Here is a 135,872-nt window from a genome sequence, read left to right as displayed (position 1 = left end):
CTACTCAGTTCGTGGTAACAAACTGTAAGTAAGGAACGACCCGGCTCAATAGTAACCGAAACTCTAAAACACAGAATTTGGATACCCATAGATACATCAATAGAATCAGATTTTTATGCTGATCCCAATATATATGTTTCATTAAGTTTAGTTTTACCCATCAAAAGTTACGTGCCTGAGAAAATTTGCCTTATTTTCGAAAAAAGTGGCAAGCACCCCCAAAAAGTCATAGAATTTTAATGAAAATCACACCATCGGATTCAGCGTATCAGAAAACCATACTGCGGAAGTTTCAAGCTCCTATCTGCAAAAATGTGGAATTTTGTATTTTTTGTTAGAAGAAAGATCACGGATGCGTGTTTTTTTTTTTTTTCTTTTTTTTTTTTTTTTTTTATTATTATCATTATTATTATTATTATTATTATTTCCCCAGGGGTGATCGTACCAATCCGGTAGTCCTAGAATACCGTAAGAGGGCTCAATTGACCGAAAATTAAAAGTTCTAGTGCCCTTTTTAAGTGACCAAAAAATTGGGGGGCAACTTGGCCTCCTCACACGCTAATTTTTTCCCAAAGTCACCCAATCAAAATTTTGAGATATCCATTTTGTTCAGCATAGTCGAAGATCAATTAAATATGTCTTTGAGGATGACTTAATCCCCCACAGTTCACGGGGGAAGGGCTGGAAGTTATGAACTTTGCCCATTGTTTACATATAGTATTGGTTAATGGAAAGTATAAAAGACGTTTCAGGAGGGATTTTTTTCTGATGGGTGGGAGGTGGGAGGAGGGGGTTGCGGGGGAGGATCGGTCCATGGAGGATGTTTCATTTGGGGAAGGGACATTTCTATGAAGGGAGCCCCCGATTTCCCAGCATTATTTAAAAAACGATCAGAAATTAAATAAAAAAACTAGTTTTTTTTCAACTGAAAGTAAGGAGCAACATTAAAACTTAAAACAAACAGAAATTATTACGTATATGAGGGGGTTCGCCCCCTAGTCAATACCTCGCCCATTTCGCTGAAGTTGTTCCTAGTAGTTTCAAAAGAGCTATCTATTCTAATTGACCGACCTTTGTGATTCAGGGGCTTGTGATTCGAACAAAATTCGAACTTTAGCGTAAAGAACAAGGTATCGACTAGGGGGCAAACTCCGTAATATACGTAATAAAACATACGAATATAGAAGTTCGTTGCGTAAGTTACTTCGTAAGTTACGTCAGAACAAAATGTCGAGAAAGCCATTTAGCCAAAAAAAAAAAAGTAAAATTAGTATACACATTTTGTTTTAATTATTCATGTACGGTGATCCAAAATAAAGCTACATTGATTCAAAAACGTTCAGAAATTAAATATTAAAAAAAAACAAGTTTTGTAACTGAAAGTAAGGAGCGCCATTAAAACTTAAAACGAACAGAAATTATTCCGTATATGAAAGGGGCTGTCCCCTCCTCAGTACCTTGCTCTTTACGCTAAAGTTTGAATCTGTCACACAGCTTTATTTTTTAAAACAATAAAAAACTTTAGCGTAAAGAGCGAGGTATTGAGGAGGGGACAGCCCCTTTCATATACGGAATAATTTCTGTTCGTTTTAAGTTTTAATGTCGCTCCTTACTTTAAGTTAAAAAAACGTGTTTTTTTTTTTTATTTAATAGTAGGTAGATGCCCCAGAAGTTTCATCTTGATACGTTAAGCTGTTCCCAAAAAAAAATTGCTGATACACCTGTATCAGCAATCTGCATGTTATTGCAAGTTACCAATTGTTAAAATTTAAGGTTTTTATAGAAGGGATGATCGTAAGAACTTTGAAGGAGGCTCTTTCGATTGGAAATTGAAAGTTCAAGTTTAATTTTGAAGAATCAAAGGTAATCACAGGACAATCAGCCTTTCCATCTTAACCGACACCCCCCCCCAAATACATCCGATCAAAATAAAAATAAACATTTTGTTCAAAATAGTCTAAAGATCAAATAACCATGCCTTTGGGGTTAACAACCCCACCAGCAGCATCTGGGGCAAGGGCTGTAAGTTAAGCTAGTTGCTCATTGCTAACACATACGGTTTTTGTAGAAAAAAATTGTACGAGCTTTGGGGGGGGGGCTCATTAGATTGGAAATCAAAATTTCCAGTGCACTTTTTCAGAGTTAAAAGAGATCGGAGGGCTTTTACCCCACCCTATTTTTCCCCCAAATACATCCGATCTAAATTTTGGGACGGCCATTTTGTTTAAAACAGTTTAAAGGTTAAATAACTTTACCATAGTTAAATAACTATGGTTCATCACCCTATTGTGTTTTACCCAATGTAAGTACGGTGGTTGTGTTGCACGAGGGTTCAGTAGCACGAGGGTTTTAGTTGCACGGGGTTTTCAGTTGCACGGGGGTTCAGTTGCACGGGGTATCAGTTGCACGGGGGTTCAGTTACACGGGGGTTCAGTTGCACGAGGGTTCAGTTAAAGGGGGTTCATTTGCATGAGAGTTCAGTAGCACGAGGGTTCAGCTGCATGGGGGTTCAGTTGCACGGGGGGTCAGTTGCACGGGGGTTCGGGTGCACGGGGGTTCAGTTGCACGGGGGTTCAGTTACACGGTGGTTCAGTTACAGGGGTTCAGTTGCTTGGGGTTCAGTTATATGCACACCAACTTAAAGATAGGCTATAAAGAGAATTTTGTTCTTTACAGAAAAATGTATTTTGAAAATCCGAGAGTCTAGTACTTTTATTTTTATAGAATAATAAAGGCCTTAGCTTATATTTGGCTATAATTTTTATTTAATTCTGGGCAATCATGTAAGGATAAAATACCCATATTAAAGTAAATGTTTGCTTTGAAATCAATGTAGGAGTCAGCTCTTTCCATGGTCGGATTTTTAATCTACTATTACAATTCTGTTACTTTATGTTCCTTCTATTTTAGTTTCTACTATACAGGATTTCTTATTCAACAAGGATAAGCCAAGGCAGGGTGATGAAAAAAAACACCAATACGTATTAACTTAGTCATTATGCGTTCCCACCAAATCTTGTTTATTTTAGGACCTATTTAGCTTTAATTACATTTTTGGGCTAGTTGAATTGACGCTGTTTGGCTCAATTGCTCTAGACCTTGAAGCCTAGGGTTGCCTATATGTTTGTTACTTATTGGCCTGTTGTAAGAAAGCGTTATTTTAGTATTTAATTTTTATCTTTTGGGCCTAAAAAAAAAAATTCAAAAAAAATTCAATAAGTTTTTTTTATTGTGAGCTCAGGAGGCTATTGTTCAAAAATGAGATGATAAAGAAGCAGATTTTTTTCGTTCCACTGTTTTATACCCGTTTTCTATATATATATATATATATATATATATATATATATATATATATATATATATATATATATATATATATATATATATATATATATATATATTCAGGAGAGAGAATCTATATCTTAAGACAGCATGAAGAACACAGGAAGATTAAAAAAAAACCTTGGAAATTGATAAAAAGTCTTTGCATTTTCAACGTAGAAACATGTTTTTTAAAGGAGTAGATCCTTGCCCTTTGAAACATCTTATACCGCATCCCGTCCAAGAGATTTTATTTTGATAATAGATAAGAAAAAGAAAAGTTTGAAAAAAACTTTTAATTTATACAAAGCAGAATAATTGTACGGTTTGAAACACAAACTAGATTTTATTTTGACTGTTTTATCTATAACGTGATAATTGAAAACCTTTTTTTGGGAGCTTGGGTTCCAAAAAAAGTGCGTTTTTGCAGCATATAGGGATCATGGGCAGTTGCCCCCACCCCTATTCTACTTGGCATTTCCGTTAAAAAGATCCTGCCTCCTACATTTTTGTGAATTGGCCTTTCTGATAGGGGGTGGCGTAAAGCGGCGTTTGATGGTTCTCTCAAGTTGTAGCTTTTCTGTTAAAAAAAGTGTGTTTATGCACCCAAGTATCTAAAGTTTTGCGCAATGAGCTGGTAGGGGTGATAGAGCTGATGGGAAGTGGCGTTAGATGGTTCTCCCAAGTTGTAGCTTTTCTGTTAAAAAAAGAAGTGCGTTTGTGCACCCAAATATCCAAGTTTTGCACAATGAGCTGATAGGAGGTGGCGTTAGATGGTTCTCGCCAGTTGTAGCTTTTCTATTAAAAAAGAAGTGTGTTTGTGCACCCAAATATCCATGTTTTGCACAATGAGCTGATAGGGGGTGGCGTTAGATGGTTCTCGCCAGTTGTAGCTTTTCTATTAAAAAAGAAGTCTGTTTGTGCACCCAAATATCCATGTTTTGCACAATGAGCTGATAGGGGGTGGCGTTAGATGGTAAGACTAAGTAAAGAACGATGTTGGGACAATTTTTGTTTTCTTTTTTTCTTTTTCTTTTTTTCTCCACCCCAGGTTACTTCGTATCGAAAGAGTGGTCGTAGAAACTTCGAAAAGGGCTCATTCGATTGGAAATTGGAGTGGCTTGTGCCCTTTAAAATAGTCGAAAATGATTGGAAGGCAACTAACACCCCTTCCAAACCCATCATTTCCTCAAACATATCCAATCAAAATTTTGAGATAGCCATTTTGTTCAGCGTAGTTGATTTCCATATAGAAAATATGTTTTTGAGGAGTACACTGTCCCACAACCCTCAGGGAAGGGGTTTCAATTTATGCCCTGAGGGCATATAAGAACGATGTTGGCACAATGTATTATTTATTATTTTTTCCTTTAGACCAGGGCACTTCATATCGAAGAAGTTGTCGTAGAAACTACGAAAAGGGCTCATTAGATTGGAAAATGGAGTGGCTTGTGCCCTTTTTAATATTCGAAAGTGATTGCAAGGCAACTAACACCCCTTCCACGCCCACCGTTTCCCGAAACACATCCAATCAAAATTTTTAGGTAGTAATTTTGTTCAACGTAGCTGATTTCCAAATAGAAATTATGTTTCTGAGGAGGAAACTCCCCCACAGCCCTCAGGGTAAGGGTTGTGAGTTACGCCCTGGGGGCATCTAAGGTTTTTATAGAAAGCATTGTCCTAGAAACTTCAAAAAAGGCTCATTCGATTAGAAATTCAAAGGGCTAGTGTCCTTTTTAATAGTCGAAAGTGATTGGAGGGCAACTAATACCCCTCTCACGCCCACCTTTTCCCCAAACACATCCAATCAATATTTTAAGATAGCCATTTTGTTCAACGTAGTTGAAAGTTCTGGAAATTAGGTCTTTGAGGATGACAACCATCCCCCCTCCCCACACACACACAGCCCTCAGGACAAGGGTTGTAAGTTATGCCCTGGGGGCATATAAGGTTTTTATAGAACTTGCTGTCGTAGAAACTTCAAAAAGGGCTCTATCGATTTGAAATTGAAATGGCTAGTGCCCATTTTAATAGTCGAAAGTGATTGGAATGCAACTAACACCCCTTCCACGCCCACCATTTCCCCACACACATCCAATCAAAATTTTGAGATAGCCATTTTGTTCCACGCAGTTCAAAGTTCTGGAAATTATACCTTTGAGCAGAACACTCCTCCCACAGTCTTCAGGGCAAGGGTTATAAGTTATGCTCGTGGGGCATATAAGGTTTTTATTGAAATCTTTGTCGTAGAAACTTGAAAAAGGGCTCATTCGATTGGAAATTCAGAGGACTAGTGCCCTTTTTAATAGTCGAAAGTGATTTAAGGGCAACTAACACCCCTCTCACGCCCACTTTTTCCCCAAACACAAAAACAAAATTTTGAGATAGCTATTTTGTTCAACGTAGTTGAAAATTCTGGAAATTAGGTCTTTGAGGATAACAACCCCCCACAGCCCTCAGGGCAAGGGTTGTAATTTTTGCCCTGGGGGCAAATAAGGTTTTTATAGAAATCGAGGTTGTAGAAACTTCAAAAAGGGCTCATTCAATTGAAAGTTGAAAGGGCTAGTGCCCTTTTTAATAGTCGAAAGTGATTGAAGGGCAACTAACCCCCTCTCACGCCCACCTTTTCTCCAAACATCCAATCAAAATTTTGAGATAACCATTTTGTTCAACGTCGTTGAAAGTTCTGAAAATTAGGTCTTTGAGAATGCCAACCCCCCCCCCCCACACAGCCCTTAGGGCAAGGGTTGTAAGTCATGCCCTGGGGGCATATAAGGTTTTCATAGAAAGTGTTGTCGTAGAAACTTCAAAAAGGGCTCATTCGATTGGAAACTGAAATGGCTAGTGCCCTTTTTGAAAGTCGAAAGTGATTAACCCCTCTCTCACGCCCACCATTTGTCCAAACACATCCAATCAGAATTTTTAGATAGCCATTTTTTTCAACGTAGTTGAAAGTTCTGGAAACTAGGTCTTTTAGGATGACAACCCAACCGCAGCCTCAGGGCATGGGTTATAAGTTATGCCCTGGGGGCAAATAAAGTTTTCATAGAAAGCGTTGTCGTAGAAACTTCAAAAAGGGCTCATTCGATTTGAAATTGAAATGGCTAGTGCCCTTTTTATTAGTCGCTTCTCACGCCCACCTTTTCCCCAAACACATCCAACAAAAATTTTAGATGGCCATTTTATTCAACGTAGTTGAAAGTTTTGGGAATTAGGTCTTTAAGGATGACAACCCCTCCCCCCACAGCCCTCAGGGCAAGAGTTGTAAGTTATGCCCTGGGGGCATGTAAGGTCTTTATAGAAAGCGATGTTGTAGAAACTTCAAAAAGTGCTTATTCAATTGGAAATTGTAAGGGCTAGTACCCTTTTAGTACTCGAAACCAATTTAAGGAAAACTGGCCCCTCACTCACACCTACTATTTCCCCACACTACCACAAATCAGCATCGATAAATAAATGAAACCCAAAACGAACAGAAATTACAATAAATAACCGAGTCAAATTCAAAACGAGCAGAAATTAACATAAGTGGGGCTCAAAACCCCTATACCTTCCCAAGGCCAGATTTGCATTTCACTGAAAAAAAAATACAAATGAATGTGCATTGTCAGTTTAATATACATATACTGATATTTAGTAATCCAAATGTTAATATTATTTGATTTATTAAATTTATAAAAGTAAAAAGATTTATATTTTTTCAGTAAAGTGCAAATTATGTAAGGATGCAATCTCTCATGAGCAATAATGACTTATTCTGGATGAATTGGAACCATTGTCCTGTTTATTTAACGTAATACCTTCTTTTTTTCATCTCAGATCATTTACTAATTGCTCGAATATTTTACAAGATTTGACTCCACATCCAATACCAAAACATTATTTATATTGATTCCATTGCATTTCTTTTGTCTTTTAGGAAGTGTCTGAAACAGGAGTTAAATCAGCTGTTTTAGGTTTCATACTCTCAAGCTTTGATCGTGGACACGCATACAATTATTGAATATAGCAATGAAAAGCGAATGCTAATTATTGTTCAAATTAAATAAAAAAAAAATTCAACTGAAAGTAAGGGGCAACATTAAAGCTTAAAACGACCAGAAATTATTCTGTAAATTAGAGGGGCTGTCCCTTCCTCATCCCTCGCTCTTTACGCTAAAGTCTTTAAAGTTCTTTAAAAACGCTTCCGGTTCAAATTCAACAGGCCTTGTGTTTGAGCAGTCTTTCTTAAAGAATTCTGACAAAAAGTAAAGCATAAAGAGCAAAGGCTGAGGATGGGAAAGCTGTGTGTTTTTATTTAGTTTCTGACCGTTTTTCAAATTATTCCAGAAAATCCCCTTCACCTCCCCCCCCCACCGTATAAATTTTTCATTGGGAAATTCCCCCCGGAAACTTACTCCCCCCTCACTGAAAATCCCCTTCTCCAAAAATGTCCGAATGTTTCCCAGATACAAAATAATTTTGTTAAAAACTAATTTGAAACAAGACCATTCGAATGTACTCATTATTCTACAAGCTCACTGTACATAAGCAAATTCCTGTAAAATTCTTAATAGAATTTTACCGATTGGATGCTTAAATGATTAAATCAACAACTAATGAAACTTATTGGAAAGTAAAAATAAACAAGAACAATCTTACCCTTTCTCACTATCAAAGTTCAAGCGGAAATTCCATTCAGGAGTTTGCCTGAACATGATTTCTGTGACTCAGATGCTATGTTTGGCTCTGCACTTTTTGAAGACTGCTGCTTCTTCTCCCTTTGAATTTTTGACATGTTCTTCATTGCTCCTTTGTGGTTTAGGTTGAAAAACTTCAAATCCTTTTAGTGGTCGTTCTTCTTCTTTGCCAAAAATCACTTAATGGCTGGTCACTTAATAGCCTAAGATCTTTCAAAACATCTTGGAAATGAGTTGAACCAGGAATTTTTTCAGGCTCTTAGCTTTTGACGGGTAACATTAAACCTAAGAAAATTTATGTATTTGGAATCAGCATACAAAGCCAACCTTTTTATGTATCTATTGTTATCAAAATTCTGTTTTTTTAGAGTTTTGGTTACGATTGGGCCGAGTTGCTCTTTACTTTCAGTTCGTTCCCAAGAACTGTTTAAAATTGGGTATTTTTTTGTAGTTTTTTTTCGGCTTGATAGGAATTCTTGAATAAGTTGGCAGTCGAAATTTTTTGGTGACTAAAGATTGTTTTTTTTTCTTCTTCTAAAAGGCGTAATATAGGAAAGGGTTGAAGATCCCTACGGCAGGAAAGCCCAGAAATGGGATAATTAGTAGCCACTTCATGGGGGAAAAAATCCTTGGAAGAAGGGGAATGAAAAAGATAAAAAAAAGTGCTCGTCCACTGTTTCAGTATCAAAGAGGATGATGCAAGTCTTTGTATCGTCAAATGGCTGAAATCCGTGTAAAACAGTGTATTTTCCCCATTTTTATTATTTACACCTATTTTTTGCTCAGTACTGAAGATTTAAAAGTGTGAGGCATGCTTTTGGGCTTGACGATGTGCTGTACAGGAGTATGGTAGTGCAACAGTGTTTCCATTTCTACTATATTTTAGAGTAGACTACTTTATTTTGAATGTTTCTCCTCTAATATTTTTAGATCTACTTTAGTACTTTATTTCTACTTTAAATTTAGCTTTTCCACTTTTTTCCTTGCCGAGTCTATGGATTTTTGTTATGGAAATAGGCATTTTGAATACAACGGCGGGATTTCGGCAATAGCGATTGACAAACGTTCTTGTTTTTTTCGGACTTGGATAGACCCGCGAAATTTGAAACAAAATAACCAACGGGGAAGGACTGAAGGTTAGGTTTTTGGAACTGGGTGACATCCATCAAGACGTCAAGTGGAGTGCTAAAGTTCACTAGCGTTCTTCATGTCATTCGGTTTATTTTTCGACTTTCCTGCTCAAATGCCGTTGTGGAAAGACAAGTGCGGGATGAAGCGTAAAAGCCCCCCCCCCCCCACGTTCACCGAGAGTTTAAAGAAAAAAATGAAGTCTGCGAAATCCGATGCGACTGCGCCCCAATGCGTCGCTTTTTTAGGCATTGGGAAAGACGATGGGGATGGCGACGACAACGCTGACTCGGGGTATTAATCTTTTAGACCTTATTATTTGGTAATTCTCATTAAATTTTTCTGAATACAAATTAAAGTGCGTCTACATTCGGCATTTTCTGGAAAACTGGGAGGCTAGTAGCAGTCTACACTAGTTAAAATCGAATAATTCAAAAGATCAAAATGCCGGTACTGTCCTTAAATCAAGCTTTAAGTGATTCATTTTTGCTACTATACTCTGCTTCCAATTAATAACTCAATATAAAAAAAAAGGTCAAAACAAAACTAATGCGTCAAAAATCGACCGGTTGGATATTATTCATGCCAATCCTTCGTACCAATTCAAATAAAAGCGAGGGTGTTGCAAAATTAGCAATAGAGAAGGAAAAAATAATGGCAAAGAAAAACGAATCAATAAAATATATTCATATGGTCCAGAATCTGAGGTCTGGACCCGGAATCTAATAATCAAAGCCAACTTTAACAAGTCAATAAATACGAAGTATTATTTTAAATCCCTAAAGAAAATGTTTTGATAAATGCGAAAAGTCCTGAGTTGTAAAATAGGTCGTCTTGAGAAAAAGCTATTAAAAGTTAGCCTAATAAGGCGTTACTTTTGACTTAATGCAGAAATTGAGGAAACCTTTAGGGATTTTGATATTGAAAATAGGGATTTCTAGCGATTTTCAACCAGCCTTTTAGGGATTGAAAAAATTTGAAGTGGAATCAATTTTGTTAACATTTCTGTTCAAATAGTAAGCACGATAACATACTTACTTCCGGATTGTGTCCTACTATAATTCTACTCTTTTTTCGCACTTAAATACTTTATTCCCACATTTGTGGAATGGAAGCACTGCAGTGCAACCTTGTTATTAACGAATTATTAGTGCTACTTATTAAATTTTGGATTTTTTCTAGATGCACTCAGTGTACCAAGAAACTCTTCAGAGCCACTGGGTACTGTGGACACCAGACGTCATCCCAATATCCTTTGTATGAGTGCTGCTACGCGAGTATTGACGCTAATCCAATTGCCCGTCAAATTTCCCACGTGATTGTGAACAACCCAGAAACCCTGACATGCGAAGCTTGTTCTCAAACAAACGTTGTAGTCGTCCCATCTGAACAGTCCATTGATCCTGATTCTGATGCCTCCACGGTTGAATTTAACGGGTGAAGGGGTAGGGGTAGCAGACTGTAAATTGTATTGTGAGGTTCTTTTTGTATTAGACACTAGAATATAGGCCTATAGTTAACTTTTTTTTATCAGATTGTTCAAACTAGTTGAAACACCGGCTTCGTTTTACACCTAAGAATAAAGAATTGATATAAATATGATATACGGCCCTACATACAAATGTATGGTTGAAAATCTTAATCTCTTAGTAATCTGCCATATGACATGTTAAACTTACAGTACAAATGAATATTACTAGATTTCGGCAAAGCCCAAATTGAGCAGTTTAAACAAGTAATTTAGAAATGATAAATGACCTTTTGTTTTTATTATTATTATTTTGTTTCATAGGTGTAGGACTTAGCAGTAGACCTTTCATAAAATTATTTAATATAAATTTAAAAAATAATTTATAAAACAGATTCAGTGCTTACCAGCAGCCCCTTCACAAAATTGGTTGGTGTTAGCATCCAAGTTATTGGGTATGACCAATCTACCAGATTGACTGTTCAATACTGAAGGAGATAAATTTTATTTCTGTTGCAGAAGATTCTTTGAATCCATAATTCATCGGATGTTCCATTCAAAATGATCAAACCTGTGTTAAGTAGTTTGAACAGTCATGATCGATAATGAGTTATTAACCTAATATTGATACAGATTTCAGCTTCCTTGTGAGAATGGTCTGTGTTTTTTTTCCAACATTATTTAGACATGCGACTGTATCGCCAGTGTTGTTTTATATTTTGTGATCCAAATTAATCTGATATCCAGCTCATTTCTTCATTTACAATTAATAGTTTCATAGCTGAATGTGATGTGACTGCCTTTTCCTAATTTCAAGTTTGATGTTTTGTAGTTTGGTATTTGCTTTGGTTTTGAGGATATTCTCTTTCAGTATTAGCTGTGCTTAGACCATTGGTTCTCAAATCAGGTTGAACGTTGTGTGGTAGGGTTATCAGTGGCCCAAGTAAGAAAATTCACTAGAAATAAAATCGTTGGGAAATTTATACTAAAAAAAAATTATTTTACATAAAAATAGTGAAGTAGCACTTTTATTTTCGCTTTTCTTGCCAATCACGCTAATATTTGGCTTTTTAAATCTTCTTGCTAGAAAATTTAAGTTTAATCACAGATATTCAATTGTAATTATTTTTTCTTTTTGTTAAACCGTGGAAACTTTGAAATTAAAAATAACGTGGAAAGATTAAAATATCCACAAATAAGCCAAATGAACCCCCAAAAAGAAGTGACCAAAATTACTGTAAGTTCTGATAAAACATGGTCCAAGCAAACCTGCACGCAGTCATTCTTTTAAAGGGTGATTTATAGTATTTAAACGGAAATTAAATTAAGCTGTTGCCCTTAGGCATCATCTAGTGACGAAGTTTTTTTTTTAAGACTGAAAATTTTTGTCCAAGGTAATGGTGCTGTGGCGTCGATTCACAGAAATTAGAAAGGGGGGGGCAGTTTTGTTCAATTTTCAAGTCTTTTCAATGAAAACACTCAAACAATGGTAGTTTTTGAAATCTAATGGGTGGGAGGAAGATAAATAAATCGTCGAAGTAAGTCAACCCCCCCACTCGAATTGATGTCAATGTAAGGGTCATAAGTGATTATGTGGATGCTTAAGGAGGAGAGTGGGAAACCCCTGGTATATATAAATTTAGCTCATATCGCTTACCGGACACGACTGTATTCCGGGAATGAGTGTGACAACTTAGTACTACACCTAAAGCTAGCCTTGCTCTGGTATTGGCAAATAAGGTGACAGAAACCTTATTATATTTTTGACATCATTAAAGGGTTTCAGACAAGGGATAATGATTTAGATTTAGAGAAAATAATTGAACAGGAGTCTTTTCATTATATTTATCCTTCATGGGAAGTTTCATTGCAAACCCTGGAAACAAAATGTAATTAATTTTATGGTTCGTCTGATTTGAAAACATTATCTTTCAGGGGGTCTAAAACCCAGAAATATTCAAAATCCTTTGCTTCTCTTGCATCTTAAGAGTTTTATCTTTTTCGTTTTTCATCTTTAGTCTGTATCCATTAGTCGTGAAAATGAAAAGTATTTTTATTTTTTTAATTGTTTGAAATAAAATTTCGGTTATTGTAGTGGATTTCAGGATCTATAATACTGAGGGACATGTCCATCCTTTTTTTCACTCTTTTTCTTTGGCTCGCTATACGAGTTCAAGATATTTTCCGAGAAGCGATTATTTACTCTAGTAATCTGAAACTTATGTGAAAATTTTCTAGTTTTGAGTAGAAGTATACACCTTAACTGTTTTGTCAGAGAATTGCTTAACATCGCATTACTGGTAGGCAATTGATATCTACTATCCATTTGATTTTTACCTGTCATGCATACAATGGACTGTGCTTCAGTATTTTAACGCGCTGTATGTTACTGTTGGCTACAAGAAGTCATAGCATAGATAATTTAAACTAATAATTCTCACCAAGAGCATTGACATAAAAACATGTGCTGCCATCTTTCAGTTTTCCAAACAAAGTATTGCGACAGTATTAAAGTACTTTGCTGATCTGTCTAAAGAGTATGGCTAATATATAAGAGTTGGAAATGGCAATAGTGTCGATAAAAAAATCAACGCCAGCTGGTGTTTGGTGAAACTTGGCATTTTTTTAAACTTTGTAATCGTTTTTCTGTCAGGAACTGAGATTAGACACTTATAATTACCCTAATTTTACAAAGTAAAATAATTAAGTGAATTATTTTGTACCAATCATTCTTATTTTTAGACTAGAAAAAAATTGGCAAATATCGCCAAGTGCTAGATGGCGTTTATAGTTTTTTGTCGACACATCCAGTTCCCACTCTTATAAGTTAGACATACTCTTTAGATCTGTCATCCTATTGATCTTCTAAAAGTTTTGCCTGGTATTTATTAAAAGGGTGCCAAAGAATACACTGAATCAACATTTATTCGCACCAGTGCTGAATGGCAGAAGGATTCTTTCTTGATGGTAATTTGTTAAGATTGGTTATCCTTCTAGTTTGAATAATCTATGGACCTGTGTCTATTAATTTTGGTGATTTAAATATTGAACGTCAAAACGATATATGTCTTGCTCTCAGTTTGATCTTTATGATTCGTGATTTTTCTGTGATGATTTTTGAGAAATTCGCTTTCCAATAGTATTTACATCTAAACAATTGCAGTGTCTCTAGTTGACAATCATATAGACGTAAAATTTAGATATATAGTAGTTTGTAATTATGAAATTTTCCATGCTTGTGAATTCCTCTACACCATCTATTAAATCAGAAGCTTCCACTGAGATTTGTGTTTTCCTTAGTTTACAATGTAAAACTTAAGCGAGTTTAGCTATAAAAAATATATTGAAAAAAAAATCCATTCTTGTAACTTCTTTAAGATATCAGTATAGGATTGGTCTCATTAGATGTTTAAAAGTGCCGGTTATAGTGAAAATTGGTATATAGGGTGGAAAGTTCGTTATTTGACTTTACTTATTCGTTACAAACATTAATTGTCTTTTTGTATTGTGTTTTAGTTACCTCTATGCTATAAAACACATAATCTTTGGTTTATTTACGTGGAGTTAACATTGGTACCGTTGGGCAAGGCCGTACCTTAGTAGGGGGGTTGAACCCCCCCCCCCCCCGCCCCCGAAAAAATCTTTGTGTGAATCCCCTCCCCCCGAAAATAATCCTGGGTATGGCCTTGCCGTTGGGCTCACAGAGGTCATCTGTAGTGAATCAGAAGGTGTTCTGTAACTATTTAAGTCTATTTATTATTAATATCTGACTTGATTATACGAAAATCTTTCGATCGATTAGGTAGGTCTGTGTGTAATGTTTCCTTTGCCTTAGATTTAAGAATAGTTGTAGTTTGAAGCTTTTGAAACAAAAATTGTTTCTCTAATCTTAGGAACAAAAAGCTTTGTTGTGAACAGACAAGCTGTTAACTAGCTACAATCATAAAATCCAATATAAAACGTTTTCTGTTGTGTAAGATTTAAGTAATGTAACATCAGTGACGGTTCTAGTCTCCCTTGCGCCCGGGTCAAAATCTTGATTAGCACCCCCCCCCTCCCTCTCTCTCTCTCTCTCTCTCTCTCTCTCTCTCTCTCTCTCTCTCACACAAAGTTTCAGGCTCAAAATCTCTATATATCTAACAAAATCATCTTTCATCTCTCTATTAATCTGATCACAAAAATTTTTACTGTTTTTAATTTTATATATTGAATTATTATTAATCATTTTAGTTACTATTATCTAATTAGTATTATTTTTCGTTTATTAACTACGTTCTCTACTTTATTTTAATTAAAATTTCAGAAATTACAAAATAATTATAACTGTTTGATTATATATTTGAAATTTCGCGGCCCTAAAATTATTGCGCCCGGGGCAAGTGCCCCCTCTGCCCTTCCTCTAAAACCGTCTCTGTGTAACTTACTACCTGTTGAATTAGTGCAGCCGAGTTGGGTATATGGTGACGCAAGATGGCTTACTTGCATTGGTGTACTAAAAAATGCAGAAATGTAAATACTAAATTGTTGCTCCCTGTTAACTGAAATGGAAAAAAACAGGGATTAATTTGAAATGAAAAAAGTAACTATTGGGGGAGCTGGGGTGGACAGATAATAAAATTGATTTTTCTCAGCTCCTATTTCTGATCAGCCTTTAGCGATTTCCTCTAGTTTCAAAACAGGTGGGTTTTTTTTTTTTTTTTTTTTTCGCTTTGTTTTTCGCTTTCAATTCAGATATTCAAATGTTAAGATTTCATAAATTTTCCCGGTTATTTTCTAAAATTGGTCTTTTCTTAATGTTGAGAATTGTGAGTTTCTAGTTTTTAATGGTTCAACTTCCTCTAATGTTCCCTTAGGTCGTCGTGGTTTTTCTATACCCTCTGTTCCTGTTTTTCGATGGTTGGGTATCACTGTTACTAAATCAATTTCTAGCCTTTGCCAGTACACTGTTCGTGATGTTAAAAAGGAAATTCAAATTGGTTTTTCTAAGATTACTGCCAATCGAGGGAAGTATAACAGACAAGAACTGGGTAGGCTATATTTTACTTTTTGTGATCATTCTGTCCTTTACCTTTCTGGTCTTTCCCCTTTTAAAGAAGAAAGACGTCAAACATATCCGGTCTTTTTATTTCAGATATTGTAAATTCTACTTTATCTCCCCCTCCCCCTTGGCATAGTAATGGTAAAATAATTCGTAAGTTTGAAGTTCTCGATGTAACTGCAAAGTTGGCTGTGCTGCAAGGAAGGCTATCGGATTCATCTTTTTTTCGTTTTTCGCTTTTGGTCGGTCTGTTCGGTTAATTTCATTGTAGTGTATGTTACTTCATTTTTTCTCTTTTTTTCCTTGTCTTACTCACAACTTTGTGTATGACATGGGTTATAAGTACATTATTATTATTACTAGGGAAATGACTGAGAAAAGACAGGCAACTAGAACAGACCTAAAAATGCAACGTAAGTGGATTTAATTTGTTTTGGTCCAGAATCACCATTGCCTGAGGACATGTTTTTGTTTTTCAAAATTCTTGCTTTAGGATTCACAATAGAAATTAGAGAAAAGTATCTCTTTACATTCGAACAGATTTCCCTTCAGCCTCTAAAGATTTCCTTTCAACCTTCAAGGAAAATTTTATACATCTGAACCTAGCATTAGATAAATCTTGATAGTATCTGTCTCATTTGCAGGGTTTAAGCTACAGGTGGAATTTATAATACCATGACTCGGATCAGTTGTGACTTATCAACCAATATCATTATATCAACCAATCAAATCAACCAATTATGATTCGGATCAGTTGTGATTTATCAATCAATATCATTATATCAACCAATCAAATTTTTGTGTTTTTATGCCAATCTTGTTTGCCAAGACCTGAAGAACCGTAGTAGTGATAATTGTCTTTTTCTTCATTCTGAAATGTCCCAGCATTTACTTGAGAATCATATGCAAGCGGTCTAGTTTAAACCTTGTGTGCAAGACGAACGTGGCTGGCTAATTTTCGGTACCTATTGCTTTAGATTAGAAGTTGCCAGAAATTGTACTCGGATCATCAAAATTTAGCATGGTTTCTAAGAAAACAGGTGAAGCGCTTTGAAAATCCGATTTTTGAGAACGTGAAATTAATTCCCTGTTGCCTTTTTGAAAATTGCAATATCATAGCCTAAGTTGTATAGAGATGTATATGGGTGACCAAGTTTGAAGTCTAGTGATTGCTTTAGACCTCGGCAAAATTAAGGTTATTTTACTTCTGCAAGAAGTTTTGCTTTGTGTTAGTTAAATACAATTCTTTAAAGCAGATTTCTGGTCCGTCAGGTTTGGAAGTGCTCAAAATTTAGGATCACTGCATGATTTTAACTTAAATTAAACAAAATGCAGTGAAGCCTTTTTCGCTAGATAATTCAGCCCTACAATTGCCTTAAGTAGCTCAGGGCTACCTCTAAATGTTCAGAAAACGGCAAGATAGAGGAGTTGTTAAACAATTTTAACCACTTGACTAACCAGGTGGCTAAGTAGTTAATATGATCGATGTCTTTTGTTCTAGATCCCGGAATCTGGTGGAGGAATCTGTTAATGGAGACTGAACTTTACATAGTTATTTTGCAACAAACTAAATCTTTTTATTTTACCTTCCATTATCTTGCGAACTTCTATCAAAGCAACGTAATTTGCCATTCTATATACTTACATCATAAGTTGCGCTATGGGGCGAAACTTACAGAATTTGAAAGAAAATGCACGAACCAAAAAATTGATAGTTCTTGCCTGGTATTGCGAATAGATTTCTAGACTTGGAATTGGGATTTCTGTCAGGTTTGAACATGGTCTTTAAGGAAAATCCTATGTGTCTGCTAGATCATTAAGGCCCTGCAATCGCCTTAAGTAGCTCAGGCTACTTCTAAACTATTCAGAAGACGGTAAGATAGAGGAGTTGTTAAACAATTTTAACCACTTGACTAACCAGTTGGCTGAGTGGTTAATGTGATTGACGTCTTTTGTTCTAGATCCCGGAATCTGGTGGAGGAATCTGTTAATGAAGACTGAACTTTACATAGTTATTTTGCAACAAACTAAATCTTTTTATTTTACCTTCTATTATCTTGCGAACTTCTATCAAAGCAACGTAATTTGCCATTCTATATACTTACATCATAAGTTGCGCTATGGGGCGAAACTTACAGAATTTGAAAGAAAATGCACGAACCAAAAAATTGATAGTTCTTGCCTGGTATTGCGAATAGATTTCTAGACTTGGAATTGGGATTTCTGTCAGGTTTGCACATGGTCTTTAAGGAAAATCCTATGTGTCTGAACTTAAGGTGCAGATTGAACAATTTTATTTTCAAGTTTAAGACCATGTAGGTCATCGTAGGTCAAAATAGACATTTCGTTAATGCAGCCCTTTGGACCTTGTCACACCCATATATACTTAATAGATACAAAACATCAACGACTCGTATCTTTTTCGCATAACTAATGTAATTATCGAAGTGAAAATGAGTCTCGATGATTGGTCCTTTACTTTCCGACTAAAATAGGTAGCGGTATTTATATAAAATTTCGCTCTGCTGACATTCTCATGACGATATCTTTCTGTCATCTAATGAAATTGAAAAGCACTACACGAAATTTATATGTACCGTTAATGTCAAAGCTAGAAATACCTGCAGAACTCATGCAGGAAACAGACTGCTTGGTAGCATACCTCTCGATTCCATGATGTGTTTTTGGGCCAGAGGCAAATTTTCCCAGGTTTAAGCATCTTTGTTAGTAGCATTCTAGTGCTGCTACTTCAGAGTAACAAATGTAAACTGTAGTAAGAATGTAAGAATGCCTGAACACGCTCTAAAAGGGGTCACAGGTTTTTTGACGAATTTCACAGGTTTTTTGGCATTTTTTTCACAGGTTTTGAAAATTTGTAGTGGCAACACTGACGAACGCTATAAAGAGACAAACAAATAGATCAATTGGTTTTTAACAATTAATGAATTTGTTAAAGAAGGGATTAAACCAGTTGATTATCGTCGTTGGTTTGAGTACTAGGGCGTAAATCTCAGTTTTGTAGAACATCTCATATATTGTCATTGAACAGGTATACTCACATCCATTTCTTTCTTAGGGGGGCGGCTCATACAGACCAAGGGAGAGTTCTCCCTCTTTGCGTTAAATTATGCTACTACAAGCAACTGACGAATAGAAACCCTATCAAGGAAGCTGTTGTCCTTCTAATTTCTTATTCATATGGGGTCTTATTCCTGTGTGTTTTTTTCTTTTAATATGATAGTAGTTGTGGACGTTAATATCTGTGTTTTTTTATCTCTGCATTTTTTTTTTTTTTTTTGGTTCAGTTGGACTTCTTCAAGTTTAAACTGGTTGTTTATCAAGTTTAAGTAAATAACACTGTATGCTTTTCGAACCAATGTCTTTTGAGTTTGAATAGAATCTTGAATCAGGCTCAAGTTTAGAAATTTATTTTCAGGGTTGGTGGTAAATCTGAAAAAAATATTTTAATTGTATGTGAAATATAAGAAGCCAGATCTATATTTCTAAAGCCAAATGAATTGTTGGAACACTTCTAGATTTACTACACAGCAAAATTGTTACAGAAGTAACACTTTTTTCTATTCGCCGTCGTTTGAATGCCGTGTTTGTCAACTTTTCAATGACATGGCCCTTAAAGACGGTCTCAAAATACACAGTATTCTTAAAAACGACTTTATTCTCTATCTCTTATATACTTTTTCCTCGTAAAAAAAACGTTCTACTAATTTGTGCAAGTTGAATAACCTCTTATCTGGCGATAAACCGTCTTCGCATTAAATATAGTTTAGCAATTACAAAATCAATGAGGGATTAAGATGCTGTTTTCTTGTTCCTCTTTTTTTTACAGAGAATGCGTTATTGTAAAACAGTTTCTGCTCTTTTGAAAAATCTGGTCTTTCCAATCCATTGATTGGCGCTGGTCTCTTATCTGGCCGTGTTCTATTCAAGAACTAAACATAAACATTATTAAGCTCTTATAAACTTGCGATAGATCTTGAGGCAGTAATTTTCATTGGCAGTGAATGGGTTCTCTATTTTGAGGGAAACTATATCAAGTCTGCAATGTTACATGATCAAAATGTAGAAGACTTGTGTCAAATACTGAATGTTTACTCCGATGGTGCAATCAAATTCATACATTGGAGGAGAAAGACATATCAATATACATAAGTAATATGTTATTATTCTTGATGATTAATAAGTTTATCTAGAAACTCAAAATAGTAAAAAGCTGTTTTGTACGATTTTAAAATATGAGGTATTTAGGCTATCCCAAATCCCGAAGCGTATGAAAAATTGAATCTCCGGCACCATGGGCACATAGCTTTCATCTTTTCGATGACCTCTTGGGCTCGTCGTAATGATTCCAACTCTTTTCTTGTAGGCCAACAAAAAAAGGATTTTATTTATCCATTTCTAAGGCCAAATGAATTGTTGGAACACTTCTAGATCTACTTCACAGCAAAATTGTTGCAGAAGTAACACTTTTTTTTCTATTCGCCGTCGTTTGAATGCCGTATTTGTCAACTTCTCAATGACATGCTCCTTAAAGACGGTCTCAAAATACGCTATATTCTTAAAAACGATTTTATTCTCTATTTCTTATACACTTTTTCCTCGTAAAAAAAAAACGTTCTACTAATTTGTGCAAGTTGAATAACCTCTTATCTGGCGATAAACCGTCTTCGCATTAAACATAGTTAAGCAATTACAAAATCAATGAAGGATTAAGATGTTGTTCTCTTCTTCTTTTTACAGAGAATGTGTTATTGTAAAACAGTTCTTGCTCTTTTGAAAAATCTTGTCTTTCCAATCCATTGATTAGCGCCAATCCATTGATTGCCGCTGGTCTCTTATCTGGCCGTGTTCTATTCAAGAACTAAACATTATTAAGCTCTTATACACTTTTAATAGATCTTGAGGCAGTAATTTTCATTGACAGTGAATTCTCTATTTTGAGGGAAAATATATCAAGTCTGCAATGTTACATGATGAAAATGTAGAAGGCTTAGTGTCAAGTACTGAATCTTTACCCCAATGGTGCAACCAAATTCATACTTCGAAGGACAACAGATATATCAATATACATAAGTAATATGTTATTATTCTTGATGATTAATAAGTTTATCTAGAAACTCTAAGAAGTAAAACTTTGTTTTTGTACAGTTTTAAAATATGAGTTATTTAGACTATCCCGAAGCGTATGATCTTTTCGGCTTTCATCTTTTTGATGACCTCTTGGGCTCGTTGTAATGATTCCAACTCTTTTCTTGCAGGCCTACAAAAAAGGGATTTTATTTATCCTGTAGGACCCTTGGACATTTATATGTTGGGGATGGGCCTGCTAGTGCCCAGGAAATTCTTGTAGGTCACTGTAGGCCTCAAATCCCCTCTTTTGATATTTGTCTGGTATTTTAACATAATTCTTACAGATATCGGCAACTATTAGTGTCTCGTGTAATGTAACGTTACAGAGTTGAAATAACAAAGTAAAAAAGCTTCTAGCATTAGCGTCGCAAACACTATGACGGTGCTGCTCAAATTGAATTTTAAACTTTTTTTTCTTCCAGTGAGTTGAATTTTCTACCTTATCAGTTTTCTTAATATTATTATTCAAATCTGTTGTCTGACCTTGAACTGTCAAAACGTCTAAATCAAGGTACAACACGCCTACCTTACTCCTAAAAAGTAACCAGTTCTATTGGCATGGGGAGGGGGGAGAGCACCGGACCACTTTGGGTCTTCAATCATGCAAATTAGTAATTCTTGCTTAATTGGGGTTCAAAATGGTACAAAATGACTACTTTTTTAACGATTTGGCAGTGGAGGGGGGATTGGTGACGGAGGGGTAATGTTCCCACTTTTTTCTCCAGCTTGTTTTCGCAAACAAAATCGGTCTTTGCATGTTTAAGCAGAATCACTATTTTTTTTTTTTTTTTTCAAGTGTGTAGAACAGCAAAGAAGTTTGTTATCCCCTCAAAACGTTCAAAATGCTATATATCAATATTTTTTTTTTTTTTTTTTTTTTTTTTTTGTACGAGACAACTGATGTAATATACATTCATTATCTCTTCAAGGAGTGTTGATCAGCATTAAAAGGAAAATTATCTCTCTCGTTCAAAATTTTATTTTCTCGCCACAAGTCAACTTTCTAATACCACTTCTAAAAAAAGAGCTAAAGGAGACATCCAATATCTTTAGTAATGAGAGAACAATAGGATTTTAGGAAACACATGTGATACCTTTCCTTTACCTCAGTCCCGAACTTAGAAAATAAAATCACAAACTCAACAGAGTCACAAAAAGAAGTCACTCGTAAAAGTGGAAAGTGTAAAAAAAAGTAAAAGTGTAAAAGTAGAAAATGGACAAAATATACCTTTTCTTTCAAATAAAAAGAGAACAGTGAGACAAATGACCACAGAAAAACTTTCCCCGCGATTGACACCATCAGATATACTTGTCATGTTCTCTATATTTGCCATGGGTGATTCTGGTTATAACCCTCCCCCCCCCCCACACACACACTATCATATCTAGTTTCTAAATTGTGAAGTCCAGGGATGTTCGTCTCGTGGTTTTTTGTCCCATGTCAAACTGCTTATTATAATCGTCTGGGTGTAGCGATAATGGAACCTATAAAAGATAAGTTTACGCTAAAGTTCGAATCTTGTTCCAATTCTTTAAGTATGACCCCTGAATCACAAAGGCAGTTCAATTAGAATGAATAGCTCTTTTGAAAGCACTAAAAATACTTTAGCGTAAAGAGCGAGGTATTGACGAGGGGGATAACCCCCTCATATACGTAATAATTTTTGTTTGTTTTAAGTTTTAATGTTGCTCCTCACTTTCAGTTGAAAAAACTTGTTTTTTTTTATTGAATATCTGATCGTTTTTTAAATAATGCTGGGAAAACCGGCGCTTCCTTCATAGAAAATTATCTTCCCCCATGAAAAATTCCTCATTGGAAAGATCCTCCCACGTAACCCCCTCCCCACGAGCCTCGTAACCCCCCACAAAAAAATCCCCCCCCCCTGAAAACGTCTATAAACTTCCTAATAACCAATACTATATGTAATAAATAGGCAAAGTTCATAACTTGCAGCCTTTCTTCCGGGGATTGTGGGGAATTAAGTCATCTTCAGAGACATAGCTATTAGATATTTCGACTATGCTGAAAAAATGGCTATCTAAAAATTATGGTCCGGTGACTTTAAGAAAAAAATGAGCGTGGGAGGGGGCCTAGTTGCCCTCCAATTTTTTAGTCAACTAAAAATGGCACTAGAACTTTCAATTTCCGTTCAAATGAGCCCACTTCCGATATTCTAGGACCACTGGGTCCATACGATCACCCCTGGAAAAAAAAAATACGTATCTGTGATCTTTTTTTTTGGCAAAATATACAAAATTCCACCTTTTGCAGATAGGAGCTTGAAACCTCTATAGTAGCTTTCTCTGATACGCTGAAGATGGTGGTGGGATTTTCATTAAGATTCTATGAATTTTAGGGGGTGTTTCCTCCTTTTATCGAAAATAAGGCGAATTTTCTCAGGCTTATAACTTTTGATGGAAACTTTTACATTTAAAATCAGCATAAAATCTGATTCTTTGATGTATATATTGGTATCAAAATTCCGTTTTTTAGAATTTTGGTTTCTATTGAGCCATGTTGCTCCTTACTTACAGTTCGTTACCACTAACTGTTAGATGCAGTGCGAGTCAAGTTTGAACCAAAGCAAGATAGAAAGGAGACATCCAAGGATTTGTCAAATTTCATAGTTGATGATATCGGCTCCATGAGGAAATAATCTTTTTTATGTATAAATGTTTCTATTGATTATTTCCAACAAAATACATTCATAATGGGGTGAGGGAATTGTTCCAATCTTGATTCTTTTAGATTTTAATCCGACCTCGATTTACAGCTGCCGCTTGCTTGCATGGAAAAAATGAAAGCAAATTTGAAAAGTTTTCCATTTGAAAACACAAATATGACTCGGTGACAAGAATGCTTGGCAGAACCACTTCAGTCTGATATAGATTATATAACCTACTTCCGTTCACACACTGTTGGATCTAGCCCAAACTTAAAAAAAATTGCATGCTGACCAATGGCGAGGAGTACGTACAATATTTGGTTGGGGCAAATCAGTAAATCACTGTGGCTCAAGAATAAGCGAGAACCACCTTTCTTGGCCCCAGACAAGAATTATGCGTAGCTTTCCAGAATACAGTCTCCTGTTGATCAATCAATCTGGAGGCCCATAGAATATGGGCTCCATTCATGGAGGTTCCATGAATTCATGAGTTCCATGGTTCATGGAGGTTCCAAAACGACACAGCATTCGCACGGGATTGCCATCTATATTCATTATATATCATTATATATTCATGCCTACAAATATTATGCTAGTACGGGGAGGCAACCCATAATAGATAAATTAGCTAGGAAGAGGTTTTTCAGCCCAAAGACGCCCGTCAAAACATACCAAGCCCAAAAAAATTGTTCATTAGTCAGAATCCCGTGCAAATGCTGTTTCGTTTTGGAACCTCCATGAACCATGGAACTCATGAATTCATGGAACCTCCATGAATGGAGCCTAACAGGATTATCATAATACTCTTGATTGATCAATCAATCTGGAGGCCCACACCGTCCATAGAATATCTTACCACTTCTTGCAATAAACTGAAATTGGCGGCCGAAGAAGAAAAAAGAAAAAGAACAAAACCAAAATGTTGCTGTCGCAACACAATTATAAGCATAAAGCAAAGCGTTCAAAACACAGCGATTCTACAAATCAAATCCCAACTCTGCCATCAAAACTGAATGAACATCTAAAAAAAAGTTGAGTACTCTACATAGCTTATGTGGAAAAGTCATTAACAGGGGTCTAGAACGGGATTAGTCAATTCTAACGTTTAGACTAACCGAAAAGATTTTCAAGCTACAAGTCGAGAATTGATGGATCAAGACGGATATGATGAAAAAGGAAGTAAGTTAATTGGTGTAAACATCAAAGTGAAATCAAATATTTTTATCAAACGATGCCCCCTCTCCCTTTTTTGTATCAGACTAGGAGAAGTACAAGGAAAATAGGTAAAGACATTAAACCATGTTTCTAAGTCTTGGGTCTTCTGTTCAGTCACCCCTGTTATGTCAGACGAAGTTATGTTATGTCAGAGCTTAGGTCAGACGAAGGAAAACAAAAATTATGAAAGATCGTTTAATTCAAGATCAAAAGATATAGCACTCAAGAAGGGACGTAATTTATTTCTATAGTGTATTTGTCAGGTGAAATTTCATAGTTCAGCTGGTATTGTTTCGGCTTTTTTCCAACGTCTTTATCTCATTTTGATTAGTAATATAGAAGCAAGTTTTTTCTAATATGATTGTGGGGATGAAATCACGGCTATAGTGCTAGATAGGCCGAAGAAATTCGTGTGCTAGTAACTTCTTTGTCACTCTTAAAACGGCCCCAAAAACGATGTATTTACAACCTGCCCATAGTAGCCCTGCTCGTACCAATCTTATTCCACAAATTGAATGGTGGAAGATGTCATGATGAACATCCACTTCAAACCCGACATGGGTTCAACACATGCCAGGGCACCACCTTCATTGCTGAGGATGGGTAAAAGGTGTTTCGGCTCCGTTCTCATCGAAGGAGTGGACTGATCTTTTGATCTCTTGGCCTTCGTTGTGCTAACCACCCAGCAAGGTCTCTTTTACCTGGTTGCAATTTATCAAAATAAGCCTCGGATCAAACTGACCTCTCGTCGACAACCTTTGAAACGTCCACGGACAAACATTTCGGACTTGTTTACGGTATCCCACTGCAATGTACGAGGTCTCAGAACTAAATTTCTCCAATTCCTATATTTGGTCGAATCATCTATTATGTGCATTACTGAGACCAATCTTAATCACAACATACCGATCAGTGAAGTTGCCAAAAAGGGGCACACGGTCCCCGAGTGAGACGGAGTACGTACTGGCAACGCGAAATATAGAGGAGGGGGAGTTTCTGTTTATGTAAAGAGATATATACCATAATATTGTCGGAATCTCCCAAACTCAGCAGGCGAAGAAGCTCTGTGGGTTAGGATAACCCTTCCAAATAAGTGTACGCTCCTTAGGACTATAAACATAACCTCCAACTTGCCAGACACTAGCTACCTTGAAACCTTCCTTGATTACATTCGGAACAAATAGACTAAGTCTGCCATCATCCTCTCTGAAGATTTGAACGTCTATCATAGCGTTTGGCTCCGTAGCAGAAACACTGATAAGGATGGGATACCTACCAGGTCTCAGACGGATCATCTTGTCTTGATATCTTCCTTACGGATCACCCACATTCTTTGAAGGTTGATGCTCATGCCTTTGCCTTTCTTTTGCTCATGCCTTTTTTTGCTTGTTCCATTTTTGGCTAGAATTGCTTGTTCATTTTAGCCGCAGAGGTTCATAAAAGCTGAATAGCTGTCTGTTTTTTTTCCTTAGTTTTATGTGAATATTTTGTATTGAAATGCATAAAAAATAGTATTTGAAATAGATACAAATATTTATAAATATTGTTTTCATTTCAAAACAATCTTAGTTGTACGGTCCCCTCCAATGAAATGAGTTGGACCCATCCCGAAGTGTGGCTTTAAAAGCACCAATCCCTCGAAATAATATATCCATCTATGTGTCATGTCAGCATCATCAATAATAACCTTCACATCATTTTCTCAAACAATGAAAGATTTGGCAATAAAATATTTAAAATGTTAATGACAGAATCATTAAACATTCAAGTACTCTAATAACAAGCTTTATATTTACTAAGGTTGTTTTATTAAGGTATTTATTAAGGATGTTTTCCATTTCAGAAAATCTTTGCTATCTCTTTAATCTCTCCGATGAAATTAGCTGGACCCTTCCTGAAGTGTATCCTTGGAAGCACCAATATACCCATCTACCTATAGTTTCATCATCGTCAATAAATATCTCTCCATCATCATCTCAAACAATAAAAAGATTTGGCAGCCTTAGGAAAACATGATCAAATGTAAAATGGTAATGACCAGAATGATAAAATATTCAAGTACTCTAATAACAAGCTTTATATTTACTGTGCTATTCTTTAATATTTGAGTTCTATGCATTTAAATGAAGCGTTCTGACATTCTGCTAAACATTTACACTGTCTTTGCGTGAGAACAAAAAAAGTATTTGGTAATTTAGGATGTTTCGCACACACCCATATACACTCTGTAAAGTTAGCAGTATTAGATATTCCATATTAGGCTTCATGCTACTAAGGATCAAGGTCGTATTAAAGAAGTAGGGCCAGGGAGCTCCTCCAACCCTTCCAATTCACATTAACATGAGAATTTCAATACTCATTTAAAGAGTGGGAACATTAGGCCCGCTAACTTCTCTGTAGGCAAAGAAACCGCATATTTATTTCTTTGCGACACGCTTCTACATAAACATGGAAACATCTAGAGAACTCGAGGTCGTTCCAATAGACATAGATCCAGAGAGGGCTGAGGAGAAATCTAAAAATCTGGTTAACCTAGGAAGAGGGTCACGAATATTCTAAATTTTTCTTGGGGAGAAAAGGCCTAGTGGGGATGGGAATAGCTTCTCTCGGATTCACTGTGTGACTCGATCATAATACAAATAAAGTACAATCTGAATACATTATTGTTTTCTTCGTAAAATGCTCTATCACAAGTTTCATAGTCAAGCAAACTGCAGGCGTCGTATGGGAGTTTATAGCTAATAACGTATTTGTGCATAGCCGAATCATTGTGGGAACTAGAAGATTTCCCAGGAAATAAAGGGGATCTATTGTTTTAAAAAAATAGTATTTTTAAACTCAGTTTTTGGTTTTAGTTTTTTTTTTTTGTGTAGGGTCATTGAGTGATCTAAAATTATTTCAGTGGAAATTTTGTCTGACGAAAGATATGATTTTTCATGAATGGCTTCGAGTAAAAAAAAAACAGTTTTGACTCAAAACTCCCCCACCTGAGATTCACCTTCGGAATTATAATGTACAAAAATTCGTGCCCTTGCACGAAGAGATACCATTTGTGTCAGTTCTTACTTGTGTCAGTTACCAATCTTACTTTATTTGTTATGAAACAAAGCATCTTTTTCTTTATTTTTAAAACACAGATCAATTATTAAATTTTTTTTTCGTGTTCGTCTTACAGATCCTGAATCAAAGCAATACATGGTCTGTTTCAGAAACATAGGATTGGATAGTTTGATGGTCGAAGCTACTAGTATTTTTAAGATTGAGAAATAAGATCGATTGTCAACTGGATCATCGTTTTCATCAAACAGTTGCACATAGCCTGCTCATTTTCTCAAAGTTAAGCAAACAGCCCATATACTACCTGCCACCAGAATTGCATCCGTTTTTTCCTAGCGACAGTGACTCTTAGAGCGTTCTAGGAAGATTACACCCGAAAAATTTGGAACCCAAAAGGATTTTTGGTCAGAGTCTAGTATTGACAATACATCTAGCAAGGGCAGGAGGGGCATTGGGTTCAGAAGAAAATTAGTAAACTCAATCGTCTGTCTTTCATGGATGCACATCCTTGACGCTGCTATCTCATGCGGATGCAATCTTCTGCTTACCAAATATTACCCATTGTTTCATTTTGAAGATCTTTGTTTTAGAGAGAAAAAAGGGTTTTATTAAAAGGAATAAAACACATTAACAACAAAACCCGAAGTAATCATGCCTTTTAGGTCTATATTAGGAATGTCCTTTTGGGTAGCTGGGAGCGCAATAGATTTTCTTATATCCCGGATGCTTAAAATTGATACAATACTTGCCAGAAGATATAACAATTTCTTGGAAAGAGGGCTGTGACAGGGCTTTGGAATATCCATAGAATCTTTATTCGGTTAAAGTTTCCTACTGCAGGAGAAAAAAAAATAAAATGCCTTTTAAATTATACGTTTAATAACTTAAATTTCAATAAACGATTTACTCTTAATAAATACAAATTGTATTGTTTGATTTTATCTCGGTGTGCAAGATCGTGTCACAGGGTTGAAACGGTCCCCAAGTCGACATCGGGCTGCTCTGGGTTTAGAGGTATGCCATGAAAATAAAGCTCCATCTGAAAAAAAAAATAAACACTAATATTAACAGAAAGAATGAAATATTGACAAACGATGATGCGCCAGTAGTCTTAAGAACTATCACTTTGACATTATATATAAAAATAAGTACACATGAACAGTTATTTACTTTCTTTAAAGATAGTTCGTGATTTTGAACCACGATAGATCCCTCTAACTGTAAGTAAGAAGACCGTTTTGCATAATTGCCTACGTGTTAGTATTGGTGGAGGTAAATAAACCGAATAGCGAATTTTTAGGCCCGAATTTTAATAATTTTCCTGACAAGTTCTCCCGATAAACACATCGAGAGGATTAACCCCTAATCATCGTTTATTCGGGGAATATATTTGAAATAAAACTTGCAAGATAGGTGCTGGCAGTGAGAGGGGACTGACTATTTTTCTTCGTGATGCGGGAACAGTGGCTTTATGCGAGAAATATTAGTCCTTATATTGTGAACTAGTGTTCTAAAAAGTCAAACCGTAACTGAATAGCGAGGTTTGAAGGGGGTAATACCTTACTTTATATTTAGGAAGATCTTATTTTATTGAGAATAGTAAATGTACCAAAATTTGTCCTTGGTCTCGAAGTATTGCAATACAAATTTATATTTTGTATGTAAGAGGGTGAGGAAGGATAGTCCCCTGTATACTCAATGTGGCCCTGATTCTAATATTTAAAACGACCAGGAATAATCCTATTTTTGAGGGGAAGTGGGGAGCTTTCATCTTTCGCTAGTTTCTTGCGCTACAGTTTGAATTCTTTCTCAATGCTTTAGCACTGAATTTATTAAGATAATTCGCGAATGAATGGACTTTTTGCCGCATATTCTTTATGCAATACAAATTTTTGTTAAAGTGTTTTGAAAAGCAATCATAAGTAAATAAAACTTGCAATTGCCAAGGCTATATTTATTACACTCTAAAATACTCTCAAAAAAGCATTTGCCAGACTATCGAGTAAAGAGCGGAGGGGGGAGGCTCATATATATAGTAATTTTCGTTGGTTTTAGTTTTAATATTGCTCTTTACTTTAATTTGGAAAATAAATTTTTATATGCAGTTTTCAGTAAAAATAATTTGTTGCATCGAAAGTGCAGTTTTTCACTACCCTTTTTTTGAATAAAAGAGAAAAAGACTAGCCATGCAAAAACTAAGGTTGTTTTATGAAAATCAGTTGTTTTAGCGATAAAGTATTTGCGAACGAATTTTAAAACTGTTGAAGCTCCCCTGAAAGAGCTTAAAAACGGTATACTATTATTTCTCCGGGATACTTTTGTTACGGATAACTGATTGTCATGTGGAAATTATCGACAGATTTTACTGCCCAAGATATTTCCGGTGAAGGTAGTCCGTGCTGTCAAAGTTATCAAGGGTAATATCGTTGCTCAACTCTGACAGGGATAATACGTGGAAATCTCACTAGAAGAAGAATAAAGTCAACCTCTTCCAAGGCTTTTTTTATGCGTCTTCTCAAGATTAACTAACTTAACAAGATTATTCAAAATTGACAAGATTAACTAAGATCAACTAGTAATTTAAATTTAAAGTGTAATGACCGTAAATTTTAGTTGTTCAATTGTTGTAATTGTTTAGCTTTTTTTACAGACGTAATAGAAACATGTTTCTTATGGATTGTCGGTGTAATGCTTCTTTTTTAAGTGACAGTTTCCCAATAATTATTTTAAGTAGTTCTTCTAGTATTTATGGATGCCTAGTTAAGAAAACGGGTCTTTAAATTTTAATTTTGCTGTAATAGTAAGTAATTACTCCTGGTTTTTACAAGTACTAAAATGTTTAAATACATACAGGAAAGCAGGTTAGTCTAAACTCGTGGACCTAGTTGACATTGTCCTTCGGCGGTGGTGGATCCAGGGGGCGCCCCCCCTGACGTAGTCTCAAGTGTAATTTACTTAATTAACGCAAGTTTGCGTTAATTAAACTTGCTCCTAACGCAAGTTTATCGGATCAACCTATTTTGCCCCCCCCGTAAAAAAAACCTGGATCCGCCCTTGTCTTTGGGTCCAACAAGTAGAAGAAACCCAAGGACGTAAAGATTACGTTTTTTTTGCAGAATAAGTGAACCATTAAGCAGAGCATTTTGCCTTAATCTGGGTCCAACAGTATCATACATGTGGCCCTGAAGTAAATCACGCGAGGTAAGAATCTATTAATGTAGCCCCTCAGAGATTTTCAAATATGAAAGCGAACTTGTTGTAAGTGCTTGACTTATTTGCGTGCTATTCTTGAGATGACCATTTAAAGTACTATCACATCAACTGTTTGAGATGTCTCGTAAAATTAAACGCGTTCTGTACGTCTACATTTTTTTTGTAACTTCTTGCTTGTGTTGATCTGCGAGAGACAAGACAAGGTATATTTTTTCACAAGTAACATAGTCTTGGAATTGCTTCCACATGACAAGACCAGTTGGTGGACTGGTGGACTATCAGGGCGGCGATCCATCGGCTAAAAAGAAGACATACACATACACAATGGTGCATGAGAAGTGCACCATTTGGAATCGCCATGGTTGAAAACGCTTTACAGAGTTACAGACCCCCATTTTGAACAACAAGGAAAACCGTTTTATGCATGGAAGGCATTGATGTGTCTCTTATTTAGCCGATCAAACCTGCCTGTCCCAAGGTACTCGAGGAATGGCTATCTACACTCTAAATTTAGACAAGAAACTAACACGGAATAGTACTGCTCTGCTAGCCCCAGGTAGCTTAATACTGCGATGGGCTATATGTTTTTTCTTTTAGTCTGGGGTATCCATGGGATCGAACTGATGGCTCGTCTTGAACCACACAGAGCACTGCCTTCCATAACAACCATATATGCCCCCAGGGCATAACTTACAACGCCTACCCCTTACAAAAACTTACAAAACCGTTTTATGCATGGAAAGCACTGATGTCTCTCTTATTTTTTTTCTTGTTTTTTTCCAAGGGGTGATCGTGTCGAAGTGGCCGTCGTAGGATGTTGGAATAGGGCGCATTTGAAAAGGCATTGCCATATCTAGTGCCCTGTTTAAGTAATAAAAGAGATCGGGCCACGGCTAAGTAGCGTTTTCTTCGACCAAACATCAAATCCCAGAGAAAGAAAATTGTACGATATTCAATCGATTTTCCATGGTTCAAAACCTCAAACAAGAGGTTTTGAACCCCCATCGTGACAAATCACAGCAAAGTAGAATTTCCTACCATTTTGTGTCGCAAAACATCGATTCTTACCCAGAGAAGTTCAAAATGCAAGGGTCAATTTGCCCAAAAAGGGTTAAAATGTCATGAATGCAAATTTTAATACATCGGCTGCCAATCGACTGTTCATCGTCTTAAATCTTGAATAAGAAGTCTTGAGCCCCTTATCTTAGAAAACAGCCCAAAAGCATGAAATGAATGCTGCACTGACCTCCATATTTATTCTTAAATCAACAGCTGATGACATAAATACTGCAGCGATTACTGCAGTTTTTGATGAACCGTCAGCAGATGAAGACCTTTGTAAGAAACAAAATAAAACGTGCCACATCAAAGCGGAATTTTCTGCAAGTTTATATCACGAAACGTCTAATTTTGCTCAAATGGGGTCAAAATGTCAGACAATTCAAATTCTAAGATAGCTAGTCAATTTTAAATGGCTTAAACATTAAACAGGAAGTTTTCAAAATTGCTTTGAAGGCGTTTTCAGTACTTTATAGGGTTTACTTCAAATATGCCCCTGTGCTTAGCCTTTACTATTCTACAAACATTGGTAAATAACACGAGTCAGTTTTATTCCGAGTCAGTTTTAGTCAGTTTTATACATACATATCTTGCATAATTCGCAAACCAATATTGCACATAAAAATTTGACACCGGTAGCCAATTTTATTAGATTTCAAGAGACTCATTTTTTATTCGTTTTTGATACCCTAAAGCCTCGAGCTCAAGTTGCTCTCTTTGCATTCAGTACAGCGTATCCCAATCGATTACAATTGACTTTCGTCACTGGCAGCCAATGAAAACCTTTAATTTCAAAGCGAATGTTTTTCATCAAGGTCGCAGCGAAAGCTGCAACACAGTAAAAAGCAACAGCTCAACGAAAACTACCATGACCAAGTGCCGAACCAATGCCATGCTAACCAAAATAAAAAAAATAATAAAAACAAACTGTCCAGTAAAAATCTGTCATTTGATGCTGATTAAGGAATGGTAACTATTATTTCGATTAATTTTCAGAGTAAAAGTTTATTCCGAAAACAAAATTATAGAAATTTCGAAAAAGAGCCTGAAACCCCACGGAAATGGTTTCGGATCAAAGTGAAAAATCCACCATTGGAATCAGCATGGTCGCTAATGTTCTTCAGGAAAATTAGAGCCCCCCACCTTGAACAAAGAGGAAAACCACTTTTTTGCACGGGAATCATTGATGGGTCTCTTTTTCTCCCCAAGGATAAACTTATCGGACCAGTCGTCATGGAACGCCAGAAGAGGGCTCATTTGAAAGAAAATCACCATATCTACTGCCCTTCTTCAGTAACAAAAGAGGTCGTGCCGCAGGAAAGTAACGTTTTGGCAATTTTATGCCACCAAATATCAAATCCAAGAGAATGGAAAGAATACGATAACGAATCAATTTTTCATGGTCTAGAAAAGTGATCAGTAGATCTTGAGCCTATCCGCCCAATCTTGAAAAACCAGAGTAGAGTGCCGTTTTCTGCAATTTTGTGCCACGCAACATTGTTTTGTGCCCAAAAAGGGCCAAAATACCACAGAGAATAGGAATTCTAGGATAGCTAATCAACTGTACATGGTTTAAACCCTACACAGAAGGTTTCAGCCGCCATTATGACAAATCACAGCAAAGTTGCATTTTCTGTCACTTTTTGTCACAAAACCTTAATTTTTGCCCAAAGAGTGTCAAAATATCGTGGAATACAAGTTCTAAGAGAGCCAGTCGATGTTTATGCTCTAAAATCCTAAACAGGAATTTTTTTTAGCCTCCCTGCCATCTTTGAAAACAGTGAAAAGGTTTTTTTATTAAGGGTTACCTATTACAATCAATTTGAAAGAGACTCCTGGAGGTTGGACGCAGTGTTTCCACTTTTGAAATCCCTAAAAGACCAGTGGAAAATCCTTAGAAATCCCCATTTTCAGTTCCAAAATCCCTATAGGTTTCCCCATTTTCTGACTTTTTTCACTAGTCACTAGTAAAACCTCGTTATGCTGACTTTTAATAGCATTTGTTCAAGACGACTTATTTTGCAACTCAAGACCTTTTACTCGTACCAAAATATTTTTTTATGAGGTTTAAAATAATACTTTGTGTTTACCGACTAGTTAAGTTCGGTTTTGATTTACAGATTCCGATGCCAGATTTTGGATTCCTGGCCACATAAATATTTGTTATTTTTTTCTTCTCTATTACTACTTTTTCTTCCCATTTTCTTTTCTTGGATTGGAAGAGGATTTTCTAAGGGCCGAAACCCTTGAATCTCCTTAAAAAATCCAGAAGACTTGTTAAAATCCCTGAAAATACCCAAATCCCTAAATGAAAAAGTTTGCCCCTAAAAGACCTCAAAAATCCCCATTATAGGGAGGACATCCCTAGAATGGAAACACTAGTTGGACGCCTTGGTCATGACTGGATGGACTTTGAAAAAGCATGATAATCGGTGTTTCCGCTAAATTTAGATGAAGTAAGTTATCGAAGAGACTCACAAACATACTGTGGTAATTAACAGAAAGTAAAAACAATTCTTTGCTATTATTGTTAACAGTGTATAGTTTTTTAGGGTACCTATAAACCTATGTATTATAGCGACCCCGCTCAAGAGCTGGAATTTGGTTAATTCAAATGAAATATACCTAAATATGATGAGAATATAATACTTTATTAGAAAAATTATTGGAAACTACGACAAAGAATTATGGAAAGCAGGGCATCCCGAACGCATTATTGTGGTAACGCTTTCTAATTAAGTCAATTCGGAATTTAGTAAAAATATTAAGACGCAAATACAAAAGTTTAGAAATACCACTTTTTATTAAGATAAGGAACATATCCTGGCAAGTTTATGCTTAACGGGAAATTGAGAAATTACCACTTCCTAGCTATGTGCGTCAGTTGGGTCCCGGAAGGTGTGGTTGAGGAAAATGTATAAAAGATAGATTTTATGGAAAGGGGCGGCCAGGTACTAATCTTATGCCGGACTGAGTCGTATTATTGTAAGCATCTAAGTATCTTATTATATATTATTGTAGATTTCTGGCGACAGTAGTCTACCTGGGAAACATAGTTCATGCAGAACACTTATCTTTTATAAAACTTTGTACTAGTGCATGCTATCTGAACAAAAGCACTGTGTTATTGCACATTTCTTTACAATCTACATTTAGTCTCTCAAATATACCCAGCTGGTGAGCCTCATTAGTCCGGTCATAGCCTAAGGCACGCTGACAAAGTTTAATTACCTTAGGGCCATAGATTATCTCCCCTATAAAGGGAGAATAAAGGCATCTACCACAACATCACCTAAATACCATAAAAAACACTTTGCCACATTATATTAAATACCCAACATACCCTAACCAGTGCTTATGTATTATAGCAACCCTACTCAAGTTCTTGATCTGAGTAGGTCTGAGAAAATCCGGTTTAGCTGTCTGTATTCGGAGACAATTAGCTTAGGCTCAGTGGAAAAAATACGTTGTAGGTATATTTCAATTAAATATTTAATATATAGAGTTTGTATTTTGAATAGGTTATAATATGTATTTAATGTAATGCGTTCTAGGCGGCCTGCTTTCCACTTTTATTTGTCGTAATTTTGTTTCTAAAGTATTATATTTTCATCATATTTTGGTATATTTCATTAGGATAAACCTAACTTCACTTCTTGAGTTGGGTTGCTATAATACATAATTACCTTTGTTAGGTTTTTTCTACAAGGACTAGCATGCTACCACACTCACTTATTTCCATTTTTATGGAAACAATCGATTTTTGTCTTAAAAATAGCTATAGCATACCTCTCAGACTCTATTTACGTGGCTAAATTGAAAATATCTTGTGCGAAAATTTAACTAATGTCAGAAGTAAAAATTATAGGCCTATTTAATGTCCTTAAATCATGTTGACTTCTTTGATTTCATAGCTCATGTTAAACAAAGACCTTATTGAAAAGTTAATTGTGTATTTAAAAAAAAACTAGTAAAAATTAATTTAAAAAAACAGAAGTTTTCTTACGGAAGTTAAGAGCGAAGATGAAATTTAAAACGAACAAAAATGTTTGCTTGGCCGATTTCCCAATAAATATCTACAAAACTACCACAAATAAAATGACTCGTAATATTTTCCAATATTAGTAGAATTCTAAAAACTAGCGCTTTACTGAAAACTGAGCTTGCTTGAGTGTTTTAAAGGAATTTACTTGTATACTGAAAGTCATCACTACCATTGTCACTGAAAGACTGTGAAGAGTCCAACAATTTGTGGAAAAACGTTTTAGCGTACGTTTTGTTGATGTGTCGTAAAGGAAGGAGTTTTTTCTGTCATATTTTATTCGTTTTTTCGTTTGGTTTTTTTGATCGTTTAATGCATTGGTTTTCAAGTATTACACAAAAAATCTCCAAAAACGCATACAAAATTTTTTTATTTCTATTTTTGTTACGTTTTTACAAGTCAAAAAAACATTTCAGGAGGGGGAGGGGGTCAAAAACCCCTACCCCCCTCCTGCCCCTCTTGGTATGGCCTTGGATCTCTGACTGCATTACCAGCATATTTTCTAGGAATAAATATAAAAATTCAGGGATTCAGTATAGGATGACTTCCAAATATGTCCGAAAGTGCTACCATCTATTCTCACCGGAACTCAATAGATAATGCTCTAAAATTTACAAAACCTCCTGAAAGTTTTATTTCAGCTCTAGTAGAATGTATGTTTTATAATCCGGACCATTTTGTACAGTTTGAGGAAGCAACAGCCATTTCCAATGATAAAGGTTTCACTCAATAGGCTGTTGAAGCATTAGAAATAAAGAAAAACATTTTCGCATGGTTTATCAATTAATAGAGATACTGGTATTATAAATATTGATTCTATTTATGATATTATTTTAAAAATAGAACCCATATTCAAAAATAAAGTCTTGAAAAACGTTCAGTGGATTAGTTCAAGTAACAAGCCTAAACGTCTGGCAGTATCAAAAGCTTTGCATAAAATTATGTCGCAATAATGTATTCTAGTTCATTTGTTATTTACAAAACTTCTAATCCAGTTAATTTTGTTGTTTCATTGTGCCAATTGTAAATGTAATTAATCGCAGATTGTATATTTTAGTGTGGTCTATTTTAGTTTTATATATATTTTGTAGTTATTTTTTGTAGCTTTAGTTTCTAGTTTTTTTTGTTTTTTTTTACGCTGAAGACTCCTTGTTGTATACGGGCGAAATATTCGTTTGATTATTTTTTGTTTCTCTTCGTTTTCATTTACTGGCCATTGACCCGTTTGTTTTCTTTATATTCATTCCTTTGTTTTTTGAAGAGACTTATAAATTGGTCTGTGTTTTTTGCAGGCTAGTCATATAATTTTATGTTCCTAAGAAAAAAATTCTGCTTTTTTGAAGGTTCGTTTTGTGTTTTCAGTAAATTACTAGTTTCTAGAATTCTTCAGATACTGGAAAACATCATGAGTCAGTTTATTTCAGCTAGATTTCTTACGTAATCGGCCAAGCATTATTTTTTTCTGTTTTTAGTTTCAACTTCACTCTTGACTTCCGAAGAAAACTTTTTTTTTAATTATGGTAGATAGGTGCTTGAAACCTCTTAAATAGATTTATCTGACATGCTGGATTTTAGGGTGTAACTTTAATAAAGATCAGTCCTCTTCTGTTGGGTGTTTTCCCCCTTTTTCCAAAATCACGGTTTCTCAGGTTTACAACCGTTGATGTGTAACTTTAAACCTAATGAATTTTATGTACATAGAATTATCGTAAAAATTCGATTCTTCTGATGCGTATATTGTTTTCAAAATTCGATCGGTAATTGTATGATATACCCCCTACAGCTCAAGAAGCGAAGTTAGGTTAATCCTAACAAAATATACCTAAGTAAGATAAAAATGTAATAGGGAAACGAATTTGGGCTGTATGTTTGCAGATTAGGGGGGGGGGGGGGTAAAGGACAGTGGATCTTGGTGCAAAATGAGTTAGCTACAATTAGTCTGATATTATGAAGTAAGAATTGTTTTCTGACTTCACACTATCCAAATACTTTACCCAGACCCCCCACCCCTAATGTGCAAATATACAGCCCAAATTATACATTTATCATATATTCTGTCAATTCTCTTAGTATTTTCTTACGCTAAGTTGAAAGAAAGTAGCAAAAGAAACCGGTCTACAGTGCGTTACCATCGGTTTATTAGGTTTTCAGCTACCATTAACACGAGTCACTCCTTAGTCATAGTTTGTTCCCACGAATTGTTTGTTACTACTTGAAATATATAAAAACAAAAAAGAAACAGAAAAAATAATCTTTTGTTATAAATTAATCCATCAAATTCAAGCTAACGCTGGACCCAATGTCACACCTGTAGACAAAAAATTGTGAAAACAAATTTAATAACGACGTTTTTCTTTATATATCAAAATCTCCCAAAAAAGGTGATAAATACTATTTATCAACTTTTTCACCATTTATCAGCTTTATCAAATTGTAAGAGCAGTTGTGAATTTATTAATATGGGGAGGGGGAGACAAGCCTGAAGTGCTATCTGACTCGTAATTCATTTATAAGGGGTTTTCCGCCGTCAAATTTTTAACAAACAACGTTTTCTACCAATTTGCGGTTAGTTCCTGCAAACAATGTGTTAATCGGGTAGGAAATTCAAAAAGCAGAAGTTGGAAAAATTCAGTATACCGTAAAAGGTTAGTCTATATTTGAAGATATTTTTAGAAAACAAACAAAAGAGTTTGCTCTACATAAAATATTGCCAGTATATTATATTAAAAAATACATAATAAACTATATATATATATATATATATATATATATATATATATATATATATATATATATATATATATATTATGTGTGTGTTATATATATATATATTTATATATATATATATGTATATATATATATATATATATATATATATATATATATATATATATATATATATATATATATATATATATATATATATATATATATATATATATATATATATATATATATATATATATATATATATATATATATATATATATATATATATATATATATATATATATATATATATATATATATATATATATATAATATATAACAATATAATACAAAAATAAAAGTATTTTTTATAATATATACAAAAATATTACCAGTCACGGTTTCTCATTAACGTTTATAGTGTAGTAATTAGTGATCTTTCTTCGCACTTTATTACCAGTTTTAAAATACTGGGCTTAAAATTCATCAAAAAAACCCTGGTTTGTTAAAAAAAAATCCTTAGAAATATTTGCTACCAGTTGTTTAGCTCATGTAAACGAGATTTTTTCTAGTAAAATTTCTAGCTAACAATTTTCGCTAGGATGCTGCAAAGCAAAATGATATAAAAGATTGGTTCTCACCTACTACACAAACTACTGTTCCGTTGCATCCAGACCTCAAACCTTCTGCAATATCGTCGTCAAAATCAAATACAGTAGAATTTGTTTCAGAAGTCGTTGAATTTTCGTAATCACATGTACAAGCAGCGTCTCCTGTCCTCTGCCCAGCACTCAGCAATTTTATTATTAATACCATAATAATTACTGATCCAATCACTGATACTAAACCAATTAGTATATTCCTTTTTCTTAGTTGCTTCTTAGATCTCTGGTGGACTCCAGCTGAATTTAAAAACAAGTAAGTACGCCTTTGTACGCATATGTACGTCTTTGTTAAACGCATATTTCATAACAATTTCATACGGACAAGTTATAGCTCTAGTACAGAATATTAAAAGATGATCAAGACAGAAAATCAGTTTTCAAATCTCACTTTGTTCATTTGGAAAATAATAGTCGGCTCTAAAAGTATTATGTCATAGTTAGTTAACATCTAGCATTTATTTTTAAGTTCTGATTTGTTTTGCGCTTCGTTTTTTTTTCCATTTGAAGTTTTTAGAACGCATTCTGTTAGTTCAATGAATGCCAAAACTTTACAAAAGCCAAAAATATACAACCTGTAATCTCATTCTTTATTATTTCAGCGGCAAAAATTGTTTAATAAACGTACTATTATCTAATAATGATAGCAAAAATATATTGGCATTTATATTTTAGCGGGTTCTAGGCGTTTAACCCCCCCCCCCCTTCCCCGACGATTATCCCCCGGAAAATACCCCCTTGGAAAATACCACCCTTCCCTGGAACCCCCCCCCCCCACGGAAAAGACCCCCCGGAAAATACCCCCCGTGGAAAATAAGGTTCTCCAAATTTGAGAATTTTATTTGAGTTTTATTTTTTTAATTTCTGTAGGCAGAAGGAATTTTGGTACTTGTGTATTATGCTTCACTCATTCAAGTTTACGCTGTGTAAAACTCGAGAACTAACCGGTTTCTTCGTTAGTTTTTTTTAAGCTTAGCGCGAGATAAGACAAAGACAAGTGCCAGAATTTATGGGAAATATATAATTTGGGCTATATATTTGCACCTAAGGAGGGGGGGGGGGAGTATTTGGACAGTTTGAAGTCAGAAAACAATTCTTTCGTGGTATATGGTCATTAAAAAATTACAGAAGAGTAGCGAGGTATCTGGAAATTTTGTTAACTAAAAAAAAAAAAAAAAAATCCCAACAGAAAGTAAATGTAATGTTTCATTTAAGTGTTTTTTCCAAGTATTAAGTTCTTTTTTCAATTACCGTTTTTCCAAGTATTAAGTACTATTATTAGGTTTATGAAGTGTTTCATTTAAATGTTTTATGATTATCGCTGATCAAGTTTATGTTATTTTTGCCTTTGGTTTATGTTATTTTACTGTGTTCATGGCCGTATATTTGGCTTTAAAATACACTTATCTATCTATCAATCTAATATGCAGAATAATTGTACCAAACACACTTTGTATGCTGACCCGCTATACTTTACCCACCCCCCTAATGTGCAAATCTATAGCCCAAAGTTATTTTTAAAGTAACGAAGAAACTAACAAACAAAACGATGTTTTCTCGAATTTTACACAGCGTAAACTTGAGTGAGTAGCACATAATACACAAGTACCAAGATTCCTTCGCCTACAGAAATTAAAAAACTATAACTGAAATAAAATTCTCAAATTTGGAAAGCCTTACTCTCCACGGAGGGGGGGGGTAAACGCCGGCCACCATGTTGGCGATAGTAATGAATGTCGTTTCACAGTTTGAAAAGATTAAAAATATTACAAGCAACGGTACTGACAGTGGTAGAGTATGATTTTGAAGCTTAGAGAGGAATTTGGGACAATATTTGGGGGCACCCACCTGCCCAGAGTCTCGGGCAAGTGACCCAAAAATTTTAAGACACTTTCGAGGGCCTAGGAAGATTTGTTAATGCATGTTAATACATGCTAACCATGCGCTGTTTCCCAAGAACTGTCTAATGATAGTCCTAGGTACTCAGTTCACTGGCCATATATCAAACATTATATTGTACGAAAAATGGGGCCCGATCACTTTTTCTATGGCTACAATGAAAGAACAGCTAAGATGACTATTGGCTGTTTTACAAATGAAAGATTGTGGCAAAACGAAAAACAGGTCGATCCCAAATGGGGCAGGATGAAGTCATAGGGGAGGATTTAGAACAAATGAGAACCTCATGGAGGGAATGAAGAGTGAAGATTCAGATATATTAGAGTGGAGGAGGCGCGTGCACGGCAGTTTGTATCAGATATCCTAGTGCTGTAGTAAGTTGTTAATTGCATAAACATAATCGTTAGTTATATCCAATAATTATTATTTGTTTTTAATCAGATATTTTTGGATAGAAAGCCTAGTTTTTATGACTTATGTCCAATATTTGGAAAAAGACATGGGAAGCTAAAAATATCATTCCTTTGTTCTACTCTTGCTCTCTCTTTCTTTCTCTCTCTCTCTCTCTCTTTCTCTCTCTCTCTCTCTCTCTCTCTCTGTCTCTCTCTCTCTCTCTCTCTCTCTCTCTCTCTGTGCTTTCTTATTCTTTAGCAGTAGTTTGACACAAAAATGTAGGCGAACGAGATTCAAATTTAAAAGAATTGTATATAAAAAGCAAGATTTAAGAAATGTGCAGAAATAATTTTGTTGAAATCTGTTCTGTATGACTCATCAACCTTGATCAACTTTCATCACATCATTTTTCTAAACCATTTTGCAAATAAAATACTCATAAACTAGAAAATTTGCCATATTGAGTAAAAAACTCAAAACCTAGTCACACATATATATTCACACAAGGGCAGTATTCATTTGCCAGGACAATTTCGTTGCTAAACTAAGCGATTTTCGTTGATTTGTCAAGAAATTTATTGAGTTTTATTGTTCGGCCAATTGGGCAGTTCTGTACACAACGCCCATGCAAATCCATGGGTTTTTCCTAAATAACAGCAATATTTCCGAACAAAACTATTTTATAGGGATAATCCTTATGGAAACCAGAAGGAGGGCGGCAATCCCAGGGACATTAAACATTTAGAAAAGAGAATTATTACCATTTAAGCTGTTTGCAAACAAAGCTCCAGGTGGCACTTGTCGCCTCACTCCAAGAAACGCTCATGAAGACACTCATGATGCTCTTCCCCCCTTTTTTCACCTCTTTGTCGGTAGGTATATGAATGTTACATTTTATACTACTTAGAAAAGGATTGTAGATTGTAGCAATTCAAGGGGTGCTATCACCCCAGCACTAAAAATAAGACGGTAGACAGAAAAAAAAATCTCAGAAATCAAGAAGGAATAGAGATCAATTCCTACTACGAATTCGCCAGCGTGAGGCGTTACTGTCGCTGAAACTGGAAAGCTCAGTATATTGTTTTTCGATAAAATATTAAACGATTGGCTATCTCATAAATTTTTACTCAACGGCTTTTCGTACCCTTTGGTCTAAGATTAGAGTTATACGTCAAAGAACGGCACAAAATGCTACCTTATATACGCACAATCTTTTCTGGTAAGTAAGAGGTCAGCAGAAAATTCAATTCTTTTTATAATGAACCTTCTTCTGATACTTTAGAACCATTAATTTCATTCACGAGGGAAAACAGAAAAACAAGTAAACATGCTTCCTTGACCAACTTTCAAAGAAAATACAAAATTTCACAGGCAAAATATCTCTACAATAAACTTCTCTTGCATACTGAACTCAATGGCGCAATTTTAATCAAAATATCTCACTGTTTTCAAAAATTGGGCGTATTTTATCAGGCTCGTAAATTTTTATAGGTAACTTTAAACTCGAGAATTTTATACACTTGGAATCACCTTTGGAAAATCTGATTCTTTTAGCGGATCTCCTTACTTTAAGTTCTTTACCACCAACTGTGTAAAATATCTATAAAAAATTCATCATTTAACCCAATATTTAAATTTAAATGTTGATAGAAAACAAAAGGTACTGTTGTATTATCTGTTACAAACTCGAGAAGTGAAGTTTGGTAAATGCAAATGAGATAAAACAAAATAGGGTAAAAAATATAATAGTTTAGAAACAAATTTCGGCTATATATTTACACATCAGGGGGATGGAGGAACAAAGCATAGCATAGATTAAACACGTAACCTAACCTAACCTAGGTACCTTTTTTTGCCCCTAAACCCCAAAAAACAAAAGTTTAAATATTGTAAACGCAAGGATAAATCCTGTTTGCAATCCTCAGCATAGGAATTCTCCGTTGAAAGAAATATGTTTGACTAGTTTCTTTAGTATGTTCGCTGTACAGTATCGCGCATGTGTTACAGATAATACAACAGTACCAAACAAAATTTTCTGGTGTCATCTGTCTTCCCCAACCGGTGAATTTCTTGACGGTGCTTATGAAATGCTAATGAAATAGGAAGGAAATGGCTTATGTTACAAAAGAAGATATATTTCTGCAACAAGAAGAAAGCTATAACATCACAGCAGCCTTTTCAGGCTGAGTTCAAATGATGGTGGATTAAGGTATAATTCCTACCCCCCGCCCCTCCTGCAATATCCAGATCCCTTTCTGTGTTTATCTAAAGGCTCACCGAGTTAGACAACTTGGGCATTAAAATGCATTCTTTTAGTGAACTGCCCCTCCCCCACCTACACAATGACTCACTGACCCTCCTTCATAATAGCTCATGGCACAATTATATACCACTGCACATAATTCAATGAAAAATCAAGTAAATCAGTTTAGTAAAATGAAGCTTTAAAATAAATGTCAACATTACCCATTTTATATTGTATTCACTAGTCGGCTTTTTAGGAACGAATGTGCCACTATGTGGCAGTACTTCTCTCTGAAAATGGAAGGCTCAATATACAGTTTTCCGATACTTTTAAATCTAGTATCTGAATCAGAATTTTCAGTGGATAACAAATTGGCCCTTTATAGGGCAAAATGGTGGTTTGGTGCCACAGAATGACAGAAAACGCCACTTTCCTGTTACACAATCTTTCTTGCTCCTTAAAATGAGAATATCAATTTTTTAGTTTCCGTTCAAATGTTCCCTCTCTCGATTTTCTAAGACCATTGGTTTGATAAGATGGCCCATGGAAAAAAAAACAACGACAAATGGACAGAAAGTCGGGATTCGACATTTTGGTATTTAGGAGTCTGAAACCTGTAGAGCAGGGTTTTTCTGAAACACTTAATTTGATGGCGTGGTTTTCATCAAAATCACTTGCCTTTTTCGGGCTGTTATCCCTTTTATCGATAATCACGCGAACTTTCTCAGGCTAATAGCTTTTGATTGATAACTTTAAACTTAAAGATTCCTATTGGTTCGGAACCACCATAAAAACTCGATTCTTTTAATGAATTACTTATTATCAAAGCGTGTTATCATTATTTTAGAGTTTCGGTTACTATTAACCCGAGTCGCTTCTTTCTTACAGTTGGTTAACACAAAGTATTTGAAACAAATTTTTATACCATCGCTTCTTGTAAATAAGAGGACCTATCAATTGAAGGCAGAACTGAAAGGCTTTTGCCTGGTTCTTTCTACTTGATAGGATGAAAATAATGATTCAGTCTTTCGACTTCCCATGACTATCCTCTATACTAAAAATCTATCAAAAGAAAATTACAATGAGATAATTATAAAGAACGACCTTAGATCGAATTCGGGCACAGTGCGCATGATTTTTTAGAGATTAGCTTTTTTTTTACTGTAGCTTCCACACGCACACCCTTTAGCAAGTTCACAGTATTCTCACAAACACCCTCCTCTGTCGCCCTCTTTGGATTGTTTACATTTTTTAGATTGTCTTCATAACTCCCCATCCTTTTTCAATATGAGTGACCTCTTATATGTTTTTAGAATTTTCCCTACAGCCCCTCCCCTTCGATAATAATCCTTCTTTCTTAAAAAACAACGAAAGGAAGTCCAGCCCTTAAATCTTCACGGAGAGCCATTGAACACATTCAAGGGGTGATAATCCATTACTCCAGTAGGGTTAACTGGGGGGGGACAGGGTGACAGGTTACCCCTAGACTGTGAAAAACACTTTTTAGGGGTGTTTTCATAGAAAATGCCTTTATTGAATTTTCATTGGAAAAAAGACAGCCTTGCTCCTCCTAAATATTGAAAAATACATTTTGCACCCCCCCCCCCTCTAAAAAAGCTTGAATTGATGCCACTGCACAGCTTCTACGTTCTTTGTTGTCTTTACCTTTTTTCTATTCGGTTTATGGAGTCAATCGGTTTAGCTCCTCGAGTGGCACGAAATTTGTTATATTTCATACATTTAAATAGCAGAAGCATACCAGATTCAAAGTCGTGATCATTCTCCAACATTATTTTGTTCAAGCACAACAGACAAATAAAGTAGACACTAAACACAAAGATCAGAAACACTTCGCTATTAGCCGCATAACAACCTGTAATCAAACCGGATTTTTTGACGTAGATACATCTTGCGGAATTTTCCCTTATTTTTTAGCTTTGTCGGGTATTTAATAAAATAATGACACAGTTCCATATATTTCTTCCGGTTCGTTGATACTTTGAAGGTTAAAATTCCAAGTAGCAATTAAAATAAAAATAAATAGCTTAAGATGCTCTTAAACTGCATTTCGATGCTAAATGACTCATACCAGCTAGCTTGGTGAAGGGGGTTGGTTTGAAAATACAAAAAAAGGAACAAAAATCAAGGAAAAGATTTAGCTAGTGACGAAAAATCGAAAGTTGCTGACATTTCAGCCAGGATCTCCCTTAAACCGTTCTCAGCGCATAAAGGATTCAGCAAAATAGAAGGGCATACAAAATAGCAAACTGTTAGAAACAGAAAAAAACAAAAGAAAAACCGTTTTTTGATAGACATTTAAGGCTTTAAGTTCTTATCTTTAAAATAATCTTGCACTTATCAAAATGCTTCGTAGACGTGCAACAAGAAAAAAGGTCTCAAATACAGTAGAAGTTGACCATCTATGACCTTTGGATTACTAAGCAGCATTGATGCAGATTTTTATTACTGTCACTTATGACAACAAATCCTAGATATTATCATAAATTATGCAATGGGAATTTTCCCCAATGGTAATGGACCATGGCTTCACACCTAAAAAATAGGATTCCCACAGGCCAAAACTAAAATCACTAACATCTTGAAAAAAATTCCCTAACATAGCGGAAAAAACACCAAATCATATTCTGTCAGCTGTCTTCTTGAAAGTGGTAGAAAGTTTAATGGGCGTAGGCAGCATCTTGTCTAGAGGGGAGCAGCCGATTGTGTGATAGACAATCGGCTTATGAATACTTCCTGACGTTTTTTGAGCATAGATCTTTAGAAATTTGTGATATTATGCTTCGCTAAAACTCGGCCTTCAACATTTTCCATCTTCTACTTTTCCTGCAATAATATAATACAATAAACCGACTATCCTACTTCCCATTTCCAGAAAACATAAACACCATAAAAGTGATTTGACACAAATCACTTTACGGTTAGATAATAGCTTCTTGTTCTAAGAATTCAATACAAAAGTTTATAGTTGAGTAAAATTAAATATCAATATTGGTACAGGGGAGACGAGCCCACGATTAGCCAAAGCAAGTATTCTCAATATAAAGTCCCTAAAGGGACTTCTAATGGATTATAAAAGCTCTGACAGATGGCAATGTTTGTTTTTAAATGTCTGGCCTGGATTAATACTTCTAACAAAAATACCAGATTGAATCACGTTTTATGGTGATTAAATCTGGAATATTGCTCAATTTTTGTCTAAAGGCCTACACCTAATTATGAGTACTAGAAAAGCCGTAGACTCACGTTGTATTCTCTTATTATTTGCCTGTCTTCTGGCAGCTTCCGAGACGTCATATCTACACCGGTTTGATGTTAGTATTTTTTCATCCCTTAGGATGGCGAACTCCCTCGTTCGACCACAATACCCGGGGTAGGTTTGGCATGCCGTACCAAGATGTTCGAAAGTGGGCTATGCTTGTAAAAGCCGTGTAAACAGTATATTTTAAGCCTGAGGGCAAGCTAAAAACCCAAAACTTGATTAATTCTAGCGTTGTTTAATCTTGTCAGACCAATAGGTGAACTGAAATTCTATTTTTTCCTGTTAAATTTCATTCAAGAATTTTTTTTTTAAGTAAAACAAAAGAGAAAAGAAAGAAAGGCGGTTGGGATCCAGAAGAAAAGAAAACAGCAGTTTTTTTTCTGTCTTAGTCGACAAACGTCAGTTGGATTCTCTGGAAGTGCCATGGGTGTCCCTAAAGGACCGCTGCAAGACTACATGAGAAAAGTTGAGAAGCTGAATATCCCTCTATAAAGTATAGACCTGAGTTTCTTTGCACCCTGTTGCAGCATATGATAAATATTTACAGAGGAACAAGAAAAAAGACTAAAAACTTACTTGAAAACGATAGCTGATATGCATTTCGACTGTACTCCCCTAGAAACACATAAATTTACATATACTTATCCCTTTATTAAGAGTATACAAGTAACGGATAGCAGGAAATGCAAAGGTAGTTATCGCCTTAAAACTCTATCAGTAAGAACGCTAGAAGGTACAAGCTTATGACGGGCAACTGCTTTCAACCGTTACAGTCTAGGAGCTTTCTTTAACAACCAGTTGCAAGATCTAGACAAACACATGTTCAGACCACAAGACATTTGGAATGTTGACGAATCGAATCTGAAAACATCCACAAGCCCGGTAATATCATTGCACAACGAGGCCAGAAGTAAGTAGGGAAGGTCACGTCAGCACAAAGAGGTCAATTGACTATCATTTGTGCTGGTGTTAATGCAATGGGAAAACAGTCCCTCCTCTGCTTATTTCCCCAGGAGAACAGTGTCCATAAATTTTACTCAAGGGAGCTTTACCAGGAACCATCATGATCAGCACAGAAAATACCTCTGGTTGGATGAATGCTCTAATTCTTTGCTTTACTTGCAGCATTTTATCAGTCAATTCAAACCCTCTAAACAGTCCCCTGTACTTCTGAAAATAGACGACCAGATCAGCCGATACGCTATTGAATTGCTTAATCTAGCTAAAAAAAATGGTGTTGTTCTTTTAACTGTCCCTCCCCGAACTACTCACAAACTACAGCCTCTAGAAAGGATAGTCATGGGGCGCCTTAAGGCCTACTACAACCAGGAAGCCACAAGTTTTATGACTGCCCGTAAATGTAAAACTTTCTCAGTGTATAACATTGCTGTGCTGTTGGGGAAAGCGTATCCGAAGGCTTTCACTCCTGAGAATATAAGCAGTGGATTCAGAGCAAGTGGGTCTACCCCACCAACAGAGATGTCTTTAAGAATTATGAGTTCCTCTCATCATATGTCTCAGACAGAATGCCTACCACATCTAGTGAAGCCCTTACCAGCAAATTTTCTATGCTCAGCGCAAGTCCTGTGTGACATTTAGACTCCTTCTTGAACACAGACCCCGAATAGGACGCAGAACAGGTTCTGTCTCTAAATGAGAAGCAAAGGTCAGCAGATGATTCGTTAAAAGGGATCGCTCATGCAAACCCCTTTCCAAAAGGCTCAACACGAAAAATTAACAGGAAAAAAATATGAAAAATTCACAAGTGCTCACTGACACCCCTGTCAAAGAACGCATTACTTCTAGGATAAAAGCTGAATCTGCCAGAAAAGGCCTAGTCCTGGAAAGGAAGTAAGTCAGAGAAGTGAAAAGGCTAAAAAGCAAAAGGCATGTTTCTCGTAACAAAAGCTGCAGTTGGAGTGACGATTCTGACGTAGATAATCCTGTATACAACAACTCTTCAGACTCCAGTACGGATGTTGAAGACGAGCCCCCTACCAGCAACTTCCAATTTGACACCGAGAAAGTCAAGGCAGGTGATTACATTCAGGTTGAGCTGAAGAGCAAAATGGAATCCTGTTCACTAGTGTCTTAAACAATTCATTTTGTAGTTTTTATACTGACCATATTTTTCTTAATTTTACAGCCGAACAGCAAGTGTTATGTTCCCCTAGCCACTTTTCTGTTTCTTTTGTCAGGTGGCCAAACGTAAGCCAGAGACGGCCAAACCAGTAATGGGGTGGCCCAGATTCGGCCTTCTTGACCACTTGAATAGAGAGGCATCCAGGTGGAAAAGTGGTGGTGTATTTCTAATTGTCGTTTTCAAGGATGGTATTGAATGAGTTACCTTTGCCTAACTCAACAACTTCTTATCACTTGAATCAATTCCTGGAAGATTAAAAAAGTCAAAACCTGCCGACCGTGGGCCAGTCTCCTATCTTTATATAGGACCAAAATCAATATTGAATATCAAAACGTAAATATTGATATTGGAAACGATATTTGGAAACTTCTACTTATTTCCAGCTTTTTCAACCATCTACCAGGTAACATCCAACAGAAAAATTCCAACATACGAAAAGTTCTCGTTAATATCTAGCGTAAACTTAAAGTTCAAGGGGGGGCAACTGCCATCCCCTGCCCCCTTCCCTCTGCCCATGTAGAAAATATATGACTTTCGATAATATTAGCTCTTAGAAAATGTTTAAGAAGTTTTTCATAATGAGACAGGAAGGTGTTCTACATATAGACCAACAGAACACGTGTTGCCTGATGAACCTGAGGTCCTTATGGGTAAATATGATTACCCGGCTTTAGGACAAACAAAGATAGGAATCATTTGAAGACATTTGAAGGCAGCAAATTACAGTAAGCTTTATGTTGATGATGTGCTAGCTCTATAGTCAGAATCAAGATCGTTTAGAGCCAACGGCTCACATGAATAAGGGTCATTGAGAAATGAATGATAGATCCGCTTTTGACTAATCAAAGCGATAAGATCTTAAGTTAAGATCTTGGTACTTTCTGCTCAGATTACCGTTTTTGCTTCGTCGAAGTGTTAAGATGTTGCAGCTCACTGCCAAATAGAGCATTGAATAGAGAACCATGATGGCAAACTCATTAAAGATCACTGATCAGAGTAGAATGTAGAATGATATTGCAAAAAACGGCCTAAGAAGCAAGATGAAAATCCCCAGGTTTTCATCGAAATTGTTTTCTGTAAAGAAATTACAGACCTTAGGACATTGATTTGCTAAAAAACCGGGCTATTATTTAGTACCCTGTCTCCTCTCATCACTTGTAACCTGGCTAAAAAATTTCGTTGTGCAGGTACGTCAGTAAGAATCTAAAAAAACAAACATAGGAGGCATTGACTGAACTGAAGCGTGTAGTGCCTCCTAGGGCAATATATGATTGTTTGTGTACAGACTAGCTCCTTAAGACTAGAATACAAGGACAATCTTTACTCCACATCAGGTATTTATATGATTCTCAGTTCGGATTTCCGCGTTATTCATGGCTCCAGAAAATTCACAAACAGAACTCAGTCAATAATTTTTATTAAGAAAATCACTGGCAAAACAGAATCACCTGGCAAGAAAAAACTTACTTAGAAATAGTGATAAATCACCAAGAGGGTGAAAAACCTGCCAGAAATGGGTTGTCTGATCCCAACTAAACATGGTGGGAGGTATAAGCTAGCTTCCTAATTATGCATATTGGGGATCAGTATTAATTAGTGACATAGGAAACCTATTTTTTCCTCCAGACATCCACCATAAGGACTGTTGAATCCAACCAAACCTTAAGGGAAATTAAGTACCCTATTATTTCCTTTTTGCGGGTTCGCATTCGATCTGACCTCTGTGTGGGGAAAGGCACTAAATTTATGTCATCACGACTTCTGCTAGGATGGGCTTTTGGATCTAACCAAAATTTATGAAAATTAAGAGCCAGTGTTTACTGGTGTGATTTGAGAGACCAGGCCCGATCCCACCTATGTGGGGAACGAGAGAGGGACACCTGGATTAATATTCTCAGCATGTCAATCAAAAGATACTGCTAAAACTTCTTATAAATTGAGAACAGATTCTGACTGGCTGAAGTTAATCCTAGCTTTGTTGGAATTCATGCTAAATCCCCGTAATTTATAATGCAGAAATTTCGTTGACCTGGTAAAATGTTTTTAACCTGTAAATTTAATCAGGGGTGGTGACCTGGGTTTTTTCTTACTTTTTTGTAATTCTTTTAAATTAATATGGCACTGTATTTTTGATAGATCCCATTTGCCAATCTGAATCTACAGAGGAGTAATATCTGCTCTACTAGACATTTTCGGTGTCGTTTCTGTGTTACAGCATTGTGGAAGCTTATTAAGATGGGTGTTGGATTTATTTGTTTTGCCTTGTTTTTTTCTCTTGTTATCTTGTTTTTCCGTCATTTTACATAGATGATTTAACTATTTTTTTTTTCCTTTTTCTTTTTTTGTTGATAAAGGCTCCCGGATGTGGCGCTGAAATATTTAGAATTTTTGTTTTTATTAATTAATGTGTTGTTTGTTCTTTCTCACTGCTTTGTTTAAATTAAACCAGTTTTTCTCGCTTAAATTTTAACTCCTATTATAAATGTACCTCCTCCACAGAAGGTATAAGGGGTCTCTGCAGAGGAATTGTAATCAAAAAAGTGTCTTTTGTGACTTGACATAAAGAATTCCTTATTAATTAGAAAACTAGTCACGAGGTCTACAAGGTCTCCTTTTCGATTCATCACTCATCCTGGTATACGACAGTCCTTTCACTTCCTGGCTAAAGGGCCAAGAAACGGAGAATAAACGCCGAGAACCATAATACCAAGATTCTGATAGTAATCACTTTCGGTTTTAATTGAATCTCAATCCCTTCACAATACAGTTTTGCATGCTCTTCATAATTAGCTTGAGCCATAACCTAGGTTAATCTGTTTTTAACTTAGTTAAACTTAGTTGTAAGATCCAATTATTCTTCCAATAATTCTGGACGGTTCTAGGCGTTCACCAAATTGAAATATTTCAACCAAATTGAAATATGGGTAAAGTTTAAAATTTTCATTAAAACTAATATCGAGAAAAAGAAAATAATTTAGTGCTGGAATTGAAAAATAAATTGGAAGAATCAGCGTAATGAAAAGGATGCATTGCATTTGGTATCCACAAAACGGCGCTCCTTTTACATACCTCTTTGACAAATTTTCAATAATTTTAATTTAATACATATATTTTCTTTTATCTGAGAAGTAGCAAGAATGGAAAACCTTACTCAGAGTTGTTTAGAATGTCAAAAGGGTAAGTGGTCAAGACCTCCTCCACATAAGGTATAAGGGGTCTTTGCAGGGTAATTGTAATAAAAAAAGTGTCTTTTGTGACTTGACATAAAAAAATTTCTTATTAATTAGAAAACTAGTCACGACGTCTGCAAGGTCTCCTTTTCGATTCACCACTCATCCTGATATACGACAGTCCTTTCCTTATGTTATTTCTCAAATTATTGATAGGCTGACTCTTCGTGGGTAGCTAAAGGACACTGTATTCGGGCCAATGGCTTATAGGTTATTAGGTAATTTTCTTTTGTATACGACAAGCTTTCAAGTAATGATTTTGTAAAATCTGTAATTTTACTATCTTAAGGAATATATAAGTGCCGGTTCTAGGCCTTGACAGGGAGGCTGGCAGCTGCCATCTCCCCAGTTTTTCGGACACTTGACATAAAATTCCTTTTGTTTTATAAAAAAGGTATACTTTGGTATGCCTTGCACCCCCCCCCCCCCCAGATTCTGAAGCCTTAAACCGCTACTGGAATATATTAAATAAAAAATATTTTTTTCAACTGAAAGTAAGAAGCTACATTAAAAATTAAAACGAACAGAAATTATTACGTATATGAGGGGTGTCGCCCCCTCGTCAATACTTTGGTCTTTACGCTAAGGTTCGATTTTTTTTTTAATTCTTTGAAAATGACCCCTGAATCACAATGGCCGTTTAATTAGAATAAATAGCTCTTTTGAAATTACTAAAAATACTTTAGTGTAAAGAGCAAGGTATTGCCGAATGGGCGAACCCCTTCATATACGTAATAATTTCTATTCATTTTAAGTTTTAATGTAGCTCCTTACTTTTAACTAAAAAAACTTGTTTTTTTTATTTAATTTCTGATTTTTTAAAAATGATTCTGGGAAATTCAGCGCCCCTTTCATGGATATTCTCTTTCCCCATAAAAATTCCTCCCTGGAAAGATCCTCCCACGTAATCCCCCGCCGACCCCCCACACGAAAATATACCCCCTGGAAACGGCTGTATACTTCCCAATAACCAATACTATATGTAAACAATGGGCAAAGTTCATAACTTGCAGCCCTTCCCCCGGGGTTTGTGGGGGGTTAAGTCGTCCTCAAAGACATAGATATTAGATTTTTCGACTATACTAAACAAAATGGTTATCTCAAAATTTTGATCCGGTGATTTTGGGAAAAAACGGGCGTCGGAGAGGGCCTACTTGCCCTCAAACTTTTTTGGTCACTTAAAAGGACACTAGAACTTTTAATTTCCGTTTGAAAGAGCCCTCTCGCAAAATTCTAGAACCACTGGGTTGATACGATCACCCCTGGAAAAAAAAAATAAATAATCACGCATCCGTGATCTTTCTTCTGGCAAAAAATACAAAATTCCACATTTTTGGAGACAGGAGTTGGAAACTTCTACAGCAGGGTTTTCTGATACGCTGAATCTAATGGTGTTATTTCGTTAAGATTCTATGACTTTTAGGGGTGTTCCTTTTGTCGAAAATAAGGCAAATTTTCTCAGGCTCGTAACTTTTGATGGATAGGACTAAACTTGATAAAACTTATATATTTGAAATCAGCATAAAAATACAATTGCTTTGGATGTATCTATTGGTATCAAAATTCCGTTTTTTAGAGTTTCGGTTACTATTGAGCCGGGTCGCTTCTTACTTACAGTTCGTTACCACGAACTGTTTGATTATTGCGAGGATTGTTTGTTGTTTGTAGCTGCCCGTTCAAGCCATAAGATTTATGGCAAATTTATTTTTGCTATAATAAACATTCACGCCCCGTTTAAAATACCAATAATGCAGACTCTCTATGCCCACTGGAGCAGAAGGAAGGGGGCGTGTAACTAAGGAATAACTGATTTTTCTCGTTTGAGATCAAGTCGTGAATGCCGTAAACTATATAACAGATATTGAGACCACTTTTCTCAAATAAAATGTTTTAATTCGACAATATAATAAACTTAAATTAAAATATCAGTGAGTCAGTTTCTGCCCAACTGCTGGCGTAGAGGGTACAGTTACTTGATTGAAAAGTTGATTTTTTATCACTTGTGACATTAAACCATGAATGACCTCAATTGTGGCTTTGGAGCAGTCTCGTTTAGCTTTGGCCAACTTATCTTCCACTTTTTTGTCACTTTCTGAAGGCAGAAATAAAACTGAAGTTTTCCCAATAGATGAGTCTGCCTGTTCTAGTTTTTCGGATAAATCGTTTATCTGACCAGTAGTGTAGTCGGCATTCTGTAAAGAAATAAAGAATTATACCCGAGCCTTGCCATAAAATCTGTTTAAATAGATACCAACATTATTAAATGATATGTTTTTTTCTCTTGATTTTAACGTCGCATTTGTGCTACAGAAGCGGGAAATTGAAATGGCAAGAAATCGGCATGAAAAACCTAAATCAACACTTAAGTGTTCCTGGGTATTATCTGGTAAAATTATGCCTTTATACAGTCACCAGATTGATCATAGAGATAAGTAAAACGGATCTCTAGCTTCCAGAGATTTTAAAAACTGTGACAACTCTGATTTGCCAATCATAAAGTTTACACTAGAAAGTTTGAAAAATTACGAACGGTCACTGCATCGAACAAACAAAAAACAACGTAAAATGACAAAAAACAATAAGAAGAAACATATATGCAGTCAAGCGTAAAATCATCCCCATGAATTTTAGCCATATTAATGTGTAAATAAATTTTATCCATAAGTTTGGCTATAGGCATTAGTTAAAAGATGGAAACACTACTCTATGTTAGTGTCTTAGCTACAAAAGCTACAAAATGCCATTTAGATTTGTGTTTTTTATTCAGTAACCCTTTCACCGTTACTGAGAAAGGGTCGTCCAATTTTAGTTTTGTGTTTTTATTTTAAGATTAATTTTTTATATTTTTATAAGTTTTCTTCTGCACTGAGGACGGTCAAGCGGAGTTCTTGACCGAAATATTTGCATAATTTTTCAATTTTTTCACTGGCTGTTAAGTGTCCTCGTTCGAGACTTTATGTTTTTTTTTGTCTTACCTACATATGTATAATCATACATTCTATAACCATACGATCACAGTGACTATAATGTGGCCGCATAACTCTGGGTTCACACACCGCTGCTACCTTTTGTCGTTATTATCTTCAATTTTTGAAAGTAAAAAACTGCGATTTTTCACGAGAGAATGCTTTCGAGTTCACACCAATTTTTTGTAGCAGCTTTTGAGGGTGGCGGCAAATCTAGTATTCCCTTAGTTCCGTCATTTATCATTAGGTAGCCCTCGCTAATATACTAGGCTAGTCTATTTTCTGCTTTCCAGTCCTAGAAAATCTTCATCAAATACTGTGAGTGTATGATTACAAAATGTAAAATTACAAATCTATCCTAGCGCTAATTTCCAGTCTAGTGCTACGGTACCGGATATTTTCTAACTCTTTCTAATAATTCCCAATCTTCATTTTTGGACAATTTAGCTTTCATATAAGCTTTTCTGTAGCTTGAATTTACAACTTATCGTTGAAGTTGACATTAAATACAGTTTGACATATTTTGCAAATATTGTCAAAACGCAAAACTTGGTACAAGTCGAATCGATAATCGCCATAAAGAACGAACATTGCATGCATATCAAGAAAGCTTATGAGCATGAGCAAGTAAGCGAGCACTGAGCATGAGCACTTGTGTAATAAGCGTGCTATTAGATATTACTCCTTCAAATATTATTTTTTTAAAATTGAGATCTTTAGAAATAGATAATCTTTTAAATATTATAAAAGAAATAAAAAAAATAAGAAAGATAAAGAAGATAAAAAAAAATAAAGAAAGAAAAAAAATAAAGAAAATAAAGAAAGAAATAAAATTAATCATTAAATAAAAGATTAAAGATAATCTTTTAAATATTAAATATATATTTTTTTAAGTATTAGTAGTACTCTTTTAAATATTTCATTAAAGGGTCTATTTTAGTCAAACAGTTTGAACTAAAACAGTAATGACTAAGAATAAAATATCATGGTGCTCAAAACGAAAGGGCATATCCACATTGTCATACTTTCAGAGGTGAACAAAGAATAAGTTGTTGAAACTGTCTTTTCTTCTCTAATGTTAAATCCTGACAGGAGACAGTAAGTTTTAGCACGGAAACACACCACCAAGCGATATCACAATGCGAACTGTGACGAGTGTGGCTAATTCAAAACGAAAATCTCCGAGAAAAATGACTGCTTTGGATATAAACCAGACTCGCCATCCAAACGCAATAGTACCCTTTAACCAGAATATAAACATGATGCTTTTATCTGTTTTAACAATTTTTTCCCGGCGAGAGAAACATGACCAGAGGTCAACCGAATATTCGCCAGAATAAAGGCACTGTTCATCGGGCGACGTGAAATCTGGCTGCCAAGCGGAATTCAACTCCTGTCAAAATCTATCTAAATAGGTGAATATACTCAGTGAATTTCAAGACTAAAAGACAAAGTTTTTGGAAATACAGCTTTTACCTTTTGAGGGGTAGGTTAATCCATCAAAAGGGGTAACTAAGGTCGTTCAGATGCCGCTAATGCAAATAGTGTAATACTACGCCACCTTGGGCAAAACAGCGCAAGCTCCTCCTGATTCAAATCAAAGTTTCACTCTTCCCGTGAACTTCCCACCCCCTTTAAATATTTTCTTATGACCTCTTTCTGCCCCATTTGAGACCTACAGTCCTACAGTTTGTTTGACTCAGCTTGATTATCAAAAAGCCCAATTTCCGGCAAGCAATCATCCTCCATTCGTGAAATGTGGTATAACTATCTTAACCTTTCTTTCACTATAGGTTGTGGAATTGAACAAGATAATCGTTCAGTTGAGTACATAGCAGATAAATTTTATTTTATTTAGTAATGATTTATGCTTTCAAAGTAAAACATGGCTTTTCTATCAAACAGTTCGTGGTTAACCAACTGTAAGTAGGGAGCGACCCGGCTCAATGGTAACCCAAACTCTAGAAAACCGGATTTTGTACAAATAGATACATCAAAAGAATTAAAATTTATTGCTGATTTCAAATATATATGTGTCATCAAGTTTAGTCCTACCCATCAAAAGTTACGCGACTGAGAAAATTTGGCTGATTTTCGAAAAAAGGGGGAAACACCCCCTAAAAGTTATAGAACCTTAATGAAAATCCCACCATCATATTCAGCGTATCAGACAACCCTACTGTAGAGGTTTCAAGCTCCTATCTACAAAAATTTTGAATTTTGAATTTTTTGCCAGAAGAAAGATCACGGATGCGTGTTTATTTATTTTTTTTTTTTTTTTTCAGGGTGATCGTATCCACCCAGTGGTCCTACAATATCGTGGGTGGGCTCATTGGAACGGAAATTAAAAGTTCTAGTGACCTTTTTAAGTAACCAAAAAATGGAGAGCAACTAGGCCCCCTCCAACGCACATTTCTTTCCCAAAGTCACCCGATCAAAATTTTGAGATTGCCATTTTGTTCAGCATGATCGAAATTATGATAACTATGCATTTTAGGATGACTTAATTCCCCGAAGTCCCCGGGGGGAGGGCTGAAAGTTATGAACTTTACCCAAAGTTAACATATGGTATTGGTTATTGGGAAGTATAAAGACATTTTCAGGGGGGATTTTTTCTGGTAGTGGGGTGGGGGGGGGCCGGGGGTTATTTGGGAGGATCTTTCCATGAAGGAAGTGTCATGGGGGAAGCGACATTGCTATGAAGGGGGCGCCAGATTTCCCAGCATCCTTTAGAAAAAAGTCCAGAAATTAAATTAAAAAAAAAAGTTTTTTAACTGAAAGTAAGGAGCAACATCACAACTTAAAACGAACAGAAAATATTACGTATATGATTGGGTTCACCCCCTAGTCAATGCCTCGCTCTTTAAGCCAAAGATGTTTTAGTACTTTCATAAGAGCTATTTATTCTAATTTACGGCCTTTGTGATTAAGGGTCATTTTTAAAGAACTGGAACAAAATTCGAAATTTAGCTTAAAGAGCAAGGTATTGACTAGGGAGCGAACCCCCTAATATACGTATTAAGAATATATGAATATAGAATTTCGTTAGTAAGTTAATTCGTAAGATACGTATATTTATTGCTAATAAAAACGTAAATAAAATCAAACAAGTTTCGAGAAAGCCATTTAACCAAATAAAAGTAAAATTAATGTGCAAATTTTGTTTTAATTATTCATGTACGGTTAGCCAATATCAAAACCTGTATTAATTCAAAAACGTTCAAAAATTAAATAAAAAAACAAGTTTTTTTTTAACTGAAAGTAAGGAACGACGTTAAAACTTAAAACGAACAGAAATTGTTCCGTATATGAAAGGGGCTGTCCCCTCCTCAACACCTCGCTCTTCACGTTAAAGTTTGACGTTCTCAAAACTCTATTTTTTTTTAAACAATACAAAAAATAGCGTAAAGAGCGAGGCGTTGAGGAGGGGACAGCCCCTTTCATATACGGAAAAATTTCTGTTCGTTTTAAGTTTTAACGTCGTTTCTTACGTTAAGTTAAAAAAAACTTTTTTTTTATTTAATTTAGAAATAAAGCGGATCTCCTTCTTTTTCGGGAATCAAAAAGATAAGGTATTAGTAAAATAGTAGAAAATTGTTATCGCAAATAATAAGAAATTATATTTTTCAGTGATAAATTTTTATTTGTATAGTCTGCGGTTGTGATTCCCAACGTTGGGCACAGGCCCCACCGGTGGGGAATGGCACTATTTTAGCGGGTCATGCCGGAAGTCACACTCCGGCTGACTATACTCTAGAGCCTAGTGATAACTTTTTTTTGCGTCTTCATAAAAACTCAATTGGTGCTTGAGACAAAATTGAGAAGATCAAAATCGAAAAAAAAACAACTTTGTCATGAATAGCATAAAAACACCTAGCTGGATATTGATAAAAAAAAAAGAAAATCAAAAACCCAAAATCATTATTCAATTTTTATGTTCTCCAGTAAAATTGATGCCTGTAACATGCATCCTTTTGATTTTCCCTTCCCGAAACTATATTCCAAAAAGTTTTAAAATAAAAATCGAAAAGTCAAATCATTAAAGAAGTTGACAGTTCCATGGCAGGCTAATCGATATTTTCAGATTGTCCCTGAAAAAGACCTTAAGCAATACCTAATATTTAGCTACTATTCTAGAGAGAGAAGACTTACTTTTAGAGAGCCAGGTGAACTCAATCTGTTTACAACCTAACAATCAGCGAAAATTAGTAATTCAAAATATGTGACATTTTGTCAAACCGAGACTTATAATTCATCCTCTTTGACACGGAACGTTTTATAGAAATTTTATTTTAATCGTTGAAATTTTATTTTCTAAAATGCGTTTCATCCTGTTTTGTGAGTGGCAAAAATAGTTAGAAACTAGAATTTACAATATTCAAATTTATTGGCTATATTTTGAAACGTATAAAACCTTCTTGGAAAAACTAAACCGTTCTTAAAAATACCGAAAATTCAACGGATTTTCAAATTTTTGTGCTTCCCTGCCCAATCTAAGTCATGCGACATACCTCTTTTTGAATTAATCCAGCCAATCTTACGTTTGAGCAAAATTTTCAAATAAATTCTAAGTAAAATCGCTGATAAATTGAAAATTATATTTTTTTTCTCTCAGATCCATGGGAAAGAGCGTAAATAAACTCACTGTTAGAAGGCTAGATGACCTCAAGGAGCTCAACCAATATTTATTACACATTGAGTCTCAGATCCATGAGAAAAACCGTAAATAATATCAAACATTGAGTCGTTATTCCACAGACGAGAAAAAAATAAAACAAAAAACTTACGGTTAGAAGATTAGATGAACTCAAGGTGTTCACCGAATATTTATTATACACTGAGTCTCAGATCCACGAGAAAGACCGTAAATAACATCAAACATTGAGTCGTTATTCCAGAGACGAAAAAAACAAAACAAAAAAACTTACGGTTAGAAGACTAGATGAGCTCAAGGTGTTCACCCAATATTTATTCCATAGTGAGTCAAGGAGACGGCGATCCAGAGCTGATTTGAAATAAGTCACATCCAATGAATAGTATTGCTTAGCATGAACCCCAAAATCTTCAATTTTATTCAACGGGATGTTCTGATACTCAGAAGGCTCCTCATTTGGTGGTCGGTAGCCCTTAGAATAGCAAGCTATTAAAATACTATCACAATACATTAATAAAAATTAAAAAAAAAATAACATTCTAGGCATCAAAACCTTTTTCCAATAATTTTAAAAATACGTCAATTTTGTGGTACGGAAAAAGTACACATAGTTTCATTAAAAAGCCTGGTAATTATGCAATCATGCTTTTCATTATCTTAGTAGCTATATTTTACAGTTGCTATATATTTAATATTGTTATTGCATTCTATTTTATTCTATTATTAATATTATTTGACTCTTGCATTTGTATTTATATTACATCCAATTGTATTCACATTATTTATTTTTATTTATATTATTCCATTATTTATACATTTTATATTATTACCTCATTTTAGTTACATTACAATATTTATCTTGTATTATTGTTACAAGATTTTACAGTATGTATATATCTCATATTATTATTCAATATTATTATTCTGTCCTATGTACTGGCAACACCAATGATGTTGCCAGTCCCTCTATTATCTTTAACCCCCTTTCTTTAGCAAAATAAGATTGTTTTACCCTTTCATTACTTAGATGATTTAATGTATTTCTACAGCCAATAAGATTATTATAGCTACAAAAATAATAATCTTTAAAATAATTACATTACATTACAATATTTATCTTGTATTATTGTTACAAGATTTTACTGTGTGTATGTATCTCATATTATTATTCAATATTATTATTCTGTCCTATGTACTGGCAACACCAATGATGTTGCCAGTCCCTCTCTTATCTTTAACCCCTTTTCTTTAGCAAAATAAGATTGTTTTACCCTTCCATTACTTAGATGATTTAATGTATTTCTACAGCCAATAAGATTATTATAGCTACAAAAATAATAATCTTTAAAATAATTACATTACATTACAATATTTATCTTGTATTATTGTTACAAGATTTTACTGTATGTATACATCTCATATTATTATTCAATATTATTATTCTGTCCTATGTTTCCATCTTACTGTTTATTTTACGTTACTATTTCAGTTACGCCCTCTGACTGATAGTGTCACCAACGATGTTGTCAGTCCCTCTCTTATCTTTAACCCCTTTTCTTTAGCAAAATAAGATTGTTTTACCCTTTCATTACTTAGATGATTTAATGTATTTCTGCAGCCAATAAGATTATTATAGCTACAAAAATAATAATCTTTAAAATAGTTACATTACATTACAATATTTATCTTGTATTATTGTTACAAGATTTTACTGTGTGTATGTATCTCATATTATTATTCAATATTATTATTCTGTCCTATGTTTCCATCTTACTGTTTATTTTACGTTACTATTTCAGTTACGCCCTCTGACTGATAGTGTCACCAACGATGTTGTCAGTCCCTCTCTTATCTTTAACCCCTTTTCTTTAGCAAAATAAGATTGTTATACCCTTTCATTACTTAGATAAGTTAATGTATTTCTACAGCCAATAAGATTATTATAGCTACAAAAATAATAATCTTTAAAATAATTACATTACATTACAATATTTATCTTGTATTATTGTTACAAGATTTTACTGTGTGTATGTATCTCATATTATTATTCAATATTATTATTCTGTCCTATGTTTCCATCTTACTGTTTATTTTACGTTACTATTTCAGTTACGCCCTCTGACTGATAGTGTCACCAACGGTGTTGTCAGTCCCTCTCTTATCTTTAACCCCTTTTCTTTAGCAAAATAAGATTGTTTTACCCTTTCATTACTTAGATGATTTAATGTATTTCTGCAGCCAATAAGATTATTATAGCTACAAAAATAATAATCTTTAAAATAGTTGCATTACATTACAATATTTATCTTGTATTATTGTTACAAGATTTTACTGTGTGTATGTATCTCATATTATTATTCAATATTATTATTCTGTCCTATGTTTCCATCTTACTGTTTATTTTACGTTACTATTTCAGTTACGCCCTCTGACTGATAGTGTCACCAACGATGTTGTCAGTCCCTCTCTTATCTTTAACCCCTTTTCTTTAGCAAAATAAGATTGTTATACCCTTTCATTACTTAGATAAGTTAATGTATTTCTACAGCCAATAAGATTATTATAGCTACAAAAATAATAATCTTTAAAATAGTTTAATATCAACCTTAACAAACTTGAGCTTTATTTTTATTTGTTTATCAATGAAAAAAAACAAACAAAAAAAAACAGAAAATATTTACAGCACATAATAAATAAGTCTACAATCTCAACCCCTCCTCCGGGCCATTCAAGACCCTGACTCTAGATTGTAATAAGAGGCAGTCCCGTACATGTTAAAAAACGTTTATGCCATAAAAACAACCTACACGACTTGTCAGTTATTTTGAAATCAATCAATTTTCACTTATGAGCCTATTAAATAATAGCAGAGTCGACCAATTACCTACAACATATTCATCAATCCCTTATCAAAAATACTGTTGCAAAATAATAAATTAGAACCATATTAAATTGAAAATACAAAAGTTCTTTATTAAATATTAATTTCTTAGTTTAAAAATTTGCAACTGAGCTTAGAGAGCCAAACCGCCTGTCGCGAAGCCTTGTCCCTCGAGGAGTGGTGACCCCGAGATAAATATAGCCAAGAAACTGGCAGGGGTAATACGGAAAATACGGCCATTAATTACTGTATTTACCTCAACTATCTGCTACACCGTATAATGATTGTATCTTACTGTATGGATTTATTTTTACAACTCAAAATTATCATTTATCTTAGAGTATTATTCCAAGGATCGCAAAATAATCCCTAGACGAGACTGCATATGATGTTGGCTTCTTTGTGTCATTTCTGGCTAAGAATAATTAAAAAAAAGCAACAAGTTTTTTCAACTGAAAGTAAGGAGCAACATTAAAACTTCAAACAAACAGAAACTATTCTTTAAATGAGGAGGGTTGCACCCCCCCCCCTCAACCCCCCACTCTTTTTGTTAGATTTAAGTTTTAATGTTGCTCCTTACTTTCAGTTGAACAAAATTGTTGTTGTTTTATTGAATTGCACATAAGATTAACCAGGCAATGACATCCATGTTCGTAAATTTTGACAAAACTTGAAACGTTTACACATTTCATTGATACAATCAGTCATACTTTTTTCCCGTACCTTTTTATTAGTTTTGGCTTTGCAGCTGTTAAATATTTTGTCAATGCTGACTTAATAAATCACGAAAGACAAATACTAAAGTTGCCTCTTTTGAAAAAAAAAAACATATCCTTACTTATCAATTAATTTTAACAACTTTCGGGGGAGAGGTCAAACTGTCCTCTAGTCTATTCTCGGTGGTCTCGGGTGCAACTTCATTAGTATAGTAAAGAAGGCTTAACAATACAAGCCAAAAGATTTGAAGCTGAGAAGTTAAAATACTGAAAATAGTATTTTTAATAACTTAAAAATACCTATACATTGGGATTCCCAGTTTCAGAGGTGGTTGGGCTGATGCCACACAGAAGTGCATTCGTTCCTAAATGATCAAGTGGTCCACATAAAACAAAAGGTTGATATAGATACTGATTTTAAAGATTCATTAGACCAAGTGGATTCACTTGATTTTTGACAAAATTATCTACAGTGATGTATAATTTCGCATCAGTTATTACAGAGAAGGGTCAACGGGTCATTGTTTGGGGGTGGGGGGGGAGTAGATGGCTCAAAAAGTGCATTTTTTGGAAAAATTCCTATCTATCCTTGAACATTATAGAATAAATGGAGGAGGGTCTGAAAGGAGATATAACTTTGTCTACAACCTCCTTTCAATTCAGCCGGACAAAAAAAGTCAAATATTATTTGCTAGTCTCGTGAAAAATTTCTTACAGCTCCCAAAACTTTTTAGTTGAAGTGGATGGTAGCCTCGTGTAAGGGTTTGTTGGCTTGTATTTGATTTGTTCAACAAAGATGCGTTTTTACTTCCATCCTCCTCTCACCCATCTCCTGGTAAACTAGATGAAGAGGTTTAGTTCAACCCGGCCTTAAGGCCAGACTAGAGCTGGATAGAGAAATTACTTCTTCGTTTAAGAAATGGTTTTCACAGGGATAAGATATGAACATGGGTATTGGTTCAAAGGTCATCCTTGGGCCTTCAGAAGGCCTTCACAGAAAAAAAAAATCCAAGAAATACTACTGACAAAGCCAATTAATCTAATTTTTCCTTTTTTTTGCATTCATGACAGCAGTGCCGTTAGCATAAATTCACTTTCAGTGATGATCCCGTTTCAAGTTGTATAAACATCATATCAGTGAGGATACTATGACGTCACTTAAAAAATCACTAGAAACTTTAATTTCTGTTCAAATAAGCCCTCTCCCAATGTTTTAGGATCATTGGTTCGATACGATCGCCCCTGAAAAAAAAAATAACTAAAAAAATTAACACGCATCCGTGATCTTTCTTCAGGCAAAAAAATACAAAATTCCACATTTTTGTAAATAGGAGGTTGAAACCTCTACAGTAGGGTTCTCTGATACGCTGAATCTAATGGTGTGATTTTCATTAAAATACTGTTACTTTTAGGGGATGTTTCCTCCTTTTTCAAAAATCAGGCAAATTGTTTCAGGTCTGTAGCCTTTGATGAGTAACACTAAACTTAATGAATCTTATATATTTGGAATCAGTATAACAAGTCAACTCTTTTGAAATACCAATTGATACCAAAATTTGTTTTTTTTTAGACTTTTGATTATTATTGAGCCGCATCGCTCCTTACTTACAGTTCGGCTCCACGAACTGATTGATCACAGTTCTCTTTTTTTTCTTAACCGTTTTTCAGGTATTATCAGATTCTTTTGCCTTTCTATTATTTTGACTATTCAATGCATTTCTATTACAACCACGATAATCATAACTATACAAAAATAACTATTAAAATGCTATTGAATTGAAATAAAAAGAAAAAAACAATTTAAGTCATAATAAAATAAGTTCCTTCACAAAGTTGCTAGGAGCTAACATAAGTACAATAGCTCCTCCAAATACAAAACTGTAAAATAAATAGAGGCTAATCATCATGATAAATAATTAATAAATAATGATAAATAATTAGGCACAGGTAAACATAAAACAAAATTAAAAAGTAAAAATTAAAAAATGGAAAACCAAAAACCAATCTCATTAAAATACCCAAAACCAAATTTCTTTACCAGTGTTATGATTTATGTAACAAATCGTGATTTAAGCGGCTTTCACACTACGTACGTAATATCCTATGCTAAGTGGATAAGTTACATTACGTTAAGTACAACCTTTCACACTGGGGTAACGTAAAAATCCATAAAACCAATCTAGTCATCTTCTAAAATCATCACAATCATTATAGTTCCCTATTCGAAAATAATAGATGTGGAACGGAGATGGAGATTCAAGCTCTGATCAAGCATGAAACAGTGGCGGCTCTGGCCTCTCTTGCTTCCGGGGCAAAATCTTGATTAGGCCCCCCCCCCCCGCTGTCTCCCGAAAAATTTTCAGGCCAAATTAAAAAAAATTTCATTTATTAAAAAAATTACTTTCCATTTTATTAACAAATTAATGATATTTTATTTTGTTGTATTTATTATTTAAATTTTTTAATTATTATTACATAATTATATTTTTATTTTATTTATTAATTATTAATTTACTAAGTATTTGTATTCACTATCTGCGCCCTCTATTTTGTTTCAACAAAAATAAGATTAAAAAAATTACAAAATGATTATCACCTTTAAATTATTTATTTGGAGTTTTGCCTATCCTATAATTTCTGCACCCGGGAAAGTGCCCCTTCTATCCCTCCCCTGAACCACCTCTGGCATGAAAACTTTTTCGGGAAATCCTCAAATTTTATTTTCAAATTTACAAATTCCTCACCCCGAAATTTCATTTTATTGCTACTATATTGACTGTCGCATAACGTAATCTAAACTTACATAAGGTAAAATTCTAAGCAGAACTCAAGTCTAATTGGCACTGCATACATTAAGGACAAAATTTGCTCTGCAAGGTTACATAACGTAACATAAAGTCTCAAATTATACTAGCGTAACAGGTTCTACAGCGTAGTGTGAAAGAACCGTTAAATATTTAAAGCTTAATGTCCTCAAATGAAATCAAAAGACATCACAACATCAATTTACTTGAAAGTAAATTGAGTCATCACAACATCAATTTACATGATTTCATGTCATCATTTTTATTTGGACATTTTGAGGTAGCACTTTTATTTTGAAATTACAAGATTTCTCACCAGCACTTTGAAAGCACATGACAGAAGGTACATTTCTTTTTATATATAAAAAAAAGAATAAGTTTTTTCAACTGAAAGTAAGAAGCACCTCAAAATTTAAAACGAACAGACATTATTACGATCACCCCTGAAAAAATGAAAACAAAAAACAACAACAACAAATAAATACACATCCGTGATTTTCTTTTGGCAGAAAATGCAAAATTCCATATTTTTTGAAGATACGAGCTTGAAACCTCTACAATAGGGTTCTCTGATACGCTGAATTTCGTTACCCAGTTACACAGTTCGTTACCAGAAAATGTTTGTTAAGACGACAGTAGTGAGCTGATAGTTGTCCGTGATGATTTGTTTATCCTTCGTTAGTTCTAAGAGGACTTGATTATTTGAACTAATCCAGTGTGATCAATAAAGGAAGTGCATTTTTTCTAAGGTGAATTTATCAGACATAAAACAGGATTCCCCTAATTTAGACGAATCCGAGTCTCTAGCCCGTCTACCACTCGGACTGCTAGAGCTTACATTATTATCGACTTTCGTAAATCCGCAGGGTATACGATTTTTCAAACACCTAGTTGCTGTTGAAAATCTTATGAGGGCAGAACTTATGAACTTATGAGGGTATTTTTATGAGGTTAGAGCTTATGAGGGTAAAATTTAGAGAATAGACCACAACAGCACAAAAATGCTATATATACTTCTTTAAAATTTTATTAAAAACAAAAAACTTTTCAGATTTAAACACTTCATCAATCAAAAATAATTTACAATTATGTTGGGCTTTTACAAAGTTTTAGGGACATAATAGAAACTAAAAATTATCTAAGGAGGGACTAGTATAGATAGAGGTGGAGGGGGATATAAACTGAATTTATTTATAATAAACGTTAAATTGTAATTAAGTTGTTAAACAAAAAGTTAAAAAAAAGTTAAATTGAGTTAATTTGTATTGAATGATATGAAAAGAGTAGAAAGAGTGAATGAGTTTTGGTTTATGATAAATAGTTGTGTGACGCTGCTCAAATTATAATAGTGGCTTAATAAAACGTCTTACGTTCTTACCATTTCTACGTTTGTTGATAATGTTATTCATAAAAAGTGTTGTAAGTGACAGTTAAGTATGATGTATTATTAGTTGAAATAAATAAAAGTCAATTCAAAAAAAAAAGAATCCTATTTATAATAACTTAATTAAAAGACAAGTCAAAACCTCACTTACTTCAAATAATGATATTCCGAATAATCGGTACCAAGCAAGTTTGAACCTTATAAGTAAAGGTCTAAATGAAATAAACTTTGGATAGAGTTAACATGCTTTGGCTAGATTAGCCAACGAAAAGATTAATGCAATTTCTCATACGCAACAAAGTTTTTTTTACATGAATTTAATTATATTTGTTTTAAACTAGCGCATATGTAGTATTTTCAAAAATAAATAGACTATTTTATTTTGCTAGATTCCATTAACAAACAAATAAAACTGTGTTCTTGCTGTCGCTTTATTGTGATAAACCAGAGAGAAAACATTGTTTTTCCTGATTTTGTTTGATTTGTCACTCATTTGAATTGGTGAACATTTGTCATACTAGGCATTATAGAGTTCTTTTGTTTTTCGTTAGGTTTTTATTTTGTTTATTCCTTTGCTTTGTATGTTCTCTTTAATTTTTTTTTTCAGCTGATAAAGATTTCCGGACGTGAAGCCGGAGTATTCAAACCTTTATTTTATTACTAAATTTTTTTTCCACTGCCTTATTTGAAATATTATACCCGTTTTTCTATATTTTCATTTGTTTTATTAATAATTCGGCAGATACAATGGAAGTGATTCATTACATTTATGAACAGTTCTATATATTTCGTTATAAAATTTTGAATTATTCTCTGAATCTTTCTATTAACTTAGCTTTAGTAAGGCTTTGTAAAATTAAAGCAACCGCACACTATTACCGAAAAAATTCTTTCAATTTTTAAAGTTTAAACCTATCAACTTAAAAAACATTCTATTCTATATGGCGCTAGGCAGCTAAAGATTTAGGGGCACAAATCTAAACCTTTTCCCTTAGAGTTATTTTCAAGAGCTGAGTCTTTTTACCTTCTTTCTAAAGCAGCCAACAGATGGGTTTCAGGGACACAGGTTCCAGAGAATTTAAGTATCCGGTGAGTAGGATTCAATATGAAGGTGAAATAGCCGACAGAATCAACAAATGAATTAAACGAGCAACACCAGCTTTTATCAAGTTGAAATCTGGCGCTCTGGCGACTCTGGCGCCTTAATCAATACTCTACGAGCTTAAGGCCCGACTCCTAAAAACAATTTTTTCCTCCATTCACCTCTGTACTATTGAATGACGGAAAGTGAATGTATAACTTGAGAAGTATATTCTAGAATTTCAGGACATGTGCCATAGAATCTTGAACACGATGTGGCAGTAAAAAGTCACCAGAATAGAAGTTCGTTGACGAACCGGTCAGCCATTAGTTACTCAGCTTCCGAAGCGCGGGAGAGAGACGTATCATAATCACGTCGATCACATGCGCGAGGATCGAAACGCAAGCACAGTGTAAGAGCAACACCGAGAGAGGAGGCACAGAAGAGGTTGACCAATACAAAAACTACGACAGTAGTACGTCCAGGACCTAAAAAGTGTGGAGTTGTCTCTTTGACTACAGTGGAAACACGTTACAGGCTGCACTTAATTCCAAGATGTCTGGCGAGGCTTCACAGATGACCTGTGCCCCTTTTCTGACTCTGAAGGATCAAGTCTAAGGAAGGTCTGAATTTCCTTCTGAAGGACTAAACAGACGTGTTTTCAGGGATTTGTTGAAAATCAAGTTTCGTAATTTTTTGAAAATACAAAAGATGAAAAGCTAGGAGCAGCAGTGTTTCTATTATGATGGGCTTGACTATGTTAATTAAAAGAAGCCATTGATTAAGACTGTTGATAAAAATAAAGCCAATTCCAGGGTTTGATTTTAGACATAAAAATGAATTTCATCTAGACAGTGTTAATTATTTTGAATATTTACCCTTCCTTTTCTATAGTGTGTTACAGGTAATTACTAGGTAAAAAAAAAAAAACTGTTCCTAATTTAGTAACTGAGATAAACGAGCACTTGAACAAGGTCTAGACCTTACTCATCCTTCCAATCACCTAGGACAAAACAGTAAATCCAAACCAATAGTAAAAAAATCATGTCCAAAATACAGCAAATTCAACATTGATAAATTGAAAATCAAGTATTTTGAAGTAGACATCAGGACATGGCTAATTGTGAAAAAAAAAGTCAAAACAGATAGTCCGAGTAGTTGCTACTTCTCAAGAATTGGTTAATATTACCCTCCCCCCCTTGTTATGTAACACTATCAGAAACTACCCGAATTTTTCGAATAAAAGCTTACAACTTAAAAAAATAATGAAACAAACTCAAGCAATTAACCTTTACCTGATTTCGAGTTTGACGTTTACATTAACTAATATTGAAAGCTAAGGGTGAAGAATAGGGGAGCCAATAGGATATAGTCCGCATTGGGAGTCCAGGGGTCGGCCGCAACGAGATGCGCAAGAAAAGTGACTTTGCCTTTTATGTTCAAAAAAGTGACAAAAAGTGAGCATTCAGAGGCGTTCAGAACAGAGGCACAGGGACTGCACAAGTCCTAGTCACTACTTTTTTCTTATATTTGCCTCCAGGAAACTCCTCCAGTTTGGCTGTGGAAAAAATCAAAAAAATCGACAAGGTGGTGTATTTTTCGTCCATTTTACGAATGAAGAAATTTGGGGTCAATAAAAGGTAAAAAATAACATTTTTATTTGTTTTATGTCACGAAGTGTATTATATTCACTTCTTCGATGCACACTTCAGAAAAACATATAATCTTAAAAACAAAATGAACACTTATTATGCCACGAAGAGGAAAACTTTCTGAGCTTATCATTAAGGGTTGTCATTTTTTTCTTTTTACACTATTTTTGGGTGGTCCAGACTCACAAAATTCTTTCAAAATTCGGTGGAGCGCCCATGCCCTCCTTCTAAGTGAAGATTTTAAGATCCAGGCACTGGGGCGAGGGAAGACAAACTGGCAACTAGTTTGAACCTATATAATTTTATCCTATTGTTTTACCATATGATTTTAGGATCCATATAACTTTATTAACTTGACTTAGCGACGGTTTTTGTATCGATTTCAGTTCATTGAATATACTAAAGCAAAATGGAGAATAAACAAATACAACTTATGATTTGGAAAATTGGGGACATTTCAACAAAAACCTGATAGTGCGTGACTGAGAATCTATAAGTTGAGACTTAACTATAAGGGTTTGTTGTGATTTATTTGAAGGGTGCAAGGCCTAACAGGAGGGAGAGGGATCACCCCCACCCCCTGTATCCACCAGTCCAACTAATAAGGGTTTCTAGCTCACTGAAATAAGCATTAACTAAATCGAATTTTGAAATTTCAAAAAAAAGCGACTTTAGTAACAATTTAAAAGTGAGTTTAGTGACTTCGGCTGACCCCTACGAGCCTGAAATGAGACAAGATCTACTGGAAGTGAAGTGGGTTATCCCCCTTGATGGAAGTGGCTTATAAAAGAGCAACGTCTGTATCAGGAGCTATTTTTCTATTCTTTGATAGGCTATCTGTCAATATAGGATTTAGGAGTAGTCATTTACGTGGTGTACCAGTCAAATTCTCGTCTTCGGCAGATGATTCAAGTCTTTAACATGAACAGATGACGTTGTGGTTTTTGAAACTTAGATTAGCCAAAATGTACTCCCTTTCCCAATAAACCTATTGGCAAATATGGAACGCAATGAAAAATAACGGAACGATACGTAGTCAGCAACTTTCTACATTTTTCTCCTTTTACATATCACAAAGTCCTAATGTTTAATTCTTCTACAAAAAAAAATCATCGGCAGCTATATACGGCCAATATCTAAAAAGATACCAAAATTAAATAAAATTCATATTTTTTTTTATGTTACTTACAATTTATTTTGTAGGAGAATGAAATTTTTCATGATATTAGACGAAAATGTATATGCCTACATAAATAAGCAACTTTGCAGAAACCGATGAATTATGAACTGCCACTGCTACTACTAACAACTAATTACAGCTCCAAACCATCTGAGGAAAACAGAGCTCTGCAAGCTGCCCCTCTGCCTGCACTATTCAAAAGTATACTCTTTATTAACATGAAGTTCACACTCCCTTGGCTTCAGCCAGAAAAGGCATTTTTTTTTGCCAGCTTCTGCACATCCATAAAACGTAACCTAACTGTCCTAACCTTTCCTTCATTATAGCTTGTCCGTACAGCTTGTTTGGAATCAGCATGGTTGCTCATTGCAACCATGGTTGCTCAAAGGAGCAACCTTTGCAAGGTCGCTCAAAGGAGTATCTAAAACGACGCTTAGATTATTATTCTGAAAAACATACACAGAATTTTTTTTTTTTCCCGATCATAAAGGCTCCCAGACGTGGAGTCGAAATATTTGAATTTTTATTATTTAAAGTTTTTTTTTGTTCCACTGTTTTATTTAAATTATACCCGTTCTTTCTATCTCAAATCCTGCGAATCTCCGTCAAATTTAAAGTGCCCAGATTTCATAGCCAGACATAAAAACAGATATTGCCGCGCCTTTTAGTATCCTAATCCTAGTTTTAACATCTTAAAAATCCAATTTTAAAATATCTGTACCTTTGGATACGTCCTAAAAGCCCCCAGGCAGACCTTGCCAGCTGAAATGGTCCTGACAGGATCTACAACAATTGCCACAAACGGTTCCTGAAAGTTTTGGTTCAACATTTGAGTGGAGACATCTATACCAGAGAGCCAACAGCCGTAGCCAGGGTGAGAATGATACCAGCCAATAGCATTTTCTAGTCGCTTCACCTAAGGATGTAAGAGTGAAAATGTTACTAAGCGTCAAAGCATATTTAGATCCGGGGGTTATTTTCCGTAGTATAACTTCATTTTTCTTCTAAAATCAGCTGATGGCAACTAAAACTTGCAAACAAAAAGCGACTAAACTTGCAACCATTTTGTAAAAATAGTTGACGACTAATATTCCGGACAGATGGTATTTGGCGATGTGAGTCCTTCGAAAAAACTTACGAAAATTATTTTCGATGTTAAAAGTATTTTTCACAAATTAACCAGGATTTCACAAGAATAAAAAACTACTAGTACCACTGAAAGTGCACCATTAACCAAAATAACTACAAAAATAAAGATAAAGTAGAATAAAAGACTACTAGTGCCACTGAGTGCGCAGTATTAGCCAACGGAACTATAAAAATAAAGACAAAGTAGACAAAAAAAACAAAAAAAAAACACTAAAGCCACTGACAGTATACCATTAACCAACGGAACTATAAAAATTAGAGCAAGCTAACTTTTAGCTTCATAAGATTTCAATTTTCAGAGAATATCATCTATTTTAAATTCTACGCATAGTAAGATATCACCAAAACGTCCAGCACGATTCTAGTAACAAGCACCACATGAAACCAAAAAGAGAAACAATAATTAAAAATTTAGACTACTTGATTGAATTCAAGAGATCTACTTATTGGTATACGTATTATTGGTAACAATAACTATCGTTTATTCATCTTTAATTATTTTCGTCCCCAAACTTTGAATAGCATTTTTTTTTACCGTTCTTATTACGGTAAATACAGAAGCGACTATAATGTTAGCCCCCTCAAAAGAACACCTCATTCCTACATATTTTAGCCCCCTTAAGCAAACATCTCCCTCCACATATAAGAAAAATAAAAAGCTTCAAACAAAGGACCTATATTAGTATCCTGGACAAACTCCACATTCCTAAATACATAAAGCCCCCGCAGCCCCCTTAAAGGATAGTCCCCATTTGAGAACATTTAAGGACGACTACTGTTATCCACCATTTTAGGATCAAGACATCAAAAAACCAATCATCGTCTCCAATTACGGTTAGCTTCTGGACCCCAAGCCTTGTTAGTGATAAGAAGATATAATGCAAGACTCGTACAGGGACAAAGTCCAACAGGTAATCTAAAAAAACCTTAGTGAATCGTTTCCATCTACTATAATTTGCAGGAGTAAAGATTATAATTTGCAATAGAATTATGTTTTAGCAATAAATATCAACCACAGGGACTCCTAGTGCGGATAATGCGAATTCATACTGATTATCAAAGTTAGCAGGTAGATGGCGCAGAAGATAATTACCTTCGCCATTACAAGAAATCTTTTTGCATGAGCATTTCCCTCGATGTCATACCTTCTTTAGGTTTTATAATGTACGGGGAAACAACGTATATGTTAAATGTATATACAGAGCTTGATATTCTCTCTTTGAATGAATATCAGTAAAGCAAATAATAATTATTAACTATTCCCTTAATTACCTTAAACAAACTGTTTAAACTGTTGATTCTCAAAATTCTTTCAAGTTAGAACAAACCAATTCCCATAGATCCTTGCTGAATAGACCTCTATAAAAATTAAATATTTCTATACATACAGTTGAATTTGTTATTGACAGTTTTATTTTCAAATTCGATTGTTGAATTTTCAACAAAAACACAAATCTCTACTACTCAGACAGTAACTTATGAATCAGGATTCAACGACTGAATCGCAAAATAAAATTGTAATTGTAGAAATTCCAAATCAAAAATTTGAATTTCTTATTTAAGATGGCTTGTAAATTACCTGTTTAAACTTTTACAAGTTTTGTTTTAGTTACTCTTTTTCTACTTTCATTGCGTGTTGCAACCCACAAAAGTGGACACTAGCATAAACTTTGCTATTTCACTTCTATTTGATAACTATCACCCTTGTTTTGCAAGGCCTGACGGGAAGTAATGGTAAGAACAGTACTCGACCTCAATTGGAAATCAAACAGAAATATTGCCAAACGCTAATAACCTCGTTCACGAAAACCAAAGAAATGGCGTCCACAGCTTTGAACATTAGAAACCCTGAGCAGAATTCAGAAATAGAAAGAGATATCCCCCTTGATTTTGGGGGAGATGGAAGGTGGGTAATGCTTTGAATTTTTAGGACGCTCAGTTTGATTGACATATTTGCAGGCTAGAATTTTGAGGGCCTTCTGTTTTTAAGAACTGATGGCAATTGGATCTATTGCTTTGGACATGAGAAATTCCAATAAGAATTTGTAAACGAGAGGAGCAGTTATAAACCTTGGGTTTTCGGGGCCGGGGGAGGTAGGGGAGGGATTGCCTTAAGCTTTGATGCCGTTTTTTTATTGACAGATTCGTTGGCTAGAATTTTTGAGGACCTTCTTTTTTTGACAAGAGCTGGATGTGAGTGAAAACTGCATGGCTTTCTTTGCTTATATTTGAGTCGGGAAGGGGGCGTTGTAATTAATTCTGCCATGGGTGCCATCAACCAAGGAACGGCTCTGATTAACATGGAATTCTTATAATGGTAAGACAACCAGCCTTATTGATTATTTTATTGTAGATCGTAGACAGACAGGATCGACGCAGAACGAAGGGATCGCTCTCACACAGAAATCATGTAAACCAGGCGACACGTGCCAAGTATGGTGGAACTTTGCCAAGCATTTTGGGGAATGTGCTAAGCGTGGAGGAGCTGTGCGGCATATGTGGCGTTCTGATATGTACAACAGGAAGCAGGAAGCCAGCGACCCTTCGCGCAGGACACTAGGGTATGTAAGAGTGCCGTTATTGATGTATAGTAGTCTCTATAGCTAATTTAACGCTGAATAAGGAAGGTTAACAACCTTCCTGGTATTTATGATATTGACAGATTCCAGGGTGATAATTTGAGAGGATTATCCCAAGATTAGTTGAGTGTGAAACTGAAGTTCAGAATTTGGAAATGTCCAAGATAGATAGAATAATTTTACGAAAATGATTTGCGAGGCGACTGTAAGTGTCTTAGAGAGGAAAATTAGAAGCCCGCGTCATACAATTTACTGACTTTTAGCTTGGTAGAAAAGAGGGGGTTTGTATAAGAAGTTTCTGAGACTTAAATCTTACAAGAATAAATGGGAAGTAAGGGAAGTAGAAAGGGTACTAAAGTTTGAATTAAGGAGATCTGAAAGAGAAACCATGGATAAAATTTTCAAGGATCTGGAAGATGCAGCCAGGCAGCATAACATGGAGATATTGCATTGGCAAATCAAGAAACTCAAAGGATGTAGTCAGTCTGGACGTGTAACGAACAATGGCTCAAGTAGCTAAAAGGAAAAATTAAAAGAGAGATGGGCAAAGCAGTTTGAGGATGTGTAGAGCGGTAATAGATTTGTAAGGAATGAAATAGAAAAGAAAATTTTTGAGGAATTTAGAAGCGAAGAAAGACTAATTCTGTGAAAGATTAGAGACAGTGCTAACAGGATCATGAAATATGGAGGATGCAAAGTTAGAGCTACCTTTTGAATATGATTTTTGAAAAAGGGGAAGCACCTAGGAATTTTAGGAAAATTAAACTTTTTTATAAGAAAGGTAATAAAAGTGAGCGTGTTTAATTAAGCGACATTAGCTTGTTTTCTTTAGGAAGCACATTACTTAGCAATCATTATATTTATTAGACTAAAAGATACTATAGATAAATGTATAATAGAAGAACAATGGGGTTCTAGGAATAGGAGAGGATGCGTTGACTTTCACTCTGATTAATAACTGAAAAGTATCTGAATGATCAGACTGCTTTGGTTTTCAGTTTTATAGATTATGAATAGGCATTTAATTCGGCTGATACAAAGACTTTAGTGGAAGTCCTGCCCGTATGATATACCAGATTGTTGCTATGAAAGAGAAAAACATTGCTATGGTTAACGTACGAAGAGAGGTTAGTAGTTGGGTTGGTGTCAGATCAGGATTTCAGCTGGGCTGTGTCCTATCCCTTTTCATAAGGATTATATTGATGGACTTTTTCCTGAAGAAGACGGCAAAGGGAATGGGAGAACAAAGTGTCAAATGGGAAGGTGGAACTCTCCTAGACTTAGACTGTGCAAACAATTTTAGTGTCTGAAATAATAATGATAGAAAAAGGAATGTATTTTGAAGGTTTTGAGAATTCATGGTGCAAGATTAAGTTTAAAAATTTATTCTAATAAGACCAATTTACTTAGAAGAAGTTGAAGATTTGACGTTAAGTAGCGACAAAATTGATCAAGTGGACTATGTTTTACTATATACTATCTGGTTAGTATTTTAAGTAAAAATAATGAATGCAGAGAAGGTGTAAAAGTAGAACAGACAAGGCGCAGAGTGTTTTTTCGCAGTTGAATAAAGTCTCGAAGAATAGGATGAGAGGTCTTTGAACTTAGATTAGAATACTGGAAAATGGACATGCCACATTTTACGAATGAATGAAGACATATTGACAAAGATTGTACTTTTTGACCATTCGTCTAGGGTCCAACACAAAGCAGGCCATCCCCGAATGAGGTGGGAAGAGGTCATAATAAAGGACTTAAAGGAGATTGGGAGTTTAAGGGAGGAGGTAGAGTGGTAAGCTTTGAATAAATTGGGGCAGACGAGGAGTGTTCGCAGCTCTGTTGGCCTCAGGCGGATTGGCGATGCATTGATTTGTTACCAGTAGTAGTAATCTCTATTTTACATGCTCTTATATATGTAATCTCTCTCTATTTGTGTTGTCTGAAATCAAATCCTCAACTACAGTTTTCACGCACGGCCTCATCCACTCGCATCATTCCATGGAAAGGCAAGGGCGGGAGGATTACATTTTTCAAAACCACAGGGGTGGAATATCATTGTTTTTTTTCTTTAACGAAAAGACAAAACAGGCAGTTGAAACTCGATGTCAACATCCTTGATAATCTAGCTTAAATAATAATGATAATAGATAAAAATAGGCAATATAATAGATTAAATTATGAATCTATTATAATAATTAATAATAAAATTATTAAATAAATGATCAATATTTTTATTTAAATAATAACAGGCATAAATAGCAGATTTAAACTAGCTTGAAGTTCTCCTTTTTTTCCAGGCAATAGATTAACTGGCCAACTACTTTCCTTTCACATGTCTTCCTTTGGTAGGAAGAAGACCAGCCAAGCGATCGGTAGGCTTCGTAGAAACCTATCTCGTAGCCCTAACCAGTTTGTAGCTAGGTTGGCAAACCTGAATTTCACGCCTCCTCTATGAAAAATTCATACCAGACACACGTGCAAGCGACCAATATATACTGCCTGGTCGCTATATTAGATTGTATTTCCATATCGTTAAAAGCTGTTAGAGGTCTTTTACAATCTATACTGATTAAATTTGTTTTAAGACTGAACCGAAGCATTGCAGCAGCAAGTCGCATGAAAACAACACAGCCACGCACGCTCCTCCTCCAACCCAATCTATTCCAAGCCTTCCTCTTTGCATCCTCCAAGGAAGTACCCATTTCTCTTAAATCTTTCCTTAAGGTATCCTCCCACTCCCACCTTACTAACATTAGCAAATTATATTACAAAAAAAAACTGAAAAATAAGGGAATATCACACCTGTTTTGCAGCTTCCATGTAGCCTGTCATGTATTCATAAGCTTGAGCCTGTGCATTGACTCGAGTTTCAGTTCCTTCAACTGGCAATGCAAATGAATCCATAACAATCATAACATTACCATCGATTTTCCCTAGAAGTAGACCCATAACTTCTAAGTGACCACCTGATCTTGCATGCATAACCATTTTCAATAGGGCTAGTGCAGAAATCTTAATGTCCTTGAAAAAATGCGGACTGAAAAAGAGGAAGGAATTTATTAAAACCAACAGTTGCAACAAGTTGATTCTTGTTGACTCTTCACAATAGATTTGGCGATTCTTCGACGATCTACCGCATGCTATGACGGAAGCTCGGATCTTTGGTCCGTGCATCACATCATTCCAAGCCAAGTTTCTCGATTTTTTATTTTTTCTTATGATGATTTTTGTTTATGGTACTGCCTATGGTTCAGAAATTATTTTACAAAATTTCACATTTCAAACTTGGATGGTGGAGATGTTTATATAGTACATACACAAAACAAATACACCCACACAAACATGGTTCTGAGCAAGACACGGTTTCTACAAGTCTTCTTTCATATGAAGAGGGGAAAAAATACAATGCAATTTATATACAAAATTCTAGGTCAAGCTAAATATTAAGTAATCACTCATTTAGAATCAACTCCAAGGACATTCGCTCGAGTACACCCCCCCCCCCCCTCCTATCCCCTTTCCCCAGGAAGAGTAAAATTAGCGTGATGTTAAAAATGGAGTTATCTTTTACACATATGTAAGTTAACACAGTTTTTTTTTATAGAAGACACATAAATACTGTATTCTTCAGCCCCCTGCCCTACCAAACAAATGAGGTATTTCAAGTAAATTCAACTTACTCTTTATCCCAAGGCTTGGCTGACAGCATATCCTGCTGCGTTTGTTTTTCAAACTTGTAGATTTCGTCGATTTCCAGATTCTCAACATTATTTTCAAGTTCCCAGTTTCGCAATGCTACTGCCGCTTGGTTAGACAAAACTGATGAGGGGCCAGGTTGATCCATGTTTGGTTCCATTTAAACCTGAAATGTAAGCAATTCGATAATATGAACAATCAAAAAGGGGAGGGGGAGACAGGGGCAACTAGCCCCTCTTCCTCCTCCACGCCCTCAATGTATCAGATAAAGATTGTGAGAGAGACATTTTGTTAAAATAGTTCAAAGTTCTGATAACAAAAACTCCGCTGTCAACACAATCCACCAGGGCGCAGGGGTAGGTATTGCAAGTTATGCCGTGGGGCATAAATTATTAAGGGGGGTTTATAACTTATGGGAAGGGGTTTTGTATGGGAAGAACACATAGAAAATCTATTATAATTATCCAATTATAATGTTAAAATAGATACAACAAGTAATAATATAAATGAATAAATAGATCTTAAAGCATTAATATATATTGTTTGTTTGTTCGCATTGATTGTTTATTTAATTTCTGTTTGTTTTAAGTTTCATTTATACTTTAATAGCAAAATATTTGTTTTCGTTTTAAGCTTGATTTTCATATTCAATCTAAGCATTACTCGCTTTAAGATCTATTTATTCATTTATATTATTACTTGTTGTATGTTTTTTGCTATGATTGTTTATTTAATTTATGTTCGTTTTGGGTTTCATTTATTATTTAATAGTAATTTCTGGTCGTTTTGAGTTTGAATTTTAACGGGTACTTGTATCTCCTGAGCTTAAGTTTAAAATGGCCTTTACTTTTCTTTGAAAAACTAATTTTTCAGAAAGTTTTTTTTAATTAATATAACAAAAGATCCAGCTTTGCCAAACAAGTCATTCTCCATTTTAAACATCACCTTAGGGAGTGCAAAGACATGCTGTGACCCAAGTTAGGGTTGTACAAGTCATCCCAAACCAATCTTTGGAAATGCTTATTAAAGACTTTTTCACAAAAACGTAATCCCCTCCCCCCCCATTTTTTCACTTCTAAAATAATTATTTAAAAGGTATACATATTTTAAGCAATACAGCTTATCAAGATGAACACAAGGCGACTAACTCAAGGATATAAGCTCAATGAGGGGTTTCTTATAACTTATTTACTTAACAATTAGTACAAAATTATAGGTTTTCTCTGTTCTAAACTGAGAAACTGTTCTGTTTTAAACTTAAACTATAGGGTTTCTCTGTTTTAAATTGCTTCAGAACCTCTCTGAGGTGCTGGAAAAATTTGCTCATTGGGCCTTTGTCTTTGAGACTGTCAGCCTACGCTGAGACTCGCAAAATGACACTTACTGGTATAGATTGGTTATGACACAGTACAACGTTAGCTGATTTGAGTTTCGGGCATAAACTAGTAAAGACACTCGGTGATAGCTTTCTCCATCAGCATGTTACTGAGCCCACTAGGTTTTGAACTGGAATAAATCCATCTACCTTAGACCTTATGATAACTAAGCACCCAGCTGACCTAGAGAATTTAGAATTTCTGCCTCCTCTAGGTAAAAGTGATCACCTGGTATTGCTTTTCTATGTTATTGTGAGCATTCCGTTAAATCCGAAGTCAAAATTGTTATTATTTTAGAGGTAGTTATGACAAATTTAGAGATTTTGTACGTTATGTTGATATTGTTAGTGAGCTTCAGCGTAGTTTGTAGATGTAGATATAGCTTTTAAGTTTATCCATGAAGTAGTAGTAGAAGGATGTGAGAAGTTTATTCCAAGGTATACTATTAGAGAGGGTATGAAAAAACGTAATAATCTGCCAAAATTTGTCCTGGAAGCAATATCTGCGAAAAATAGACACTGGAGAGCTTATTTATCAGCTGGGGATGATGAATCTTGGCGTGCTTACAGGAGGGTGAGAAATAGGGCGACGATGATCCTGCGGTCACACACTGAGTCAGTGGAATCGTCGATAATTAGTTGCGCGCAAAGTTGTCCAAAAAGGTATTGGAAGTACGTGAATAGGGGCAAAAAACAGCAGTCGCCATCGTCTACGGTCTTCAATGACCCAGTCACTGGTGAAACTGTTGATGATGATAAAAGAAAAGCAGCTATTTTTAACGAAACCTTTTCATCTGTTTCCATTAATCCTGCTACCCATATGATATCTAATTTATCACTGGCACCAGAAGCTTCTGTGCTACAGAATGAGTCGCAATATGATGACTCTGATGTAGTACCTGAGCTTGTCCAAAAAATTATCCGCGAGCTTTCTGGTGATAAAGCCCCTGATATAGATGGTGTCTCAAATGTTATTATGCGAGAACTGGCTTCTTCTTTAGCGGCTCCACTTCGCATTTCTTTTTAATCTTTGTTTGGAGTCTGGTAAGTGCCTTGATGCATGGAAAAAAGCTGTCATAAAACCCCTTCATAAGGGTGGGCCAAAGTCGGATTTTACGAATTATCACCCTATCTCGAACTCGTCGATTTTTTCAAGAATTATGGAAAAAGTAATTGTGTATCAGATCCAAAATTATTCGGAAAAAATAAATTGTGGAACATGGCACAGCACGGTTTTCGAAAAAATCGATCGTGTAACACGCAGTTAACGGAAGTAATCAAAGATTTTCAAATGATGGCTGATTCAGGTCTAAAGTTTTATTGTATTTATATTGATTTTTGGCATTCGACAAGGTTTCGATATCTTTTCTGGTGGAAAAATGTCGAAAGTATGGGATTGGATGTAGGAATATGACTTGGATTATGGATTACCTAACTAATCGGACACAGAAAGTGAAGGTTGGTGAGGCACTATCTGAAGGGTGTGGAGTTCTAAGCGGGGTCCCCTATCTGAAATACCTGCCTTATGAGCTGAGATTGAGTAGCCTGAGCTTACCATCTCTGCAATTCAGAAGGGACAGAATGGACCTTGTCAACACTTTCTGCATCATAAAGGATATTGACCATGTGTCTTGTGAAGATTACTTTGAGTTTGGTCATTATCCATATATGCGGCAGAACTCTTTAAAATTGTACCAGCTGAGGGTATCAAGGAAAGTTGGACAGAGTTCCTTTGTAAATTATTCAGTAAAATCATGGAACACGTTGCCTGACCATGCAGTTCTGGTGAATGATGTTGCTGCTTTCTAAACAGCACTAGTGGAGACATCTTTTTATGAAAGGCAGTACCTAGGACCATGAAGTGCATATTTGTTGTAGGGTATCTTCGTTTTTTTTTTTTTATTAGGAAGTTTAAGTTTTTTTTGTTGTTTATAAGTGTTGCTCATGGTATGTAATTTGTGCTGTATGAGACAAGCCTATGGCTTATTCCATTTCCAATTAATATATACGACACCAAGCATATTTAATAATTGAGCTTGCTACTGTCGGCAAAATGGCTGTTCATACCAGCTCAAAAGAAGAGATTCATCTCAATAGAAAGGAAAAGAGAAATACTAATCTATTAGCATATTACAACATTCCAAATAAAAGCTAAGTAAATAATGCCATTTAGATCAGTTAAAATAATAGTTTCAATTTGCCATCCAAGCTTGATTATTCACGCAAAATTAGCACTATTACTCAAAAAGTAATTCTATTGAACTATAATAACTAGCACTTTGCTGAAAACACAAAACCAAACCCCAAACAACAGGATTTGCTGATAGGAGCAGATAATTCAATCAATCGCCTTTGGAAAATAAAAAAATAATTCTCAAGGACTTTTAATAGTCTTTTGCCAGCCATGATATCAATGAATTCAAAAGGTTAAAGATCTGGCAAGAAAGGCTTAAGTGATGTATCTCCATAGTCCTGAACAGAAGTAGTGTCATCCACAAACCTACAGATAAATCATATTTCAGAAGAAAGGTGCATAAATGTTAAGAACAGTGGCACATTTTAATGAAGCACTTAAATATTTCAAAACTACTTAACACAAATATAAATGCTTTCTTACCTGAAGGGGTGCAGTTTAGGAAGTGGGAGGATCATTTTGTTATTTTTTTTTTCCAATTAAACTAAAAAAAGGAGTTTGCAATTGATTCTATACAAAAAATTGCTGATAAAAGTGGAAGGCCATAAGGATAATGCCCCCAGTACTTGAACAGTAGTTAATACTGGATAACCACTTTGATGAAAATGTATGTTTCATAAACATGAACAGCAGGTTCCAAATCTTATATGATGTAGGCTTACATAGTTGGGATTGGCTGACTACAATCATGGACAACAGTTGTTTTTTTTATTTAAACCTAAACAACAGTTAGGCCTACCCTTAAATCCTAGTCTATTTAAACGCCATTATTCTGCTTTCAAAACTTATTCTTAAATTTAGGAGAGAAAAACCCTTGATAAGACTTAGAGTCCTGTTGAAATAAGAACAATTTCATTTCCAAAAACTAGAGCTAATGAAAAAGGAACTGAAAACCCAAAATCAAAGAAAATTGTTTTGTCAAAATTTTGATAGTATATACACTCTTCCAAGCCCTAGAAATAAAGAGAAGGTTGAGACACTAGCTTCTGCCTGAAACTTTAGGTGGTTGGGCCTATTAGGCTTAAGTCACCCAAAAAACCATTGAATTTTCAATTTGATCAACTTTGTAGAAGTGATGAAAGGCTTGAGAACCAAAGGCTTGAGATCGTTCATATTATATGAGCTTTGCCCACTGGAATTGGAGTGGCCAAGCTTTTTGGGTTGACTCATGATTGACAATCCCCACTGGACTTGAAGGCATAACAGGGGACTTGAATATTCTCAAATACTTTGAGTTTTGCCTATTGGGAAAGCCCAGCAGAATTGGAGCAAAGCAACCAAGATTTTTAGATTGACTCACAACTGACTAATTTTTATCAATTGGAAAAGCCTACTAGAGTCACAATGGTCAATGACATACATTTTAGGTTGAAAAGTTATAACCAACAAGTCACCTGAACTTGCAGGGTGGCCTTGATTTTTAAGGTTGTAGTGGCTTTTCCAGCTTGGAAAGCCCATGTGGTAATCACAAGGGGTAACCAGGTTTTAGGATTGACACAAGACCAACAAGTTGCCTGGACTTGTAGACAATTAGGTGATTTAAGCCAAATAGGCCTACTGTCTAGAGTCTCAGGCAGGTGAGCTAGTATCTCAATCCCTTCTTTATTTCTAGGACTTAGAAGATTGCATATAGGCCTACTATCAAAATTTTGACAAAACTATTTTCATTCATTTTCCTTAATAATGGGTTTTCAGTCTCTGTTCATATTCTCAAAATACTTTGTATGTCAACAAGACTTTAAGTCTTATCAAGATATTTTTCATAAATTTAAAAAGAGGTTTTGAAATCTTTAAACCCTTATAAATCAATCAGTATTAAACAAAGGTACAGGGCTCAAAACACATTCCTTGTTCCTTATTTGATCACTAAATTTATTTCTCAGGGTTCAACTTTTACAATACACAAATTTTAAAAGGTCATTGTCCTTTGGAAGGGGAAGGAGTAGATATAGATAGCCTACTTACCATCAGTAGCTGAGAGGCAACAATATTCATGAAAATGTATAAACCACTTGTTACATCCCATCTCAAGTCTGGCATATGCCTTACTGGTCCCTCTAATTAGCAAGACGTAAGGCTCATCAAAAATGTTCAGAGGCAAGCAACAAAGTGCATGAAAAGCCTAAAATCAGCTTCAAATAAGGATCATCTCAAGCAACTTAACCTAACTACCCTTGTCTACAAATGCGTGTTTAGCATAATGATGCTGACTTGTATTTTTTATCCACTTTTTCCGTGGCAGCTATCTGCCATGGAAAAAGTGAGGTAGCATAGTAGCAATGGTACTTGGTGGTTTTCCTAACCTAGTGAAATTTTGGCAGCTTTTGGAATCCAATTGAATTCTGCAACTGGCAGCTTTGGAACTTTTTATAAACCTGGCACCTATAGTACCAGTCATCATCACACAAGAGGACACTCCAGGAAGCTGCTAAAGTTTTACTGTGAATTAAGAATCCATCAAATGTACTTCTCAAGAGTCATAAGCCACTGGAATCAATTCAAGGACTCAACTGTCAACACTCTCTCTATCCAGTTGGTAAAATTCTACTTTAGCTACTTTTGGCTATCTTGGAAAGGGGTTAGGTGAGGAAGAGGTCTTGAAATTTGTCTACATGACATGAGCTATTGAAATTTTGACAAAACAACACTTTACCTTAACTTTCAGTTATCAGTTTCTTTTTCTATGGCTTTTGTTCTGAAAATGTAATTCCTGTTATTTGAGTAGAATTTTAAGCCATATTAATGTTTTTTTTCTTCAAAATTTAGGAAATGTATTTGCATATCTTTAGATCTTATAATTTTGGATTGATCAAAGTTGTGAAGCTGAAAACAATGTACTTCATGTAAGCAAAAGATCTAATTTTCAAGGTTTTCACTTTTATAACACAAAGGTTTTTAAAGGTCATCAAAGGTGAGGACCCTCTAAAGGGATAATTTTAAACCAAATTAATGGCTTTTTCTAAATTTAGGAAATGTATTTGCAGATCTTTGAAACTTCATAAATTTAGATTGAGCAAAGTTGTGAAGCTGAAAACTGTTTTTTTGTACTCCATTTAAGCAGAAGATCTGTTTTGCAAGGTTTCAATTCCATAACACAAAGATTTTAAAGGAAATCAAAGGTCACTGCCCTCTAGAGGGAGGAGTGGAGGTAGGTACTTCAAATACCTTCCTGGAACATACTTTAGTCTGTAGACCTATCCCTGAAAGTTTCATTTTCCTAACCTAACACTTTTCTAAGACAGCCAAAAGTAGCTAAACTAGAATTTTCCCAAGAGCACTACAGGTCCAGAGAACCTCAAAGTTCCCAAATAGATTAAAGTAATTACCTATCACAGAAACTATCTGTCTTTGGGTATAAATTTAGGATTGTGACTCCTGATAAGGAGACATGTTAAGAAAACAATTCTTACTTTAAAATATGTATAATGATCCTAGTTAACATATTATTCAACAGGAGAACCTTTATCATCAGGTCTTTCCTCTTTTTCCAAAAAAATTAGAATATTTGCCACACTAAAATGCAATGTGTAAATCTTTTGAAATTGCTGCTATAAACTGTTCTTACATATAGCATTCATCCCAGCCAAATTACAAATCAATGGACTTGGTGAAGGCCTTTGACCTCAAACAAGTCTGTTGATTTTGAATTTAATTGAAGTTAGGTTTTATTAATAGGCTATTTTGTATTTTCACCATTGCTGGTCATTTCAACAATGACCTGGATGAACACTATCTGGTCAATATATACCAAATCATATTATTGAGTTTCAAATAAAGTGAATACACCATTCAATGCCTTTTTTTATGCTGATTACAAATATAATAAGCATTTCTATCAGAAATGAATTTAAGCCCCCCCCCAATATAGGCTATACCTAACCTACCCTAACCCTTAATTGGCATTTATGGGGGGGGGGGCTGAAATTCATTTCCGATAGAAATGCTTATTATATTCATAATCAGCATAAAAAAGGCATCAAATGGTGTATTCACTTTAGTTCTAACTCAATAATATAATTTGGTATATATTGACCAAAACTGATATACTATTGTAATTGCCCTTATTCTAGGCCTACCTAGCTTAGTTCTGCCCTAGGACTGCAAATTCATTCTTCTAAGCTCAACTAGCCCACTTCCTAAGATAGGCCTAACAAGTATCTCACCAGCTAGAATTCTACCGTAATTTTTCCCTTATAACAGTTATAGAGCCTTACAGAATAAAAAAATATTTTCTATGCATGTATTCCTAAATATAAAACATGAAACTTACAACCAATCCACTTGCTAATTGATTCAAAATTCCTGCTTAAAAGCGCACTCTCCAAACGTCTGGTTTGAAATTAAAATCCTTGAAACATCTGTCTTAGCCAAAGTATAATGGTTCGTTTACACATTGCGGAAATTCATGCGGATTTAGTAATCCGTGCGGAAATTCCGTCCGTTTTCGGGCTAGAAAAAATCTCTAGCTTTCCGCAACGTTTTGGTAAAATCAGGACGGAATCTTGGCAAGATTTTTAAATGAATAAAATCATGAGTATGGATTATCAAAAATTACGCGATCTTATAACTTTGGTTCAAGGCTACACCCAGCTTTATGATCCTGCGCACCCAGGCTATAAGAAAACTAAGAAAAACGGTGTCATTTGGCTCTCTGTTGTTCAACAGCTTTCAGAATAGAGTAAGAACATAGGTCATCCTGTTGCAATAATTTGAAATCTTTGCCTTAAAACGCAGCGTTATTTTAGCCATAGTTCAAACAAATACGGACGGATTTCCGCATGGATTTCCGCAATGTGTAAACGAACCATGACCCTTTGTCCGCGTCTCCGGAGACGATTCCATACCTATGCGAACCTGGGGGATAATAGCCTAAGTTCCGTAGGTGATTATACTTTTCCGTAAAAGCTGTATTAAATTTAATTTATTGGCTCGGAGCGATTTAGTAGTACAGCATTTTTCCTCTAGAGGCGCTGAGGTACGCGGGGTCACTTTTGGAGAGTTTTGTCAGTACTTGTTCAGTATGTGTTTATACTTTGGTCTTAGCTTGTCTTTGTTGGAGATCCAACCAAAGAGCTTAGGACCCTAAAGGAGTATGTATACCACATAATATGTTTTGAAATGATCTTGATACTTTTCTTTGATGCATACAAATCCATTTCGTATGATCTTTTACAGATAAATTGATAACAATACAACCAGCTTTCCATGATGAACGTAGGAAAAAGGGATTCGGATTCTTTGGTCTGGAACCTAGTAAAGGGCTAAATCCATTTTTGTGTCAATTATACAAATTTAGAACTGATAGTTTTGTGCATAGAGGTTTTCCAGAGAAATTACCTACGGATTGTGTAGGGTACCCGACTGACTGACTGTAGCTCAAACAGTAGGCTGTGCGAAGAGTATGGCTCAATCTAGTTTTCTAGGGCTATAATGAGAGAAAGGTTGATAAGGCTAAGGCACGTTCTGGTTCTGTAGATGAAGGATGAAGAAATTCCAAAAATTGTATCTTGTCGGCCAACCGTCTAGGGCCAAGCAAAAAGGAGGTCGTCCCCGGTTTGGATGGGAAAGTGCCGTAAGAAAAGGTTTAAGGGAAATGGGAACTTCCTAGGAGGGTGTAAAGAGGGATCTATCCCAAATAAGTTGGTATGGAGGAGGAGCGTGCGCAGCTGTTTTGGTCTCAGGTGGCTTGGTGCTGCAGTGAGATGTTAGTAGCAGTAGTAGCAGTTGGGTTGTCATATTTATTGGTATTTTTCTTATTGTTTAATTTATTACATTTTTGTTTGCGCTTAAAAAAGTCTAAAAAACGGACTCGCAGTTTTTCCTAAATAGTCTGTTTGCAAACACAAACTTCTTACAAATTAGACTAGAATATTGCAGTTTTTTCCTTTTCTAGTGCGGCTTTATCATTAGTGACTTTTGAAAGAGACACAACTTCGAATGATATTAGTTTCAGAATCGTTACGTTTATCTTTTGGCGAAATGACTTCAAAAGTTGCGGGACTATAATTTATAATTTGAACAGACATCACTGCTCCAAATATACCTCTTTGACTATTTCTGGCTTATAAAGTGTTTTAATTCCTTCCAAAAGTGCCTCAAACAATCTCTTTAAGTATTCTTTTGTCATGGCTTGGTTAAAAACAGGCTTATTCCCTTTCCATGTACGATTTAAAGTAACTTGGCAATAGAAAAAGCTCAATCAAACGATCTTTTACTGATTCCATCCACCTCTTTCCATCTTCATCATCGAAAAGTCTAGTTGAAAAAGTTCTCTGTACCATATACTTACAGTCTTAATTTTGTCATCTTTTGAAATTCCAAGAAGGATACGAAGTTCTTTTGAATCTCGTTTGCTAGTTCGACCATTAGCTTTGAATGATATTTTATGCAGCTCTCTATAGTATTCTGTTGCCCCATTAGGGGCAGAGAAAATGAAGTATGTAAAAGGCACAGTTCTGCACTACTCAAGCTAAAATGTGGTTTCCTTGGGTTTCTAAAATGGGGGGCTTAAAACTTGAGTTTTTGGTAGTTATGACCATTTTGGTTCCAATAGTGTACCTTTTATTTGGTTAAATGAAAAAGTTCTCAGCAGATAGTTTCTTTAAATATATGTTATTAAACCTACTACAAAAAAACGGAGAAAAAAGTTAAAAAATAACAAAAATAGTGAAAGAAACAAAAAGACAAAACAGATTTTAAGCTATCCTCAGTGCTCAAACAGAAGAAAGGGAAAAGGGATTTTAAAAGAAAAAAAAAATGTTAATTGAAGTAACTACACTAAGGCAGAGAAACAAATGGCATACTTTCTTTAGTGAATACTGCAACCTTGCTATTTATTTTATTTTTATTAAGACGGTACTGTACATAGTTCTATTAAGCCTCAATAGAGTCAACATAGTGAAATGACGCTTTAAAATAGATGTCTAAAATAACCCCGTATTTAAAATGGATTACGTGCATCTGTAGGAATGAATGCAATACGACGTGGCAATACTGTCTCTGAAACTCGGAATCTCAATATATCGTTTTCGATAACTTTAATTCGATTTGCTATCTAAGAACTTTCAATCGACAGCTTTCCCCTCTCTTTTTTCCTAAATTGTTATTTCGCGCCAAAAAATGGCGAAAACGCCACTTTGCTGGATTACGGTTATTTTTGCAAGTTTAAAAGGGCACTATAATTTTAAACTTCCACTTTAACCAACCTTTTTCTAATATTCTAGGACCATTAATTTGACATGATAACTCCTGGGTTATCAAAAAAGCAACAACAAACAAAAATGTATAAGTATATATCCGTGATCATGCTTGAATGAATGAAAGACTTTATTACGTGACTGCACCAAACAGGTATTTAACACTAGAATACTATATAACTAAATTTATACAAAAACACTAAAATACAAAAAAAAAAAGAAAAAGGAAATAAAAACTACACATTCACTAAACACTCCTAAGAAAACTTTCACACTAACCTCAAACAACAAATATTTTTGTACTAAACAGGCATATCCTCACTGTGTTCCTAGCATTTTTGTCACCAATTATCAAAATTACATCTAAAGGGAAGCTAATATTATGTTCTCTCAATTCCAAAATCACATTAAACCTCTGACGAACATAAAAAGAACAATCATACAGGACATGCTCACAGTTTTCTATACATCCGCATTCACACGTTGGGCTATCCGTCATGCCTATTCTATGTAAAAAATAATTCAGTTTCGAATGGCCTGTTGTAAACTGATTTAAGATATAGCTTGGTTCAAGTTTTTGCGCACAAATTAAATCTTCTTTACATTTGAAAAATCTAACAGGCCAACTACTTACATAATTTTGAAATCATACATAACGTTTATTATTAAGATCATTTTTTTAAACACTAAGGTTCTTCTGGAAAGGAGACAAAATCTAATTCATCAGAAACTCAGCTCCTAGAAACTTGGCAACTATTTCATTGGTGTAAACACTATGATCGACGGAATATCTATTTAAAGGAAAACTAGGATGCACAACATCTGGCCAAAAAGGGGGACGTCCCTTTTTAACAAACCTCATCACTGCCAGTTCTATTGCTCTTAGACCGATTGAAAGGACACCAGAAAGGGCTGTAATAACATGATTTTGAGCAGTTCTAAACGACTTTGAAATACTAAGGGTTGAACATCTTTGTGCTGACTGTAACATATTCTGTATATTTTTTTTTCTTAAGGCCCCAATCCATACTGGAGCAGCACACAAAATAGTACTTTCAATTACTGACTTATACAATTATCTAAGAGCGAAAGGCTTTAAGCCCCAGGTCATCCTTGCCGAGCTTAAAAGATGACTCGAATATTTCTTAGCTTCATTAATTCTGCATGTTACATGTTCTGTCCAAAGAAGTTTCCTATCTAAAATTACACTCAAATATCGAACTTTATCCTTAACTTCAATAATGTCGCATCCAAATACTAAATTAACATGGGGTGTTTTATGTCTATTTGTGAATAAGACGGCCTCTGTTTTTAATGTGTCAAATGTTAATTTATTATTTACTGCCCATTTATCAAAACTCTCGAAAATCTAATTTGCTACTTTTTCCAGTGTACTTACATTCTTTGCTGTAATAATAGCACATATATCATCAGCGTATGCTTGAATCAAACAATTTTCATTTATATTAAGTTCAAGAATATCATTAATATTAATAAGCCAAAGAAAATGACATAGAATTCCACCTTGTGAACATGACTTTTCTAGTAAATGTAAGTTTCCATTTTCATATGCGAATTTTCGATCTATTAGATAACTATGAATTAATTTTATTAAGCCAGAGGGGCGTTCTTTTTCCTTTAACTTTTTAATAATTCCTGGATGCCAAGCATTATCCAACGCCCCTTTTATATAAAAAAATATACACAATGTAAATAAGTTCTTCTTTTAATTTTTTTCAATCATAGTCACCAAATTATCAGCCGCATCTACCGTGCTTTTATTTTTCGAAAAACCAAACTGATAATCAGAAATACAATTTTTATCATTACTTAAATTATTCAGTCTACCCATTATTAACTTCTCAAAAATTTTTCCTAAATTAGAAAGCAGACTTATAGGGCGATACGATCGGGCGTTACCGTCATTTTTTTTTACCCTTTTTATTTATTACAATCACACTAGCCCTTTTCCATTCTTTAGGGAAATACGAAACTTTCAAACACGCGTTTAAAATTTTCAAAAGAGTTGGTGCAATTACATTCATATTTTTTTTCAAAATTAAATTTAAGATTCCATCTGGGCCTGGGGCTTTCATTGGTTTTAATTTTTTTATAATTTCTAAGAGATCTTGAAACTGAAAATCCTCGCTATTTTCTACATCTTCTTCTAATATCTGCTTTACTTCTTGTCGAATTGTATGATGATAGCTATTGTCATCTGATATCTCATCTTTCGTGAACCTTTTATTTAAAAGTACATCCCCAGCTTCAGTTATTTATTTCTTAAAATTACAATCAATCTTTTTTAATATGTATAGTATTTGCAGTTCCACCATTAAACCTAAAAATCTTATGAATTGTATTCAATGGATCTGTAGTCCCCTTTTCTTCACAAAAACGCTTCTAACCTTCTTTTTTAGCCTTAAAAATTTCCATCTTATATTAACTTTTAGCATTTTTCATATTTAATTCGCTTTCTATCGATCTTGATATTTTAAAAATTCTCGTATTACGTCTATATTCTTTCCTTAGTTCAATTAATTGTGGTGTCCACCAGCGGCAGTATCTTTTTAAAAAACTATTATGACACATAGGAGTCGATTCTTTTATAGCATTCTGTAATAATTTAGTTAAATGATCAACGGCTGAATCAATTGCTTCTTCTGAAGCCAAATTACATGCAAAAACTTCATCAATACGGTTCAGTAAAACAACACTAAATATGTCCCAATTAATCTTCTTAAAATTATATCGCTGGTTCACATTTTTCTCTCTAATCTCATCATTAAAACTGAGATCAAAACTTATATACAAATGGTCTGACAGTGAAGGAGGGTCTTGTAGGACTCTCCAATTTTCAATATATGTCAAAAGTTGTATACTAGCAATCGTTACATCTGGGCTAGAATAATGATGATAATATGTGGGTGAATCAGGATCATTAATAACAACAAGTTTTTTACAAGTTACAAAAGCCTCTAATTCTTTTCCTTTATGAACAGTAGAAACACCGTTTAGCCACATTGGACTTTTAGCGTTAAAATCCCCACCTATCACGTAAAAAGAATTACACATTCTATCCAAAATACTCAGCTGATAATCTAAGGACTGCAGCAAAGGGGAGCAATATACTGATGACACTCTAATGATTCTTGACTTCAAGTAAATAGATACGGTGACACACTAGTTTGTAGACGCATCATAATGAATATCGCACTTAAATTCTTTTTTAACTAATACTGCAGCACTAAAGAATCTTTTCTCAAAATCGAACTTTTAGAATACTGCATAATCACTTGGTACACATGTTATTTTTCCGAACTTGTTGACATACGGTTCTTGTAACAATACCACATCTGGTTTTAGGTCGCAAAGTGTTTTCTGAAGCTGAACTAGTGCGCTATAAGAGTGCTGAAGGTTAATCTGAAAAAATGTAAGTTTGTTTGCACTAAGTAAGTCATTTTGAGTATTCAATTATACTGAATATTCTTCTTGAGACGATCCATGATTTCGCGAGCAATTGGACATTTTTTAAATTCATAGGATGCATGTGGCTCACATTTGAAATTTTTTTTATTACATGACCGACACACCGGGCGACTTGTAAAAGGTTTTTCACAGTCCTCGTAAGCATGGTTACCCATGCACCATGAGCACGCAATATCATCCTTACAAACTGAACGTTTATGACCATAGAGACAGCACTTCGTACATCGAATGATGTTGATGTGATCCTCGCATTCAACCATTAAAAACCCGAACTTAAGTCCACGATTTGAAATGATTTTCTTCCGTAATACTGGGCTGACTTCAATAATCACGTTTTTCTCGTTCCTCTTTCCACAACACTGATAACCTTGAAGGTTTCTCCTTTCGCTACGAGGTCTTTAACTGAGGGGTTCGAGTCCATCACACAACTCATACATTCTTCGCGTGTTACGTAACCTGGTATTTCCTTCGCTACCATTCCTGGGAGACGCTTCGTGACTGGTTTTGGTTTGAACTGCAACTGTTCGGATAATTCTGTTAAAACCATGAGGGCTTCATGTAAGTCATTTTTGCTCTGCTTTTCAAGAATATATTTACCTCCTCGTCCCGGTACAATTTTCTTTGCTGTGAACTTTGTGTTATCCCCTTTTAGCAATTGGGATATCTCTTTGGTAACATTTTCAGTATTTTGATTTCTCTTAGATCTGTTCCTTCCTTCTTGGTTCTTTAGGGTAGTGTTCATTGGTTCAAGGACCATGCAACGCGACTCGGATCCTTTTGCTACGCTGGTATACGACCGAGCACGATTCTGAATGATGGGTGAACTTTGACGAATTTCTTGCAACTCGGTCTGTAGTTCGACAATTTTTTGCAGGTGTTTATTCTTGTTACGGAGAAGCTCCGAATTTTCTTCTATTACAGTCTGGTGCAGAGCCAGGATCCGGTCGCATATTTCTCTAACATTATCTTTCCCACAAGGGACTTTTTTAACGTTTCCGAATACCTCTTTCAGAAGTCTCAATAATGCAACGACACTTTTTTGTTGATCGACGGGGCATAAACTTTCGTTTTCATTTTGGCCGCCGGTATCATTGCTCGAAGCCATAGTCACTGTCACTCGTGAAAGCGAAACTCAAACCCGGTTAACGAAACTATGGTCTTGTCTTGGGAAACTAATTTTCACTGGATTGTTCTCATAATTTTCTGGTGATTAATGCACTGATTAATTCGAATAATGTGATGGATTTTGTGCCATCCTGTACTGCACTTTATTGTCCACAATGTAGTATAACTTTTATCACTGTTCACTGAAAGCTAAGCGATACATCCACTTTTTTCCGAATCTTTCTGTAATAGAGGTCTTCACACCTTGAAAGCTAAACTAAGACTCCGTGATCATGCTTCTCGGGACAAAATACGAAATTCTGCATTTTTGTGCATAAAGGTTTGAAACCGCTGCAATAGTGTTATCTAATATACTGAGTTTGATGGTCTAGTTTTGATCAAGATCATTTACCTTTTTGAGAGTGCTTTCTCTTGTAACTTCTAGTGGTTAGATTTAGTGATTGTTACTTATTGAATTTACAATCATTATAAAAGCTGATACTTTTGAAGTATGTTTTGTTTTCAAAACTTTAGAAGGTTATCAAAACTTGTTTCTTAGAATTTTGGTTACTAATAGAATGGGTCACTCTTTACTTACAGTTCATAACCACGAACTTATGGACTATTATTTCGATTCACAGATTGAAAGTCTTGGTGCAGAGCAAGATTTTCAAACTTGGTTGTCAGTCTACGCAGAGAAGTCCTATTTTTTTTTTCGTTAATGGCAAAGTGGACTACGATCGTTGTGATCATAGAAGCAAATACAAATTAAACACTAAGAAGCTGTTTTTTTTGAAGTTTAAACAAGGAGCAATACGTGATGAAGTTTAATACGTAAATTTAAAGTCAGTGCCTATATCCACCAAAACGAATACGACTAAAAAAGCCATAGCACTTTATAAATCTGAGTCACTGCATTAATATATTTATAATGTAACATAATAAGAATCTGAATTATTAATGAAGCAGTCCCAGTATTCTTTGAAAGTTTGATCATCAATTTGAAATATGAGCTACAATCAGATTTCGAGGTTGTGATTGAAATTAAGATAGTTCGCGCTACCAAAGCAAATCTAAAGGGAAAAATTTATTAGCTGAGTCTAGCTTTCTATGTGTTATTTGTGACTAGTAGAAAAGACGAGAATTGGATAGGCTCGAAGGGTGAACCCAGGCTGCTAGTGGAAGATGTTTCTGGCTAGTGGTTTTTATCATCAAGTCTGAATTATTACATCATCCATCTCTGTTTTCCTATGCTCTAAGGGAGGATTCTATGCTCTTCCTTGATATAATTCTCCTAGTGAATACGGAAAAGCAGAATGGGATCATGGTTTTATTCCTCAATAGATCCTTTTTGTTTCAAAATCATTTTTAGTGGACGTGTGTTTTTATGTTTTTTGCTTGTTTTTCTTGCAAGTGAGTCAGTTGCTTTGTCTTGTTTTCATCCTGTCTATTATAAGGCTATATTTTAACTATTTCAGATAAATTTATTTGGTGAATTTGTTTTTTTTTAATTATAGCAAAGTTTTGGTTAAAATTTGAGGCTGAATTATTGCATAAAATATTTATAGTTCATCATTTGCAAAAAGCTATGCCCTGGTTTTGCAAATACATAATTCAAATTTTCACTCTAATTGACAGGTCAAAACATGGAAATAACAGATTGGTTATTTGTAATTTATGGCTCTACTATTTGAAAGGTCATTGTTAAAGAATTGAAATAAAAAGTCAAACTTTTAAGAGTGACTATTAGGAACTCCTCTTCTAATGATTTGGCTTTGATAGTGAGAAGTGCTATTGATAAAACTGCTGGTCTGTTAACTCTTGTCTAAATAATTATAAGCATAGCTTGATTATTCATGCATAGCGTAGTAGCTAATGATAAGTTGCGCAAGCTCCAGAAATGTAGGATTGTCGATATTAGTGCAAAGAAACTAAAAACTTATGTGACGACTTGATGGACCTCACTCCGTAAAATGTTGCGCAATTTACAAGGTCTCAAAAATCTCGTAAAAAGTAGTATGATATTTCAAAAGGAAAAATGATGCTACCACCTTTTGAGGAGGTTACAATTAAGCCCTCTTCCTTAAGCTATGCATCCTCACAAAGGGCTAAACATGTCTAAGATTTTGAAACACCATTTACATTGTTGTCTTTTGTTTAAATCAATTCTTATGGGGTACACTCAATTAACATAACTAAAAGAAAGAATAAAAAAGGAAAAGAAAAAAAAGAAAAGCCAGATAATGAGAGACAGCTCCTTACTTCAATCCAGACACGAAACATAATCTTAAACATAACAAAAACAACCTAGTAAGCTGCCGAAAACCCCCATAAAAACTGAAAGTAATAATTTTGACATAATTTATATAAGGTCTTTTCTTAAAATAAGCCGAAATAAATGTTTCTGTGTTGGAGGAATAAAATCTACTAAGGACCTCAAAAAGGCTTGCTGGATGAAATAGGCTTCAACTTCAAATTCAAGTTCTTTAATATCCACTAAAAAATTTTCACAATGATATCAAATAGTGACCCACTTAGGGTTTCTAATGCTTGATCAGGCTGCATTCGTAAACAATAAAACATATCTGGCAACTCGGATTATAAAATATACATCTGACCATATGGTCTTTTATTAATTGAGGGCGAGATTTCTAGTGGGATTATTTTGGCCTTGCTGGCAACCGACTCTACTGCAGCAAATGCAGGTGCAGTATTTACAGAACAGCTTCAGCAGACTCCAGTGAGTTTGCTAAACTTGTATGACGAAGTGCTTCTTTTGAATACGGGGCATATTTTGACAACTACTGTCCAAAGTTCTAAGAAAATCTCATAGAAAAAAATAGTCTATAGAAAATTCAAAACACTGACTCTTGGAAGCATTTGAATGAAGTTGCTGTGAAACATATGACATTTTTACCTTCGTTGCTCCCGATAGTTTTTTTTTTATCCGAAATGCAGAACTGTCTTGGCATTGATTTCCTATTGCACAAAAATATACAGAACACTGTATGACATGCTCATTAATTTAAATTTTTGTTATACAGCTCTGGCAACGGGGAGACCATCTAAGCATAGAAAATGGCTTTGAAATATTCATCCGACATTACAGTGTATCGAAAACAAAACTAAAAATATCGATGTATTGATACAAAAACAAAATCTGAGATACCACTCCACACTAAGCATATCCATGTGGTTGTGATACCTGCTGGTGTATAACCTCGTAAAAGTCTGTGAATTAAAATACAACTTATGCCTATCCAGTGTTGCCAACGGTTTGAAATAAACTGCACCAATTTCTTAAGTAAATTTGTACATAAGGGGATAATTTTCACAATATGAGCACCAATTTGACAATTGCCAAGACAAGAAGAAAATTTTCGATAAACTTAAGCTTGAACAGATATCCAACTAAGAAAAGAGCAAGTAAAGCCAAAATTTACAGAAAAATTTATATTGTACCAAAAAACTACCAAATGTAGCGCATTGTGCCAAGCCTTCTAAATTGTACCAAAAATAGTACAATTGCACCACGTTGGCAACGCTGTGTCTGACTTTTCATAAGAAACATTCCCTTATGTCTGACTGTGCTTGCCCAGCTTGCAGGGCTTAAGGTATAAGTCTTTTTATCATGTAAAATCCTATAGTATTTCAAGTAAGTTAAAAATTAATATATCATTAATTATCTGAAAGTTTTAATACCGAAATATTTATTCGAATAGTGTATACAAAAAAATATAATAAAGTATAACAAGTGCTACATTTAAGACGAAACGCATAATAAAAAATTTCAGCATGCACAGTCACATGAACATCTCTTTTGTCTCTTCTTAACGTCAGCAGATCGTGGTTGAATAACTATATAAAAGAAAAAATATGCACATTTTTCAGAGAATAAGTCAAAATGCACAGTGAGAATTTCTGCACTTCCAAAATACTAGACATATACTTTAAATTGACTACTAATACTAACAACTCACTGCAGCACCAAGCCACCTGAGACCAACACACGTCACAGCTATACAAGCTTCCCCTCCCTCCTAATCTATTCAAACCCTCCCTCTTTAAACCCTCATAGGAAGTTCCTATTTCCCTTAAATGTTTCTTTACAACATCATCCCACCCCAACCGCGGACGACCTGATGTCCGTTTAGCCCTAGACGGTTGGCCGAAAATATTAATCTTTGGCAATCTGTCATCCTTCATCCGCAAAAGGTACCCTAGCCATCTCGAACTTTCTCAATTACCGTTTTGGCTTATAGTTTTCATTTTAATTAGAGCTCATTCCCTATAAGTTCAGATTTTTAGATTCTATGGAGCCCTTTCAGGATTTTCTTTTGAGGGACTCCCACCACAAGCTGTATTTTGGGGATTGTGACCATCTGCCTTGATAATTTAAAGCTTCATTTCCCTACCTAGGGGTCACTCTTCTGAGTCAAGGGGTCACAGTGGGCATAAAAGAGTGAGCACTAAATTAAGAAGAAACTTTTATTTATTGACTAATATGAATCAATTAAATACGCATGGAAAAGAAAAAGTGGAGCTTACAAAAACGAAAAAGAATCCATCAATAAATAAATTAATGAGAAAACTAGGCTCTATTAGTGAAAAAGGAAAAAGACGGTTAGGCTGACTTCGATTATCAGATATAAGAGGTCGTGAAGTATATATATATATATATATATATATATATATATATATATATATATATATATATATATATATATATATATATATATATATATATATATGTAAAAATAAAGGTAAATAATACGCTATTGGACTTTACGGTCCCTACCGGCGGTGCTGATCTCCGTTTCTTGGCCCTTATGCCAGGAAGTGCAATAAGGGATTGGGGGCAAACCATCCTGTGCTTTCGCACACCCTTCCTTTTTACTTTCCTCAGATTTCTCCAGGTAACCATTTTAGAGCTGGGTCAATTCTGGCTGAGCTTACAGAGTCACACCACTGACCCTCGTCCAAACCAAATAACTCGTTACACTAGGATTTGAACCTTCGCCCTCTCGGACAAAGAATCCTAAATCCCGCGCACCAATCCACTCGGCTAGGACGGGTGGATTGGTGTGCTATATATATATATATATATATATATATATATATATATATATATATATATATATATATATATATATATATATATATATATATATATATATATATATATATATATATATATATATCCTCCTGGGACCTGGTGTCCACTTCTGTGGACACCCCCATAAAAATTTTTTTGCTAGATGGCCTCGCCATCTAGCAAAGATTTCGTTGTTTCAACGTGCTTTTTGGACCTGGAAAGCCATCTACGATTTTTTTCAGAAAGTTTCTACGACTTTTAGTGGTGTTTTGACAATCTATAAAAGGGTAAAATAAGGAGATGAAAAAAAGCAAAGGTAAGAAAAAGAAAAAAAAGAAAGTGGTGAGAACAAGTCCTGAGAAAAATCAGGTGTACTCTCTTGATTGTAGACAGTGCTTAGATAGTTTTAAAAGCAGTTAGTTTGATAAGTGCCTTCTTTTGGAACTTGGAAAACCCGCATGTCCACGTCTGTGGACAGGCGGTTCCAATCGAGTAAAAAGCTAGGGTTGATTTTTCGTAGTTCAAATCTTGATTCTAATGGGGATAGCAGAGGCCAATGATTGTTTTATTTACTAAATTGGCAACAACCTAGCCGCCACTCACCCATAAGAAATTGCCACCTCCGTAAAGTGTCCCCGCCCACCCCCCGTCTATCTCCCCAACCCATTTCTTCCTTAAATTATAAAAAAAGTTTATTCCCGTTTTTACAAAAAAAATAAAACAAAATAACAACCCGTAAGTCTGCTAAAAAATAAACTATTTTGCATATATTATTTTTTCATTGTTCAATATTTGGTTATTTTATTTGTTACCCTTTTTATCTTTTTATATTATGACATTTAAAATATTTTATACTCATGACCTATATTTATGACTTCTGTATTTTGTATTTTCTGACTGTTACCTGTTGTGTTTTTGTTACAGTTGTAACTATGTGTTGTTATTGTATTATTTTGTTATTGTATTTTTTTTTTACTAAGAAATGCAAATTTGGTCCACTAGGGTTTGTGATAGTTCTTTTGCCAATCACTATCTATCTATCTATCTATCTATCTATCTAGCTATTAGTTTCAAGCTTACTGAACCTGTTCCTTTATTGTAGTTTCCCTTGATGACGCCCTTGGAATGCTTGATGAGAGTGACCTGGACCTCTCTGATTTAGATGATGATGAGGAATGGATAAAAAACCACTCCTTGTCGTCTTCAGACTGTGATGATGAATCAGCTGTTGCAGCCATTCCGTCATCAAGCAGTTATGCTGTTCTTCCAGATGTTGAAAATGAAGAATCTGATGATGACGTACCCTTAGCAACCCGTGCAAAACGCTTGAAGGCTGACAAAGTAACAGCAACCTTGTCATGGAGGAAGTCTCGGCAGTTCGATAATCATCATGGCCCGGACATGGGCCTCGCTCATTTCCAGGACCACGACAATTGGAGTACAGAACAATTCTTTTTGCAATATTACCCGGAGATATTCTTCGAACGTACAACTTTTCGCATGAACTACAACTGTCAGTTGACTCACCACAAAAGCTTGAATGTATTTCCAGACGAGCTGAAAATTTTTGCTGGCATTGTCATCCTGATGAGGAACCTCAAGTTTCCTCGGATCCGCATGTACTGGTCTGGGAAGTTTAGGATGGAAGCCATATCACAAAAGATGACTCGAGACAGATTCTTCACAATCCGGTCGAACCTGAAGTTCGTTGTTTATTCTTAAATCTCAGACGAAAAAAAAAAAAAAAAATAGGCTCTAGAAGGTGCAGCTGATCCTTGACAACTTAAGAAATATCTGTCTCCAGTTGCCAAGTTATAGGAACGGTTCAGTTGACGAACAGATGATACCCTTTCACGGTATGTCAACTCTCAAGCAATATGTCCCTAACAAGCCCAATCCGGTTGGATTAAAGAATTTTGTCCTTGCCTGCTCCTCAGGGCTGATACTTGACTCCCAAATCTACCAGGGAGCCACCACCCTGGGAGAACAGCTGGTAGCACATGGTCTTTCAGCTGGGATCGTACTGCGCTTGTCTGAGACCCTACCAGAAGGTACATACCTCTATTTTGACCGATTCTTCTCGTCTGTTAAGCTCTTCGACATGCTGGCAGAAAGAAAAATAAATGTGACCGGAACTATCATGAAGAACCGTTTTGGTGCCAACGGCCCAATGCTTTTTACCGAAACAGAAATGAAAAGAAAGGGCAGAGGAACCTCTGTCATGTCTATGCGCTCAGATAGAAAAGTAGCCGTGACCCAGTGGTATGATAACAAAGTGGTTCTCCTGTCTTCAAACTGCAAAGGTATAGAAGAGGAGACAGAGGTCAAACGCTATGACAAGCAACAGGGGTCTTACGTGCAGGTCAAATGTCCACAAGTAGTCTCCGACTACAACACCTACATGGGTGGGGTTGACCTTGTGGACCGCACGGTTAGCTATTACCGGTTCGAGAAACGTACTAAAAAATGGACTGTGCGTCTGTTTCATCATTTTGTGGATGCTGCACTAGCCAATGCATTTTATGAGCTGAAGGTCCATGGCCCAGAAGTTTCTGGTGACCTCAAACAGCTCATTGATCTTTGTTTCAACGTGGCCGAGTTTTTGCTCAATTCTGGAATCTCGGAGTCACGAGGTCAAGAAAATAGCAACGAAGAGCCATTGGGTGAAACTCAACACCGTGTTTTGAGTTTGAAAAAGAGGCCAATCCCTCCACCATATGCCAGAGCTGCACTGCATCTACCAGAATTTTGTGACTTGGCGAATGCAGCCCGGTGCAGAAGGCCTGGATGCTGCAAAAGGTCAAGATGGATGTGCTTGCAGTGTAAAATCATTCTCTGCTTGATACGAGACAACAACTGCTTCAAGAAATTTCATGAAGAGTAATGTTTTGTTTTCAACGTTTTGACATATCTCTTTTAATAGACAAAACAGATTTTTACTATACTCTTAGCTCGATAGGGACCCAATGTCCACACCTGTGGACATCCTCCAGAGGGAAGGAGGGGGGTTCAACTTTTTTTTTAGTTGATCAATGGTCAAAATAATTTTTTTTAAGTGAACTAACAAGAAATGAACATAATCAGAAAAGTATTTCTATGGTCAGGTCTCAGGAGGATATATATATATATATATATATATATATATATATATATATATATATATATATATATATATATATATATATATATATATATATTATAAATACATGGTGTGTATGAACCGGGTTGGAGAGTGTGAGAGAGAGAGACAGAGACAGAGAGAGAGATATAGATAGATATAGATAGAGAGAGAAAGACAGAGAAAGACAGAGAGAGAGACAGAGAGGGAGAGAGAGAAAGAGAGAGAGATAGAGAGAGAGAGAGAGAGAGAAGACAGTAAGAAAAAAGTAAGAATGAATTAAAAGTAGAAACATTTCTTACAATGGGGTTCATTTGGCGTTCTCTCCACAGAAGCACGGGCACTCCTCATCTGTTGATGAGGTGGAACAAATACTGGCTGCGGTGGGAATATTTGCTGATGCATTGGTAATGGTGGTAGTTCTTCCATCGACATCCTTCTGGCTTGAGGTCTAAGTTGAGATTCAGCAAAATGTGGCTTTGGAGGTGTAAGATGAAGGTTGAGTTCACCGCTTACTGCTGTAAAATGTAACGGAATCATGAAGCAAAAGGTAGCACAACATTGAACAGCTCGACAAACTGCTATGCTGAAGATTATTCAGTTATATTTAACTCATTATATATGCGTTTATAAATAAATACATCAATAATAAGTCCTACTTTATAATTATTTACTTTTTTGTTTGCTTGATTTTTGCCGGGATTGCTTGGTTATTTGAGCCAGACAGGCTCCTAAGAGCTCGATGGCTACATGTTTTTCTCTTGTCGCTAAAATCGGATCTTCACTACCAGGATGGGAGCCACTTTGGATAGAAGCCCGGGGTAGCATCTTGCTGATTTCGGGACTAAAGGCAATCTAAAGTCGAGAGAGCGGCTTCGTAATTATAGCACTCATTAAAAACGAATAATTCAAATAGATGGCGAGATAGTATCTCTGTTCATGTTACGTAGAACAAACATGGATACTTTCAACCTACTAAAATGCATGTTTTATTTTGAATGACTCCACATTTTTGGTTCTAGAGATGGATGGGGGGGGGGCTTTAGGACTTGTGAAAATAATGTATCAACAAAGATCTATCCCCTATTTATTCTATTGTCTTCTGTTTTCCTAGCATAATAATTTTAGCCTGCAATGCTCCTGCTGGTACCCTGTATGCATGGGGGCACTATCGTGTCATCTGCATTACTTTACTCATCTCCCACTGCACTGACAATGGTGATCAGCGTTGCCTTTTATGTATTCTTTTTAATCTCTTGGATATCAAATTAGAAAACAGCCACCCCAACCTTAGATCTAAAGAAGTCCAACCCGGGTGCCGAAGAACCGACATTAGTTTTAACACCAATTCATTGACCTTAGTTTTAACGCCTACTCATTGTATAATTTTTTTTAAATAAGGCGGATTGAAAAAAAAACGATAGCTTTAGTGTAAACTTATTTTAAGGTTTATGTTCCACATGTATTAGTTTCCTGGTTTCCTGGTGGGGATCAGGTTTTCAACTATTCGATCATTAAGATCCTACTTCATCCTTTTGTCAAATTGCATTTTGAAAATTTGCTTTGTATTTTTTTTTATTGAAAAATGCTTTGAAAACAAGCAAAAGTATACATTGAAAACATTGGAAAACCAATGGAAAAACATTGGAAAAGCAAAGTTTCCCGCTTCTTTAACAAGCTAAGATGAACCTTTATTATTTAAATTGGATGTTGAAAGGTCAGAATTTAATCAGACATGTTATTCTTACAGCCCAATGCTGTAGGCCATTTGAGTTGTGGTATAGGTTGCCACAATTCAAAAGATGTGAAAATGTGACACTTTTGTCTGTCTGATTTCTATATCCTGTCCTTTTAACATAAAACAGTCCATGAATTAATCCAGTATGTTTCCTACACTTTCTTTGTTTTTCAAAACAATTAAAAGTTCTTATTGATTTCCAAAATTTATTATATTTCCTTTCTAAAATTAAAAAATAGTTGGAACTTTGAGCCCTTTTTGTCGTCTACAAACAACTGTTTAACATGACAATTTTTTTTAAGTTTTCGGGTATCTTGGAATATTTCTGCTATATAATGTACCACGTTATCAACTAACTGAGCCAGGCAGGGTTGCAGGCTATCAAAGTACCAAGGCCATCAAAACAAGAACACGATTAGTTCCCTGGCAGTTTAGATCTATTCGTGCATGAAAAATACGATTATCTGATGTTTTTATTCGGGTTTTTCAAAATTATGAAGTTTTTATGGCAGTAGGGCATTTTCATAAGAGTTGCCACATTGGACCGTGAAAAGTAATATGCAGAACTAATTGGTCAGTTCTGACAACGTTTTTTGTTCTTAGAAATTCAAACAATGACAATCTGTCGTTCTCATAAGAAAACTGCATTTTCAGAACAAAAATACACTTCTTAAGTTTCATGGTGCCATAAATTTTATCTTGTTTAGGCTGGCCTTTCACCCCATATTTCTTACTGTTAAACAAGAAATATGGATAAGAATTATATTTTAAATTTATATTTTATTTAATGAGAACTATAAGAATAATAAGAATTACAAGAATTATAAGAATGAAAAGAATTATTTTTTAAATAAGAATTATATTTCAAGGAAGAATATTTTAAAATTTTTTATTCGCTACTACCAAAAACTGCACAAGGAGTTCTTTTTGTTAGAAATTGAGTTTCCCATTTCATTAATTTTTTTTTAAGATATATTCGGTTGAGATTGAGGTTGTGTCATCGGTTGAGGGTTGTTTCAGCTTCTTCAACCAATTCAAACAAATGAACTCCCTCATTTTGAAAAGATGAAAATAGTTACCATATTGTAATAAGCATAAACAAAGTTTCACACTTTCACCCCCCCCCCCTATTTTATGAAAAATTTGTATCGACACTTATGACCTACACAAGAGGAAAAAGACAAATTAATTTCGGCTGTTTTTGCTTTCGTTTTTTAACCACCTGTCTATTTTCTATTTTCAGCAGTTTTATTCAGCTTACCCGCACTCACTGTTTGTTTCAACTGTAGTTTATGTTCGAATATGTAATTTTTCCAAGACGTTTCTTTTGGATTTCTACGTTTTATCAGTAAGAACCAATAACCTATTGTTGACATATTTGAATTTTCGTTTTTTTACGAGCAATGTAGCAGAGAAGGGTATTTTTTTTTAATTATTCCCTATGAAATCTGTTACAGTCGGGTAGACAGTGTTGCCGTATTTTTTGTTTCATTTTTTTGCTGATAGATCACTAATTTAAATCCAGTCTAAAGTATACAAAACAAATATATGGCAAATATCCGAAAGGTCCATGACCATAAAAAGAAATACAAAGTCAATATGGCATACAAACTAAATACATATGAGGAGAAAGTATATACAAGCGAAAATCGTCAACGATGATAACAAACAAAGATCTCCCGTAGTTTTTTTTTCTAAATAGCTATTTCTAGAACAAAAAAAAGTGGCAGATAAGCATTAGATTTTTTGAAAATGTATCTCTTTTTTAATTTATTATATTACAGTGGGAGGACCAGCTTCTCCGTAACCTCTTTTTAGGGTACCATTAATAATAACAAGATAATTAAATGCTTTAATATTGATTACAACTTAAATAATAATAGGTTTGTCAAGCACAACAGCCTTAATTGAGATGGATAACATAAACCAAATTGCTCTTTAATTGGGGACTTACTCAGAGTAGGTTTTGCATTTGAGGGCAATTCTCAGAGTAGGTCTTGCATTTGGGGGCAATTCTATTTTAGGACACTATTTTTAATATTTCCAATGGATTTCTTAGTAGAAATTAAAGGAACCTCTCAGCATTAGTCGTAAGGGTTTCCTCTCAGAAAAATTAAAACAGTCGTCTTAGGTCTGTAGGCTGTTGGTGGCCGTGTCCTGTTGGGGGGGGCCCAATTTTAAAGCCCCATCCCCGAAATTTTTGTCTAGCTCGTCCAAAAGTAGCAAAAATACATATAATATCTGTCTACGGGAAGATTTTTAATTACAAATGAAGATGAAAATTAGAGTAAAAGTTTAAGAGTTTTCATGGATTTTCATCGATTTCTGTACTTAAAAATAGATAAGAAATGGGGTTATATTTGAATGGATTTGTAATTGATTTTTTTTTTGCCGCATGAAAAGTTCTGTACTACAAATCTTTAATTTAAACAAGGCACAATGGGAAAAATTTTGAAGGCATGGATATCTGCTGAAAGTGAAAATAAGTTTATAGAAAATTCAAGTTTTTTAATCAACGGAATTCAAAAGAAAACATTTATAAGGAAATAGAATTCATTAAAAATTCAGATAGAAAGCTTCAAAGCCAGTCCATTTACTACCACATGGTAACTGAATTTTGTGTTTAGGCACAAAAGAAACCATTAGACAGGAAAACATGACTAAACAAATATATTTTTTGATCAAAGTTCTCTTTCAGGTAATTTTTCCCAGCTACATATCTAAACAGTAGAAAGATTAGACATCCAATCAAAATTAAATGAATCTTTCTTTAGAGAGCAAAAATATACTTTTCAGGTGATTGTTTCTGACTTATATTCAAATGTAAAAGATGTAGGCTAAAATTTAAATTAGTACTGATTATTTTTTGAATTTTGATAAAAGTTATTTGCGTTTCAAGTTATGACATACGATAGAAAGATATTACAGTAGAAAGATAAACAGTAGAAGGATTAGACAAGAAATCCATATTAAATGAATCTTTAGGTGATTCTTTTTTTCTGACTAATTTTCTAAAGTAAGAAAACGTAGTCTAAAATATACATTAGTACCACAGTAGATATATATATATATATATATATATATATATATATATATATATATATATATATATATATATATATGTACAGTAGAATCATTGCCTATCTCAACTATTGTACAAAGCCGGTCCGAGACGTAAGTGTTCTAGAGAAAGTAAAACCATAAGCAACATTAGATTTTTTTACGGGTAGATAAGTCAAATTTTTCTTGAATATGAAACTTGAATTCACCTTTGCAACACTAAATTTTAAAGAATCTAATTTTAAGTTAATTTATTTCGATGCATATATAAAAATCGTAATTAGTAGTGTAATGTTATTATTAGATGTTCTTAGAAATTAGAAGTAGGTTGCAAAGTCTCGAGTTGGTTTTAAAAGCATTCTGAGAAAGTTTCTGCGAAAATACGTGTTCCAAGGTCCTCATTTGATCTGCCATCAGAGGTCTAATGGACGACGTCGTAAGAAAATATGGGCGGAGCTTTTATACGCGAAAAGACTGTATTAGCCAAATATTACTGAGTTGTGATTCTACGTTATATTATTTATATACAGTGATTAGTGCTGACAAATTTCTCCAATCTTGATAAAAAGCTATTTGCGTTTGAATTTATAATATACGGTATTGCTAAAAATACGTATTGTGATCAAAATGGAAATTCCGGTGGCAGTTATAGCCTTCAAGGTATTTCGATGCTTCGCTTTGAAAAAGGTGTGTCTAAAACTAGAACTAATTAAAACTTACTTATTTCTAAGTAATTTTATATTTTATGACTAATTTTGCTTAAATTAATCTATTAAATTAGGTGATTTTTTAATATAGTTTTTTGCAATGCATAGTTGAGAAAATTATTTTCCACTCTGTTACTCAGAAACAAAAAATCCTGTAGATTTTAAGCAGAAGATACAGTAGTTATCTTCTTTAAGAGGAATGACTTTCATTTTGTCAAAAAATAGTTTCTAATCTAAGACCTTAGAATAATATGCACATTCAGTAGTAATATTTTAAATTATTTCCGTTCATTATTTTCCTTATGTCGGGATGTTGCAAACTGCTGACTAGATATACAGAGCAAATTTTTTCTGCTATGAACATTCTAAAACAATGGAAGCACTTCATCTACAGGAAATGTTAATTATTTCCGGTTCCTAAACGCATTTTAGAAACATTTAGGATTTAGTTATTTAGTTTTAATGCAAATTTTGAATTTGATAACAAATTAATTTTGGTTTTAGATTTTTTTTTTTTTACAATTTATATTGTGATCTCCAATGCGAACACTTTCCCTCGCAGCAATCTCTTCGTTTTCCTCTAACATTTCTGGTTTACGACTTTTCAGGTTTGAACAAAGTTTAAGTACGAGAAGATTAAACTTCGGTCTAGTTGTCACTCAACTTGTCAGAGGTAATAAAACTTAAAAGTTTTTGTTTTTAAATATCAATTATCAAAATTAGATTAATTATTTTCTATAAGATTTTGCATTTTTTGAATTTTTATTATCATACAATGTCTAAAAAAGCAGTGGCATACGCTTTATGGGCTTGCGCCGAAATTCTTTTCTATCCCTACCTGGAACTATTACACTATTAGGAGGGTGAAGTTAAAATCTATTAAAATTTAACCCTAAACATTAATTTTTTCTTTCTTACAGTTGCATAGCAGATACTGCTTTACATTGTATAGCAAAGTCTATATCTCTAGGAGTAAATTTTTCAATTAATGCCATATATGCTTGAACATGCTTGAACAGTTATACAAAATTAACCCTCAAAAAAGGGTACAAGTATAAAAATTATTCATTTGTATAATTACTACTTTTTATGTCGATTTTATTAATTCTTAGTTTCCTCTGCTGATGTTAAACTTGGGAGCACATATAAGTAATCATAATGTTTTATCTCTAAATTGTTCTAATTGTTTTTTATAAATAAAACTGAACTGCAACCGACTAAAAATGCATTACCGATAAAGTCTGGATTTTAGACTTTAGGAGGTCGTTTTTTTCAATTTATATAGAGAAGCCTCAGACCTCAGGTCCTAACACCCCCCCCCTTTTCCCACCTGTGCGTGCAAATATATCTATGAAATAGACCTTAAAATGAAACATAATGACATATTTCACTAGACATAGCTGATATATCCTCTTTTGTTTCTCGCCATTCTGTCATTTAAAGAGGCCAAGGTTCAACCCCACTAAAATATTTCCGAATCTAATCATTCGTATTTGAAGATTTTTGAACAACTAAAGAGCAGTATAAAAAAAAAAGATTTAAATTGTTTTAATTATTTTTGAGTTATAACATAGGTGAGACGAGAATTAAAAACTAAACAGAATTGAACTGAAAATGCATTACCTCGTCCGGCTGGATGTGGGAATCTTTTTTGTTCCTCCATGGGGGGCCTCATTGCAACAGCTGGCTGATCAAAGATCATTGCTCGGCCATTTTCCCTTCTATCAGAGATAGGCCTTTGTGGCATCTGAACTGGAGGTGGTGGAGGGTGTCTCAAAAACTGTGCCAGACCATCACCTTGTGCTTTTATAGGGCTTTCGGTGACAATTTCACGCACAACTTCGATAGGAATTTGTGGTAAGGGATGGTTTGGACGCATTGGTTCTTGAGGGATTGGGCCATTGAAAGAGAAAGGTATTGGCCCTACCATGATTGGTAAAGGCCCGGGTAATGGTCCGTCAAAAGGTAAGTATGGCATTGGAGGTCCTCTGGAACAAAAGACAATTTATTTGGAAGCACACTCACAAACTCGATTACAAAAAAATGATTTGAAGCAAGAAGTGACTTATGTAAATTAATCTTTGAATATTTAATTTACACTGAATTAAATATAATAGTATTTAAATTAAAACAAATAATTTCTTAGGCCACGTTGTCTTTCCATTTAAATTTAAAACTAAATGTGAATTTAGAAAAACGGATACAATTTTTCACTAAAATAATGAAAAAATACCAAAAAGACTTTTTTATGCTACTATTAAAAAAGTTTGAATTTTTATGATTACTGGTGCAAAGTTTTTTTTCATTGTTTTATTGAAAAAGTTTTACCCATTTTTTTATGTTTTCATTCTGAGTAAAATAGAAGTTAAACTAAAGTCCAATTCAATAGTAAAAAAACTAACAAGTTTAAATTAAAGAAAAAGTAGAGCATTTTTATGTATAGCTTAAACAAAACGTTAATGTTTCGACGCAAAGTACCAATGTCTGCGTATCACCTTGGTGATTGTTCATTTATGCGACTTTTCATGATCACTACCTTTGACTGAGAAAGAATAAGCATTTGATAACATTGGACAAGACAAGGATGTTTTCTGAATGTTACAGTAACCTTAGAAATAATCTTGTGTATCTGACGTAGTGTGTATTTCTGTGCTTCAGCAGTAATTTTCCGTATAAAAAAACAAAACACCTAACAGCAACAAAACCTTTTACTCACTCATTTAATGTTTTAAAAAGAATGACTTTTCTATCATTTAGTGTCTTTTTTATTAGTTGTTCGGATTATACACAGATCACCCAAGTTCATCCAGTTCCACCAAACATCCCGACTCGTTATGTAAATATTGTCGCAAATTGTGAAACAGAAAGTGCTATGGCCAAATGTTGTTTGATCTTACGTGATCATTCTGTCCTTCATGCTTCAGGTATTTTTCCTTTTCTTAACAATTCTAATTTAAATCGAAAACAAATCCTAAAGATCAACAAGTTAAGTCCTACAGTTATCTCATATCTACTATTTAATAGGTGTAAGAATCTTAGTTCTCTAACCCTTATTAATTCTCGAAATTAAAGAATAATATTTGCCATTAATGTTAAATTCAAACTTAGGTTAGCCCCTGGAGAGGACATACCTAGATCGACAGAGCTAGATTATTTCAAAGGTTAGAAAACTTGACTCCCAGTTTTACCCATAGACAATTGAGTTCCAAAATAATTGCAACATAAGAAGTTTTAGCTCTATCCCTTATCCTAAAGGTATCTTGTTTGGATTATAAATTCTGGTTGACGACAAGCCTGAAAAAACACAAATCATTAAGGGTACAAACACATGCCAAATTGTACTTTTGATGAATATTTTATTTGTTAAAACCACTGTATTTTACTACTGTGTTCAGTAAGTAAACTGGATTTCCAATCCTGTGTCCGCAAGGGCAGGGGTTCGAGTCCTGGTGTCTCTGATTATTTTGTTAAGAAAGGAGGACAGCGGTGGGACTCTGTAAGCTCAGCCACCAGCTCGAAATGGCTACCCAGAGATTTCTGGGGAAAAACACATAAAGTGTTGGAGGATTTGCCCCCAATCACTCATTTTATTCCCGGCTTCAGGGAGAGAATCAGAAGATCGGCACTTGCCCTACAATGACCATTCTTCTCATGCAAAACAGCATAAAAGTGCCTTATTTAACGTACCTTGAATTAATGTGGTCAGACCCACTTTCACAGACTACCATCATTTTCTCACCAGTCGTTCGGATAAATTTTGGATCAGTTGTAAAGTTCAGACCAAAAGGTAGTAGAAGATCTTTGGCTGCCTGCTCTTCCATTTCGTCTGTTTTCTTTTTCTCAACAAAGCAATTCATATTCGCTCTGTGATTGTTTTCTGACATCTAAAACATTGTAAAAAATTTGACCATCTTTCTTAAACAAACATAACTTGAAGGGGATTACGTTTTTGAATATCGGCGTTGACTAGATTATTTGCAACAAAAGCTTCTGATCAATCCCTAAAGTCCCCATAAGGGAGTGTAGGTTTTTTTTTGGCTCCAACTAGAAGAGTGTACGCAAAATTATGTGACTTTCTAAAAAAAGAACTTTTTCTAACAAAACAACTTTTTTTCAAATCTTTAATCTCCAGGCAAAGTATTTTTAGGACCTTTCTCCCTCCTTGAAAAAACTTATAAGGTTGTCCCTGAACAGGCTGCGTCCTCTCTCGTCTATATACAAGTAGGGTCTGTATCTCGTTACCTTAACCAAATGTACAGCGGTTGATATAGATGAATATGACTCGGCCATTTGGAAAATTCAAATCTGCTTAATTAGCTGAAGTGTTGAACAGGCTTTGGAATTCATTACAAAATTTTCAACTTTTCGTATTGCATTAAAACTCTTTTAAAATCATACTTCTTAAGTAGAAAACTGATCTTTCAGTTTTTGCATTTTTTTTTTCTCTGAATCTATGCTTTTTCAAGCATAAAGGTTTTAAATATTGATCTCTTAGAAACAAATAAAAAAATATGCGATAAACACGTAGCTGGATCAAGCAATTAAGTGTAAATCATCATTCAACGGTTACGCAAAAGCGAGCTTTTAGGTCATTTGAAGTTTCACCATCAGTGAACAGCATATCAAAAGACTACAAGAGCTTATTAAAAAACCAAATAAGTTTTTATATGGATCAAGATTATTAATTCTACCATGCATTCAAAGTAAAGTCACTTCAAAAACTTAAAAGATTGTGAAGTACAATTATAGCATTGCCCCTAAACATTTTCAGAATGCCTATAAAAAGGCAAATGAAAATTCAGTACAGGGACAGGATTTTTTTAGGGGGGGGATGCAAAATAGGTTGGTCCCAAAAAAATTTTTAGGGGGGGGCGTAAAATAGGTTTATCCGATAGACTTGCGTTATGAGCAAGTTTAATTAACGTAAACTTGAGTTCATTAAGTAATTTACACTACTTTGGACTACGCTAGGGGGGCCCTCGCCCCCTGGATCCGCCACTGCTTCAGTACAAAAGCGAACCAAGTCCAGAAAAATAGTAGCTTCCATTATGTTGGCTCCCGAAGCTAAGTGACTCAAATCGAGTCTCATTTATTAAGGTTATGTCTCTGTAAGATTAATTTGCTGTGTAAAAGAGTTTGTTGTTATTAGTATGATTCTTTTTAGTGAAAGTGAGAGGAACAAGAAAAAATCCACACGGACTTGGTCTATTTCTGCGAAGAAACAGCATAAGATAGTTATTAGAAGCCTTTAGCATCTATTGAAATATCTCCGTCCATACATCAGAACTCAATTTAAGAATATGCTGAAGATTTACGAGTTTCAGCTCTGTTGGTAGTTTGAATATCCAAAACTGCAGTTGATATGCTTAATACTAAACCCTCTGTAGGTTTTAGTCAACAAAAACTTCAAGGTTAATTAAAGTAGTGGCCTTTATTCCTGTCAAAGTCAACGAACTATGGTAAACTGATTTAAAATAGTTTGCCAATATAACTATTTTGAAATTTGAAGAGCTATGCCAGTGTTGTATTCACTCATTCATCAAATGTCTTCATTAATATGATACAGCTATTAATACGATTCAGAATAACTTCAAATTAAAATACAAAGGACATCAAAATGCAAACAGTTTTTCTCCCAAGGCCGACGTAGGTTTTTTCATATCTAAGAAGCGCAATTTCTTAAGATTTGTTTTCCGGTTGCTACAAAATTATGAAATTCTTTAAAACAGCACAAACTTTTCGTCAGTGTTGCAACGTTGAACTGTCAAAATAAATAAGAAAAAGTAATTAGACATATATAGCGACGCATTTCGTCAGTTTAGAGTTCAAACATTAACACTGTTTTGATACCTAAAGACAACAACACCTTCAAAGGAATGTAATCTTCTTAAGCTGTTTGGTGGCCATGTAATTTCAGCTTATTTTTGACTGACTTTTCAACGAACCAGCTACCGAAGACTGCACAACTGCATATGTAGGTCTTTTCTATAAAAAATTGAATTCTCGATTTTTCTGCATTTTTTTAAAGATGTAGATGGTTCCTATTGTAGATGTTGTAGGGTATTGTTATAGTAGGTTGTTAATTACTACTATAAATGGTAGATATAGATGGTTACCCAATTCATACATTCAGATCTCATTTACAATGTCCAGTAAAAGAGCTTATTAAAAATCTGTATAAGTTTTTCTATGGGTCACGATTATTCATTCACCTTCATTTCATTCACGATTTCAATTCACTTGTAGAGGTTATTGTAGGTTGTTATCTACCATTGTAGATGGTAGATGTAGATATTTACTCAATTAAAACATTCAGATTTCATTTTCACTGTCCTTTGTACTCGAGATTACTTCAATGCATTATTTTCGAACAGCCCTTGCCTATATTAGTTAACAAAGTTGGATATACTCTTGGCAGGTCTCTCGGTTCAAACCAATGTGCCCCTGAACTCTTTTCTATTTAGATGTGCAAAATGCTTAAAGTACCCGTAGACTGCGTCCCTCCCATCCTACATTGGTACCCCTAATAGTCACGGTGGCTATGGTTTCCTATCATCTGTAGAGCTGAGTAGCTCATACTGTATTGCGATTTTTCCAATTATATTAAGGCATTTTTAAAATCTCCCATACTTTAAAATTGCACCCATTTAAATTAAAGGTCCTCATAATTGGAGTCTTTGTACTTTGAAATAACTTCGATGCGCTGTTTTCAAACCACCCTTGCCTATTCGACAGGGGCGGATCTAGAGCAAAATCTTAGGGGAAGCTCAATGTAATAAGGGCGCCAATTAGCGAATTCTTGGGGGGGGCAATGTAACAAAGGTGCCAATAATTGACCAACTTGACAGATTTGTTTAAAAAAAGAATTAAAAAGGGGAAAAAAAGAAGAAATGAGGGCGCCAAGAAAAACCTTGGGGGAGGGGGGGGAGAGGAATCCTGCCCCCTGTATCCGCCACTGCTATTATATAACAATGTTGGATATGCTCTTGGCAATGCACTGTTTTTAAACAACTCTTGCCTATTAGATAGGAGCGGATCTAGAGCAATTTCTTGGGGGAAGCTCAATGTGATAAGGGCACCAATGAGCAGAATCTTGGGAAAGGGAATGTGACAAAGGTGCCAATAATTGACCAAATCCATAGATTTGTTTAAAAAATGAATAAAAAAGGAAAAAAATGAAGAAATGAGGGCACCAGGGAAAACCTTATGGGGGGATCCTCCTGCTCCCTTGATCCACCACTGCTATTACATAACAAAGTGGAATATGCTCCTGGCAGATCTCTCAGTTCAAATCAATCTGCCCCTGAAGCCTTTTTATTTAGATGTTCAAAATACTCATAGCAATCATAGACTGGCTGCCTCCTATCCTACATTGGTAACCCTAATGGTCACGGTCGCTAGCGTTTCTTACCCCAGCATCTGTAAAGCTGAATACTGTAATAGCCGTTTCTCGGCTTGAATTAACTGTTCGACTTACGTCTGCGAAAAGATCGTCAAACAAAAATTCTAGAGGCATTCGATTGATTCTGAGGTTCTTCTCGGGGATTTGATTTAGAATATTAAGTGGATCTTCCTCCAGAATAACGGTTTCAACTATTTTTTCTTCGGAGCTTTCATTAGGATCTTCGGATATGGAGTTCTGGACTAAGCTTTGTGGCTCGGCAATAGGCTCTGCTGCGACCTAAAAATGTAAAAAAAACTTAGCATAATATGAACCAGCAGTTTTTTAAGTTTAAGTTTTTTAGCAGTATTATGTATGACCCACTCAATTAAGAGAATTTTATTTTGTTCTTGCAATACACTAGACCTAGAAATATAGCTTCGCAATATATAAAGAAGCTAGATTTTGGAGATCTTCATCCACCAATGTCTCCAGTGGAGCCCTGTGCATCACGCAGTTTTGGTCGAAGTAATCCAATAGAAAAGTGAGAAGCTTATATAAATAAGAATCCGATAACAAAAAAAAAGAAAATAAAAAAAGACGTCTTGACTCGTGAACTGCCACTATTGTGAATATGGAAACCAGAAAGAAGGTAGTTACTGTTATGATGTCTGGTTAAATTAGAAGACACAAAAAAATGTTAAAGCAAAACCTTGAGGCATGAGGAGGCTTCCAGAGAGATAATTACTGAGGGAGTCAGTTTGTTAAACTTTACTACCTAGTGTGTTGTATACGGAACAGAGGGTCTTTTGCTCCTGTTCCAATTACTCTAGGTGCTGGAAAGGGTGAAGCGACTTACTCCCGCCATAAAGGATGTAACAGGGACATTTCTCTGCTAGTTTCCGACTTTCGAAGTTATTCGAAGATGGGGAAAAGGGAGCCCAGCTTCGAAGTTATAACCTATTGTCAAAAATTCATCTCCTGTACAGCCAAAGTACAAGAGACCCTTTTAACTACAAATTTAGATTTCTAATAGACTCATTACCACAATCATATTTATTATAGTAAATAAATAAAACATCATATTTAGGCAATTACCTGGTATTTAATTTATCTTTTGGGAGGGGAGGGGTAAAATCTTAATAACGGGATGGGGAGAGGGTAGGGACTGTCCCATTATCCTTTCCCGCTAATATCCATTTCAGTTGACCATAAAATTATTGCACAACCTACTTGCCTGCATTTTGATATAAAGGCACGGAATTTTTAAAAAAGTACTATTATACCAAAAAAGCAAAAAAAGGAAATATCTCGTGTTAAAGATTTATTTAAACCGCACTCAATATTGCAATAATTTACTTGTTCCAAAACTTGTTAATTTGTTATTTATTTATACATGTTTCCAATGTTTAATTAATGTTCAATGTTGAAATAATATTCAGATAGGGCTGTATGGCAGGAATAAATCCAACAAATGCATAGGGTGTAGGCTATGTTTTGGGAATCGAATAAAAAGCCGGCTTTTTTCTTAGCCGGAAAATAGATAAAGTATCTAAACAAGACTGACTTTGCGTAATATACGAGCATATAACACGAAGGTTAAACCCTATTTAAGGATTTAACTACATAATGCTTTGAATAACAGATTTGATGATGATGCAGATTTTCATAGAGATCCTGTTTTAATTGTATACCACGAAGACGGAATTGCGCTTGCACAACTTTGAAAAGATCTTGCTTTATTCGTATCTCCTATTTCTGTTGAATCTCAAGGTTTGCTACAATTATTCTTAGGTGGGAACATCCGCATAAATAATGAGTTAGCAAAAATTACTTCCTAGTCATTTATAGCCTTCAGTTACACTAACAATCCCATTGCTTACGCAATTCAGATATGCGCCAGTTAACCTCAATCAGTGCAAACTCCCAAGTTTAAGAATACTGGTGATTTGCTTATTGTGCTTCTACTAGTGCAGGATTATATTATTGGCACAATTAGATTCGTTTACTGACTCCAAAAAGGGATGCCAACTTTTTGGTCCAATGAATGTATCACCTGAGCATCCACAAATGTATTATTTTTAGCTAAAATGTGTCTATCTTGAAACCTCAAAAATTAGAGGTCTTTTTTTTACCAGTCGTATTATTGAACAAAAGAAACTTTGGTTTCTATCAATGGTATATAATGTATAAAAATATAATGGTACTATCCCATTATCCGGGCCTCTCTAAAAAGTCAAGTTTGGTTAATGCTAATGAAATTAAATAAAATAGGATGAATATATAATAGTTTAAAAACAAATTTGGGCTATATATTGGCACATGAAGGGGGATGAGGGGTAAAGCATTGCATATATTAAATACGTAACCTAATCTAACCTAACCTAGGTGCCTTCCCCCCCCCTAAAACCCCCCAAAAATACAGTTTAATATCGTATACGCAATGAAAACCTTACTATCATTGCCTGCTCTATAACGTTAAGACGTCAAAAACAGGGTTTTTATCATTGGCTATAGTTATTAGTGATTAACCCGAGAGGCCCGGATAATGGGATAGTACCAAACTTTGTAACCCTCTTTCAAATCGGGCAGCTAACATCAAAGAGGCCCAAAAACGAAAAAAAAACATAGAATACTTATACAAAATGACGTAGTGTGAAAACACAAAACTCATATGAACATGCAAATCTCTTACTTTGGAGAAAATCCTTTACTTGCATTTGTGGCAAAACTAGGATGCTCAAAAAAAAAAAAAAGAGAGAGAGAAAAGGGACTACTTTGATGAAAAGTGAGTTTTTTTGCCAAAACATATCCAGTTGGGGAATGTTTCGTTTTATACCATAAATTTACAAAATGTGTCTGCGCTTTTATGTCCCAAATTTCTAAAATGTACTAATTTTAGGACCTTTTATGTCATTCTGTGGCACATGGGAATGTGTCCTTTCGACATAAAATGTGTCCAGTTGGCAACCCTGACGACAAACCTTGCACTAGGTATTTATGTATTTGCAATACTCCGCCCCTTTTAGACAGGTACAAGTGGCCTTATTTTTGGAACGGGATGATATTTTGGAAAGAAGGTCAAATAAAAAAAGAGGAGTTATACAAGAAAAAGAAAACAGAAGTTGTGAGCAAACCCTCAAAATCAAGTTAGATACGCCCATAGATCCACCTTGTACATTTACCTGCCCCTATCTAATTTAAAATACTCACTCCTTTAGTTAGGTACACGTGACCCTATTTTGGAATGAGGTGACATTTTTGGTAGAGGAGCAAATTAAAAAAAAAAAAATAAAGCATAAAATACCACAGAGCCAAAATTGCGAGTAAAATCTCAGGATTCAATCAGATGGCCCGATAGATTCCCTTTTTTACGCACCTCCCCCTCCCTTTTGTTCATGAATATTAACCTTAAATCAATCGAAAAGAAAATAGTCATTCAAAACGAGGTTTTTAGGAATCAGTTCAGTCAATTTAATTTTAGTTGATATTGAGTCAAAGCACATAGTCGATTCTTCATTTGTGAACCAAAAAACGTCATTTTTAGAACTTTCCAGGATAATTAGGGGGGTGTCAAGAGGGTATACATTCCCCCTAGATGTTCGAAATGCCTTTTTTGCAGTATTTTCATTAAAAAAATACCCTTTTTGCGATTTTCAGTTAATTGAAGAACAACAAATGTGCTCCCGTCCTAGATTTTGAAAATTGATTTTTACCCCCCCCCCCCCCAAAAAAATTGAAAAGTTAAGCTAATTTCTTACTCATAGTCTTATTTCCAATATCTTCCACACAAGGAAGATTTTTCCCACTTCTTTTGTTTCTCTTGCAATATTTTTCGTGAAAACCTATAGCGTATATATTTTTCAATGACCTGGTACTAAAATAAATGCCCTTTTGCTAAGATAAGTGGAGGCTGCAACACAACGTAAATCTGCTTAAACATATCACCTCCTCCAATACGTTGGTGAATATTTTTCTTTTTTGGTTGCGTTTAGCATTGTTGATAATTTTTAAAGGTTCCTATGCTTTATATAAGGAAATCATTTTCGATTGTTTTTCAAAAGTTTAATTTAGGACTTTCTAATGAGCTATTCTGCGATCCTTTTTTTAAATAACCTAAAAAAAAATTTCATCGACGATAAACATAAAAATAAATAATTTTTTTCATTAACAATAAACATAACAAAACCTGAAGCAAAGTTTGAAGTATTAGCCTTAGAGGCTAAGGTAATTAGTTTTAGTTACTGCTGGCGTCCCGAAGATAGTGCAAAAACAAGCAAGAACAAAATTCTCTCCACTCAGGAATGAGAGGGGGTGCTCCCCACAGAGTTGGGTTAAGAATCCTCCTCGGCATGGAAATATTTTATAAACCATCAAAAATTCATGAAAGTCTCATATTTTGTAATTTAAACTTGCGATAGTCAAGGAGCTTATATTAAAATAATAGCCAAGACCTAAATTCCAATTAATTTGGGAATTTTAAAGCATAAATACCCAAGGTAAAGGGTATACAGCCGCCATTAAAAGTTGTTTTAATGCGTTGCAATGAATTCACCAACTTGCTAAAAAGACACAAAAGTATAAAATCGGTAATAAGAACATCTCAAAATCTTCCCGTGTGTGTGTTCGAACCCAGGGTAGCTTGTCCATGTTCAAAATTGTCTGACAATGGGTTATCCTTAACTACTCCATCAAGGTATTTGTTGACGATAAATTATTAAAATATTTGTAGAGGGGAACGGGAATATTCTTCAAGAATTGGTAGTTGTTTTTTTTATACCGACTGCTATGGCAACTAAGATTTTGGTAAATTTATAAGGAAATTGGAGTAAAACTCACTGCGCTACTTGTGGATATTTTATGGAATCTTTGGTTTACCAAGTAGCTTGAAAATTTAATAAGTTTAGGAGGTTCCAAACAAACCGTCTCGGCTTATTATCGTTTCTCTATTCCTTCAGAATAATTTATAGTTAAAAATAATTTATTGTTATAACAATAAAAATATAAAATAAAATAACAATAAATAATAATAAAATAATAACATAAAAAAATAATAAATAAATAAATAAATAAATAATAAATAAATAATAAAATAAAATAAAAATAATAAAATAAATAAAAAAAACAAAAAAAAAAAAAAAAAAAAAATATAATAAAATAAATAAAAATAATAAAATAAAATAATAAAATAAATAAATAATAAAAAATAACAATAAAAATAACAATAAAAATAACAATAATTTATGTTAAAAAAACAAACAAAATAATCATAGTATTTGTATCCCCTTCTTCTCTTTTTCTTCTTGTTTGGATTATTATGGAGGCGCTTCACATAATCTCATCACTGGACTTCGGGTGATATTTTCAATCTGCAATCTCAAACTTTAGTATATCTGGGCGGTATTTCAATTTGAATAAACGTTATTTCTCTGTAAATAAATTTTGTCTGCTCTATTTTTCTATTTAAGATTCTTTTTTTCACAAATTTCATTTTTAACCAACTATTCTAATTTCCGATTCTAAGATAACATCAGTGCCTTCCATTTAAAGCATAAGCTCTTTGGGAGACAGTTTTTTCTTAATATACGAAGATATTTCAGCTAAAATATTCTGGACTCACCTTCTCATTGACGCTTGTTTTTGCGGTGCAAGAAGCACTGGCCTGAATCCATGCGGCAAATATAATAGAGCCTCCAAGGATGAAAGCAACGGCTACGACTGTCCATGAAATGGTTTTGGCAATTTGAGCAGCTGCTGATTTATGCTTACGGTACAACTATAAAAATAAAATTTGCTGTCTTTTTATTTTTCCAAATACGAATAAAGTATTACAATTTTCACTTTAGTTAGTAATAAGTCGGTTTCGTGGCTTTTTTGCCTCCTTTCAAAAGCTCACCCCTTTGAGTCTTAAAATTAACAGGCTCGGACCTTCAAAAATATAGTCTGACTTTTACCTTCTCATTTGCTGCACTGGCTAGGGTTGACAGCTTTGTCCATACACGCTTATTATTACAACATTACATTAGTGATCTCATAAATCTGCTTTTTTTAAATTTATTTTTTTTTTCAATTATTTTTACGAATCCTAAATTCACAGTGCCAGGTATAATTAAATATCTGATTTGCTGCTAGTCTTTTAGCGAGGTCTTAGATGACAGTTCATTCTTCGTTTGGATGGTCGGTGTTTATTCCCCGGAAAATTTCCCTGGAAAATACCCTCCCGCTGAAAATACCCCCCCCCCCTCTTCCAGCAGCTGCTTGGTCTAAAATCACCTTTGACTTATAAAAAAAGAACTTATTATTTTAATTTCTGATCTAATGAGCACACTCCGAAGTTTCTGCGAACGTGAGGTGGAGGTATGGATGAAGAAGGGGCAGTCTCCCTCCTATTCGGAATAAATTATTTCTTTTTGGGGTTTAATGTTACTCTTTACTTTCATAATAACAGCGTTGACCAGAAGTATTGCCGAAAATAATGATTTTTTGGGTGCTTTTTAAGGTTCCTTTTGTAACTCACCCTCCCTAATAAAAATTCTGGCTACGACCCTGGGGATTATACATGAAGCTCTGTCTCCACCCTTCCCTCGTCTCTTCCTTATAACTAATTCTGTATTTGTTTGATGGCTCGATGAGAGCTTGGATTTTTTGGCATTAAAATGCACCCGTTGAGGTATCTCCCTCCCAAACTACAAAACAATCAGAGTACCTCATTGTAGAAAGTTAAGTGCCTTTTTAACTTTCGTAATTTGTCCATTGCTCACAGATAGTATTTGTTTTTGGGAAACATACGGACATTTCCGGGGGAGTTTACTTCAGGGGGGGGGGTGTCCAGGGGAATTTTCAGCACACAGTAATTCTTTTTTAATTATTTCCTTTTAGCAAGGATGTATTTTTCTTTGGGGGTGTTTTCCGGGGGAGGGTAAACGCCGAGAACCCTTCTATTGAAAGAGTAAAGAGAGAAACTCAGGCGTAAGGTCCCAAGAATGATCATTCCAAATTGAAGTGCAATGTCAAGTGGAACTGTTCTTCAATTGCTCTGTTCTTCGCCACTCGGCGTGCCATCCTCAAGATAATTGGATCGATCTGTGTGCTGTCGTGCAAATTTTGTTGGTTGGACAGTGAGGGGTACAATGCGCGAAAGCTCTAGAAGGGGATGACAGCCTTATAGTCTAAGCTCCAAAATTATTTTTCACCAATTTTCACGTTTCTAGCTTGAATAGTTTAGCTACTAATTTCACAAAAACGATTAGTAGATATACCTGTTTTTAGTATTATATGTATAGAGATATTTCTCTAATCGTGACTCACTAAAATAAAGAAAAGAAAACAGAAAACTTTCACAAAAAATCTATTGGACGAGCAGTAAATAATGCTCATGTTTAAGAATTCCCAGAACGTAGGCTATTTGGGAATAACCTTCAGTAAGAAAAAAGGAAAATCCAGTCTTGGCAAAGGTACTATCTTTAAAACACAAAGATTGCTTAAATAGGAGGAATGTTGCAACTAAATTCTCATTTTTGGCATTTCAGATGTTTTCTAACTGAAAATGAAACTAAATATTATAGCTCATATTACATTATAAATTACATTCTATATTATTGATTTTGTTTAGCTCATGTTTAGATTTTGTTTCAGAAAATTTATTCAGCTTCATCCAAGAAGAGGAGTCGAATATCTGTTTTTTGTGGGGCCTGCAATAAAATACAGTACGCTTTTAGGCTAAATTTCGTCAAAATATTTCCGGAGAGAAGTAAGTAGATTAACATATCATGTCCTTTAAATTAGCTATTACACAATCTTACTATTTTTTTGGAAAAGTCACTTGTTTCACTTAAAAAAGTTGGGGAAACAACCGAAAATGCACTTTGCGGGAATGTGCTATCAAGTCAAATTTATAAAAAGTGACTAAGTATAAATATAAGCTTTTAAATGAGCCCTTAAAAAGCTTTCTTTTGTTATAGTAGCCTTCTAGTTTCTGCTAGTCAGTGGGTGATTTATAAAGCCCTGTCTTCATTATGGATTTTTTAAGGCGAAGTCGGCCAAGTAAAAACAGCTTTTCGCTCATCGAAAAACAAAACGTTGCTGAAAAACATGTATAGTTCTGTGAAGTATGAATAATGAACTTTATTTTATATACTAAAAGTTTTTCTTAGCTGTCAATGTTGTTTGCATATATATATATATATATATGCATATGTATATTTGCATATATATATATATATATATATATATATATATATATATATATATATATATATATATATATATATAAATATATAAAATATATATATATATATATATATATATATATATATATATATATATATATATATATATATATATATATATATATATATATATATATATATATATATATATATATATATATATATATATATATATATATATATATATATATATATATATATATATATATATATATATAGATATATATATATATATATATATATATATATATATATATATATGTGTGTGTGTGTGTGTATATATATATATATATATATATATATATATATATATATATATATATATATATATATATATATATATATATAAATATATATATATTGGCTCTTGTCTGATACCTTCTTATCTTTTTTTCGACGTATGAAAAGTATTTGATTCAAGTATTTGAATCTTACTATTTATAAAACAAGATGAAAAAGTGTGTTTTCATACAAAACTAAAAAACAACGTTTAAAGTAAAAACAAACAGAAATTATCATCTATAAAGAGGCCATCATACTCTTTATATATTGGCTTTCTTTATATCCTTAAGTATTCTAAATACGACGGGGGGGGGGAGGCCAACACCCCCTTCAAATCCCTTCGCGTTGAACTGAGCCTTAAACTTTGAAATTGAGGTTTCAAGACTAAACAGAACGAAATAGGAATATTTGCTAAAGACTATAAAGCATGTATATTCCAAATATAAGGGAGTGGGGAGCTTGCCCTCATAGCCCCATCCAATATATTTTAGTTTCAGAAAATAATTAAGAGGGGGGGGGGGGGGTAGGGGATTTAAATGTAGATAAATGCGCATCATTTTTTTCCGAAGAGGTACTTTCAAATCTTCAGCACCCATATCGCATTGTTAGTCTAAAAATAAACCTACAGATTAATTATCAGGAAGTAATAATTCGTAGCCACCGAGTCAATTATAGGATAAAAACAACTGCTCATAATAGTCAAACAGTTTTCTAGGCGAGCGATTGCCCACTCTAAAAAAATCATGCACACCAGATGAGGCGTGGCGGAACTGTATCAAGCGTTTTGGGGACTGTGCAAAAAGTGGCGAAACTGTGAGGCATACGTGGTGGCTTGAGATATATACCAGAAGGCGAGAAGTGGGAATCCTCCTTTCTAAGTAATTGCTCATCCCTGAACGCCTGGTTTTAGACTAATTTTGAGAAAAATGTATAGTTGGAAGTGTCAAAACTGAATAATAATGTATATTCATAAGCATGTTTTCCGACGTATTAAAGACTTGTTAGGTGACTTAAAAAGTAGTTAACCTTCATCACAATTCCGGGTATAGAAGGTGGTAGATTCAAAAAGGTAAACTTTGACTCGTCACGAACAGAAACTCAAAAATCTAGGCAAAGTCACGCTTGTTGACTCAATTTTACAACTTTCCCTTTTTTTTCTTTCTTTTTTGATCCTGATGCATAGACACAGCAAAACAGCTCATGGGTTAAAGAAATGAACAATTCTATCATAGTAAGAAATGTGTAAAATTAACTTATCAATTTGAAACAAATAAATGTTTTGGAAATGAACAAATATCACAAGAAGGCATGAGGTACGGCTTGACAAATTCTTAAAAGGCAGGTATATAATTTTTAACCACAAGAGTTTCACAGAAGCATTTTGCAGCTAAATTCCCAAAATCCATAAGCAAATTCTAGTAGATGAGCTAAATACCGAATTACATTTGCGTGACAAAATCCGCCGAAAACTAAAAATGTATTTTGATCTTCGATTGTTATTCATATACAGTAAAAGAACAGTATTTGTCTGAAGTTAACGGTAAGATAGGAATGACTTTTGTTTCTAAAGCCCAATATTTCAACTGTTTCAGAATTTGTAAGAATAGAGCTATAATACAATTTGGTAGAAGATGGAACGAAATGTATTTCAGCATTAAAAGTTACAATATAAAGTACTAAAAATTGCGAACTTTTTAGAAAAGCCCCTTGAAAAATGGCCTAAATCCTTTAAACCCATTATTCTGTGAGAAAAATCTGAAAATTATGGGAAAATGAAAAAAACGTGAGATTTCGGGGGGGTCCCGGGCCCGGAGGCTCACCCCCCCCCCCCTGCGCACGTCCCTGAGGAGGACTCTCATTTTATTGCTCAGGCTGTTTTTTTTAGAAAATGAAAGTTCCTCTTGCACCGTGGTCTAAAAACTGATGAGAGTATAACCGAAGTTCTCTGTTATCAAACAGTTCTTAGTAACGAACAGTAAGTAAGGAGAGACGCGGCTCAATAGTAACCGAAACTCTTAAAAACAGAGTTTTGATAACAATAGATACATTAAAAGAATTGAATTCTTTTGCTTATTCAAAATATATTATGTTTATCAAGTTTAATGTTTTGTTTTTGAAGAAGGGGTGAAAAACCTTCAAAATGTTAAGAATATTTTACGGAAGTCATGCTATCAGATTCAGAATACCAAAGAACACTAAAGTAGAGGTTTCAAGCTCCTGTATACAAAAATGTGGAACTAAGAAAGTACACGGATGCATGTATGTTTGTTTTCCCCAGGGGTGAAAAATGGTATTGAGCCAGGGATTCCAGAAAATTGGGAGAGAGAAAGCAAAAGTCCGGGGAGGATTCTACATGAAGGGGGAAGGCAGATTTCCTGACATTATTTTTAAAAAAAGATCAGACATTAAACATAAAAAACAAGTCTTTTTCAAGGGAAAGGGAGGAGAATAATTAAAACTTAAAACGAACAGACATTATTCCATATATGAAGGGGGATGCTCCCTCCTCAATGCCTCACTCTTTATACTGAAGCTTGAGTGTTTGTTCCAATTCTTAAGAACAACACCTGAAACACAAGGGCGTCTTAATTAGAATAAGAAGTTTTTTCGAAGTGCGAGAAAACTTTAGCATGAAGAGCGAGGTATTGAGGAGGGTCTAGCCTCCCTCATATATAAAATAATTCCTGTCATTTTTAAGTTTTAATGTTGCCTCTTACTTTCAGTTGAAGAAACTTTTTTATTTATTTAATACGTAATACGTAGCAGTTTTGACTGAGATAAGTGAGCTGTAAGATCGTAATACTTTGATTAAGCAGAAACCAAAAACCCAAGCAGAACAATAAAAGATTCATGAAGTGAGATTTATCTGACTGATTTGCCGGTAAAAAAGTATGCTTCTAAAATCTTATTAACGCAGATTAATTAATAGCTCGAGTAGCTTCCTGTTTTTTTTTTTTTTTTTTTTTTTTCTAACACAAAAACCGTTAAAAAAGTTTCTTAGTGGCACCAGCCAATATTTGTTTGTTATACCACGGATTATAATCTTTATTCATTCGATTATAGTTACTGATTAAATTATAATTGAACAATGGAAAGCTTTTTTTAGAGAAGTAAACAGCAAAAATGAAACTTAAAACGAACAAAAAATACTGCTTCACGGATTGCGCAAGATATATCTACAAAATTAGCTCAAATAAACTAGCTCTTGACATTTTTTCATATCCGAATTCTAAATGCTCCCCCGGAGAATTCCCTCCGACAATTACCCTTCCCCGTGGAAGATCTCCCCCGGCAGTTGTCTTCTCGAAAATCCCCCCATGTAAAATTACGATGGTGTTTTTAAATTTAAAAGGTTGGAGATTTTTAGAACTTACGCGTTGGGCATTGTTGGTTAACAAAATATCCAGAAAATATATAAAATAGTGTAACATTTGAACGGAGGAAACTATCAAGTATTTGAGTTCAAGGTCTCTAATTTCAGTATGCGCAAAAATTATAAGAGGCCCTTGGGGAGTATTTATGCTTAAAATCTCGGCAAGAATGGGTACTTGTTAATTAAACGAAACACACGCAATAATTTCGCCCTGTAAGATCTGAGCAAACCGGTTTCATAGCCACAAAGACAAGTAGCGGTTGATCGAATGCATTGGACTTATATAATTTGGGCTATATATTAGAACATTCGGGGGGGGAGGGGTAAAGTATTTGGACAGCGAGGAGTTAAAAGACAATTCTTACTTCATAATATGCAGAATTATTGTGGCTAACCTATTTCGCCTGTAGACCCGCTATACCTTACCCTCCCCCTCCCTAATGTGCAAATATATAACCCAAATTATATTTTCATCATATTTAGGTATATTTCACTAGAATTAACCATTAGGCAAACCGATTTTTCAACTGATCTTTACGCAGCGTAATTCTTGAGTGTGTTTCGTTTAATTAACAAGTACTCAAAAATATATTCAACAAGTTCTTAGACTTCCGTTGCGATCGAAGCGATTAAATCTATAATCATCTGAATGTTTATTCAACTCACAAGAAAAATGACGGATATCACATTTTGTAGATAGTTGCTTTATCCCTCTCATACCTATTGAATTTCATATTATAATTTTCATCAAGATAGCACACCTTTTTGGAGGAGTCTCATTCCTGTATCAAAAATTACACCGAAATTTCATGTGGTAATAACAATAACAATAACTATAACAAGCAACTTTAAATTTAACTCATTTTGCAAATTCAGGATCAGCATAAATAATTAATTTTGTTGTTGGAGATTTTTTAATCAAAACTTCGTTTTTTAAAGTTTTTATTTCTATTGAAAAAATTTGTTCTTTACTTACAGTTTGTTACTACAAGCTATTTGACCCAGAGTTCTTTTGAATCTAAACAAGGCCTTTTTACATTCAGGTTTAATATTTATAAAACAATGCTTTAAGATTTACGATCCTTCCTGAAAACTGCACCCCACCAAACATCTGTTGAAAACGGGGTTTGAGACATAGACACTAAATCATATAGTCATCATTTCTACATCAAGGCGGGTTCTTCAGTCTCACCCCCTCCCCCTCCCCCCACCCCCAATTTTCATTTGGTCGAAAATAGGAAGTTCTAGTTCCCTTTTAAGAGTAAAAAGTGATGGAGCTCAACTAGCCCCCCTCCAACTACCCCTCTTTTCACTAATCGCATCTGATTGAACATAATTTGCACTTTACTGAGAAAAATTTAAGTGTTATCACTTTAATAACGTTAATAATTCAAATAAGTATTAAGATTTTAAGGAATAAATATCAGCATATGTATTTACCTTTTTTTAATTATTTTTTTTTTAATTTTAATTTTTTTATCAAAAATAAAACTTCTTAGTGTTAGTCATGAAACCGCCCACTCCCCTTCCCACTTTTCTACCTTATATAGCAGTTGGTTTACGAAAGTAATTTTTTATGTTACACAGAAAAATATTATCTGGAATGAGAGGGGCATTAATACCCCGTGGCAGCCATTTTATAGCCGTATTGCAAAAATGTTCCTGGAAACCAACGGAAATCAGAAAATACTTTCTACCTCATACCCTAAACTTCCTTCTATATTAAGCTGAAGTCTCAATGGGAATTATGAGATTTATGCATAAAACGCACTTTTTGAGGTCCAATAAAGTTCCCCCCCACCTATAGAAAGATCCACCGATCCCCTTTCATAATGGCTGGTGCGAAATTATAGACTACTGTACATTCGAGCCTCAAATGAATCGAACTAATTAAACGAAACTGTAAATTAAATATCTATTTTAACCGTTTATTTTGTATGAAGCAGGTGCATCTTTAAGGACGAACGGCCTACCGTGTGGCATACAGCAGTTTTCGAAAATATTAAATTGATCGACTATCTAATAATCACTTTTTTTTTAAATATTTATATATATATATATATATATATATATATATATATATATATATATATATATATATATATATATATATATATATATATATATGTATCCTCTCTACGAACTTCCAGATTGAAATTGCTAAGGATTTAGCAGACATGCTCCTCAAGACACCTTCATTGGGCCTGTCGTCCCATTTCTTATAGTTTCGCTTTTATAGCGATAATTTTGTCCAAGTTCATCAAAGATTAGTGCCTTTGGAGGTAGATACTTTAGAATTTATCTCCTGGAAATAATCTTAGCTTAGTATTAATTCCCAGAAGTTTCATTCATTCACCTCAACTATTTTCCTTCATAGCAAAAAGCCAATCACCCACAATTTGCCTTTCTTTTTTACAAATGTTTCTGACGCACTAACCTCCTCCAGAAAAATTACACTTATTCAAAAAATTATCAGCTTTCTAATTTGTCCAGTGAAAAAAGTACATACCGGGGGTGCCTCTGAAATGTATGATGGTGCTCTCGTTAACGGTGAAAAATCTTTCGCACTGATAGTTGAAATAGAATCACTATCCCCGTTTTCAAGTTTTTGCTTTTCCATCATTTTGACTACCCGGGCCTACGACTAGTCTCAAACTGAGCCGGCACAAATAATATACCCTGTACCAAAAAGGTTAATCTTGCGCTCAAAGCACACCGTCATCGGTTTGCATAAATTTCTGCCTTGAAATTTTGTTGATTTTCACAAGTTTTCTCTCTGAACATATCTGATGTGTTCTATTCATTTAGAAAAATAGAAAAACAAATCGGGTTTATACAAAGATTCAATGCTCTTGGAAAATGCTGTTTCAATTTGTCCAACTTTGCCAATCTAACAAATAATTTGTAATAAAACAAATAGAACCTAAAAATATTCACATCTATAAGATTTTGGCCTAGTCCAAAAACTTGCCTAAGCTTACTACTATAGCCTAGACATTAAAGCTGTTCACATTGTTTTGAACTAAATAGTTTATTCGTTACCAAGTTAACCTTCCCCCAAAACAGTTATATCGTCATTAAGGGGTTTCTGAATTAGAATGAATTATATTGAATTAGACAAGGATTTGGTATATGTCTTGTTTTTTTTTATATTATAGAGTCGATCAAACAGTTCGTGGTAACGAACTGTAAGTAAGGAGCGAAACGAATCAATAACAACAAAACTCTAAAAAACGGAATTTTGATATCAATATCAAAAGTTTCAATAACAAAAAGTTTCCGTGACTGGGTATTTGCGAAGTTTACTATTGTCATGCTGAAGAAGTACCATATAAATCACGAGTCACAAAAAAAACAACTTCATTTTCAACCTCTCCATGACCAGGACTCTTGTGATCCAGTGTACAAAAATAAGGGGATACTTCGTGTTTTAGAAATTGGTGCAGGTGGTGGAGCCAATTTTCAGTTCTTCCCCAAAAATTGTGAGCTAACAGTAGTTGAGCCAAATGCTTTTTTCAAACCTGCCTTTTTCGAGTCTCAGTCCAAGTAAGTAATTTTTATCTTAATTTCGTAATTCTTTTTTTCATTCTTTTCTTAAACTAGTTTATACTTCCCCTCTAAAAACTTCTCTTTTTAGATTATTTTGTAGAAAATTTTCGTTTTGTATAATGATGTATTGGATAATAAACCCCCCAAAAAAACTAACAATTCTATTTATCTCTACTTTCTCATAATGTATTGATCAATTTTATTAACTCCGTCTGCTTAGACGATCAAAAATCAAACCGTCAGAACATCAAATATTCTTTTCCAGATATTAATATAAAAAACTTTTCCACAAACAAGTTTTCGGGGAAGGGTGGGGGGCTCCATTAGGCCAAAAGTGAGCAGAAGTGGAGTCGGGTGATCTTCAGTAGAGGAGGGGGTCCGACTCCCACGGGGGCTCCTTATATGGGCATAGAATACTGACGGGGGCTCCTTATAAGGGCATTGCCTCCCTAGGGAGAATGATTACGTAATGGGGTCAATGACCTCTTTTTCCAAGGTCGATTTATTTGATGTTTCTATGTGTAATAACTCCGGAACGAAGGTTGCACATGCGCATTGAATTCTAACGGGGAACAGTGTTATTGATCTAGGACTCGAGGGGGAAGTGAATTTCCGAGAAATTGATTGCGTAATCAAAGTGTGTCAACAACAACAACATCGACCTTGACATTTGCTGAGAGCGTGCACTTACAACAACAACAACATCGACCTTGGAACACCTGTGCAGTCGACCTCAATTCACCTATCGTGAGTCAATAATTCCCCTTAGAAACAACAAATTAATTTCCCCTTTCTTGACAGATCAATCAATCAATGACATCATCTGTCAGACTTTAAAAATTTTCGCCTAGAAACATTTCTCCAGGAATAGATCCAAGTCATTAATGTCTTTGCCTCGGGAACAGTTCTACTGGTCGAACTCCAAAAGATATTAATAACCCAAGGCCTTGGAAAGCAATTCTCCAAAGAAACATCTTAGCGATGAATTGTTTTAGCGCGGGAATCAGGTTTCTTATTAATTTGAAATGCGTTAGCGCAGAGATGCCAATAACAAAGGAACACGCTGAATTACGTTTAGGGATTATTTGGGCGAAACCGTTTTAGACAGGTTATGGAACTATTTCGGCGAAACAGATAGAGACATTTTAAAAGAAGATTTTTGAAGAGATTTTGGAAGAGGTTTTGAGTGTGGTCGTTATAATACACAAGTTTCATTTGAACAGTGTTGTGAGGTCCTCTAACCCAACCCCAAAGGGTTCCAATCCTCCTACCCCAACCCCGAAGGAAGCCCCCGGTCCTCAAAAGCCCCCCAAGCTCCCAAAGGCCCTCCACCGGTCCCCAAATGACCCCCAGGCCCCAAACTGTCCCCCCGGACCCTCAAAGGCCCCCAAGCTTCCAAAGGGCCACCGGCGCCCCCAAAGGCCCACCCAGACCCCCAAAGACCATCCCCGGGCCCCCCAAAGGCCCATCGAGCTCCCAAAGGACCAACGGGGTCCCAAAGGCCCTCCACCCGCCCCCCACTGCCCCGCCGGACCCCCCAAGGCCCACCCCTGGTCCTCAAAGGTTAGGTTAGGTTTCATTTGAACAGTGTTGTGAGGTCCTCTAACCCAACCCCAAAGGGTTCCAATCCTCCTACCCCAACCCCGAAGGAAGCCCCCGGTCCTCAAAAGCCCCCCAAGCACCCAAAGGCCCTCCACCGGTCCCCAAATGTCCCTCAGGTCCCCAACTGCCTCCCCGGACCCTCAAAGGCCCCCCAGGCTCCCAAAGGGCCACCGGCACCCCCAAAGGCCCACCCAGACCCCCAAAGGCCATCCCCGGGCCCCCCAAAGGCCCATCGAGCTCCCAAAGGACCAACGGGGTCCCAAAGGCCCTCCACCGGTCCCCAAATGTCCCCCAGGCACCCAAAGGCCCTCCCTGTGCCCCCCCCCAAAGGCCCATCGAGCTCCCAAAGGACCAACGGGGTCCCAAAGGCCCTCCATCGGTCCCCAAATGTCCCTCCGGCCCCCCAAAGGCCCTCCCTGTGCCCCACAGGCCCACCGGTCCCCAAATGTCCCTCCGGACCCCCAAAGGCCCTCCCTGTGCCCCAAAGGCCCTCCATGTGCCCCCATTCAATTATCAGAAAGTATTGTGACACAATGGATAGAACATATGAAATTATTTATGAACTTTAAGCCTTGGCAGACACAATTAGCATTTTAATTTCTGTTTTAATTTTTTATTTTAAAAATAAAATTGTTTTCCGTGGTCACCCTCTAATATATTCGGGTAAACCCCCCCCCCCCCTATACAAACGTCCCTATATGATGTTTATACTCGATAAAAAGTGTAAAATACGCTCTTTTTTTCGATACGTAAACCCCATCCTTCCTTCCCCCTCTGTTTACGACCTTAATTCTAGCAAAAAGAAATAATTTTCTTTCGTTAAATTTATGCAATTTTAAGTGTCTATATTCTAGCTAAAAGCGATCATTGACTTCCGTCACTGTTGTTATTAACCGAACCTGGTTTTGACACAAGGCTCTCCGGCACGAGGCCTATAATTAGCTGTCATCCTTTCCCCTCTGTGTTTACGAACGCGGCAGCCAAGTCAAAAGGAACTGTTTCACTGTCAAAATTAAAACACTTTGAGGCAATTGCAATTTATTAAGCGCAGACGCAATGCGCTATTTTGGAGAAGTGAAATCTCGTTATTTTCAAATTAAGGTCTAACAATATATTTAGGACATTGGCGAAAGGGGGAGGGGCCATGCCTCAATTCTATCGCCATCATTGTAAGGTGAAAACAAACTGTTTCTTCGCGTGAAAAGTAAGAGGGGTGAGTTTAAGAAAAAGATACATTGCTTTATTATGCGTAAATTGAATAGCATTTTTACCATATCTTTCGGTGGAGGGAGGGGGTATTTTCCACTGTCTTTTCTCAGGGATATTTTCCGTGGGGGTTATTTTCCGTGGGCTGTTTTTTCTGGGTGTGTGATAAATACCAGCTATCGTAAAAGGATATGGAAAGATAAAAAATACCGTTAATACTTTAAATGCATCAAACAAGGCATGCTCAATGCAGATTAAAACCAGAAAAGAACAGAAACGCCTAAAAATAAGAAATTAGGCCGATTTATATAGGCCGGCTTTTGAAGGGCTCAGTGAGCCGTAATTCTCAGATTCAAAAAAGGATGCAATTAGTATATTTCACGAAACCTGATTTGGGAGGTGTAGTTTGCTTTTTGGACTTTTCAGAGCTAGGATTCTTAGTCACTCATAGGTGTTTGTTGTCTGAAACTTCGGGTTTGGGATGAGTAGTTGGCTATTTCAGACTTTTCTGAGCTAAGGTTTCTTAGTATTTCGTAGGTGAATGCTGTCTGAAACTTATGATTTGGGATATGTAAATTACTATTTCGGGCTTTTCTGAGTTGGATTTCTTAGTCTTTCATAGGTGTGTAGTGTCTGAAACCTATGATTTGGGATGTGTAGTTTGCTATTTTCGACTTTTCTGAGCTAGGTTTCTTAGCCTTTCATAGGTATGTGTTGTCAGAACATTATGATTTGGGATGTGGAGTTTGCTATTTCAGGCTTTTCTGAGCTAAGGTTTTCTAGTATTTCGTAGGTGAATGTTGTCTGAAACCAATAGTTTGGGATGTGTAATTTGCTATTTCCGACTTTTCATAACCGGATTTCTTAGTCTTTTGTAGGTGTGTGGTGTCTAAAACCTATGATTTGGGATGTGTTGGATTGCTATTTCAGGCTTTTCTGAGTTGGATTTCTTAGTCTTTCATAGTTGTGTAGTGTCTGAAACCTATGATTTGGGGTTGGTGGATTGATACTTTTGACTTTTCTGAGCTGGATTTCTTAGCCTTTCATAGGTGTTTGTTGTATGAAACATATAGTTTGGGATGACTAGTTTGCTATTTTTGACTTTTCTAACCTAGGTTTCTTAGCCGTTCATAGGTGAGTGTTGTCTGAAACCTATGATTTGGGATATGTAATTTGCTATTTCTGACTTTTCATAACCAGATTTCTTAGTCTTTCGTAGGTGTGTGATGTCTGAAACCTATGATTTGGGGGTGTGTGGGTTGATATTTTTTGACTTTTCTGAGCAGGATTTCATAGCCATTCGTAGGTGTGTGTTGACTGAAACCTATGATTTGGGATGGTTAATTTGCTATTTTTGACTTTTCTGAGCAAGATTTCTTAGCCACTCATAGGAGTGTGTTGTCTGAAACTCATGATTTGGGAAGCACACGAAAACTTACATGCACACAAAAACTTAAATGCACACAAAAACTTACACACACACACACACACACACACACACACAAACTTACACACACAAACACACGAAAACTCACACACACACGCCAAAACTTACACACACACAACACACACACACACACACACACACACACACACACACACACACACACACACACACACACACACACACACACACACACACACAAAATAATTCTAAATAACACTCAAAATAAATATATATCAATATAAATATAAAAATAACAAAGACACTCAATATTATTACCCATAAAATACATATAAAATGAAAACAACCGAACATTCTTACACACACAAAAACTTACACATTCAAACGAAAACTAACACACACACAAACACACTAAAACTTACACACACACGCC

At 35.0% G+C, this 135,872-nt stretch overlaps 3 protein-coding genes across 3 annotated transcripts; all 3 read right to left on the bottom strand.

Moving 5' to 3' along the window:
- Positions 1-28,577: 28,577 nt before the first annotated feature.
- LOC148946716 (uncharacterized) lies at positions 28,578-45,797 on the bottom strand. Its single transcript, XM_089097095.1, has 3 exons — positions 45,702-45,797; positions 39,385-39,645; positions 28,578-28,759 (listed from the first exon to the last, which is right to left on the bottom strand). The coding sequence occupies exons 1-3, from the start codon at positions 45,730-45,732 to the stop codon at positions 28,659-28,661; spliced, it is 393 nt and encodes a 130-aa protein (XP_088953221.1). The 5' UTR covers positions 45,733-45,797; the 3' UTR covers positions 28,578-28,658.
- Positions 45,798-54,472: 8,675 nt separating this feature from the next.
- CSN5 (COP9 signalosome subunit 5) lies at positions 54,473-87,217 on the bottom strand. Its single transcript, XM_089097094.1, has 6 exons — positions 87,177-87,217; positions 79,322-79,503; positions 78,444-78,678; positions 72,635-72,829; positions 60,490-60,687; positions 54,473-54,787 (listed from the first exon to the last, which is right to left on the bottom strand). The coding sequence occupies exons 2-6, from the start codon at positions 79,495-79,497 to the stop codon at positions 54,521-54,523; spliced, it is 1,071 nt and encodes a 356-aa protein (XP_088953220.1). The 5' UTR covers positions 79,498-79,503; positions 87,177-87,217; the 3' UTR covers positions 54,473-54,520.
- An 11,171-nt stretch (positions 87,218-98,388) lies between these two features.
- Positions 98,389-130,345, bottom strand: Msr-110 (DUF3736 domain-containing protein Msr-110). The gene is made up of 7 exons (XM_089096345.1): positions 130,187-130,345; positions 121,415-121,570; positions 115,891-116,094; positions 112,101-112,297; positions 110,037-110,401; positions 103,211-103,426; positions 98,389-98,553 (listed from the first exon to the last, which is right to left on the bottom strand). The coding sequence occupies exons 1-7, from the start codon at positions 130,298-130,300 to the stop codon at positions 98,486-98,488; spliced, it is 1,320 nt and encodes a 439-aa protein (XP_088952471.1). The 5' UTR covers positions 130,301-130,345; the 3' UTR covers positions 98,389-98,485.
- Between the last annotated feature and the right edge of the window lie 5,527 nt (positions 130,346-135,872).

This window comes from Artemia sp. Qi Xiang Cuo, chromosome 11, assembly GCF_049724085.1.
Source record: "Artemia sp. Qi Xiang Cuo chromosome 11, ASM4972408v1, whole genome shotgun sequence".
NCBI classification, from domain to species: Eukaryota; Metazoa; Arthropoda; class Branchiopoda; order Anostraca; family Artemiidae; genus Artemia; species Artemia sp. Qi Xiang Cuo.
Note: the sequence above shows the minus strand (reverse complement) of the source record. Positions and strands in the feature narration are given on the sequence as shown.

Excerpts from the sequence above, each read along its gene's own strand:
- LOC148946716 (XM_089097095.1), bottom strand. The coding sequence starts at position 45,732 with ATGTTGGAGAATGATCACGACTTTGAATCTG. Across the intron at positions 39,646-45,701 it reads TGATCACGACTTTGAATCTG|CTGGAGTCCACCAGAGATCT; the intron begins GTATGCTTCTGC and ends TTTTAAATTCAG. Across the intron at positions 28,760-39,384 it reads AACAGTAGTTTGTGTAGTAG|ATGGAGCTTTATTTTCATGG; the intron begins GTGAGAACCAAT and ends TTTTTTTTTCAG.
- CSN5 (XM_089097094.1), bottom strand. The coding sequence starts at position 79,497 with ATGGAACCAAACATGGATCAACCTGGCCCCTCATCAGTTTTGTCTAAC. Across the intron at positions 72,830-78,443 it reads ACATGGAAGCTGCAAAACAG|GTGAAGCGACTAGAAAATGC; the intron begins GTGTGATATTCC and ends TTACATCCTTAG. Across the intron at positions 54,788-60,489 it reads GCTCATCTAGTCTTCTAACC|AATGCCGACTACACTACTGG; the intron begins GTAAGTTTTTTT and ends ATTTCTTTACAG.
- Msr-110 (XM_089096345.1), bottom strand. The coding sequence starts at position 130,300 with ATGATGGAAAAGCAAAAACTTGAAAACGGGGATAGTGATTCTATTTCA. Across the intron at positions 110,402-112,100 it reads TCTGACCACATTAATTCAAG|AGGACCTCCAATGCCATACT; the intron begins GTACGTTAAATA and ends CTTTTGTTCCAG. Across the intron at positions 98,554-103,210 it reads AACGCCAAATGAACCCCATT|TTATTCAACCACGATCTGCT; the intron begins GTAAGAAATGTT and ends TCTTTTATATAG.